The 128,220-nt window shown below is 36.6% G+C and overlaps 4 protein-coding genes across 12 annotated transcripts; 1 reads left to right on the top strand and 3 right to left on the bottom strand.

Moving 5' to 3' along the window:
- Nucleotides 1–8,235: 8,235 nt before the first annotated feature.
- Nucleotides 8,236–25,342, bottom strand: mrpl3 (mitochondrial ribosomal protein L3). 2 transcript variants are annotated; one of them, XM_048202231.1, is made up of 10 exons: nucleotides 25,093–25,342; nucleotides 24,609–24,787; nucleotides 22,353–22,444; nucleotides 17,905–18,003; nucleotides 17,050–17,149; nucleotides 16,804–16,864; nucleotides 11,948–12,059; nucleotides 9,491–9,568; nucleotides 9,107–9,184; nucleotides 8,236–8,630 (listed from the first exon to the last, which is right to left on the bottom strand). In XM_048202231.1, exons 1-10 carry the CDS (start codon nucleotides 25,185–25,187, stop codon nucleotides 8,487–8,489), a joined length of 1,038 nt encoding a protein of 345 aa, XP_048058188.1. In that variant the 5' UTR covers nucleotides 25,188–25,342; the 3' UTR covers nucleotides 8,236–8,486. The 2 variants fall into 2 exon arrangements, with proteins under 2 accessions (XP_048058188.1, XP_048058187.1); XM_048202230.1 differs by having other exon boundaries at nucleotides 24,609–24,790; nucleotides 25,093–25,341.
- Nucleotides 25,343–34,888: 9,546 nt separating this feature from the next.
- cpne4b (copine IVb) lies at nucleotides 34,889–77,483 on the bottom strand. 5 transcript variants are annotated; one of them, XM_048202224.1, is made up of 17 exons: nucleotides 76,916–77,474; nucleotides 71,884–72,074; nucleotides 61,919–62,098; nucleotides 60,567–60,638; nucleotides 60,402–60,476; nucleotides 59,984–60,067; nucleotides 59,784–59,873; nucleotides 51,005–51,103; nucleotides 47,752–47,793; nucleotides 47,353–47,439; nucleotides 42,869–42,928; nucleotides 42,346–42,479; nucleotides 41,834–41,888; nucleotides 40,531–40,582; nucleotides 39,566–39,699; nucleotides 37,368–37,604; nucleotides 34,889–35,389 (listed from the first exon to the last, which is right to left on the bottom strand). In XM_048202224.1, the coding sequence occupies exons 2-17, from the start codon at nucleotides 72,052–72,054 to the stop codon at nucleotides 35,258–35,260; spliced, it is 1,704 nt and encodes a 567-aa protein (XP_048058181.1). In that variant the 5' UTR covers nucleotides 72,055–72,074; nucleotides 76,916–77,474; the 3' UTR covers nucleotides 34,889–35,257. The 5 variants fall into 5 exon arrangements, with proteins under 5 accessions (XP_048058181.1, XP_048058183.1, XP_048058185.1 ...); XM_048202227.1 differs by lacking the exon at nucleotides 34,889–35,389 and adding an exon at nucleotides 36,612–37,118 and having other exon boundaries at nucleotides 76,916–77,483; XM_048202226.1 differs by lacking the exon at nucleotides 47,752–47,793 and having other exon boundaries at nucleotides 76,916–77,472.
- Nucleotides 77,484–78,566: 1,083 nt separating this feature from the next.
- On the top strand, nucleotides 78,567–97,943 carry dync1li1 (dynein, cytoplasmic 1, light intermediate chain 1). Of its 4 annotated transcripts, none has more exons than XM_048202223.1 (14): nucleotides 78,567–78,726; nucleotides 78,955–79,028; nucleotides 80,367–80,483; nucleotides 81,767–81,997; nucleotides 82,215–82,375; nucleotides 83,266–83,359; nucleotides 85,270–85,405; nucleotides 85,696–85,807; nucleotides 85,911–85,970; nucleotides 88,229–88,273; nucleotides 88,534–88,624; nucleotides 89,293–89,424; nucleotides 90,591–90,609; nucleotides 96,304–96,442. In XM_048202223.1, exons 1-13 carry the CDS (start codon nucleotides 78,623–78,625, stop codon nucleotides 90,596–90,598), a joined length of 1,365 nt encoding a protein of 454 aa, XP_048058180.1. In that variant the 5' UTR covers nucleotides 78,567–78,622; the 3' UTR covers nucleotides 90,599–90,609; nucleotides 96,304–96,442. The 4 variants fall into 4 exon arrangements, with proteins under 4 accessions (XP_048058180.1, XP_048058179.1, XP_048058178.1 ...); XM_048202222.1 differs by having other exon boundaries at nucleotides 88,534–88,654; XM_048202221.1 differs by lacking the exon at nucleotides 90,591–90,609 and having other exon boundaries at nucleotides 96,304–97,943.
- A 1,037-nt stretch (nucleotides 97,944–98,980) lies between these two features.
- Nucleotides 98,981–104,880, bottom strand: cmtm8a (CKLF-like MARVEL transmembrane domain containing 8a). The gene is made up of 9 exons (XM_048203740.1): nucleotides 104,856–104,880; nucleotides 104,575–104,774; nucleotides 102,673–102,840; nucleotides 102,313–102,432; nucleotides 101,071–102,071; nucleotides 100,725–100,898; nucleotides 100,038–100,136; nucleotides 99,698–99,779; nucleotides 98,981–99,125 (listed from the first exon to the last, which is right to left on the bottom strand). Exons 1-5 carry the CDS (start codon nucleotides 104,878–104,880, stop codon nucleotides 101,991–101,993), a joined length of 594 nt encoding a protein of 197 aa, XP_048059697.1. The 3' UTR covers nucleotides 98,981–99,125; nucleotides 99,698–99,779; nucleotides 100,038–100,136; nucleotides 100,725–100,898; nucleotides 101,071–101,990.
- Between the last annotated feature and the right edge of the window lie 23,340 nt (nucleotides 104,881–128,220).

Raw genomic sequence — 128,220 nt, 5'->3', positions numbered from 1 at the left:
TCACAGAAGAAAAAGTAAGTTTTTATTTAATTAATTTTTTTTTTGCTTAAACTATCTCTTTTTAATGAGCCATCATTCACTGTTAATGACCTCCCTTGTTTTTTTAACACTCTGACTATTGACATACATGGATACCAGTGCACTTCTTTGGCTTTTACAGTATATCTTGTTCAATCCACATCTGGCAGAGATGTGTGTGTAAGTGTGTATGCAGAGGAGGGGTGCTGTGCTGAGCAGGTGTGGTTACAGGAGGGGGTGTGACCGCTGTGAGGTTCAGTCGAGTGATCAAGAGCGATTTGGGGCGGAAATCTGGAGGGACAGGATGTGTGTGTGTTCAGAGGATTAGATTGGGAGATTGGGAGATTGGGAGATTGGCAAGGCATTTGGCATTATGCTCTCACTGGGGTCCACACACACCCCTACATACTCTGCAAGGGCGCAGATGTGCCATGGGGGGGTGGGGGGTTAGAGAATCAAGACCCCGTGGTTCTGCTGGTGTGTACTGTTGTGCTTGCACGTGTGTCTGGACTGAGTATAACCGAGTACCATGCAAGCTTGATAAGACAGTTTTTTAGTGCAGTGCTGACATCAGGGAATTCACTCATGTGATGATGGTACTGAGATTAGAAAAACTCTTTGCATTATGTATGTGTACGAAGAGCCCAAAAACATATTACTAGGTCAGGCATCTGACACATGCGTATGTGGGTCTGTGAGGATTTATACAGGTTAAATCTTAATGGACCACATCGTAAGACCCTCGATGTGCTATAGTCTTTTCTGACAGAATCCGGGTCCCTTGAACAAAGCAGCGTTATCATGTCACATTTCATAAAACATGAATTGTTATAAATAGACACATAACTAAACGGCCAACATTCACATCTTATCTAAGAAATCCATGCTGACAGTTGTGAATCATGATGGGAAAAAACTAACAGCAGAGCAAAAGGGAAGTTAAGCAGAAATTAAGACTTGGTTGTAAAATGTAATGCACAGTGCACACGCTTAAGATGGTGTCTCCAAACTGTAGTGCAAACAGACGGCAGAGGAAGGTTTTCTGACTGAATAATAGATGAACACAATATGTGACAGCTCTGTTATTATGCATGAGGCTCGCATAGCTTGTTAACTTTAAGAAAGCACAACTGTTGCCCTCAGACATTCCAAGGCTAATGACTTTGAAACGGTTGAAATCTTGTTGAAATTACAGTATACTGGCAGCTGGTTTCCAACATTTTTTATTAACCATGAAAAGTACATACATACAAAAGTTTCATACATTACAGTGAAGTCATCACTGTAATTGTAGTTTATAAAATGATAAGCCTATATAGTTTAATAATAATAATATACCAACCTAATTTTCTTGTAAAGCTGAGGCTCTTTTTTTACATGTTGTCCAATAAATCTGAAATTAACTAAGGCAATACATGTCATTTAATGAAAAATATTGTTAAAATTAATCTCAATGCAAACTTTTAATTCATGTGTTGTTGTTAAAAACATGCTACCAGTGTTGAGGGTAACGCATTACAAGTAACTTGAGTTACGTAATCAGACTTTTTCAAGTAACTAGTAAAGTATCGCATTACTTTTTCAATGTACAACAAAATATCTAAGTTACTTTTTCACATTTATTGACTGACAGCTCTCCTGTCCTCATGTTGAGAGAAATAAAGTGCAGAGGTGTTGTGTGCGCTGTGTAAACATGATGGTTATTGTAGTTCTAGACTAAATGTGAACATGCATTTACTCATCTTACTTGCACGAAGACATTCAGTATTCCTCAAAATGAATAAAAATACTAGTGAAATCTCAGAATTTTACGCAAACATGTAACTATATTAAATTACACAAATATAGTTTATGTATTTAATCTCATTTTATTAACCGATGTCTTTGCTGCTGACCTTCAATTATCTAATTCAACCATACCAATAAGCAAAAATTACTTTAGATTAGATTTAGAAATAAGAGTGTTGAACTTCCTTCTCCTGTATCCCGTTCTTCTTTAATCCAGAATGGCAGCACAGCTGAAAGGTTTGTTTGAGCTGCACCCTCTACTGTACAGTCGTAAATATGCATTACCGTCAGCCTGAGGCTCATTCATTTCACTTTTGGTGTGAAAGGGCCAAAAATAGAACTTTTTTGTTGTTATTAAAAAACAAACAACCAAGCCAGCCCAGGTGAGAAAAAGTATTGCAAAAGTAATGTAATGCATTACTTTTTATAAAAAGTAACTATGTAATGCAATTAGTTACTTTTTTAGGGAGTAATGCAATATGCTACATACTACATGCTACATTTTAAATTAAAAATAGAAAAAAAAGACAGTTTGCTAAACATATACTACATACACTATATTGCCATAAGTTTTGGGACACCCCTCCAAATCATTGAATTCAGGTGTTCCAATCACTTCCATGGCCACAGGTGTATAAAATCAAGCACCTAGGCATGCAGACTGCTTCTACAAACATTTGCGAAAGAATGGGTCTTAGGAACTCAGTGAATTCAAGCGTGGTAACGTGATAGGTTGCCACCTGTGCAATAAGTCCATTTGTGAAATTTCCTCACTACTAAATATTCCACGGTCAACTGTTAGTGGTAGCATAACAAAGTCGAAGCAATTGGGAACAACAGCAACTCAGCCACAAAGTGGTAGGCCACATAAAATCACAGCGCGGGGTCACCGCATGCTGAGGCACACAGTGCGCAGAAGTCGCCAATTTTCTGCAGGGTCAATTGCTACAGACCTCCAAACTTCATGTGGCCTTCAGATTAGCTCAAGAACAGTGCGTAGAAAGCTTCATGGAATGGGTTTCCATGGTCGAGCAGCTGCTTTCAAGCCTTACATCACCAAGTGCAATGCAAAGCGTCGGATGCAGTGGTGTAAAGCACGCCGCCACTGGACTGTAGAGCAGTGGAGACGTATTCTCTGGAGTGACGAATCATGCTTCTCTGTCTGGCAATTCGATGGACAAGTCTGGGTTTGGTGGTTGCCAGGAGAACGGTACTTGCCTGACTGCATTGTGCCAAGTGTAAGTTTGGTGGAGGGGGGATTATGGTGTGGGGTCGTTTTTCAGGAGTTGGGCTTCACCCCTTAGTTCCAGTGAAAGGAACTCTTAATGCTTCAGCATACCAAGACATTTTGGACAATTTCATGCTCCCAACTTTGTGGGAACAGTTTGGGGATGGCCCCTTCCTGTTCCAACATGACTGCGCACCAGTGCACAAAGCAAGGTCCATAAAGACACGGATGAGTGAGTTTGGTGTGGAGGAACTTGACTGGCCTGCACGGAGTCCTGACCTTAACCCGATAGAAAACCTTTGGGATGAATTAGAGTGGAGACTGCGAGCCAGGCCTTCTCACCAACATCACTGCCTGACCTCACAAATGCGCTTCTAGAACAATCAAAAATTCCCATAAACACACTCCTAAACCTTGTGGAAAGCCTTCCCAGAAGAGTTGATGATATAGAGTGTATAAAGTTCAAAAGAACATTTATTTGAAATAGAAATCCTTTGTAACATTATAAATGTCTTTACGGTCCCTTTTCATCAATTTAATGCATCCTTGTTGAATAAGTGTTCATTTATTTATTTATTTATTTTTTTAATCTTTAAATGTTGATAAGTTGTATTTCACTATATTCAGTATATGGTAATTTAATTAGTTAACAGGCTATTACAGCATTTTTACTTTTCCCATTAAAATAAAAATTCTGGTTAAATAACATGTTTAAAAGATTGTTAGTTTGAGTACCTTTTTGTTTTTTGTTTTTGTTACCTCCAGAAAATGTCCACTAGCTGCATCCATTACTATGCTGATGTTTCTTTAGAAAATGACAAATAGGATGCAGATAAGAAAACGTACATATAAAGTGTTTACGTGACCTTTCTACTATGTAGTATACAGCTGTGTGTAACAAACAGGGTTTGAAGGCTTTGGACTCTAATGTAGCCACTCCATCTACACACACTTCCACACACACTTCGTCAGTGAGCTTTAACTCATGCAACATTAATGCCTTGATTTATTCCCCTCACTTAGAGAGAGAGGGAGAAATGTCAACCATTGTCAGCATCTATTCATCCTTCCGACTATGCCTCCATCTCCCGCTCTCTTCTCTAATGCACAGAGGTCAGCACAGTGTGTCCCATCAGGGTATCCTTACAAAGTTTTGCTGTCAGTTTGATGTATTTGCAACTTTATGTCCATCAAGCATATTGTCAAAGAAGTCCAGAAATGCTGACACCTTTTACAAAGTACACACTCACAAAAACTTACTGTATATTAAGGAGATTTAATAATCAATTAGCAGACTTAAAGGTGCAATGTTTAAGATTTTTGCAGTAAAATATCCAAAAACCACTAGGCCAGTGTTATATATTTTGTTCACTAGAGTACTTAGAATAACAAATGTTTCCAACTATTTGTAAAAGAATAGTAGAAAATTGCAATTTTAACCAAGGCTCCGGGACGTGTGAGTCGCCGCCTGTCAATTGCGTCATACCCGCGTTACCCTCGGTTTCCGGTTTTATTTTGTAAAAACCATGGAAACACCAAAGATGCTTTAATATATTACATGTTTTAATAGACAAGGGAACAACTGTTTGGTTGCGTTTATAGACAGAAAACTAATTATGTATATCGCTCAACACGTTTAGATTTATTGTTTAAATCTAATTTTCTTGATTTTTTTTTTTTTTGCGAGTACCATGCTTTACCATGCCTCAAAGAAAAACACTATTTTGTCTAGTAGATAACATAGCATAATCAGATGCAGCTTTATTTTTAGTAACAGTAATACAGAATTTTCTCCATCATACGTTTTAAAATTAATTCCATGCCATTTATCAACACAAGCCATCCAGCATTTAATATGATATTCTAAAATCAATCTATCTTACTGCAGTGTCTCAAACAAGTGTCTCACAGCAGCTGCCGAGCGAACGCACAGAGTAACGTTATAACATCATTTTCAACACTCTCAAATGTATCCTATATGCCTATATGATAAACAGAGCTGTGTTACCTCATACTCATGACCGGAAAAGCGGAAGTGGCGCCGGCGACTGTGTCATAATAAAAGTTCTGCTGCTCGTGAGGCGTGTGTTGTGCAATCCCTCTAGCGGCCTTGTTCAGTTCCCACAACACTCGGCCCTGTTCTGCTTCATACTACAGTAACGTTAATAATCGCTTCCATGAACATGATTTCTGCACTAGTCCTATCCCTATTCTTTTGCACCGGCTGTGAGGTGAAGACCACATGTCCCAAGATTCTGTGCTCAAACTTGGCATTGCAAAGCTACGCCTTTGTTTTGAATAGGCATCTAGCGACCCCCAGCGGTCAGAAATTTTACATATTGCACCTTTAATTACAGGTGAGATTCAGAAAAACATGATCAAATTAGGAGAGCAGATTTATCACTTGTATCAAATGTTTTGAACTCACACAAATCGAAATAACTCTTTGAAGATGCATGTGTGCATGCAGTTTTAGTTTAATATTTAAGTCCCCCTGTGGTGAAAATCAAGTTTTTTAAAGTTGTTCATATGTCTATTTGGTGATTTTAACATACTTTAAGACAAACCATGTGCAAATTCATGTCAACACCATTGTATTTTCTCTTTAAAACTGCAGTAAACCAAAGACAGTCTTAAACCCACATTTTCTGACGTCACAAACTACCTTGTTACCAATCACGTCAATGTGCCATAGACAGTAATGTGCCGGCGGACTTTAGCATATCATTAAAAGACCACTCAAGGGAGTCTAAAAGAAGGTTATCCAGGTATATTTTTTCTGTTGATATGAAATATTGGGTAGATTTAGCAATATGGCGTGTGTATGATGCATATTATAATGTTATGATGAACTATATCCCTTTCTCCACTGACGTTCTGAGATGTTCAAAGCGGTTTCTAAGGATACTGATTATTAGAAGGCAGCTATCTGACTCGTGTATGTGAACATGGTTTGTGTAACATTAGCAACACATTATTAGCTGTTTGATAACATAGTCAAGCAAAATGCTAATCATATTACCGTTATATGTCCGATGTTGAAAAAAGTGATACCATTGTGCAGCATTTACCTCAGTAAGTTGACTGAGTGGATCTTGACTGAGCTCGTGCGAGTGAGTGGAGGCAGGGCTAATAGACACTTTTCACAGACTATGATGACGCATTTTAACGTTTTTTTAAAAAAAATTTTTTAGTATTGTCATTTTTTTTTTTAAATTATGTACATTTATACAACTCTATACTTAGTATTATATTATCTCTGCATCAAATTACAAAAAAAAAAAAAAAAAATAGTTAATGCTGCTGTGAGGGTGTTTCTAATACAGCAACAGGGAGTGACGGTAAAAATTACTGCCGTTATCAATCGCTCTCTATTTTTTCCTCTTTTTGAAAATTGTGAAAACACTGTTGTGAAGGTTTCCTTTTGCTATTTGCACAAATGGAAACACAAAAAAAATATATTTAATGAAGTCTCTCATTCACCTCTATAAAAGTTTACCCAACTATGACGACTTCCGCTTCTGAGAAACCCGGAAACGTGAAAAGGGTCTATTATCATATTCATAGTTCCGGGGGTGCTTCTCAATTCTTATTTGTGCATCCTCGTTTCCTTTCCTCGCTTCCTTTCCTCGCGTCTTAGCTCCACCCCTTCAGGATGTGAGGGAAGGACACAAGGAAAAGAAGCGAGGACAGAGGAATTGAATTAAGTGAAATGATATCCTCGCTCCATTTAGCGTAACTTCAAAGCGTCATCAGTTGCACTCGAGGGATCTACCCACATGTTATTAAAGTCTGGTTATTTAAAAAAAATATATAATAAATATTAATAAAGCAAGATGCCCCATTGAAATATATGAGATGTAAAGTTTATTAAAGGTGCCCAAGAATGCTTTTTCACAAGATGTAATATAAGTCTAAGGTGTCCCCTGAATGTGTCTGTGAAGATTCAGCTCAAAATACCCCATAGATTTTTTTTAAATTAATTTTTTTAACTGCCTATTTTGGGGCATCATTAACTATGCACTGATTTTTTCAGCGTGCCGCCCCTTTAATTCGCGTGCTCCCTGCCACACGAGCTCTCGATTATATTACAGCATATTTACAAAGTTCACACAGCTAATATAACCCTCAAATGGATCTTTACAAGATGTTCGTCATGCATGCTGTATGCATGCTTCGAATTATGTGAGTATAGTATTTATTTTGATGTTTATATTTGATTCTCTATGAGTTTGAGGCTGTGATCCGTGGCTAACGGCTAATGCTACACTGTTGGAGAGATTTATAAAGAATGAAGTTGTGTTTATGAATTATACAGACTGCAAGTGTTTAAAAATGAAAATAGCGATGGCTCGTCTTCGTGAATTCAGTAAGAAACGATGGTAACTTTAACATCATTTAACAGTACATTAGCAACATGCTAAAAAAACATTTAGATAGACAATTTACAAATATCACTAAAAATATCATGCTATCATGGATCATGTCAGTTATTATTGCTCCATCTGCCATTTTCGCTGTTGTTCTTGCTTACCTAGTCTGTTGATTCACCTGTGCAGATCCAGACGTTACTGGCTGCCCTTGTCTAATGCCTTTCATAATGTTGGCAACATGGGCTGGCATATGCAAATATTGGTGCGTAACCCCGACATAACAGTTACATAACAGTCGGTGTTATGTTGAGATCTGCGTGTTTTCCAGAAGTCTTTTAAACGAATGAGATTTACATAAGAAAGAGAAAGAAATGGAGTTTGAAACTCAATGTATGTCTTTTCCATGTACTGAACTCTTGTTATACAACTATGCCAAGGTAAATTCAAATTTTGAATCTAGGGCACCTTTAAATGCGGCAAGGGTGTAGAGTTACATTCAAGCTATTTTAAGGCATTAAGATAAGGCACATAATTTCACAGAATTTTTTTTTTTAAATATGTCATTTTGGTGATCAGAGATGAGTTTTTAGAGATAAAATTATTGACTACAGGGGTTTAGTTTAAGTTTACTTTCAGTATTAATGTTGAGTATTGAGGTTTACCATTGATTGTCAAATGTATTATTCTCTGTATTTCTTTAATTCCAAACTCTGAGCCTCTGAAATCATATTATTATAATTTTATTAGTAATATTTAAGTGAATTATATATGTGTGTGTGTCTGTGTATTTTATTGCTATAACATATGAAAATACAAGAAATGCAGAGATTATATCAAACAGGATTTATTGTTTAAATACACAACTGCGCTTGACACTTTAACATGATCCAGTTGTTCATACAGAAGTATGAGTTTACTCTGTACCAGAATATGTGTGTACTTGACAAAATCACTTCTTTAAAAGTCTTTCAGCTCAGCAAGGCTGAATCCACTAGATGAAAGACCCTGATGATCAAGGGTCACGTCATGCCCCTGTCCTTTAAACCAGCGTAAGCAAGAAGACTTGTGGGATCACAACCTCATTCAGGCATGGGCTCCCCAAACTGGAACATGTCCTCATCGTAGAGGTCTTCAGGGAGCTCTTCATCTCCATCAGCAAAGAACGTGGGGAACGGCGGGTTCTTGTTCTTCTCAAACCGAGTGGGCAGAACCGTGTCCCTGACCTGATCGAGCGAACGCAAGCACAATGTTTAGACAACTGGAGAAGAAAGTTGCCTCTTAATCATGATTATAATGCTGTTTTTACTACAATCGACTAAGTACTATGATCGAGTCCATTTGCTGAATAACTTTGAGATAGTTCAACTTTCGGTTAAATGTGTATGCAAGCAAACTCTAAGAGACAAAACGCTGACTACATATGATCGATTCACTGATGCACTTTGTACACACAATTGCCTCTATGCATTGATATAGATGAATCACTCAGAGTGTGCGCTACCGTGTTAAGGTCAGTGCTAGTGCTGGCATGGACCGTACAGTACATAACTCTTCATTAGCTAAATGTTGCTGAAAGTGAAGAAAGAAGCAAAGAAGATGAAAGCAAAGATGGAGAAGATCCTTCACCTTCAAAAAGATATTCTACCTATGCTTGAGACTTGGCATACTTGAGAGTTTGAGTATGTGTGACGCGTTTTACCTTAACGAGACAGTTGCGGTGACCTGGTACAGAACCGTTGACGTAGAGGACGTTATACTTGGTGTTCACCCTCCATATCTGCCAGAGAAAAGACCTTAGTGAAACTACAAATGCTCACACATGATTTTTCTCACTGTGACACCAGGTGACTTTACAGCAGAGGTGCCTTTTAAGCACAAGATATTTTGATACAGCTGAACTATGTGTGTATGCTACCCTAAATTTGCAATGCAGCATTTAAACTGCACAGTGCAATGCAGAGAAGTAGTATCAGCAGAACATGCATTTAGATTATGGACAAATGATAACACTGAGCAACATATTTGGATACAAACAATCTCTAAAAGATATAAAAAGGCATTTTGTGCAATCTCATCGATGTACCTTCAATCCATGTACAGTGTCGTATATGTTTCCCATCCTGCCTGGCATCTTCTTTCCTTTGAAAACTTTCGCTGGATCCTGATGGTGAGAATACATATTACTCAACTCATCCATTAACCATTCAAAGGTCACGCTGAGGTCACACTAAACTCTTGAGAGACCATGCGGGACAGTTATGGCTATCTGAAATGACTGACGTGAAACCTCTCAGAGAAAGTGCTTCAAAATCTGAAAAAAATTCAGTGAGAGCAATATATTGTGTTCCTGAGAAGAAATTCAATCAGTTCCTAGCATCTCTGTGACAAAATGTTCAATCAGGATTGAACGGCAGCCTCCGTTTTTACAGATCCATCTTAGATATTAACATGCAAGATCAACAGGGGGAAAAATGAGTGCACTGATGAATGCATTATGGAATTTTTAGCAGATACTGATTATCCATAATTACATACATAGTATTCTGAAAGCAATATATAGGCCAATATTAGACATTGATCTACATTTTGATTACAAAAAAAAGATGCTTTATAAAACAGGTACAACTGCAGAAACTCATTATCTATTTATTTTTAATCATTTCTTATATCTTTACTATTCTGTAAAACAGATCAGATCGCTTCCAGTTTAGGTCTTTTGTATGTGCTTCATGAAAAAAATTAGCTGTTTTGTTCAAGATAACTTAAAAGAACCGAGCAAAGATGAGCATAACTGATGTCCTCCACATATGCAGATTGATATTAAAAAGTTTTTTTAATTTTTCTTCTTCACACTAACGTTTAGATATTTAAAACACCTATAACAATGTGAACTAGGTAGTTTTGCTGATTACCACAGTCCACAGATATGCAGTCAGTTCATACTGCTGTTAACACTTTCTTTGACAAGCGGATGCAATGAGACTAGTTTTCCAGTTTGGTCATGTGACATTCGACATATACCCTATTCCTGTATCATTACTTCCAGTCTTCAGTGTCACATGATCCTTCATAAATCATATAAGCATTATATATACAGTTGTGCTCAAAAGTTTACATACCCCTTGCAGAATCTGCAAAATGTTAATTATTTTAACAAAATAAGAGGGAAAATGCAAAATGTGTGTTCTTTTTATTTAGTACTGTCCTGAATAAGATATTTTGCATAAAAGATGTTTATATATTGTCAAAAAAAAATAGCTGAATTTATAAAAATGACCCATTCAAAAATTTACATACCCTTGATTCTTAATACTGTGTGTGGTTACCTGGATGATCCACAACTGTTTTTGTGTTTTGTGATGGTTGTTCATGAGTCTCATTTGTCCTGAACAGTTAAACTGACCAACATTCTTCAGAAAAATCCTCCAGATCCTGCAAATTCTTCAGTTTTCCAGCATCTTTTACTTATTTGAACCCTTTCCAGCAGTGGCTGTGTGATTTTGAGATCAATCTTTTCACGTTGAGGACAACTGAGGGACTCAAACACAATTATTAAAAAAGGTTCAAACATTCACTGATGCTCCAGAAGGAAACACAGTGCATTAAGAGCCGGGGGGTGAAAACTTTTTGAATTTGAAGATCAAGATAAATGTTACTTAATTTGTCTTCCGGGAAACATGTGAGTATCTTCTGTAGCTTCCGATGGGAAGTACTAAATTAAAAAATTAGATTTTTAAACAAAATAAGACAAATTTGGACATCTTCATCTTGTTCAAAAGTTTTTACCCCCTGGTTCTTAATGCAATATGTTTTCTTCTGGAGCATCAGTGAATGTTTGTACCTTTTTTAATAGTTGTGTTTGAGCCCCTCAATTGTCCTCAGTGTGAAAAGATGGATCTCAATATCATACAGTCACTGCTGGAAAGGGTTCAAATATGCAGAAGATGCTGGAAAACTGAAGAATTTGCAGGACCTGGAGGATTTTTCTGAAGAATGTTGAGCAGTTTAACTGTTCAAAACAAACAAGAGACTCATGAGCAACCATCACAAAACATAAAAACAGTCATGGATCATCCAGGTAATCACACACAGTATTAAGAATCAAGAGTATGTACATTTTTGAACGAGTCATTTTTATAAATTCATTTTTTGACTATATGTAATCATCTTTTATGCAAAATATCTTATTCAGGACAGTACTAAATAAAAAGAACACATTTTGCATTATCCCTCTTATTTTGTTAAAATAATTAACAATGTATAGATTCTGCAAGGGGTATGTAAACTTTTGAGCACAACTGTATATATATATAATAATTCTAATATGCTGATGTCAGGATTCTTTGATGGATATTAAAGTTCAAAAGAACATCTTTTATTTAAAATATTTTTAGTAACATCTGTTACTGTCACTTTTGATCAATTTAATGCATAATTACTGTTTTAAAGAAATAACTTTTATTCAGCATCTTAGTGACCCCAAACTTTTGAACAGTAGATATTAGTATTAAGTGACAACTACAGAAATAAAAACACTCACCCCTCCCGGCCCCAGAGCGCCTGGCCTCCTGTGCGTTTTAGTTTGTCCATGGGAAGCTGGTTGACCCTTGAACCCCCAACGCTTCATCACTCCCTGAAAACCCTTGCCAATTCTACAATTAAAAAGACCAACAGTTCAATGCAGTAAAGATGTAAACAGAACATTCAGTCATTATACGCTGTGTAACAACATAAGAGATATGCGGATGGAGCTGCAGATAGGCAGGATCTCAGGCGTGAAATAGGGCTGACACAACTCAGACACTATGATAAATCAAGAGTTCTTTGAAGCAAGGCTCTCTTCAATAAAGGTGATGGGTGTAATTTCTTTCAATGTTAAAATACTTTATCCAATTCCAGCTTAATATTCAAAAAGAAATAGAAGTCATTTGTTGCATCAGCCTAAACACTTTGGTGCCATCAAATCATTGCTCTGTTTCTTTGAGCACCCCAACCAGTTTGACATTGAATTTACTAATGACCTGAGTTTGGGGCAGGACTATTCGTTTGTATGACTAATTCAGGAATGTTCAGGAAACCTGTTTGAAAACAATCATTATTTTTGTAATTCCATTTGGTTACACTAGTGGCACTTTTAAAGGGACCCTTAATTTATATCCAAAATTCACTTTTACATTGTTTTTGAACATAATTATGTGTTCAGTGTGCACACAACCACCCTATTATGGTAAAAATTCATCCACCTCATATATCAGAAACAGTTGGCTTTTTCTCAATACCAAGTATGCAAAGTTGCATCCTTGGCAGTTCAGACTTGGCAAGTTCGACTTGAGTACAAACTTGGCTACCTTTTTATTCTCACTGTATTTACAATAAAATGAAAACTGATACTAAAAACAACCCTACCTGAACCCTACCAAAAATATGAAACATTAATGTGATTCAGGCAATATGTTTATATATACTCTGATTATTTTCGCTGTATGTAGCCCTATATGTATAATAAAATGAAATACGACGTAAAACACAACCCTGTCACTTTTTTTTAAATGTCAGTTTTAAAGAACGATAATAGTCATGATAAAGGTATAAGAATAAAAGTATACAACAGGAAATAAAGATCTACATTCTCACCAGAAAAACTCTTAAAATTTCATGACACAATAGCAAAGTATTTTTAAAAATATGCAGGTTTTGCATTATTGAAGCTTGCTGGTTAGTGCAAGATGCATTCTGGGATAGTTACCTGGCTGTTTCACGTTCGTATAAGTCACCTCCTGATGCATCCTCGATAAAAGGGGCGGAGCAACAACACATCTGGGAATTTGAACTGTACTGTACTAGATGTGAACTTTGAATTGGAACAGTACTTAGGCAGAGACTGATGACGTTTCAAGAAACACAAGTACAGACAAGAACGCATATTGCTAGCGTCTCAAAATGAGCCATTCAAAAATGCTATACATTGTGACGTCACAATGTAAGAGGCCTTGCCCACGACTTAGAGGTCTGCAACCCGACCTGAGGGGCCCTGAAGAACACGCGGGTTTTGGGTTAAGGTTTCATGAATAGCTTCAGGTCGGTAACTGAGAAAAACTATATAGGCTGTTATATAAGCCTTGTGTGGCGTCTTCTGTGTTGTGCTCGAAAGAGCGTGCGAGAGTGGGAGCACATTTCTAACTCGCATTTAGATATTCACTGTTTTGCGCATGTGCTCCTGCTTTCGCACACTCTTTTGGTCACAACAAGGCACATGACACTCAAACCTATGAGTGCGATAAGGCAAACAATTACTGAGGGAAAACTTATTACAGTGCCAAATGATGCAGGGAAAGCAGCACAACGAATTCTCCGGAATAACAGGTGAGCCAGAGGATAGCACAATTATACACAAGCCACTAAAATCACAATAATGTGTGTGTGAAGTGAATGACTACTGAGAGCAGCCACAAATCAAATAACCGTGCTGCAGTCTATAGTGTCTCAGAAATCAGAGCTTTGTCAAGAGAAGGTCTACTGTAAAATACTACATCATTTGATAAATTTAAATGTTTTAAACATTGTATGATATCATAGATGAATAAGTGTAAACTCTATGAATGAAATGAGCCAAGCGCGTTCGTAAATCAAATAGCTGCGTTTTTCTTGCGTCTCTCAGAAATCAGCTTTGTCTACTATCACCTAAACACTCATCATACACATTTTGTATTATTTTATTTGATGTGTATTTAAATGTTTAAAACATTGTACGATATGATACATGACTGAGTGCAGAATGAAATGAAGCATGATAGCATGTCAAATGGCCTCTGTGCGTCTTTTCTACTAGTTAGCCTGATGTTTCTGTCTATTTAAACGTTGTACGATATGATCCTGTCATTCAACCAATAAATAGCTCAGCGGTTATGTGCAGTGTAGGTCTTACAAAGCCGTCTTGGCTTATGACAGGAAGAATGGTACATCTCTATAGCAACGGATTTCGGGTTCGGGTCAAATGATCTCGGGTACAGGCCGGGTTTGGGCCTCAGTTTAAAGCCCGTGCAGACCTCTACCACGACTGGCAATGGAATCGGCCCTATTAGCTTAACTTCTCCCCTGAGTGAGTCACTGTCTGCCATGTTTATGTTTATGTCAAGTCAAGTCAAGTCACCTTTATTTTTATAGCGCTTTTTACAATGCAGATTGTGTGAAAGCAGCTTTACAGTGATAACTGGTATATAATTCTGGCTGCACAGCAGCTCTTAAAAATAGTGTCAATTAGGGCTGCCCTCGACTAAAGATTTTTCTAGTCGACCAGTAGTCGTTCATTTAAGCCATTAGTCGACTAATCGCGCATTTATATTAATAAGCCATAAATCATAATAATGAGCCTTTAATCTTATGTATACATAGCCTAATCAGTGCTCAAACACATGCATAAAGCTTGCCACAGTGCACCGGCAAACGTAACGATTATGAATGTGTCGTGAAAAAACAGCAAGGAGACTGTCTAAACATTTTAATAATTTATTGATAATGTGAAAATGCATCCTGATTGCTTTCATTGTTTTACAAAAGCACAACGTTTTGCTGTTATTGTGAGTTTACAGAAATAAAAGTAGACCCTTTACATTTTGCATTACTCTTATCTATGACCAAAAATGACGGAGTATTTTAAGTTAAGTGCAGTGATCACACCGGCGCCTCCATGTCATGCAGTAAACGCTCTCCACACAAACACTTGGATATGCGCCAAATAATAGCGCACATTTATCTATAGGCAAACATTAAAGAGAATGGACTAAAGTTGCAACTTACATGTTTCAAGTGATAAGCCATATTTGAGGTCGATAAATGATAGGTGAATGTTTGGATTTCCTGCAGTTAATGATCTGTGCCTCGAGGACTGCGTGACCTCGCCACTTCCTGTGGAGATTTTTTTTCTGCGACTAACCGATTAATAAAATCTTGGTCGACCAAGCCTCTTCAAGTTGACTAACGGTTAGTCGACTATTAGGGGGCAGCCCTAGTGTCAATGCAGGCAGATCAAAAGCGCTGTTGAATAAATGTCAAGAATACTGTTGAATATCGAATGTCAAGTCAAATGTCAAGTGTCCCCAACTAAGCAAGCCAAAGGCCACAGCGGCAAGGAACCCAAACTCCAACAGGTGTTTTGTCCTTGCTAAAGCATTTAACAGCAGCATTCAAGTAAGAAATTGATTCTTATTAAAGCTACTAAAGTTATTCAATCAAGAGCTGTGAGTAATTTTTCTGCAGCAGCTCATTTGCATTTAAAGATACACACATGATAAAAGAACATGTTTTAGCTTCTACCCAAAAAGGGGCAATTACAGCATGGTATAATAAATGATCTGTGGGGTAATTTGAGCTGAAATTGAAACAGGCACATTCTGGGGACACCAGAGATTTATATTACATTTTGTAAATAGGGGCATAATAGGTCCCCTTTAAAATGAACAATACCACATATTGTGAAGTATTTTAGAGAATGGTTCCTTTTCTATTATTCAAATTGAAAAATGACAATGAATTACTGTGAATTCTCACGGACATCATTAAATCATTTTTCTTTCATCACTGTATAGCTGCAATGAAACAATCTGGATTGTATAAAGCGCTATATAAATAAAGGTGACTTTACTTGACATTTACTGCTCTTTTATCAATGACCTACAGGCTAGAGAAAGTCTCTCCGTGGTTTCTCAAAGGCCTTTCTCTCATATATAATCAAGTGATCAAGTGTAAATCTGTTTAGAAAGGAAATCTCAGGCTGATCTACCGCAGAAAGAGCTGAAGTGACTCTCAGCCGGCCCTGGCACTCGCTCCCTGAGATTTACACACTCATTATTTGATGAGAAGATGAGGCTCTTCAAATTAGATGGATGGAGGAAGGGAGGGTGTGAAAGGGAGAGAGAGAGAGACCAGGCACTCCCATTTGGGACAGGAGGACGCACACTTCCGCTGACTAAAATATCAGTCAATCAAACTTTCTGTCAGAAAATGCCATTTAAGTCAGAGTGTAAAAACAGTTCTGCAGCAAAGAACAATATCTGGTGTTGGTTTAATCATCAGCCAATAAAAAAAATTAAACATCATGCATGTTAGTATCACTAAATGGAAATTCAAAAAAATAACGACAGATACATTCCGGTCGAACAGACAAGAGATTCCCATCCCAAACTCATGTCACTGGTTGAGCCAATGTTACTATGCCGGGTTGGTCAAACAAACAGTAATTTTTTCATAGAGCCACAGTGTTTAAAGGTGGGATGAATCTGCAAATGGATTATTTATAGTTTTATAGTCTCTGCATATTAAGCTTGGCTATATAAGAAAATTACATTTTTAAGAATCTCATCTTAAAAGGTGCTCTGTGTGCGGTTATATTTGACTCACGTTTTCGCTGTGACGTCCACATATTGTCCTGGGCGGAAGTGAGCTGCATAGAGAGGAGTGCCTAGATAAAACAAAAAATACAAAACAGAAATGAAAAAGAAACAAAACATGAACACACGTCATATGGTTTAAACCACAAACATAATAAGGTTTATTTACTAAAAAATTTAATTAAAAAGGTATACATCTGAAACAACTTTATTCTTTATCTGGCAATAAGTAAAGAGTTCTGACAGGTGAAGTTACCTGGTTTGATGATGGCGTTGTCTGACACACAAAATGTGGTGAGTTTCTGTTTGGGAGGAACTCCTGCATTCTGGAAAATCTCTAAATATCCCTCTGGCCTCTGAGAGAAAGACAGATTGACTTTCAGTTGCTTCAAGTGATTTACTAACTTATATAATCCTTAAAAAAGGAGAAAGGGAGAAGAAAAAGAGAATAGATTAAACCCAAACAGCTTTGCTGTGTTTTGGGAGTTGATTGACAGCAAAGAGACTCAAAGCTCAGACTGAAGGTCAGGACAATTGACAATTACACTTCAAGCAGCACTTTGTGGCAGCTGTCAAATACAGACACACACTAGCTTACTGCCCAAAAAAAAAAAAAAAAAAAAAAAAAAAAAAAAAAGGACACCAACCAAAGTTTTTTTTTTTAGTTTTTTTTTATTACAAACTCCATAGAATTTTATATTTTAGCAGTTTTACAAAATCTTCCCCTTCATTACATGCACATTTTGTTTCTTTTCCAGCACCAACAGTTTCACTAATAGAGAAAGACAAGCAAGAGAGAGAGAGGCAAGAGAAGAATAGTTATACAAGAGACGAGAAGTCCTGGTTTCCCAATTAAATTTTCCCTAACATGTGCACACACACACACATATATAAAGGTGACCTCTACTCTGAAATTTTTCTCCAGGAGCTCTTCAGGACTTATTATACTCCCTCTCCATAGAAACAGAAAAGCTCTAGTCTATTATCCTGTTCCACCTCAGAGAGGTCAAGGATCGCCAGAAAGGTGAAGAGACAAGGGTTCGTTATGAGGGGGAGAGTGTGTGTGGATAAGAGCAATCTTACTGAAAAATGTTATACGTTTCTTACTCACATGCAACGGAGAGACATTTTTTCCACCCACGATCAGAGCTGCTGTGTGCCCATTATACTCTTCCTTGGATAGATGTTTCACCACATGACAGTCCTGCACCTGAGAGAGAGATTTGGGTGTGATAAAATTGTTATCAGGTTATTTTATATATATATTTTTATATGGGTCAATGACGTGAATTTTCTGTCCAGTTGCATTTTTTCTCTGTTAAATTTGGTTTAAATGCATTAAAATGTATATTATATATATATATATATATATATATATATATATATATATATATATATATATATATATATATATATATATGTAGTACCTTTCCTTTGCATGTACTCACTTTAACTTTTCAAAAAACATAAGTAATTTGTAATTTTTGTTATTTAAAGTGTCAAAATATCATGTGGTGCAACTGTCCGGCCATAACTTCTGTTTTTTGAAATGTCTCTAAAATTACAATAAATTTATTCTAATTCATTTTCTGCACTAATTGGCATGATTTCCAACATGTTTTGTAATCCTGTACAAAATTGCAAAGCATTCCTATTTATATTTCCATCATAATATACAAAACAAACTTTGTCCGATGATGTCCATTTTATGAAAATCCATGTTGAAATCCATTCAAAGACAGGACGTTGCATCATATACCAATTTGCGAAGGACCCATGGAAGCCGCGAACAGGTTTGTAACGGTCTTAAATTTGGAAAAAAATATCCTTTTTAACGGCTGGTATGTAGTTCCCACATTTGGATATCATGTGGTTTGACCTCAAAAAAACAATATATTGAGTTATTTCTGGAAATATATACTTTTATTACAAATTTCAACAGTGACCTTTTGTGGGAAGCTAGCTTTTGTTTAGGTAGCCAATTCTGTGCCTGTAAATTTTGACTGAATTTGAAAATATCATGTGGTGCGACCACTGCAGAGTGTTTTCTATGATAGATATATGTCCTAGATTGACAATTTTTGTGCATTTATATTCAATTGATAATTTATATACATAAAGTACTTTATTTTAGTATAATTTGGAATAGATTTTTATGCAATTTGGGTCATTTTATAAAAATATTTAGGTTTATGTTTGTATTGTATAATATGAGAAAAATGTAAAAAACTTGTTTAGAGCATGTAATTTCAGTTTGGTAATTATGCATTTAATAGTCATTTATTGTTTATTTATTAATAACTATTTCAATCTATTTTACCAGATGCCACTGCAAAGTAAAAACCACTGGCCATAGACAGCACGTTAATTCTGACCCTGCAGCAAGAATGTAGTTAAACCTTGCTAGGAGAAGAGTGAAATATTATTACAATTTAAAATATCTGTTTTCTATGTGAATATATAATAAACTGGAATTTATTCGTGTGATCAAAGCTGAATTTTCAGCATCATTGCTCCAGTCTTCAGTGTCACATGATTCTTCAGAAATCATTCTAATATGCTGATTTGCTGCTCAAGAAACATTTCTGATTATTATCAATGTTCACATTTTTGTGGAAACTGTGATATACTTTATTTGTCAGGATTTTTTGATGAATAGAAAGTTCAAAAGAACAGCATTTATTTGAAATAGTAAAAGACATAATTTTACAAAAGATTCTGTCACTTTCGATCAATTTAAATGTGTCCTTGATGAATTAAAGAATTATTTAATTCATTTCAACTTAAATCAACTTAAATTAAATGGTGCACTTATGTTTGCGATATGAATTTTTTAATATAAAAAAAGTGTATAAAATTTATGTTCTAGAAAATTCTGTGAAATTTTAATAAAATCTGGTTTAAATGTATTTTTGGTATAAAATTGATTGTTAATTGATCTCTTTAAATAGACTTTTAATTAAATTTAAGGTCTTCGTGTCATTTGGAGTGACGACACATCATGTGCTGCGACCAATAACAGCAATAACTGTATTCAATTAAAAATAAAATATCTTATTTCTGTGGCTGAAATCTGAATCACTGATACAGCATGCTTAAGTGAATAGTATTTTTAAAACATTTTTATCAGTTTTATGTGATTTACAGGAAAAACAAGTGTTAAACTACATTTAAGAAGGTAACTGAATTTATAGAGCAAAAATATAAGGTCATTCTTTACAGAATCTCAAACAAACTGCAAATACTTTGTTTCCGAACACTTTAATCACTTAATTTAGAATTTTAATATGAATTTATGTGTACACAACATTCTTAATGTTTGAACAATTTCAATAGATATTATTATTATTTGTATTTTAAAATTGGCCTGTCGAAAATTCTTATGTCATTGACCCATATATTATTTATATTATACACACACACATGTATGCATGTAGTCATGTGAAAGAAAAAGGACACCCTTTTGAATACTATGGTTTTACGTATCAGGACATTATTATATAAAAAAAAAAAAAAAAAAAAAAATCATCTGGTCCTTGGCAGGTCTTAAAATTAGATAAATACAACCTCAGATGTATAGCAACACATGACATATTACACAGTGTCATGGTTTTATTTAACAAAAACTAGGCCAAAATAGAGAAGCCATGTGTGACACTAAGTACACCCTTACGGCTTCCATAGGAATTAAGAGGGTAAGTAGCAGTCAGGCGCTGCTAATCAAATGCCTTGATCATCAGCAAGTGTGACCAACTTTATAAAAACAGTACATCAGCAATGATCTTAGAGAAGCAATTGTTGCTGCCCATCAATCTAGGAAGGGTTATACGGCCATTTCCAAACAATTTAAAGTCCATCATTCTACAGTGAGAAAGATTATTCACAAGTGGAAAGCATTTCAATAGACAGTTGCCAATCTTCCCAGGAGTGGACATCTCAGCAAATTCACCCCAAAGTCAAACCATGCACTGCTCAGAGAAACTGCAAAAAACCCAAGAACTACACCTCATACTCTACCTTAGTTAGCATGTTAAATGTTAAAGTTAATGACTATTAGAAAAACACTGAACAAGTATGGCATGTTTAGAAGGGTTGCCAAGACAAGATTTCCTCTCTCTAAAAAGAACACGGCAGCATGGCTTAGGTTTGCAAAGTTGCATTTGAATAAACCACAAGACTTCTGGAACAATGTCCTATGGACAGATGAGACCAAAGGGGAAATGTTTGGCCATACTCATACTAACTGTCAAGCACAGTGGTGGAGGGTTTTTGGCTTGTTTTGCAGCCACAGGACCTGGGCACTTTGCATTCATGCAAGTTGACCATGAACTCCTCTGTATAGCAAAGTATTCTAGAGTCAGAAGTATTCTAGAGTCAAACGCTCCGAAGCTTCATGAAGCAGTGTTATGAAATCGGCCATCACTAAATAAGTCATTATTTTGTATTTTGGCACACCAAAAATATTCTTGTCGCTTTATAATATTAATATTGAACCACTGTACTCACATGGACTGATTTAAATATGTTTTTAGCACCTTTATGGATCTTGAGAGAGAAAATGTCATTGCTGGTTATGCAGGCCTCACTGAGCCATCGGATTTCAACAAAAATATCTTAATTTGTGTTCTGATGAACGGATGAACGAAGATCTTACGGGTTTGGAACGACATGAGGGTGAGTAATTAATAACAGAATTTTCAGTTTTGGGTGAACTAACACTTTAAAGGTGATAGAGAGGATTTTTTCGTCGACTGAGAATCCAAAGACTGTTACTGAGTTTTTGAAATGAGCGCATGCGTAAGAACAGCCCCCTCCTTCACAGCTCATTTCAAAGGAACGCCTCCCAAAACTCGTGCACGAGTATTGGAACACGAGTGTTTACCACCGGCATTCGCTGTGTTGTGTTAGTGGATTCATTATGTCGGACTCACCGCAGGTAACTCATAATCTGCAGTTGTTACTCCTGTCTCCTGACAAAAACATTGCATGCAGCACCTGTGGAGTGTGGAAAGTTACTGGAGAGCGCAGCCGCGCTCGTCTCTCACAAGGAACGTCATGGCAGTGATTGACAAGCCAGAGGGCAAATCGTTTACGCGATGATCGCGTAAACGATTGGCTGATGTTTTAAGGCCCTACCTCGTGCACAGATTATGTATATTAATATTATTACTTTTAGTGCACCTAATAAATAGTCTTTTATCAGTTAGTAAAGACAGTTTCAAGTAATATTGCAAAAATGTATAAAACAAAACATCCTCTTTAGCACCTTTAAGTTCAAAGTAAGTGTGTATATATATATATATATATATATATATATATATATATATATATATATATATATATATATATATATATAGTGAGGAAAATATTAATGTATTAATTTTACAATAACACAATTTAATTTCTTCACTTAATGCAATGGCTTTTGAACCTGAAAACTGAAGGAAGACTGTTTGTTTGTAATTGACTTTTTTTTTTTTACTTCTTGTACACACAAGATCTATAGACGTGATGTCATCTCCTCCTCTGTAATTAAGTGATGAACTTGATCCTCTTTACCTGTAGCATGGTCACCACGTGTCTCTCTCCAGATTTGGTCCACACAGGCATCATTCCAAGTTTAACAGCCACAAGACCGACTCTTCGACTCCCTAAAGAGATGCAGATTACAAATCAATACAACCATAAAAACTGAAGTATCAATCAAGCATCCATGTAAACAAACCAACTGAGCCAGTATTGCCAGACAAACAATAATTATCATATTTGTATGATAATCATGACCTCTGTACGATGTACGATCAATAATTAAAAAAATAATTTACAATAATTTCAGAATTTTGTAACACTTCAAATGACGGTCGTTGTAATCAGGGTGCGATTTGTGGAAAAAACAGAGGGGGGAATTTTTTTTTTTTGTCTTTTTTCTACCCTGGAAAATAAATCATAAACCACAGTTTTAACCTTGAGATTTGAGAAACTATTAGTTCTTAATTTCTGATAGGAATGAAAAAAAAAAAAAAAAAAAAAAAAAAAAAAAAAATCAATCAGTAGTTATTGATTAGGTCACAAAAAGTAGTTTGCTAGGGGTGTTCAGGGTGTTTTCTCCTGAGAAAATTTAGATTTCCCTGGTGTACATATGTGCATTTTAAGACATTTTAAGCCCAACAAATTGGATAACAAAAGCTTTAAAACCATGTCAACAAATACATACATGCATGCACAGATTTGAGGCAGCTTTAAAGGGTTAGTTCACCCAAAAATGAAAATTCTGTCATTTATTACTACATTATTACTGTCATTTATTACTCACCCTCATTCCACACCCGTAAGACCTTCGTTAATCTTCGGAACACAAATTAAGATATTTTAGTTGAAATCCGATGGCTCAGTGAAGCCTTCATAGGGAGCAATGACATTTCCTCTCTCAAGATCCATAAAGGTGCTAAAAACATATTTAAATCTGTTCATGCGAGTACAGTGGTTCAATATTAATATTATAAAGCGACGAGAATATTTTTGGTGCGCAAAAAAAAAAAAAAAAAAAAAAGACGACTTATTTAGTGATGGCCGATTTCAAAACACTGTTATTTTTTTTTTTTTGGCGCTCAAAAAATATTCTCGTCGCTTTATAATATTCATATTGAACCACTGTACTCACATGAACAGATTTAAATATGTTTTTAGTACCTTTATGGATCTTGAGAGAGGAAATGCCATTGCTCCCTATGAAGGCCTCACGGAGCCATCGGATTTCAACTAAAATATCTTAATTTGCGTTCCGAAGATTAACGAAGGTCTGACGGGTGTGGAACGGCATGAGGGTAAGTAATAAATGACAGAATTTTCATTTTTGGGTGAACTAAACCTTTAATCGCATATTTGGTAATTTCATGACTTAATTTACAACAGAACAACGATGTTGCATGCTTGTAGTTTCTTTTGCGTTTTATTTCATATATAATAAAGTGCAGCGCGCGCCGCCACATTTGCGTGTGCAATTCTTGAGTGCGCGCCGCAAGCACAGTACAACGGCTGATTGGACAGTTGTTCATTTTTCTGAGATTTACTGACATAGCCTGACAACATCTCATCTGACCGCAGTTCACTGTTGTTCAACTGAAGCTCCCTCGACATCACCTTCCGCGCTTGTTTGACTTGCACCTGGCGCTGAGGCGAAGTTGGAAAGTGCGTCTGAAAAGTGTCCCGTTTGTTGTGGTCGTAAAGAGACAGTTCTACATAAATGCAGCGTTTTACATGGTGATGTTTTAAAAAATATTTTTATTTTTGATATTTTGTGCTCTGTTGATGGTTTGTGAAGTAGCATCATAATAATTCAGCAGGGATACATAGAGCAGAAGGGGGGAAATCCGCCCATCCCCCCCTACAAATCGCACCCTGGTTGTAATCATATAGGGCTTCTACACTCATTGATCTAGCTATAGATTCTACATCTACCATCATGATTGTGAGGAGAACGTGGTGTTACACATGGTGTCTTCCATCTCATCTCATGTTACGTCTTCTCGACCAATCATCGTGGAGAATGACTCCCTCTCAAGAGCACAAGTTAATGTTCCTGCCGCGGCACTCAGGTTAGTTGTTTTCAAGCTGAAGTCAATAGTTTAGCAATAAAGTATAGAAAATGAGTTTAGAACTCCCCACTAAGGTATGCCTAGTTATTTATCTATTGTGGTAATTTGCATGGAGATTTCCAATCTGGCAACACTGAACTGAGCACAAGCACGCTGCCTCCTCTTGGACCGGAGAGGAAATGACACCCACATACTCCAGACTTGTGGCATTGCAACCCACCTTCCTCCCACTCATGTCTGGGCCACGGCTCATCCTTGAGGGGGTTGAGTTTGTCTGTGGTCAGTTGTTGGTATTCATCTGTAATAATCTTCTTCACAAAGGAAGCATTATCTTCTGTGAGGTGTTCATCCCACCATGTGTTCGTCCGATGCGTCCTTACACACTGAATGACAGGAGTTCTGCTGAGAAACACAAAACACAGAGGCATGATGGTAACTGTCACGCATTTTACGTAAAATCACGTTAAAAAATAGATACTACTGACAGTGATACTACATAGTAGTTGTTAAATGTGATACTACTTATTATTATTTAGGAATAGCAATATTCCTAAATAATAAGATTCAGAATTAATAAGTCAAAATTACTGATATCAAATTATTAAACGAGTATATATGGTAAATGTGAATATGATCTTGAGTTAGGGATTACATTCTTTTATGAAAATAGTCTGTTTTTAACGTTAATAACTGTAATCAAATACCTCTGCAGCGCTGCTCCAGTTCGGCAAACGATTACTGGCGCTCCTCTTAGCAAACCATCAGCAAGACTAATAAACCTACACGTCAGCGCTGTCATTTTTTATTATTATTTACAGTTATCATACAAAACACAGCAGCTCAATCATTCAGCCCGATCCCATCATTGTACTCAACATGACAGTCTCGTGTTTGTCCTGAAGTAGAATGTCATTCCTTTAACTTCCGGTGTCACACAGAAATACGGTCGCTAGTCTCTTCTGCTTCAATATCGTTCCTATACATTATTAGTTCCCCATGCACGCAGTAGTGTTTTTGTTGTTGTTGTTTGGGTTTTTGTTTGCTTATTTGTTTTTAAACAAAATAACATTTGGGTTTATCATTTACAGCTCTGTTGTAATTTTTAAGCTGTTTCTAAGTAGTTATCAGCCTAAACGTGTTTGCAGGTCTCTCAGTCTGATCTGTGGCCCGTTTCAGAAAGGAGGTTAAGTGAAAACTCTGAGTATGTTAACCCTGAAATGAGAAACTCTGGGCTTTCGTTTATTATATATATATATATATATATATATATATATATATATATATATATATAAAATAAACGGTTACGAAAAATATATATAAAAAAAATTCTTACTATGAAACATTGTTTGTTTAAAGGATTAGTTTACTTTCAAATTAAAATTTCCTAATAATTTACTTACCCTCATGTCATCCAAGATGTCCATGTCCTTCTCTCTTCAGTTGAAAAGAAATTAAGGTTTTTGATGAAAACATTCCAGGATTTTTCTCCATATTGTGGACTTCAATGGCCTCCAAACGGTTGAAGGTAAAAATTACAGTTTCATTGCAGCTTCAAAGCATTCTACATGATCACAGACGAGGAATAAGGGTCTTATCTAGAGAAACCATCGCTCATTTTCTAAAAAAAATTAAAATTATATACGTTTTAACCATAAATGCTCATCTTATACTAGCTCTCTTCTTCTTCTCTATTAAAATTCTGGCAGTGTAGAAAAAATTCTGGCAGAATTGTAAAATTCTGGCAAGTCGTCACATGTGACAACTTGCCCCAGTACAAATAAACATATAGAATATGCTCAAAAAAGAGGTTCAACATGTTAAGTCAGTTATGTTCAGAGATTAAACATGTTAAGTTAAGCGAGTTATTTGCAGTATTCCATTCAGTTATCATGGATCTATGTGCAAGCCAGAGAAAGTATGAGTTTAAAGTTCAAAGTAAAGTGGTCTTGCCACTTAATGTGTTTTGATTGAAATGTGTATTGTCTGGATTGAAATAATTGTTTTTCCAAATTCTCTAGACATGATTGTTTATATTTACAGTTCTGGTTTGAATTTAAAAATTAAAGTCAATAATAACAATTAAGTAGTTGTGTTCTTATTTTTAGATAATCTAGTGTGACAACTTACCCGCCGATGGGGCAAATTGTCACAAGTAATGAGATAAGATATGAAAATATAATGAATACAACATGCCACAACAAACAAATACAACAAACAAATGTGCCCAAGACTTCCTTCTTTCATTTGGTATGACATTTATACAATTGTGATGTATGGTGCTCAGTAAAGTAGACAGTGTGAAAAGTGTGACAACTTACCCCGCTCTCCCCTACTGCCCTCCTCAGGTCAAAGTTTGAACTAATATACTTGCACTAGCATATTGTATATGAGAATTTAGTTTAAACTTTGATCTGTGGAGGGGGAGCAGCTGTCTTTATAGTCCCTTGAACAGTAACTCTGGTTACTAACTGCCATAAAATAAACCAAATCTTTCATTTTACATTTTACAATTGCAAATTCTTATTTCCATGCACTCACTAAACTAATTATTATAATGTTACCCTGTGACATGTTGGAACATGTTCCTAAAAAAACAATAAAATCAAAATATGTTAATATGTTCTTTGCAGATATTCAATTTTCACATGTATTAATGTGTAGAATGCATTTGGAGAATCTCCTTGTTTGTCCTGCAAAAGTCTGATCAAAGTTGAACCAGGACTAAATGCATCCTGTCTACTCGCAGTGGAGCAAGAAAATTGTTTTTCTGCCATTTATCCAACATTATTTTTAGTAATAGAGCTATTTTAAACCTTGCTAACTTCAAATTATAAACTGAGATGCAGAAAAGACAAACTAGCTGCTGGATTATGAGATTAGGAAGGTGAAGGATTTGAGGAGGACCTCATGCTCTCGTCTCGTCTACCATGGGTTTTCCTTGAAACCTCAGCGCCGTTGCAGATTGCAACTCAGCTGCTTCTCTGTCCCGCCAGCTGCTGCTTCATTCATGCTGCCAGCTACCTCATTCACCATGCCAGCTGATTCTTCCTCCAACCTGCCAGTTACGTTTTCCAACAACCTACCATGCAGTTTCCTCAACCACCCTGCTACCAGCATCCTCCACTCATGGCTGGGTCCACAGTCCAGCCCGCTGCCAATGACGTTCACACTCAGGGCTATGAAAAGCATTAAGTATGTACATATTGCAGCAGCAGCAGGTGATTCCTTCCAGACATCAGGATAAACTGACCACACAAAGATTTTGGATGTCTATAAGGCTGTTTTCACTCCTAGAAATCTGAATGAATGTTGAGGTAAACAGCTTCAGATTCCTGATGACAAGTCAAGTGAGCTTCATTGTCATTTCATTACATAGAAAGGAATGAAATGTCATGCCTCATAGGACCATAGTTATAAACATAATTCACAAAGACCAGTCTGTTACCTAAAACATATGAACCTAATAGGATTGTTTAAGGCAACACACCCCAGGTGAATGGGGTAAAAAAAAAAATCAGCATACTTCTGCAGTTTCTGAAATGTTATGTTTAAATATGCAAATGAGGCATTATCTAATTAAACATGCACTAATTTGCATAAAGCTCTAAAGTTTGGTGTATGTAAGTTGAAGATTTCTGGCTCAGTGGAAAAACTCATTTTGAGAAAACAGCCTTTAAAGATATACTGTAATTTAAATCTACAGATGCAAATAGATAAAGTGCTATAAAAGATACACTTATACTTTGGATATTTGCTAGTCTGAAAAAAAAAAAAAAAAAAAAAAAAACACTATAAAAAGGCAAAAAGCCCCAGATCTCAACTGAATATGATATAAGTAAAAAAATATATATATTAAATTATATTATATTTAAATTTTAATATATTTAAATTTTAATTAGACCTCAAGGTTTGTGAGGTCAAATCACAGAAACAACTAAATTGTTAATGTTATTGTTATGTTGTCATGTTTTATGTTATGTTATGTGCTGTCAAATCCATTAATCGCGATTAATTGCATCTAACATAAAAGTTTGTAAATATAGTTGCAAGAAAAAGTATGTGAACCACTTGCAGAATCTGAGAAAATGTTAATAATTTTAACAAAATAAGGGAGATAATACAAAATGCATGTTATTTTTTATTTAGTACTGTCCTGAGTAAGATATTTTACATAAAAGATGTTTACATATAATCCACAAGCCAAAAAAAAAAAATAGCTGAATTTATTAAAATAACCCCATTCATAAGTATGTCTACCACTGATTCTTAATACTGTGTGTGGTTACCTGGATGATCTACGACTGTTTTTTTGTTTTGTTTTGTGATGGTTGTTCATGAGTCACTTGTTTGTTCTAAACAGTTAAACTGAGATCTGTTCTTCAGAAAAAATCTCCAGGTCCTGCAGATTCTTCAGTTTTCCAGCATTTTTCGCATATTTGAACCCTGCATATTTGACTGAATGATTTTGAGATCCGTCTTTTCACAATGAGGACAACCGAGGGACTCAAACACAACTATTAAAAAAGGTTCAAACATTCACTGATGCTCCAGAAAAAAACCTGATGCATTAATAGATGGGGGGTGAAAACATTTGGAATTTGAAGATCAAGGTAAATTGTATTTAATTTGTCTTCCGGGAAACATGGAAGTATCTTCTGTTGCTTCCGAAGGGCAGTACTAAATGAAAAAAAAAAAAAAATGATATTCAAGCGAAATAAGAAAAATTTGGACCTCTTCATCCTGTTCAAAAGTTTTCATCCCCCAACTCTTAATGCATCGTGTTTTCTTCTGAAGCATCAGTGAATGTTTGAACCTTTTGTAATAGTTGTGTTTGAGTCCCTCAATTGTCCTCAGTGTGAAAAGATGGATCTCAAAATCATACAGTCACTGTTGTAAAGGGTTCAAATATGCAAAAGATGGTGGAAAACTAAAGAATTTTTGGGACCTGGAGATTTTTTCTGAAGAACAGATCTCAGTTTAACTGCTAAGAATAAGCAAGGGACTCATGAACAACCATCACAAAACATAAAAACAGTCGTAGATCATCCAGGTAACCACACACAGTATTAAAGGCAGGGTAGGTAAAAAATTTTGTTCCAAATTTGTTTAAACTTTCTATATATATCCATGCATAATTAAAATGTAAGAACTCTGATAAAAAGAGTATAAAAATCGAGTGACTCTATACCGTTTAATCTGTATTAAACACAGCTTATTATTTCCATCCGGGACGAAACATAGGATTGGCTTAGGCGACTGTCACTCTCTCGCAACCATGGCAACCACCCTTTTGCCACACATGACCTGCCCACTTGCGCGCGCACGTTTGATTTGGGGAATTCAAGAGGCATGGATCCTAGGAATACCAAAACAATGGCAGAGAAACAGCAAGCAAAATTCACAGTACCGGCCTATGCAGTTAGTGAAGGCAAACCAGGCAAAAAAAGGAAGACAGTAACAGTACAAGAAAAGGCAATGAACAAAAAGTCTTTGGATAAACAAAGAAATAAAACGCGAGTTAATATCGGCGTGGCTCTCCAGCGATGGCGAGAACTGAGGGAACTCAAGGGGCTGAAAAGTGACTCCTTGATGGCTTTATTTCTGCTGGACAGGTAAATCTTTCTTTTTGTATTTTGATCATACATATTTTTTTGTTTATTTTTTCATGAAGCATGTGTCATTAGCACACGTAGCTGCGTAATATAGCTAACATAACATTACTTAGCGAGCCGTAGTAGAGACGATAAATAATCTATAGGCCTAGCTCAAGATGATAGCTATAGTGTTGAATTGTGCATAATTTTGCTTTAGATAACTAAATACATGTTTAACAGATAGTAGGCCTAACGTTACTCCGCATCTAGGAACTTTTCTTAGAACTATATTTACCCTCTGTCTAACTCTTTTACCATGTTCACCTGTAAGTTTACCTGCACGTTTTTTTTCGCCTTTGTTTTGTTTTTATATTCTCTACCTATGTTTACTGATGTCTTTATCTTGTATCTGTGTGTGTCGTATGTGTTGTATGTGTGTGTTATTATTTTGTGTCTGCAATGCAGTTGTGAGTTGATATTTGAGTGTATGTTACTCTGTTTATCTGTAGAACAACATATATGTTATGAATCTTACACGAAATTCATCTTCATCACAGTGTAAATGATGGTAATGGAAAAACGTGTATCATGCAACCTGTTTTTAGCTTTCCCTTATAGATAACTAGCTTGTTAGCGAATCAAAAAATATATATTTTAAACTTTACCAATATCAATATGCTAGCTTGATAGTGAGTACTAAAATACATCTTGTTTGTTTATCTTCATAATTATAAAGTTATTTTTATTACATGTGATTCTGACATGATGTCACTACACGCACTGTGCTCCTTCCTCTCCGCTCGTCTCAGGTAAATAATGCGTCTTCCAGCTCAGTGGTCGGAGTCGCACGTTCATGCGTTTTGGGGGCGTGGCTTTGGAAGGAGCCCAGAAGGGAGGGGGTGGAGTGAATGGAAATAATGAGCTGTCTTTAAAACAGTCGTGAGAGGTCAACAGACACTCGATTTTTATACTTTATTTTTCAGAGTACTTACATTTTAATTATGTATTGATATATAAATAAAGTTTAAACAAATTTTGAAAAAAAAGTTTTTTATAATTTTTTTTACCTACTCTGCCTTTAAGAATCAATGGTTCACAAACTTTTGAACTAGGTCATTTTAATAAATTCAGCTATTTTTTTTTTTTGTCTTATGGATTATATGTAAACATCTTTTATGTAAAAAATCTTACTCAGGACAGTACTAAATAAAAAAATAACATGCATTTTGTATGATCTCTCTTATTTTGTTAAAATTTTGCACATTTTCACAGATTCTGCAAGTGGTTCACATACTTTTTCTTGCAACTGTATAATATGTGTGTATGTGTGTATATATGTTGCGATTAATTGTTTTGACATGTTATGTTTTATGTTATATTAAACATTCTAACCAAAGGTTTGTGAGTTCAAATCCTTAGTTCGCAATCATTAGTGAATCAAAACTAATTTTCTTATACGAATATTCTTAGTAAATATTCATACTCATTAAAGTATTATCTAAAAGATATCACCTTAGTGAATATTCATGAAATGGATTTTAATGGGGGTCCCCTAGCAAAAGTGTGCCCTTGTGCCCATTCAACCTCTTTCCCTGTGGTTAATGCTGAGAGTTGTTTCGAAAAACATCTGCATCTGCAAAACCACTAACAAGAAATAATCTGCTGAATCTCCAACATTAATGGATCTGTTGGACATGATGAAGGAGATGATATCTCTTTCTCCTGATATCCCCTAGTCTTGTTCTGGTGATCTGAGTGTTTAATTATACATGATGTGCATGTGTGGAGAGGAGTGTGTGCATGTTTGTGTGTTTAGACTTCAAAGATTCCTCTGACTCATAAAGAGTCGATCACGCCTCCAGGACTCCATTTCTCAAGGTCTTCTGATGCCTGTTAAAGAGTCTGTAGATTCAAGCATTTCGCATTTAGTAAATTATAATATTGTAGCATTAAAAAACCCTGTAGATCGATATTACTGGGTGTGAGAGACCCGTGTGTGTTTAATGTGAAGCAAGTGCATCCAGTGAACATCTGTATCAAAACAAAAAGATGAAACACAAAAAGTGGGAAAAACATTTTTTATTGGCAACATGCAAAATACAATCCTGGTTGCTGTAGTAAGCAAACATACACACACACACTCCAAACAGAAGGGAGAAGAAAAGAAAGAAATGCGTAAAAGGAAAAGAGAAATGTGTCTAATACAACACCAGAATTACACACCTATTTTCAAACATCTGAAAGGGACTTTATTATGTTAGATTAAGAAACTCTGTAAATCCAATGTCAAGAAACCTGTAGAAAAGAACAAAAACAAATAATCCCTAAATACTGTATTCACAGAATTGAGTCCATTCCACATGCTTTCCAATAAATATTCATTCGTTTATAGATCTATATACAATACACTTAATTGTATGTAACATTTGTAAGTCGTAAAGGCCTCACATCAAAAATAAGTTAAAAAATAAATACACTACAGTTCAAAAGTTTGGGGTCGGTGAGATTTTTTTTTTTTTTTTTTTTACTTTTATTTAGCAAGGACGCATTAAATTGATCAAAAGTGACAGTAAAGACATTCAAAATATTACAAAAGATTTCTATTTCAATTTAATACGGTTCTTTTGAAATTTCTATTCACCAAATCTGCATATTACTGTAGAAGGATTTCTGAGGGATCATGTGACACTGAAAACTGAAGTAATTGCTGCAGAAAATTCAGCTTTGCTATCACAGGAATAAATAGCATTTAAAAAAAAAAAAAAAAAAAAAAAAAAAAACGTTAAAATCTACCGACTCCAAACTCTTTGTAGGTAAATTAAATAAAGCAATTAAATGGTTGCACTTCGGATTATAGAGGACTAACAGTGTTTACTAACTGAGCATTGGTCATGCACTGGCCAAAAACTGATAATCACTTGCCTCCTAAACTATTACGCATTAGAATATTATGCTATATTGGACTATATAGCCCTTGTATAGCAGGTCCACCAAAAATAATAATATCTAGCAAAATAAAAAAAATAAAAAAAAGAAATAAAAAAAAAGACAGCACTAATGAACAAATGCAAGTTGGAATCAGCCTGCCATCTGAATCTAAAGTAAGACTGTCCACAGTTTTCGGCTTTTCTTCTATTTACACAGAGTACAGTAGGTTATGGTAGATCAAAATGTGCTTGTGGAAAAGTTTTGGTTGTAGTGAAAGGAATCTATCCCACTGTCATGTTAAAGGTGCACTCAGTGATTAAAACCTTTTATACATAATTAATAGTAATTTTAAAAAATGTTTAAAATCATCTCACAGGAGAGTGGGTCACCTCATGAGGCCGGCCATGTTGTGATCACATGACCAGCTGAATACTATTCACCTTGGTAACTCCCCTGTTATCAGACTCTTTCACTTATTATGGAACAAATGAATCATGGCTGAATGCAAATAGATTGTTTCTAAATTGGCATCAGTGACCACAAACCTTTGCTTTTGTGTAATGCTATATTCACAGCAATATATAACAGGCCAGTATAAAGGCTATGGTGTGAAGATTTGATGTGATAAATTTGAATGAACAGCTGTTAATATGTCTGACATAAATTTATTTAATTTTCAGTATTTTTTTTTACAGAGAGGTGTTTAAATTTATTTTTCATTGCACTGCAAAGAAACTGGCCTACCAATAAAATTTAAACTTTTGGTCACATGCCCAGAGCTGCTGCTGTTACATAAAACTATATCTTTGTGGTGCTCATGAACAGACTATTAATACTACTAAGTGACAGTGAATTACAGATGAACAATCTGAAACCGTCTCTCTCTGTACTCTTTTATTTGGTGAAACATCATCAAATCTAATAATCGTAAATACTATTTGAATTCTTTTCTGTGACAAGTGGGGGTCAGAATTCCTTTGTGTATCGTATTTCTGCTTTTCTATGATCGTCACATAATATCAGAGAGTGAATCTGCATTTCATTCAGCCCTGCTTTTCACATAACTTGTCTGAAACAAATTGTATGTGACGATCAGATGGAAATGGAAATTGTGGTCATCCTTTCTTCCCTAATCTGACATATATCTGAGTGAAACGGCTTCTCGATTGAGAACACTAGTGATGGGGAGTCGACACTGAACAGCCCCAGAGTTGGGGTCGACACCAGCAGACAATGAAGTATTACACCATGCTTCAGAGAGCTGGAGCTGTCTCAGAAATAGCTTTGTCACATACTTTTCTCCTACATGTAGCTTACTTTAGAAATAGTCATAGTAACTTTAGTTTATAAGTATATATACCTCAATGCTAGATTCATAGAGTATTTGATGTTATCAAAGTAAATATAAATAAAAAATAAATATAAATTTGGTTTCCCATTTAACTTTTTCATAATCATTAAACTACCAAAAAAATAATTAAAAACTCACATAATAAATAAACACATCAATAAGTGTACATTGCTGTATGTAGTTGTATTTATTATTTTTAGTAGCTATCTTTAACTCTCCGCCCAAACAGCTTTTTGAGCCTAAACATGATCATGTGCATTTAGTGCCATCACCCAACCATTATAATGAGACAAATTCATTAAAGAATACATTACTCTCTTTCTCGTTTCTTTAATTTGGACGTAATATTCGACCATGGCTGTTTCTCATGACTTTTACCTCTGTAAAAAAAATTCTCTTACATTCTCTTGCACTGTTTACGTTCAGTGCTTCCAGGTTCTATGTCAGAACGCGGGCTCAGTATTGGCTGATGCAAAAAGTACACAAAAAGTATTCTCGTCGCTTTGTAAAATTAAGGTTGAACCACTGCAGTCACGTTGACTATTTTAACGATGTCTTTAGTACCTTTCTGGACCTTGAACGTGGTGGTTAAATTGCTGTCTATGGACGAGTCATATACCTCTCGGATTTCATCAAAAATATCTTAATTTGTGTTCCATAGATAAACGAAGGTCTTACGGGTGTGGAACGACATGAGGGTGAGTAATTAATGACAGAATTTTTATTTTTAGGTGAACTAACCCTTTAATGGTGACTTTAAGTCCAAGACGAGTACACCTTTAATATCACTAACAGCTGCGTAAGAAGAAAATATGAACAGCTGTGGACATTTTTGCCCAATGCTATTGAAAACCTGAGTGAAAAAAACAACAACAACAACAACAACAATGATGGACCTGCTTCTCGATACCTATACTGATGCAGCAAGCTCTGAAATGATCAATGAAGATATCTTGAAGCTGAGACTCTGAGGCTGCTTATATGGCTCTGCGTAGCTCAGGGACTGAACGCCCTGGAAGACTCATAGTCCGACATGCATTTGGGCTTGATGCCTTTTCCATTGTAGTAATCCACCACTTGATTGGGAACCTCAGCCAGCACACTTTTAGCCAGCGCTGCAGGAGAGGCCTGTGTGGAAAAAAAAGACAGAGGCAAGGATGAGAGAAAGGAATATAGATGAAATCTCACACTCTCTTGTGCTTGAGTAAGTGATACAGGAAAGGTGTCACTCCTATTTCTCTCTGTCTGCAAAACAGTTGGAGACAGACCAGTGAAAACACAGCAGGACAGAACTAAAAATAAATGCGCGCACACACACATACACACGCTTTGTTTCTCGCCGAAGCATTCGTATCGGACAGCCAACTTCACACCTCCAGAGTTGCGCTATATTTATGAATTGTGTGATATTGCAGAAGTTGACCTGAGGTAGCAAGTTTCCTCACAGCAGTACTCTTGTTTCTGGAGAAAAAGCAAAACAAAACCCTTCTCTAGAGTTTATAGCACAAGAAGCCTTGAACGAAAGGTTGAATAAATCAAATGAAAAACCTGAAGATGTAAAAAGCACAACTACATCTCGGGTCACATAACAACTGAGAAAATACAACATAATCCTGAAAGAATCTGAAGAAATGACAAAGAGATTTTTCACACTTAAAGGTTTTGGGAGGAAAAACTGGAAATATTGGAGCAAAATCCCAACTTTTTGATGCCACAGACACCCACACTCCCTAAAATATAAAAGTATCAATATATACTCTATATACAATTTAAAATAATGACATTTTTGTAAAATAAAATAATAATAATGTAAAATAAAAATAACTCAAAAATGAACCCAATCAACATTAATCCCAAAAAAGTGTGGACTATATGAGAGAAATGGTGCAATTCAAGCACAAAAGCAGTTAAGTGTTGTGAATAAATTTATTATCTGTATGTGCCATATATAATTATGCGCTATCTTAGCTATAGTCTAATGTTACTGTATTGAAATTAATTTTGAACCGTGTCTCATGTTGCTATCAATGTGGTCAATTTTAAAGGGTTAGTTCACCCAAAAATGAAAATGTCATTTATTACTCACCCTCATGTCGTTCCACACCCGTAAGACCTTTGTTCAGCCTCACTGAGCCATCAGATTTGATCAAAAATATCTTAATTTGTGTTGCGAAGATGAACGAAGGTCTTACGGGTTTAGAACGACATGAGGGTGAGTAATTAATGACAGAATTTTCATTTTGGGTGAACTAACCCTTTAAGATCAAATAAAACAACTGAATTCTCTCTATAAATAAAACAACTGAGTTCTTCTCACAGCTGTCACAAAAACTACTACATTAACATTTATTTATGAAAAATCTTGATTGAGCAAAATTACACCTTTATCAAAGGCCAACTAGACTTTGTATTGAGACCATTTTGTCTCACATAGGCTTTACAGAAATAAAAAATATGTACTGTATTGAATAGAATTAAAAAACTGAACTTTGCATGAACCCAACTTCAGAGGCAAAGATATTGCTGGGTCAAAGCAGGACAGAATACGCCTCACGTCACTTAAAGAAATGCTTTCATAATGAAGACTGTTCTACATGAACAAGTCCACACTCCTTAATTAAACTAAACACAGGCCTGTAAAATCTAAGAGCTTTGATGTTTCCTTTCCTGTGTCCCAGCGCCGAGATGCTTGTTATTGGAGCTCAAACAGACAGCTGTGAGAGCAACGCACTGACCTGAGAGAGGAGAGAGATGAAAAGAAACCAGGATGCCTTCAGATGTACGGCATCCTCTTGTAGTTTGGTTTCTTGACTATGCCCTGACCAGAGGTACCATACAGTTTCTTAAATCAGCAAACCTGGCATGAAGCATTTCTTTTCATTAGACACATCTGTTCATTAAGCTTTGATTTATTAGGCATCCAGTAAAACTTTTAGGTTTTGCTTTCAATGTTTATGAAACCATCCTGATTTGATTCTTTTAAAATTAATTCAGTTGATGAACAGAGTTGTAGAAACATTTTGTTATTCCAACATGAGTGTGAGAAAATAATGACAGAATTATTTGAATGAAGTATTCATTTAGGACACTGCTGTTTTATACTCACATGTTTGAAGTTGCGGAAGGGCACAAATTGCACAATGTCCCTCAGGACTGGTTCTCCTTTAGGAGAGCGGAGGATTCCATCATCACCATCCAGCATCTGCATGTCGCTGAAATCCGCGCTGCCTATGCCGACGATGATGACAGACATGGGCAGGTGGGAGGCGTGAACGATGGCCTCTCGTGTATCTGCCATGTCTGTGATTACTCCATCCGTCAGGATTAGCAGTATAAAGTATTCCTAATGAATGAAGAAAAGGATAAATGAGGAAAGTGATAAATACAAATGTGAGAGAACATTTAAAAATGGAGACTAACACAAATATAAAATAATGTTTATCTTATTTTCAGCATACTGTAGAACTCATTAAATTAGCCAATGGGGTAAAAGCACATTTTAATTTAAAATTATAACAAATAAGCCCTAACATCTAATGCAGTTTGCTTCTCAAGTAAATGTGTGTGTATATTTTATATATATATATATATATATATATATATATATATATATATATATATATATATATAAAAAATCACAAACTTTGGTTGTTTTTATAAAAAGGCAACAGCAGTAAAGCAGATGGTGTCAAGATGGTTCTGTGCAGAAATTGAGCTCTTCAGTCTAATTAGATGTGTTCTTTCTCTCTCTCTTGGATGAGTAGTATAAGACTCTGGGGGAAAATTTTACACTGGTTTATTTCATTTATGGGCTAAAATATAGCAGAAGTAGGACGAAAGCTTGCGTTTTAATTAACTTTTAATTTGGGCAGGCAAAACTGGCTATATGGTTGTGACGGAAAAATCTTTTGAGTGGTGACGGGTCAACTGATGTAGTGTTTGTCACACTTTTGTTTCGTTTTCATAGACTTTTAGTTTGTATTTATTTAGTCACGTGCTCCTTTGTTTGAGTTTCCCGCCACTCATCAGTTTCCATGGACACTAATCTATCATCACAGTTGTTTGTCATTTAGTTCATCACCATGTGTATTTAAAGGATTAATCCACTTTTAAATACACTTTTCCTGATAAATTTACTCACCCCCGTGTCATCCAAGATGTTCATGTCTTTCTTTCGTCAGTCGAAAAGAAATGAAGGTTTTTGAGGAAAACATTCCAGGAGTTATTCTCCTTACAGTGGATTTCAATGGCTACCAACAGGTTGAAGGTCAAAATGACAGTTTCAGTTCAGCTTCAAAGGGCTTTAAACGATACCAGATGAGGAATAAGGGTCTTATCTAGCGAATCGATCGGTCATTTTCGAAAAAAATACAACCGTTTATGCTTTATAAACAAAATATCGCATTGAACGTACTTTCCACTTCCGCATTCTTCATAACGCTTACGCTGAATGTTCTACGCCTTCCCTATTCTACTTACGGAACGAACGCGGCGCCAGTTTAGTTTTTTTCCATAACTTGAATAGGGAAGGCGTAGGACATTCAGCGTAAGCGTTATGAAGAATGCGGAAGCGGAAAGTACGTTCAAGGTGATATTTTGTTTATAAAGCATAAACGGTTGTATTTTTTTCGAAAATGACTGATCGATTCGCTAGATAAGACCCTTATTACTCATCTGGTATCGTTTAAAGCCCTTGAAGCTGCACTGAAACTGTAATTTTAACCTTCAACCTGTTGGTAGCCATTGAAATCCACTGTAAGGAGAATAATCCTGGAATGTTTTCCTCAAAAACCTTCATTTCTTTTCGACTGACGAAAGAAAGACATGAACATCTTGGATGACATGGGGGTGAGTAAATTTAACAGGAAAAGTGTATTTAAAAGTGGACTAATCCTTTAAATTCATCACCTTCACTCAGTTTGTCTGGTGTTTTTTCTGAAAGTGTGTTGCTACTACCTTTTGTTATTTGCCTTTTTGATTTTCATTAAACTCTGCATTTGAACTTCACCTTCATTGTCGTGTGTTTACCAGCAACATCGAAGACAGTGTTAATTTGAAAGGGATTATTAAAATCTTGTATTAAAATTGAGTTTACTTGGTCAATGATATGGAAATGTTTAAATACAAATGTAAATCAATGTATTTGTAATGTTGATGATGGCTGCTTGTAATTTTGTTTGAAAAGTTTTTTCTCTTCCCTTTAAAAATTTTTTTAACATTACTGTATGTTTAAAGTGAATGTTTTTGTTTTAACTTTTTGTAAATAAATAGACCTTTAAAAGTAAGTCTCTCTCTTCCACTAACCATGGCCTCTTTGGTATGCATCTCCTCAGAGGCTGAGTCAGCAACCTTCTGGATGATGGGAGCGATATTAGTGGGACCATACAACTGGATTTTTGGGAGGCAGTTCTGATAAGCCTCAACAACACCTTGAATACCTGTAAAACACACATAGCCAGTCAGGTCATCTCCAAAAATACACGTACTTGTTGACAAACATCTTTAATTAAAATTTTATTTTAAACTTGACAAACATACTAAATTTAGTATTTTTTTGTTAATTTATAACAAATGTATTAAATTTGTCAATGGTACAATAAAAAAAAAAAAAAAACATAAGATATTTAAATTGTATTTTATTTTAGCTTAACTTAGCCTATCACAGCCAAGCTGCTGCCCAGGACTGGAACTATCAGTTTTGTAACTGATGATGTCCTGAATGGATGTCATATTGCCCATTTCTTTTAAATTGGTGGTCATTTAAATTCCACAACTACTGACTATGTGAAAAAAAACATGAACTCAGAGATAAATATGGTTATGTGGAGGTCTTTTGTTCATTAAAAGCAGGCCACAGCCTCATTTACAGTTGTTCTCAATTGCTTTGGCTCAATTCTTGACTGAGATTCAGTTAGTTTCTTGTTCACATCAGATTTGAATTCTTATTGATTTACGTAAATTGCATGTGTTTTGGCACATTTGTGCCAACTGTCTACAATTCGCACAATAACTAAATTCACATGACTTGTTGATCAAAATTGATGAGTTGATTTCCAGTAAAACTGTCAAACAGAAAAACTGTAAATGCAAGAGAGTCAGTTAAAAAGTTAATAGCTTATGCTTCAAAAACCTAACATATTCTCTTTGCCATTCAGTGTGTGGGAGATGTTTGACTCATACATTAAAAAAGCATTGGAGTTCACTGAACCTTCTTTTTTGAAAAGTTTGCAAAGGCATGAAATTATATTGTTTGCACTTTAATGACTCACCGGCACATTCTGGGTTGTCCTCATCAAAATTCACAGCAAAATCATGAGAAACCTAAAGAGAGTAGAAAAAGAAAACCTAGTTTAGTGGCAAAACCTGAATGATCAGTGACAGTGATGCCAGAGTTACTGCTTTTAGAAACAAATTGCTTCATTCAAAAGGCATGGAGAAAGACTCAGTCGACTTAAACTTTGAACTCTGCTCGAACAGATTATTAGATTATGATATTAGAGTCCATATAATGTACTGGAAAAACTAAAACATTTGATTTCTTTATTTTATTCATAAGTTTTCATAGTTCATTTATATTCAGTCATTGCAGCCAATGAATGGGATAAGGCCATGCATAAAACATGGAGCTTCCCTGTGGCTCAGACTGCGGTCAAATAAAATGCATTCTTAGAGTCACATCCAACCACGCTGTGGCCATGACCTCTGATTGTAACATGGCAACCAATCAGATGACCTGATTTTGAGCGATTGACATAGATTAGCAGGAATGATGAAGTGATTATTGTAAAAGGGCATCAGCAGTTCATGAATTATTCAGAAATCTCCTGTCAGGTAACGGCGAGGGATTCGGAGCACTCTGGTTTCCCCGGCGATTTATTTTATTGTATGGGAAACTCCTTGCAGTCTTAAAATCAGGTTACAATTTCAGTCTATTAAATCTCACCAGAGTCAGTCAAATCAATCAATAAATTAAATAAAAAAATAAAAAATAAATTATATATAAGGGAGATTGAAAGGGGATTATTGAATGAAATATAATTTGATCTTAATTGTAAATCTAATTTAAACTCATTTCAACTTGCTACTATGTAATAAATCTAACAGTCAAATTAAAATTAGAATCACAGTAAGCAAAGCAAAGTTATTTAAAAAAATACACACAATTCCATATAAAAGTTGTTTGTACTTAAAGGGATAGTTCACCCAAAAATGAAAACCATTTACTCACCCTCAAGTTGTTCCAAACCTGTATGGATTTCTTTCTTCTGCTGAACACAAAAGAAGATGTTTTGAAGAATGTCTGTAACAAACAGTTGATGGACCCCATTGACTTCCATAGTATTTTTATCCATACTATGGAAGTCAGTGAGGTCCATAAACTGTTTGTTTACCCATATTCTTCAAAATATTCATCTTTTGTGTTTAGCAGAAGAAAGAGGTTTGGAACAACTTGAGGGTGAACTAAATGATGTCAGAATTTTATTTTTAGGTGAACTATCCCTTTAAAGCATAAATCAAAAAGGCTCTTATTTATTTATTTATTTATTTTACATATAAAAATAATGAACTTACTTTGAAGTCTGGTGGGATTTGGGCTCCAAAGCCAAAAGCGGGAAACATTTTGTCGCTGGAAACAGATCAGAAGGAGGAAGGATTAATGAGTGTGTATTGAGCCCCAGAGATGAGCAATGAGGTAAGCAGGGATATGACTTTGTGAGGGGTCAAATATAATTGACTCCAAGCTTAAGTGACATCTTGGGCGAGAGAGTGATTGAAGTGTAGAAGGACAATCCTTGACATGACAGCTCTGCATCCTACAGGCGCAGGCAGTCATAAGACTGAATGCCTGATTGATTGATGTAATGTGTAATTGATTGATTAATGGTTTGAACGTTTGGTTAATGGCCTGTACTGAGAAAATAACTGGTGTAAACATTTCCTGATAGAGTAGAGTAATAGTAGAGTCTGTTCAATTTAATGTGGTAAAATTTAAGGATTGACTGTTTGCTTGACTGGTTGCATGATTGATTAGCTGATTTATTGGTTGACTGACTGACTGATTGAGGGATTGATTGGTGGGTCACCTATCGTAATCCTGGCAGATCTCCCCAACAGCGATCAGCGCTTTGAGGTACTCATTGGGCTGATAAGGGTGGATGTAGTGGAGGGAGCAGCTGTTTCGAGGGTCACCATTTGAGGCAGTGAAATCAATCGCCACCTGCAGAACAACAACATTTAAACATAAATTCGGTCATTCTTTCTTCAGTGTAACACAAAGGGAAAATTTTGAAGAATTCAATCCAATTTCAATGACCAAAGCTTTCAAGCATTAAAAAAGACGCATAAATATAATGAAAAATTGTGTATATATAACTTGTGCACTTTATTTCAAATCATACGATAGCTTTGTGTAATGAACAGACTAAAATTTAATTATTCACTTAAAATCCTACAGAACTGAACTGAAAAACAATGGAGTCAATGATTTACAAGATTCAGCCTATATAGTAAATGAGTAGAGTTAGTTTTTTCTTAAAGCTTAAGATGACATTAAGATAAAAAAAAGCGGGGAGAGAATCCTTCCAAATGCCATCCAAAACCACTTACTGTGAACTGAATCTGACAACCTCCCATGATGTAATCCAGGAAAGAGTGCATCTTTATAATCTGAAAAAGAGATAAAAATAATCATTATTAAACTGATAGTTCTGGTCCTGGATCGTTCCAGTTGTACATAAATATAGCTAGGATACATAACTGTTTTTAAAACACACACACACACACACACACACACACACACACACACACACACACACACACACACACACACACACACACACACACACACACACAAACACGTTGGGTTTCCATTTTTTATGGGGAATTTCCATGGACAATATTATTTTTATACTGTACAAACTAACCCTAATCCTACCCCTAAACACAACCCTGACAGAAAACTTTCTGAATTTTTACATTTTCGAAAAAAACATATTTTAGATTATGATTTATAAGCTGTTTTCCTAATGGGGGCCAAAAAATGTCACCACAAGAATCAAAATTGCTTGAATTACTATCCTTGTGGGGACATTTTGTCCACATAACGTAGGGAATACCTGAACGACACATACACATACTGACACATATTTTCTATTAAGCATTAACAGTTTTTTTTTTTTAAATTCTTACAACTACACACAAAATCACAAAACACGCACAGAAAATGCAAAATGTCACACATATTTGTCAAAAGCAAACAGTTAATTCAAAAATGGTATTTTTGTGTAGTAACTCTCCACAGAAACATCAAATGATTAGCCACATACATGCCAAACTACCAACAGATGTGAAAAATGTAAAATACTACAATATTGTGTCAGTGTACAGTGGAGTGTACAGGAGTTTGTCACAGCACTTACACGTACATGCATATGCACAAATACACTGTTTACAGTATCTCACAGAAGTTAGTACACCCCTCACATTTTTGTAAATATTTTATTATATCTTTTCATGTGACAACACTGAAGAAATTACACTTTGCTACAATGTAAAGTAGTAAGTGTACAGCTTGTATAACAGTGTAAATTTGCTGTTCCCTCAAAATAACTCAACACACAGCCATTAATGTCTAAACCGCTGGCCACAAAAGTGAGTACACCCCTAAGTAAAAATGTCCAAATTGGGCCCAATTAGCCATTTCCTCTCCCCGGTGTCATGTGACTTGTTAGTGTTACAAGGTCTCAGGTGTGAATGGGGAGCAGGTGTGTTAAATTTGGTGTTATCGCTCTCACTCTCTCATACTGGTCACTGGAAGTTCAACATGGCACCTCATGGCTAAGAACTCTCTGAGGATCTGAAAAAAAGAATTGTTGCTCTACATAAAGATGGTGTAGGCTATAAGAAGATTGCCAAGACCCTGAAACTGAGCTGTAACACGGTGGCCAAGACCATACAGCGGTTTAACAGGACAGATTCCACTCAGAACAGGCCTCGCCATGGTCGACCAAAGAAGTTGAGTGCACATGTTCAGCGTCATATCCAGAGGTTGTGTTTGGGAAATAGACGTATGAGTGCTGCCAGCATTGCTGCAGAGGTTGAAGGCATGGGGGATCAGCCTGTCAGTGCTCAGACCATATGCCGCACGCTGCATCAAATTGGTCTGCATTGCTGTCGTACCAGAAGGAAGCCTCTTCTAAAGATGATGCACAAGAAAGCCTGCAAACAGTTTGCTGAAGACAAGCAGACTAAGGACATGGATTACTGGAACCATGCCCTGTGTTCTGATGAGACCAAGATAAACTTATTTGGTTCAGATGGTGTCAAGAGTGTGTGGCGGCATCCAGGTGAGGAGTGTGTCTTGCCTACAGTCAAGCATGGTGGTAGGAGTGTCATCGTCTGGGGCTGCATGAGTGCTGCCGGCACTGGGGAGCTACAGTTCATTGAGGGAACCATAAATGAGCAGAGCATGATCCCCTCCCTTCGGAGACTGGGCCGCAGGGCAGTATTCCAACATGATAAAGACCCCAAACACACCTCCAAGACGACCACTGCCTTGCTAAAGAAGCTGAGGGTAAAGGTGATGGACTGGCCAAGCATGTCTCCAGACCTAAACCCTATTGAGCATCTGTGGGGCATCCTCAAACGGAAGGTGGAGGAGCGCAAGGTCTCTAATATCCACCATCTCTGTGATGTCATCATGGAGGAGTGGAGGACACCAGTGGCAACCTGTGAAGCTCTGGTGAACTCCATGCCCAAGAGGGTTAAGGCAGTGCTGGAAAATAATGGTGGGCACACAAAATATTGACACTTTGGGCCCAATTTGGACATTTTCACTTAGGGGTGTACTCACTTTAACGTACTCACATTAATGGCTGTGTGTTGAGTTATTTTGAGGGGACAGCAAATTTACACTGTTATACTTTACATTGTAGCAAAGTGTCATTTCTTCAGTGTTGTCACATGAAAAGATATAATAAAATATTTACAAAAATGTGAGGGGTGTACTCACTTCTGTGAGATACTGCATATGAATGCACAATTACACTGTCAATCAAAAACATAGATGGTTACTATGGCGGCATTATAATGAGCGAACATTTATCTTTTTTATCAATTTTGGATTTAGAATCATAATTACAACTATTTAATGGACACTTTTCACATTTCTATAGTTATCAGAACTGATAAAGGGCTAATTTTGGCTGGGTAAACATAGATGCTGTTTAGTGGAAATATAGTGGTAATGTGAACTACAGCAAATATACTATATAACTATGTGTTCTAATTTTTCCCCAGCAGCTACAGCCCCATAACAATAATAATAAATAAAGTTAATATAGTATCTGGTAAGGACATATTATAATAATAATGCAATCAATCAGTCAATAAAGTTTAACCCACTTGCATCTGGTCCATTGATGAAGCCATGTCTAATCGTTTTACAACAGGCGTCCAATCACAACAGACTTCCGGAAAAACTGAATTGACCAATGACATTTGAGGTTACACTGAAATAAGTAAAGTCCCGCCCCACGACTGTCAAAAATAAAAAGTGTTTGCGCGAACGAAATAGAAGATCGAGCGCGAGTGTGGGAAGTGATGACGTGCGTGCTGTGAGTCGTGTCTGAGCACGCGAGGGCTTGATTTGTGCGCAGAGGAGATGTCATGCACGCGCGCGGGTTTAAAATGAGCTTGCGGGTTCCCGTTTCCTCGCGTGTAGATCTGTTAAGGCTGATTTATACTTCTGTGTCGAGTGTACGGCATAGCTACGGCGTAGGCTGTTTGCACCAATCTTACGCTGCATTCACACGGGGTGTTGACATTAACGCTTCTCATTTACTTTGAATGGGCGACGTCATGCATTGCCAAACTGAATTGTGGGTTCCGTCGCGTCGCTTCACTCGCGTTGCAAGCGGCAGAAGTTGAAGATTTCTCAACTTTTCAAGTACCAACGCAGGTGTCATCCAATCAGATCACCCTATGCAAATTCCCTAGAGCAGTCGCTAGCCAACTGCGTTTGTGCAACACTGGAAAGTAATGTGATTGGCTGTTATCACTATAACTGTAGCATCAACACAAGCTTCTGACACGCCCTCCGTCAAGCATTGACGCTGATGCCTCGTGTGAATGCAGCGTTAAGGCTGATTTATACTTCTGCGTCGGACCTACGCCGGAGCCTCTGCGCTGTAGGCTATGCGTCTGTTTTCATTTATACTTCTGCGTCGTTGTCCGCGTCGACGTGCATGCAGACCACTAGTAGGCAGTGTCCGCGGTCATGTTGAGTATCAAGGCAAAAGCCGAAGAAGAAGGAGCTTTGTACGTTGTCAGAGAAGCTTACAAATAGAAACGGCATAGAAGCGGCAAATAGGTAACGACTTTTGTTGCAGTTTGACTGCATGTGTCCCCTGAAACAGAGTGTGTTTTTCATTCCTATGGAAGTTGTAAACGCTCGCTCTTCGAGTGTTCCACGCCAGTTTTTTGACCTGAGGGAGGGGTTCTAGTAGACCAATCACAGCGCTAGCGGTCCGCGTAGAATTGACGCATTGTTACATTTTTGAAGAGGTGCACGTCAGGCTATGTCGTAGGCTACGCGTGGTACAAACAGCCTACGACGTAGCTACGGCGTACACTTGACGCAGAAGTATAAATCAGCCTTTAGCCTACGACGTAGCCTGACGTGCACCTCTTCAAAAATGTAAATAAAAAATTCGACGTCGTCTAGAACCCCTCCCTCAGGTCAAAAAACTGGTGTGGAACACTCGGAGAAGAGCGATTTACTGCGCGCGCAAGCATCAGTTGTGCGCTCGGTCATTAATGGCATTATAATGCTGCCATAGGTTACCAATAACCTTTGTAGAACTTGATTCATGCAATGTGCAGATCTACATACAAAGCATTTCCAACCTAATAAATGGACCAGATATTGTATTAAAAAAAAGAAAAGAAAAAAAAAAGCATATTTTCTATTTTCTAGCCAAAATGACAGTCATAATGGTGTTAAAGTAGGCTTGATTTACACTTCCTGCTTAAGATCCAAAATCCTTAATTTATTTATTTACTGCCAGATAAAAAGTGTGAAAATTACTCACCTTGCACAGGGTAAGAATTACCATTCCAGAATTTCTGTAGTTCTTCTTCTTCACTTGGTACTTAGGATTAATACACTCCCACTGCATCTGTCAGAAAAATGTTAGTGAAACAAAACTACAGCACTATGCCATTCATTCAGCTTTGCAGTGAACTCCATTGAGCCACAAGATGGATTGCCTGGTCTTGCAGGTCTTTCATCTGGTCTGAGATGTGCTTGTGATATATCTGTATGAGAGGATTATGCCCACAGGCTAAGAGGCACATTGACAGACGGATGTCTAAAAGACTCAGTATAACATAGTGTCTGCAGTTGAGCTTTCAGAAAATGTGAGAGTGATTGGCTGTAAGCTAGCAGTGCTGGCGAGACTTTCACAAGCATGTCAGTGTTAATAAGTCACCTTTTGGCCAAGATCAGTTTGTAGTTTCTCTTGTGATAATGCCTGTCAGGACAAAAAAACATATGTCTATCAAAGCCAAACAGGTCTTCATTTAATTTACATTTCTAGTGTGAATACAAAAGCTCATGGAAAACCTAGTGATGCCAACAATCCAAAGATTTCAGTCTCAAATCCATGAGGTTTTTTAAAATGATGCAAGCACAATTATCTTAGCCTATTCTAAAGGCCGCAAATCAGGTCTACTTATTGAAGAGCATGCGAGATGTTTTCTACCACCCCTTGAGACCGAAAGATCTGAGTTTCCTGCTGAAAATGAAGCACCTGTTTGTGAATCCCGCTAGCAGTGCAATCAGCATGCGCTGACTGATGAGGTATTGCACTGATTAACCAACACAACGAGAAGCGTATGTTGAAGCCTGTCGACTTTGCTCCTCTGAGCATTCAAAGGGATGACTGTGAATATGAAGTTATTGGAATTTAAAGCCACACAATAACTACTAATCAGCACAGCCGGTAATAGATTTCGAATGAGAGAAGTGACTAAACAGAGTGAACTCATTCAGACACTATAGACTGATCCATAAGAGTGTGTGCGGCATGGTAATAATGTGTGTGTGTGTTTTTGTATATATAATCTACAATCAAAAGTATGTGGACACCCAAACATCACACTCACTAGATGATGCAGAGATTTGCTTCTGTTGACTCCACTATAGAATTATCTAGTTTTATTGGTTGTATTTAATTATATATATATATATCAAATGGGAAAAAATGATATTTTGCTTAAGTATTCTAATTAAGAACAAAAAGATTAATCGATTTCTCAAACAAATGTGAATGGTGCTTGCCTGTGCAAAGCTTGCTGCCATGCCAGGGTGTTGTTAAGATATTCAGAGCGGTTAGTCTGTTGCTATGCAGTTGCTAGGGTGTTCTGGTTGGTTGCCAGAGTGTTGCTTTGCAGTTGTTAGCCCATTGCTATGCAGTTGCTAAGCTGTTCTGGTTGGTTGCCAGGATGTTGCTAAGGTGTTCGAAGTGGTTGCAGTTGTTAGCCTGTTGCTATGCTGTTGATAGGTGTTCTGGTTGGTTGCCAGAATGTTGCTATGTGGTTGTTACTTAGCCTGTTGCTATGCAGTTGCTAGTGTGATCTGGTTGGTTGCCAGAGTGTTGCTATGTGATTGCTAAGGTGTTCAGAGTGGTTGATAGCCCATTGCTATACTTTTCTAAATTTTCGTTGGTTGCCAGAGTGTTGCTATGTGGTTGTTAAAGGGTTAGTTCACCCAAAAATGAAAATTCTGTCATTAATTATTCACCCTCAGGTCATTCCACCTGTAAGACCTTCATTCATCTTCAGAACACAAATTAAGATATTTTTATATATTTTAAGATATTATAGATAATTTAAGATATTTTTTTTATATATATATCAGTGAGGCCTCCATTGCCAGCAAGATAATTTACACTTTCAGAAGCCCAGAAAGCTACTAAAGTGGTGTAAATATTTAAAACAGTTAATGTGACTACAGTGGTTCAACCTTAATATTATGAAGTGAAGAGAATACTTCAAATACCCAAAATAATGACTTTATTAAAGGTGCCCTAGAATTGAAAATTGAATTTACCTCGGCATAGTTAAATAATTAGAGTTCTATACATGGAAATGACATACAGTGAGTCTCAAACACCATTGGTTCCTCCTTCTTATGTAAATTTGATTTGTGCAAAAGACCTCTGAAGAACAGGCAAATCTCAACATAACACCGACTGTGACGCAACAGTCTGGATCATTAATATGTACGCCTCCAAATTTTGCATATACCAGTCCATGTTCAAGGCATTAGACAAGCCAGTATTAACGTCTGGAGCAGCACAGCCAAATCAACAGACTTTATGCAGGTAAGCAAGCAAGGACAATAGCGAAAAATGGCAGATGGAGCAATAATCATTGACATGATCCATGATATCATGATAGTTTTAGCGATATTTGTAAATTGTCTTTCTAAATGCTTTGTTAGCATGTTGCTAATGTACTGTTAAATGTGGTTAAAGTTACCATTGTTTCATACTGTATTCACGGAGACCAGAGCCATATCGTTATTTTCATTATTAAACACTTGCAGTCTGTATAATTCATAAACACAACTTAATTCTTTATAAATCTCTCCAACAGTGTGTAATGTTAGCTTTAGCCCTGTTAGCCACAGCATGCTATCAAACTCATTCAGAATCAAATGTAAACATCCAAATAAATACTATACTTACATGATCTGATATGCTGCATGACAAACACTTTGTAAAGATCCATTTTGAGGGTTATATTAGCTGTGTGAACTTTGTTTATGCAATGTATTATAGAGTTGTGAGCTTGGGGGCGGAGAGCGTGAGCATTTAAAGGGGACATGCACAACTGCACAACTGTGCACAACTTCATAACTTTAAGGTTGAACCACCGTAGTCACATGAACTGCTTTAAATATGCCTTAAGTAGCTTTTTGGGGATCTGTTAATTATCTATCTTGCTAGCAATGGAGGCCTCACTGAGCCATCAGATTTTATCAAAAAATATCTTAGTTTGTGTTCCGAAGATGAACAAAGGTCTTACGGGTATGGAACAACATGAGGGTGAGTAAATAATGACAGAAATTTAATTTATCAACTAAGCCTCTAAGGTGTTCGGACTTGTTCCGAGGGCATTATAAGCGGTTGCCAAAGTGTTGCTAAGTGTTCCGAGTGGTAGACTGTGAATATGCAGTTGCTAGGGTGTTTTAAGGTGCTTAGCATTGAGGCTCAAAGGTTCAATTTTGGCTACATCAGACCACAGAATCTGGTCTTGTTCTTTGAATTTCCACAGCCTTCCTCATGCCCTTGGGCAAGCTCCAGTCAAGATGATGTGATATGAGTTTTTATTAATGAAGGCTTTCTTCTTTGCACATTTCCATAAGCTGGAGTTATGAAGAATGCATGCTATTGCTCTTACTCTGTTCCCTGTGCTTCAGGGTATATTCAGTGCTTTATAAATGTTATAATGTCCTTTTCAGGGTTCCACCCCCAAGTGTCTTAGTAGTGTTTCCTTGCTAATGCAATGGAATATGTAGGTATAAATAGGTATAATTCTAAATAACTATATGAAACAGTTCAAAAGTCATGTTATTTATGGATGGTGAACAATTGTATTGCGTCAAATTATTGTGTTGATGAGAGAATTTTGGAAGTAGGATCTGTTTTGTGACTGTGTATGTGAGTATGTTTATACCAGCTTCCCATCCATGGCTGACTTCATCTCCTTGAATGTGGTTTGAAATTCTCCTATGAAGTCGTGTTTGCCGTTAGAATCCCAGTCCCATACTGTACACTACAACAAGAAAAAAATGTGTAAAAAAGCTAATCACATAGAATTGACAATACACATCATGTTTATGATACAGCAGAATGAATTTAAATATAACCGCTTTTTGAAACACAGAACCACCATTATCCTACATTTATAGGATTTATAAGATGCTGATCTACATGTTTTATGAGGTAAATAAATATATGATTAATTTTAGCTTTGTGCAAGAAGGTTTGAGACTGTGATAAATATCCTGTGCCAAGTAGTTTCCAATAACAGTACTAAAGGTCACACATACACACACACACACACACACACACACACGTTTGTTTTGCTATCAAATTGAGGACATTCCATAGGCGTAATGGTTTTTATACTGTACAAACTGTACATTCTATCCCCCAACACTACCCCTACCCCTAAACCTACCCATCACAGAAAACATTCTGCACTTTTACATTTTTAATAAAACATTGTTTAGTATGTCTTTAAAGCTATTTTAAATATTCATGAAATATGAATTAATATTCATTAAATATTCATGAAATTTCATGTTACATTGTAATACCAGTGTAATACCCATGTCATTATACAAATTTGTGTCCTCATAAATCACAAAAGCACGCACACATACACACACACACACACACACGGGAACATACAGTACACAAAAACTTATGCAATATTCTTCTTATGATGCACCTGCAATAATGCAAATTTAAATACCGAATATCGTTTGTGTTCTTACCCCATTGGCAATTTGTTTTTTCTTGTTTTAAGAAAAATGTAGTGTGACTAATACAAGGAAAAAATGCCTTGCTAATAGAATAAGAAAATAATTATTAGTTATAATTTTTTTATTTAAGTCTTATTATCCGATATTATTTCTAGATATTTTTAATGGAACAATACTGGAAAAAATTGTGTAGTCTTTGAGTCAAACCCAATAATGTGATATTTAGTCCCTAGAATGTGAACCCCCCCCCCCCAAAACCCCCGCAGATTTTACACCACGAAACACGAATGAGCTATTATGGGCTAGTTTTGAGTAGCAATTGGTTGAGTTTTGTTGTGAAAACCTGGCAACCCTGAATAGTAGCATCTCACAAATTATTGTACAGGGTGTAAAAATGCACACAAAGCAAACAGTGGGTCCAAACACCAAACACTGAGATAATTAATAGCATCACAAATGCAGCCAAAATGTAAACAGCATCAGCTTTTCTTGCTATAGTGAGACTGAAATGTCACAGTTCATTGAGAAGATCTTTTATCTAGTCAATGCTGAATCTGGAACAAGATGAGGAATCTAAAGATTTAATATCTAATATTTGTGACAGTCATACAAATGTACAGACAAACTGCAGCAGGTCGTCTTGTTATCATAACACTTCTTAAATTTTAATATCCTTTGTCATGCTGTTGTTTTAAATATATAACACTCGTGCCTGTACGCTGTGTATATGTGTCATTGCGAGTGTTGGTGTGTGGCAGGAGTGGCAGGAAAACAGCACACTGTAGCATTGCTGTTAATGAATCATTGATGCCAGGACATAAGCGGGTGGTAATCAAAATTTGAAGGCCATTTAAAATATTAATACAGAGATGCTGTGGTTGACTTTTCAGCTGAAGAAGCGAGAACAAGCAATAACTCAATATGCAAAACTGACACCTGCACCTCTTCTCAATATAAAGTTTGGAAACATCCCCAAAAGACAGATGAAGAGATGGTGTGTTTCTTTTACCCTGGGCTCCAGACACAACGAAACAGCAAAATGAAATGAAACGAAGCAAAACGAAACAAAACTGAAATAATATAAAATAAAAGATTGCCATTGGCCTTCTAAAATGAAACATTTTTTGCAAAATATTATTAATTGACTCCAAATGTGTAATTAAAACAAATGTCTCCGAGTTCATTATGAATCGATCACGGCTGGCATGCACTCTTTTGGTTTCCTTTGGGCCGTTACATCAATATTTGTCAAAGATTTAATAAAGTGCTTAAATGAAAAATGACTGTGTCAAAATCTACACAAAAACATTGTTTATCGCTTTGAGAAACAAAACATAACCCACTTACTGTAAGTTATCTCACAATTGTACTTTCATAACTCCTATTCTTTCATTCTAGAATAATTTTATGACATCATTTACATAATTTGGGTTTATGCAATTGTATCAAGGTTTACAACAGATGGGGCTCACAACAGCAGAAAAAAAGCAAAACAGCAGAGTGATTGTGAGCTTTCAACATAACATGATGTTTTAACTGCCCTGTTTTATACATATATTGATAAGTAAGTCTCACAACATGAATAAAACGTAACTACGGCTCCGTAACTCTGAATCTGAATTCAAAATGAGTTTTCACTGCGGAGAGGAGACATTGCTGTCTGTGGTGTATTGAGTGTAAAGAAGTCATGAATATTAAACAAACCAGTTCATGTTTATTCAAGGACATGTCACCTAAAATAACTGTTTTCCCATCTGTCTGAAGATGTCCTTGACTGTCCAACATCACCTACAAATTTTTGGACTCAATCAACAATGCTATTGAGTATTAGATTGGTAATTTCTTTTAACCAGCTTTAAATGAACAGGTTGCACATCTGCTCATTTAGCCACTTGATATAATTGTCAAAGGCTTAATTTAAAGTGGCTTGTTTCCAAGCATTTAGAGAATTAGTTAATCTGCTGTAAGTGGTGGTTATTTTCAAGTAAAGCTGAGAGCAGCAAGGTAAAGTGCCAACGCTGAGCTGATCAAGGGATTCAGCTCTTAAATAAACATATTGAGACATCAGCTCTTAATTTTGCTCTCTCTGTCTTTTTCTTGGCCCGTATCTATTACTTTCTCTAAAATGTCACCAGCACAGTATGTGAACGTTTTAGAAAGGTTTTAGTTCCAAACTGCTTTTGTGCAGAATCTCAGTGTGTGGTGCGGCAGACAAAATCTGAACTCTGTGCTGTTATGAGAATACAAAGAGAACCATCTTTAGAGCCAGATTATTACAATACAGCTATCCTATCCCCACTTCTGCATTGGCATACCAATGAGTATCTTACACCTGCAGTGCTGAGCTCTGAATAAGTGTGTGAGACAGAGAGAGAAAGAGAAGACGGAATGTTTGCATTTTTACTCGTGAAAACTCCCAAGATTGAAGCTTTCATGAGTAAATAAGTAAACAAAACTCATGCTTTCAAAAGGTAGTTAAGTACAATGAAACCCTAAATACATGTAAAGGTATATATCACTAGCTAAATTATTTGACGGAAAAAACAGTAAAAAAAATCTGCACACTGCGGTTTTATCGAACAACTGCAACATGTGAACCTTTCAATCCCCTTTCATAGAAAACATAGAGGTTTGTTCAAGGGTTTTTGAGTTTTAAAGGTGTGATGAACTGAGAAATCAAATTTTCCTTGAGCTTTTGCTTTTATTAGAGGTCATCATACTATAAGAATATCCTGTAAGTTTCAGAGCTGAAAACTTCCTTGTTAGTCCAATAAAAGCTTTTATTGACACCAGACCCAGCAAACGACAGGATTTTCAAAGTGGGGATCTATGACGTCAAAGGGCAGCAAGCACCGCCTCTGCAGAAGAAGATCAACGCCTACTTTATCACTGCCTGTTTAGCCCCGCCCACCGACTCGCGCATGCCATGCAATAGAATAGGTAGCCTAAGTAACATAGGCCTACGTGGTGCTAAACCAGATCGAGCTACCAAGTAATAAACTTACAAAATATTGTGCAGTGCCTGGACTCGACAGTAATGCAACATGTAGGTAACTGTGTTAAATCTAATGCCTGATCTGATATGTAATGATTCATGTACTGTCTGATGTTCTTTGTGTGTGTGTGTCAGTAAATCAAACCCGTGACTAAATGGCAACTTGCGTTGTTTCTCTTAGGATGAAAATAATCTGTTATTTAATGGTGATTAAATTATATAAAGAAAGCGATCAAAGAAAGCTCCCTTTGCAATCACTGAAGCTGTCAATCAAACAGCGCAAGTTTATCGTGACTGACACGCGCAAAACTCCCATTTAATTCAACAAATCTCTTAGTTATATCGCGTTTGCACTGTTAGTGAAGATGAAAGCATTTGTTAGTGTACAGAAATTAAGTTGCAATGATGAGATCACTGCTTTCATGCGCTCAACATGTCTGTGATTGGCTACACAGTGTTTATCTCTGCAACCTTTCATGCCACGATCTAAATATAATACCATAGATCTAAATGTAATGCAACACTTTTCACGATTAGTTAACCTTGAGAGCTGTAATAATAAAAACGCGCCAAAAGAGAGAGTAATACTTGGCTATTTCAAATGGAAAGATGTTAGCCAATCACAGTAGTGGGCGTTTACACTGAAGTCTCACAGCAGACACGCCCCTTAAAACAGAGTGTGCAAACCAGAGGGCTAAAATCAGGGTAGGAAAAATGCCTTTTATTTATGAATTATGATCATTTTGGATGTAAAAAGCATACTAACATTATAAGTGCACCACAGGAAACATTATAAAACGATAAAACAACGCAGTTCATGACCCCTTTAATATAAAAGTGTGCTTTCAGTTACAGCAACGGTGTTTTAATTTTAATAAACATTTAATAAATATTTGATATATAAATTAATATTATTGAATATAATTTTTTCTGTCTTCAGATTGTGGGTTACCATTCACAACCTTTATAAACCTTGGAGGACTAAAGATATTTTTAAATATATCTCAGATTGTGTTCGTCTGAAAGAAGATTGTCATATAAACCTAGGATGGCTTGAAGGTGAGTAAATCATGGGATAATTTAGATTTTTAGGTAAACTATCCCTTTAACAAAAGCAAATGTGACATAAAAAGCATCCGTAATCTTGCTGTTTTAGCTTGTTTTGATCTCTCATCTTTGAGCTCTTTTACCATGACTTGTTTTTCCCCGGATTCGTATCCAAGGCTTCCTTGTCCTAAGTACAACTCTGTATCAGCTGAGCTACCGAGCAAGCTTGTTATGTCAGAAAAGCGAAACATATGGAGCTGGTTAAGCGATGCAAAGTATATTTGTTTACAAATAGTTCACTTTGGTATAAAGCATTTTGAAGTCATAACATAATATTGTGCAAGGAGACGTGAAATCAAGTCTTTATTAATCCATAATCTGACCCTGTAATCATAACGGTGCATGAAAACTATTAAAAGCGCTTGCTGTTTTACTGCCTCTAGTGTTCATTTCTGTTGGAAACTGCAGTGAAATGTACACATTGGTACGTATTTTTGCGACTCGCGAAAACATTCCCACAGGTACGTCTTTCCATGAGACCAGGTTGCCCCTATACATATGGGTATATAATATGATGGCACGTGTGGTTGTATGCACCTATGAAAAAGAGCATTCAAAAAAAGAGCGTGCAACAGAGGAGATCTCTCTTGCCAGTGAAAGGATACATTCAGTGGTGTTTTCGCCATTCACAAAAATTTCCCTGAAAGAGCAAGTTTGGCTCATTTGAACAATCAGACTCAGCTATGTGATTCAGATTACCAGGCATCCCCCCAGGTTCAAATGGGTCCTATTTACCATGGTGGCAGGCAAAGACATCCCAGACCTGCGTGTGGAGATTGCGGTCCTCTTGGTGGAGGACGCAATAGAGCCTGTCCCTCGAGCCGAGATGAAGTCAGGGTTTTACAGCTTTTACTTTATCATACCCAAGAAAGGCGGTGGGTTATTGACGATCTTGGATCTGCAAGTCTTGAACCGGGGCCTTCACAAGCTCCCGTTCAAGATGCTAATACAGAAATTAATTCTCATGTGCATTTGCCCCCCAAGATTGGTTTGCAGTGATCGACCTGAACGACATGTACTTCCACGTCTCGATTCTGTCTTGAAACAGACAGTTTCTTTGGTTTACTTTTGAGGGTTCTGTGCTTTCTGCATGAGAGGCTGGAGCAGAGGCTGTCTCCCTCCACCTTGAAAGTGTATGTTGCTGCCATTGCAGCACATCACATTGCAGTGGATGGTACACAACCCGATCACCAGTTTCCTGAGAGGTGCCAGGAGGCAATATACTCCCAGGCCACACCTCATCCCCTCCTGGATCTCTCTGTAGTCCTTTTGGGTCTGCAGAGAGCTTTGACCCACTTGAGTCAGTTGAGGTTAAGATCCTGTCTCTATAGACAGCGCTTCTGACCAGGCTCAACTCCATCAAGAGGGTGGGGGACCTGCAGGCAGCAGTCAGCGATTCATGCCTTGAATTCAGGCCAGCCTTTTCTCCTGTGATCCTGAGACCTTAGTCCCGATACGTGCCCAGAGTTCCCACTACTCCCTTCTGGGACCAGGTGGTGAACTTGCAAGCGCTACTCCTGGAGGAGGCAGACCCAGTCCTTGAGTCGCTGTGTTCCGCTCGCACCCTGCACATTTATATGGATCACACGCAGAGCTTCAGAAGGTTTGAGCAGCTCTTTGCCTGCTTTGGAGGTCAGCAGAAGGGAAAGGCTGACTTTAAGCAGAAGTTGGCCCACTGGATTGTGGATGCCATTACCTTGGTGTACCAATCCCAAGGCGTGCTGTGCCCCCTCGGAGCGAGGGCTCACTCCACTAGGAGTGATGCTTCCTCCTCGGCATTGGTGCGGGGCCTCTCTGTTAGACATCTGCAGATCTGTGGGCTAGGCGACACCTAACACCTTCTTGAGATTCTATATTCTCTGGCTTGAGCTGGTTTCTTCCCGTGTGTTGGGTACAAACAGGTAAGCGGGAAGGCTGGCTCGGTGTCTCGCTTGCAGCGCCATTCCCCTCCAAGGAGGGGTTGTGAGTGCCTTCTCTGCTCTCCATGAGAGTTCCCCAGTTAGCAGGGAACCCTGGATTGAGTATCCTCCAGGCAACCTTTGGCAGTCAGACATGGCGGAGGCGTCCGATGCCAGGCCCAGGACTTGAGATGCATGCCTGGTCCATATGTGTATTTCCACATGTTCCTCCTTACAGGTAAGATGTGGACCCCATAACGTCCCTCTCCACCTGGACTAGGTAGGCTTCCTCAGCATTAACACACACGTCATGTCTGAAAATAAAATGGGAAGAGAGCCAAAGCACTTTTCCCATGAAGTAAACATACAAAAGGAAAAGCAGCTAATAACCGTCTCCATAGTAAGCCCTGTCCCTTCCACCCCATAGGCATGGAGGACTAGGATTTCGGGCTTACATGGGGTGTTGTGTAGGTTACGACTTAGTGAGAACAGTTGCTAAAAGGGCACATTACTGCTTGTCAGCATCTGCATCACCAACACAGTTCAGTTTTTGTGGCGCTTTCCATAAGGACCCCATTTGTCAGTTGACATATTGTAATGACGACAGTTAGGGAATGTCTTGGTTATTGTTGTAACCCTCATTTCCTGATGGAGATGTTATGTCCCTCCTGCCACAACCCTGGACTACCCTAGCTGAATGGCAAGGGTTCTCAGCATAAACCTAATGAGTGTATGTGTGCCACCATCTTATATACCCGCATGTATGGGGGAGTGGCTTGGCATGCAAATTCCACTCGCCAATTCCATTGGCCATTTTTCTAAAAAAAAAAGCTCCTAAGTGAGACCCCATTTGTCAGTCGACATAACGTCTCCATTACCTCCATCAGGGAATGAGGGTTACAACAGTAACCAAGATACTACAATTTAAAAGAACTGTTTCTATTTTAATATATTTTAAAATGTAATTTATTCCAGTGATGGCAAAGCTGAATTTTCAGTAGCTATTAATCCAGTCTTCATTGTCACATGATCCTTCAGATATTATTCTACATGCTAATTTGGTGCTCAAGAAACATTATTGAAAACAGTTTGTTTTTGCTGCTTAATTTTTTCTGTTTTTAATCATCATCAGGATGTTCAAATGCATGGTTTATGAATTTATGTTCAAATTCATATGAATATATAAAGGAAAGTAAGTATTTAAGTCCTGTAACTTTAACCACTGGTTCATTTTATTACGTCAAGTCAGTTAATAAGATTAAGACTGGATGCTAAATAATTCTACAAGAAAATACAAAAGTATTTCATATCAACTACCCTAATTATGACCTTACAACCATATAAAATAAGATTTGAATGCCACAGTATATACAGTATGTGAAGTCAACAAAGCAGTATTTTGAGTCTAATCTCACTTTTTGATCCTAAATCAGTCATGTCTGGTAGAAAACAGGGCTTCTTAAAGTCCTAAAGTCCTAAAACGTTTTTATAACTGGACCCAGGGACAGAAAGTTCTCAAACCCAGAAGGACTGTGTGGGCTTGAATGGACTAAAGGGCAGTAACATCAATTTCTGTCACTGGTTCCACCATGTCTGCTCCTCTCAGCCAACTGTCAGGACCCTCCAAACAGCCGGCCTCCATTTACCCAGTCAGTAATTAGCTCACTATGAAAGATGTCAGCTGCAATGGTGAGGCAGAATGGATAGGACTGCCATTACATAAATCTGCCAAGATGATTCTAATCTAATGTGACCAAATGGTCACGCCGAGGCCAAAATAGAGAGAAAAAGAAAGAAAGACACTGACATAAAAGCCTTGTATGAAGTGTGTTCACATTGCTGCAGTATATCTTTTGATTAAATGATTCACAGCTTTGTGTCAGAAATATCTTAAAAAGCATATCTAGTTATCATAACAGTATGCATAATAATGTAATAAATTATTAGTGGAAATAGCTGTCCTACCTTTAACTCCCGCTCATGGTCTCCACTGCAGAGTGTGTTTAAAGAAACTTTGAAGGATTTCCAGACAGGACTGAGATTGTTCATAATGGTCTGTAAATAGGAAAATACCAAGATCAGTTAATACATGTACAATATATTTCTTAAATATGTATTTATTTTACATGTTTTCAGATGCATGTGTGTATATCTATCAGTCTCACTTCTGTTCTGTGCACCAGTGATGCTGTGCCATCATCATTCACTCTGAAGATTTCCAGAAATGGATCCGACTTGCTAAAAAAGTCCTGAACAAAAAAACTCATTCTTATATATATATTGTATAATGAATGGCCTGTCCTGACTTTCTCCCATTTGGAGTCTATAATGCACATCCTTTCTTGTTTTTTGAATGGTCCACTGTGTATTTAGACTCAAATTTGTCATTATTTTGTAATGGCACATTAAAAAGAGCAGTATATTTTAATAAATTAGCAGATGATGCATTGCTCCATTTGAATTGTGGCTTTTCATGAAGTATAGTAATAAAACAGTAAATGACAGTATGAAGAGCAACGTTATCGGATGTTTGTCTCAATATTGCTGTAAAGTGCCTGTTGAGCAATTACAGAGATGTCACACCTTGTCATCCAGTTTCTTGGCACTGAAGGCAAGCTCCACGTAGTCATCATTCCCAGACAGCTCTTCAGCTGTGACCTGTGATTTCAAAGAAGTCATAGCTCAGATAATGAAAAAAGAGCACAAATTTGCAGTGTGAAATAATGTGGGTGAAACGTCTATTCTTACTGTAATAGATGATTTGCCAGTTGTGTTTCCTTGCTTCAGTAAAGATTTAGACAGTTTTCTTTGTGATACAATCTATGAAGGAAAAGGAGAGGACATGAGGGAAGCAGATACACTTATACAGAAAACCAGACTGTAAACTCTAACAAGTTATGAACTCATTCTAAGAAATAAGGGTCAATGTACTACGGTTATATGAAGTAATTTTCCATATTGATTTTTCACAGGTGCTTTAACCATATTTTGAATGAACTGGATAATGTACAGAAAAAAAAGCAGATAAAGTACATTTTTTCCCCCGTTTCTTTCTACAGATGTTTTTTACAGTGTAATAGAGTAAATTCATTATATATGAAATAATAGTTAGAAAAAAGTATGATTTTTTTTCTAAATATTCGTCTAGCCTATTGAAGCTTGCCTATATATATATATATATATATATATATATATATATATATATATATATATATATATATATATATATATATATATATATATATAGGAAATATGATTAATACCAAGATAATATGATTAAAAATATGATTAAAATATGTAAAAAGTAATACGCTCTATCTACTCTATAAAATTGTAGCAACAGATTACAAACAATATTATTAATTAAATTCAACATATAAGAACTGCGTTAGAATTATTAATTCCTTAAAAGTCAACCATTTAAAATGTGTAAAATTAGCAAACACCATTACAAAAACCACAAACTGACATAAAAAGCAAAGAGTCAAACTGCCCAACTAAATGAAATACTGATCACTGAAACGGTAACCAAACGTTTTCAATAAAATCAACATCAACATCTAAACCTCTGTTAATTCTTGTGTTTCTCTTTCCTTCAGTGATTCTGCTTGTTATCATCAGGTGTCTTCAATGCTGCATAAAAAATAAAGAGTTCTTAATTCATCTTTGACGTCTGTCTGTTATTCAGATATTTTTGTTTCAATTTTACTTAAATTTTACTTATTTTAAATGGTTGACAGCATACACTTTTTAACAGCGAGAAACAAAAGAAGTATCTGTTATTACCATCCAAATCCTTCAGTTTCTTGTCCTCATATGAACTCTCCTTTCCTCAAGTCCTCTTTACCCTCTTATGTTCTTATATACCACTGGTTGTAGCCTTTTTTATTACAGACTAGATAAAAAGAGTTTGGAGTAATAGTCCATCTGCCCACCAGGCATCTTCACGCTCTCGTGAGCTCTCTGCTGCCCTTTTGAATCCTCACAATCCCTCTCATGTACTCATCCTCTCTCTTACTCACTCATTCCATTCACAAGCTTTCATCTTCCCTACTGTGCTTCAGTTAAGTGTGCACTCTGCTGCTCCTCCATGCATTCACCTGTCCAAGCGTACACTCCATGGCACCCAGGAAGTCAGCCTCTTTGAGTCCATTATGGTTGCTACTGATGTCATGGAGCTCAAAACGGAGGCGCTGCACTTCCTCAAAATAGTAGTCAACTGTGAAGACTTTGGAGAAAACTGGAATGATGCTGCTGCGAATCACCTCTGTCCGATCCACCTGGAACAAATAAGAACATGGCAAATGTCACACTCCGCTCTGCTGTTTTGATTTACAGTTTTTTTTACAATCATTTCGGTACCAGTTTCAAAATATTGATGTCATTTTTCAAAACTCTAGACACAAAATTCAAAACAATCATCACTTGTAAAACAGGCTGTCTGTAATGTATAGTTTTGTTTCATGTTCATGTCTTTTATTTTGTAGTTTGATTCTTGATTCTGTCATGCTTCCCTTGCTCCTCATGTGCTTCCTTAGTCAATGTGTCATGTGCTGATTGGTTATTTATGGTCATGTGGTTTCTGAGTTATGTTTGTTCATTGGTTCCCTTGTTCCTTGTGTCACTTGCCCATTGGTTGTCTTAGTCATGTGTTCCCTAAGTTCAAGTATTTAAGCCACTGTTTTCCATGTTACTTTGTTGTGTAACCCTGCTGTTGGTGAGTGCTTTAGTCAAAAGTCTGCTCATAGTCAAGTCAAGTCAAGCCAAGCCAAGCCACGTCTGTGTTTTTGTATTTTGTTCATGTTTTGGATCTTAATAAACTGCACATGGGTTCATCAAGCTCGCCATCAGTGGACTGACTGTTACACTGTCCGATGTTCAAAACTGCATCATGCATGCATATCTTTAAAGAAGCCTTGCACTTGTAGAATCGCTGCTTCAAATAACACATTTATTGTGAAATATCATAGGAACATTACTTTAGATCACCCACACACAAGATAGTTTCCCATAGTTTCAATGTGTAGTTGTTTGTACAATCATTAAATATTGTTGTACAAAATATGTGATGCATGATTCATTACAGTTCTACACATACATACATCACTATAATAGGACTACAGAGAATAGTACAGACACAGTGGAATCATTGAACAAAATCTGAAATTGATTGATGAAATAATCAAATCAATCAAAGGAAAAATGTGGCTACAAAAGAAAAACTACAGTACAGTAAAATGTCAACTGCAGTGTTCCTCACTGCACTTGTTTCCATCAACCCTTGTTTTGTGGATTTGACCACAGGTTCTCAACCACATCACAATGGATGTTTTCATTAGCTAAACATCTTGGAAAGAATCTTCTGGCATGGCGAATCCAGGCCTGACACTGCGATGTCATTGCATGCGTCATCCATGGCCTGGAGAAGACTGACTTATTCGTGAGGGCGCCTATCATTTACCTTCCACCCCCATGTGGGCCATCTTGCATACAGTAATGTCAAATCTAAACATGTGGTCTGTAAATGTTGGTACATGGGACCATAGAAACTTTGTCTGATAAAGAATGATGATGAAATATTACATCCATAGATAACGTAGTCCAACTGAGTCATGTTCTGTGGTAACTGGTGTCAATTGATCTTGTTATCCTGAAACTTTTATGATTTAAACATGGAATATTGTTCATCAGTTTCCATAAAAACTATGTATCAAGAGTAAAGCAACAGTTACTTATCATTTTGAGCCAGTTGTATTAATTGATAGTTACATCACTGTAATGAAATGAATAGACAGTCTTCTCAGATGTAATGTGTGAGTTCCATTTTGAAATGGTAATACTTTTATGTTTAGTTGTGTCATTTTGTACAAGTGATTTTAGTTAAATGAACAAATGATCTTAGGTTTATGTGTACTGTATCCAAGTGATTAGAAAAAGTTTTGAAAATGTGCATTTGGATTATCGGTTGTGATTTTTTTGTCTAGAGTTTTGAAAAATGAAATAAGGTTCTTATATTAGAGTAAAAAATGATTGTAAAAAACGAATTCAAATTTCAGGAATTTAGTTAATAGCTCTTCACACAAACATTCCCCTCTGGGATCAATGAAGTCCTACAGGCTGATTGTTTGGATGATGAAAAGGATTTTCCCCGTTCTAGTTCATAGCCTAAATCGATTCAGTTCATATTCAGTCACATCTAAAGTCAATGTCAGTGGCCCTTAGCTGAACAGGGCCACAGAACAATGAGATTATTGTACTTAAAGTCCAAATTGAATTTGTGACAGGCTATTATGACAGGTAGCATTACAACTATAACAAACTATAACAAACTGCTTAAAATAGTATTATACTTAATCCCATGTATGTGCCATCAATAATGAAGTGAAACTGACAAATCCTGTCAAGAATACACAATGATCTTCCTCTGTGTATTTAAGCCCTCTGTTTCTTCTGTTCATTGTCTTGCATTAACGTTAATGCTTTATATTCTAGTTGCTAAGAAAAGTATTCTATTCTTTTGTCATTTATTCTGCATTATGCATTCTCTTCATGGATTATACAGTATGCACAGCACCCCTGACCAAGGGTGGCACAACAATTTCAAAAGTGGTGGGGCAAAATTTTATGATTTTGGGGTGTATAGTGGGGATTATTATTTTGTGGATTTTGTGCTTTGCAACAAGCTTATGTACATTACCATTTGCTCATGTAACACGTTGTCAGAATCACCAGCTGGAATGACCTGGTTGTCCATCAGAGGGCATTGCCCTCTTGTTCATTGCCATTCACACTTGGACTACATCCCCCATAATCCTCTGCCTGGTCTCATCAAGATTGATTGTCTACATCTGTGTGTCATTAACTTGTTAGTCCCAGCCTATATAAACCTTGTTCACTCTGTCAGTCATTGCTTAGTGTTGTATGTGTCTGTGCTGCATTTCTGAGCATTCTTCCTGGCTTCATGTCTATTGTTTTTAAGTCTATTTTTTTTTTTTGGGGATTCTACACCTGTTCCCCTGGATTTCTCTGTTTTTGCCTACTCCTTGGACTTAATCATTGTTTGGACTGTTTGCTTGTGTATGACCTGTGCCTGGTTTTGGGTTACGACTGTGGATTACACTTCGAATAAATACTGCATTTGGATCCTCAACCTTCATGTAATGGAGCATTTTCATGACACATGTATTACATTTTAAATTAGGTATCATGAATAAATGAATATCTTATAAAGCATTATTTTTTGGTAAATGTTAATTTATAAATCACCTTTCTATGTTTTTTATTTACTGCATAAGTAATAAGACCTTTTACATCATTAGAAATGTCCATTTTTGACCTCTGTTTTCTGACAATTTATTATTTTATAGTGACAATTTCTCATGCAAAATTGGAGTACATGCCTTTAAAATTAGACTCATGCATCTACCAAGTAAACAAACAAACAAACAAAAAAACTCCTGTACACTTCTCATCAGAGCTAAAACAAAGTCCCTCAGTGTTTCATTCCAAAGGTGTGCTTTTTATATATATATATATATATATATATATATATATATATATATATATATATATATAAAACTGCTTCCTGAAACAGTCATGAACGTGCATTTAAAATCATTCTTGTCGGTTTATTGGCTGGAGCATGTTTATTTATGTTTTGTGGTCCAGGCTGCACCAGTTTGTTTTTATTGCCGTTTTCGGAGCTTGTGGCGACTACAGAGACCGCGTTTTTTTACAGTGTGTTCAGGGGACAGGCAGCTAGCGGATAGTGAGGAGATGTTTGCTGTATGTGACAAAAAATGTTTTGGCCTAAAAACGCGTGACATCACTTAGAGCACCTTTAATGAGGTTACAAGAAATCCCTTATACGGTCAAAGGCATCCAGATATTACTGCAGCTAAATATAAAACTGATAGAAAAATTTTGACTGATGTTAAGTGAGTTTGGATAGAAAACATGGTATTGATCTCATAAATTGACGTGTTTTGACGCTACGCTAAGCTGACATGCTAGCAAGCCCTTAATATTCTACTGTTGCTACAGTAACGAATGCAACTTTCAGGTGCATCAGATTGACATAAACTGTATGCTCTTATTACAGTGCTGTGGTTATTTCAGCTAACAGTTTGCTTTGTACAATCAGTTTAACAGTATTTACATCAAGAGGGCAAACTTTATCAACTGAACTGTGCACATCCATTTTAGACACTTGTGTTATGCTCTTGTTCCGTCCATGCAATAAATGCACGTCTTTGAATGAGCAGGGGTTTTCTAGCTGCACAGGTGTGACCATTGTCGATGGTATGACCCATTACAGGGGTGGCTAAAATTACAATCAGCACACACAAGTAAGTGGAAGTGAGCAGCAAAGCGTGGTTCAACCTTTTATCGCATGTGCCACTAGTTTGAAATGTGCCAAAAAAAACCCCGACAGAACCCAAGACCACAGATTAGATTATTACAGCAAAATGATTTAAAACTATGGATATACCTGTTGTTTGCCTTCCCCTGCTGGAGCAAGGGGATTTCTCCCTGGAGGATCATACAAGGAATTTTCTAGATCTAACGTGCTTCACTCACTATCCTGACCACTGACTGTGTGTATTCATATCCTCACTTTGGACCCAGAACCCAGCCAGCCTTCAGCCATCACTGGGACGGAGCATAAGCCAGAGCCCATTGCAGACTCAGAGCCTGAGCCTGCCACAAAGCAAGAGCCAGAGCGATCACCACAGGTTACTTTCTTCCTTAGCACATGTCGTCGGAATGGATTGGAGCCCGCCCATATTCTCGACGCTGAGGTGCATGCTATAAACTTATTTGATGAGATGGATGATATAGTGTTTCCTGGTCTACCTTTTCCGCTGATCCCATTCAATTTCAAGTCATCTTTGTCACCGCTGGATAAGCCCAGTTCTAAGATGTCTTTGTCTCCTCTGGTTCAGGCCAGTTCCAAGTCATCTTTGTCTCTGCTGGTTCATCCCAGTTCCAAGTCATCTTTCTCATCGCTATTTCAGTCCAGTTCCAAGTCGTCTTCGTCTTTGCGGCACTGCTTAAACCCAGCCCCAAGTCTTTCTTGTTGCCAATGGTTTCATCCAGCACTAACTCTCGTTCATTGTCCAGCACTAAGTCTCCTTTGACGTCCAGCACCAAGTCTTCTTTGTTGTCCAATGCCAAGTCTTCTTTGTCGCCATTGGCTCTGCCCAGCTCCAAGGCTCCTTCGTCGCGGATGGTCCTGTCCAGCCTCCATCTCCCTGCTCCTCTGCCAAAACCATCCAGTTCCTCAGACTTGTCTCCACTGTCTCCCTTTAGACTCTTGTCTCCTCCAGTTGTTCCACCCAGCTGCATGGATCCACCTGGGGCTTCCCAGTCATCAGCTCTGCTGTAGTCTGTGGATTCCTCAGCTCCACCTCAAGCCTCAGAGCCCCAGACTCCACCTCGGCCCTCCGACCCATCGGCTCCACCTTGGATCAACGCTCTCTCTGGCTCCAACTTGGTCAATCGTCGCTCTGGCTCTGCCTCTGACTTACAACTTCATTCTGAGTCACACATACTCTTTGTAGATTATATGCATAACACCCGTGACATCAAAATTTTGGGGTCAATACATTTTTGAAAGACATCAAGAATACTTTTATTCAGAAAGGGCAAATTGATCAAAAGTGACAGTAAAACTTATATTGCTAAAAATAAATGTTGTTCTTTTGAACATTCTAATCATAATCTAATAATCTTGAATATAAGTCACCCTTTTCACAAACATATTAAGTAGCACAACTGCTTTCAACATTGATGATAATAAAAAATGTTTCTTGTGCAACAAATCAGCAACAATTCAGCTACGTCATTAAAATAGAAAATGGTTATTTTAAATTGTAATAACATTTCACAATATTACTACAATACACAATACTGTTTTTACTGTATTTCCAATCAAGTAAATGCAGCCTTGGTGAGCATAAGAGACTTACAGTAGGTTACACTTTATTTTAAGGTGTCCTTGTTACAGTGTAATTATACATTTAAGTACTGACTAATGAGTATATTATGAACAACATGTACTTACTATAGGGTTAGGGTTAGGATTAGGTTTGGTTTAGGGTTAGATGTATAATTTATAGTTATTACTATAGTTACATGTAACATGTGTAACAAGGATAACTGTAAAATAAATTGTTACCAAGACTTCTTTCAAAAACATTTAAAAAATCTTAACTTTTGAATAGTAGTATGTCCTAAAATGATATTCAATTCTAAAATAAATAAATAATAAATAAATACATTTTTGCATAAAGACAATAAAACCTACATTAACATTTTTTTTGTTGCACTGTGACATTTTCAGGACAATTAATCACATTTATCTTTCAATCTATCACTTCTTACTGTAATGCATTTGGCCATTGCTCTTTCACTACTCCCATTATATACATTATTGTATTGCAATATAAAATAGTACTGATTTCAGTCTCAGTGGTTATAAAGTGTTTTTCTTGATTATATGGAACTGCTAATGTGTAGACTGCTTTCCAAATTAACTGATTAACTTGTTTGTTTTAGACCAATTGATTACATTATTAGACTAAATGTTGCAAAGGTTTGTGGACCTAAACAGTTGTGTTATGTTTTGTATTGTGCTAAGTTTGCATGTATTTACACCTATGAACTAATAAAGAACATTTAATAAATGGAAGTGAGTTTTTTTTATTTCATAATCTTTGAGTCTCTTGGTGCGTGCCCCACTACTGTGATATATGCATTTATCAATTTTAAGGGATAGTTCAATTTCAAGGAACAATTCACCCAAAAATGAAAATTCTGTCATCATTTACTCACCCTCATGTCGTTCCAAACCTGTAAGACTTTCTTTCTTCTGCGGAACACAAAAAAAGATATTTTGAAGAATGTTTGTAACCAAACAGTTGTTGTAACTGTAACCCTGTAACTTTCATTTTATGGACCAAAACAAAATACACAAAGACATTCCTCAAAATATCTTTTGTTCTGCAGAAGAAAGAACTATATACATGTTCAGACTGACATGAGGGTGAGTAAATGATGACAGAATTTTCATTTTTGTATCTTTTTAGTCACATTATGGTAATAAGTATATAAAAATAAGACTCATTGTTGCTTTACAGTAGTGTAAAAAGGAATGCAGGGGAGAATGTGCTCAGTTGTCCCAAAAAGTAACATCACAATGCAAACAATTGTAACTTAAATAAAAAAAAAAATAAAAAAAAAATCTATATATTTTAAGTGAAATATGAGCAGAGCATTTTTTTTTGACAAGTTATGTGAGATTCTCCAGACTATGGTGCCTATCAGCCCACTTATATAGTTTCAAACACATCACTTAGTTTTCAACTTCAGTGCTCACAGCTGGAGTTCAAATGGCACTGCCTTATTAATTATGGATCATACCCTTAGCTGTGCCAAGCGAAACTCCTGTGTGTCAGAAACACCTGTTTTGTGCTGCAACTGAAACCATTCATAGACACCTAGCAAAAAAATAACATGCCAATTCACTTGAGTTACTGCAGAACTGCACAATCTCGTCTTTGGTTTTATTAGAGAGGCACAAGTCAGAGTAAATGCTTTTTGTGATCTAGCGGCACTGTTTAATATTACTTTCACATCACAGCATAGACTACAGCCTCAGAACATTAATCAGCCTTTAACAGCCATGCACACATGCATAAGCACATATGGTTCCATAAAGAGCTAGCTCTCATGCACTATATAAGTAGCTTCTGTTCAGTCCAGATTAGTGTTTGTGAAAGGACTGTTACTGAAGTATGCGCCTTTTAGAAGAAAGAAGAAGAATCAGAAAGAGCTTTATTGCCAGGTATGTTGTTTACACATACTAGGAATTTGTTTTAGTGACAGAAGCTCCACAGTGCAACAGAGTAACAGCGACAAGACAAGACACATAATAAAAAGAATAAAATAATAATATACAAATTTACAAGATAGACAAAGTGCAAAAAAAGCAAAAGACAATATATATTATAGACAATTGTATGTACAATTATGTGTGCAAATTGAGATATAAATAAGTGTTTTAAGTAAATAATATGTAATAGTGTTGTGTGTTCCGTGTTTGTCAACTGTTCATGAGATGGATTGCTTGAGGGAAGAAACTGTTCCTGTGTCTGGTTGTTCTGGTGCTCAGGGCTCTGTAGCGTCGACCGGATGGCAACAGTTCAAAGAGGGAGTGTGCTGGATGTGAGGGGTCCAGAGTGATCTTCTTTGCCCTTTTTCTCACTCTGGATAAGTACAGTTCTTGGAGAGTGGGGAGGGTTGTGCCAATGATTCGCTCAGCAGACCGGACTACCCTCTGTAGTCTTCTGAGGTCAGATTTGGTAGCTGAGCTGAACCAGACGGTAATTGAAGTGCAGAGGATGGATTCAATGATGGCAGAGTAGAACTGTTTCAGCAGCTCCTGTGGTAGGTTGAACTTCCTCAGCTGGCGAAGGAAGTACAACCTCTGCTGGGCCTTTTTCACAATGGACTCGATGTGGTTGTCCCACTTCAGGTCCTGGGAGATGGTGGTGCCCAGGAACCTGAATGACTCCACTGCAGTCACAGTGCTGTTCATGATGGTGAGTGGGGGGAGAGCAGGTGGGTTTTTCCTGAAGTCCACGATCATCTCCACTGTCTTGAGCGTGTTGAGCTCCAGGTTGTTAAGACTGCACCAGACAGCCAGCTGTTCAACCTCCAGTCTGTAAGCAGACTCGTCACCGTCCTGGATGAGGCCGATCAGTGTGGTGTCATCCGCAAACTTCAGGAGCTTGACAGAGGGGTCTTCAGAGGTGCAGTCGTTGGTGTAGAGGGAGAAGAGCAGTGGGGAGAGCACACAGCCCTGAGGGGCGCCGGTGCTGATGGTGAGGGTGCTGGATGAGAATTTCCCCAGCCTCACTAGCTGCTGCCTGTCTGTCAGGAAGCTGGTGATCCACTGACAGACAGAGGTGGGCACGGAGAGCTGAGTTAGTTTAGGCTGGAGGAGTGATGGGACAATGGTGTTAAAAGCAGAGCTGAAGTCCACAAACAGGATCCTCACATAAGACCCTGGTCTGTCCAGATGCTGGAGAACATAATGCAGTCCCATATTGACTGCATCATCCACAGACCTGTTTGCTCGGTAAGCAAACTGCAGGGGGTCCAGTAAGGGTCCAGTGATGTCCTTCAGAAAAGCCAGAACCAGTCTTTCAAATGACTTCATGGCCACAGACGTTAGAGCACAGGTCTGTAGTCATTTAGTCCAGTAATTTTGGGTTTCTTTGGGACAGGGATGATGGTGGAGCGTTTGAAGCATGAGGGGACTTCGCACAGCTCCAGTGATCTGTTGAAGATCTGTGTGAAGATGGGGGCCAGCTGGTCAGCGCAGGTTTTCAGACAGGCTGGTGAAACGCTGTCTGGGCCTGGTGCCTTTCTTCTCTTGTTCTTTCTGAAGACCTGGCGCACGTCATCTTCACTGAACTGAATTGCAGGTGTGGGGGAGAGTGGGGTTGATGGAGGTGTGAATGGTGATTTTTCAAACCTGCAATAAAACCCATTCAGATCGTCTGCCAGTCGTTGATTCTCCACAGAGCTGGGGGATGGTGTCTTGTAGTTGGTAATGTCTTTCAGACCTTTCCACACTGAAGCTGTGTCATTAGAAGAGAACTGATTCCGAAGTTTATCAGAATAATTCCTCTTTGCCACTCTGATCTCCTTTTCCAGTGTGTATTTGGCCTGTTTGTACAAGACTCTGTCCCCTTTTCTGCGAGCATCAATAACACCAGATAACACCAGAAGTTTTCTGAAATATTTACTACATGCATAGCAGTTTCAAAGTGAGGAAAGGGAGTGTGTGATTGCCTAACACACAAACAGTTGTTTCTTTGAAATGATGTATGAAAAAAGTCAATGTAAACTGTTAAAAATGGTTTTCAAACACACATATGACAATAACACTCTAGATTGTGTTTTTGTGTAGGTGAAAATTAGATGTTCCTCTATGAAAAACATCATTTTGTTTGTGCTAGACTCTAGAGAATACAAAACCCGAACATGAACACACCTCAAACCACTGCCCGTGGGACTGCATCTTGAGGACAACGCAGGGGTCAGGCTTGGACAGAGCATCCCTGTCAGATATTCCTTTACAGGCCACACGGAGCTCCACTTTTGTCAGACATGGGCTGTTGAAGAGGCCCAGCGTGGTGGCAGCGGACTCATAGATGTTACTCATTTTGCATTTGTGTTTTCAAGCTGTAAAAGAAAATAAAATGTTTAGCTAAAGCATTAGTGGATACATATAAATCTCTATAAATAATATTAATAATAATCACCTATTTTTATAGTGTTTTTGCTGACTTGATCAATTAAAACACCCTGTTGTAAAATTGCATTCAATAACTTGTGAGGGTCTGATTTTTTGACTTTTCCTTAAAACATCTGTTAAAGTGGGACACTTTTTAAAACTGTTCTGATTGATTATGATCATTAATCATCATTCAATTATGAGCTAATGTCATACAACAGTTGAAGCCTGTAAAATTCCTCATCCGATATAGCACAGATACAATTCCTTTCGAAAGTCTGGGGCCATTAAGATTTCTTTAATAACAATTCATACTTTTATTCAGCAAGAATGTATTAAACTGATTAAAAGTAAGTACTGATTGAAAGTAAAGACTTTTACTTTGTTGCAAAACAAATTCTATTTTTTAAATGAATGCTGTTTTTTAATGTTCTATTCATTAAAGAATCCACAAAAAATTGTCTCATGGTTTTCATAAAATACATTGATAATAATTAGAGATGCACCGATATTAAATTTCTCCACCGATACTGATAGCTGATTATTCAGGGTGATATCTGCCGATACCGATAATAATACCGATAATTTGTGGGTTCTGCCTTTTATACCTTTTTTTTAAATTAATGATAATTTCATTATAATTAATCATTATATTTTTAATTATTATATTTTGAAAGAAATGCAAATAAACACTTTATTCTCTCCATTTTATCAACTTGCTTCAGAGTAACTGGTATCAATTTATAAACAAACACATTACTCAAATTAACACACATTAACTAAATTTTGAAGATTATATTAATATTTCTTAACTTTCTGAATGTTATTAAAGGTGCCCTAGAATTAAAAATGGAATTTATCTTGGCATAGTTAAATAACAAGAGTTCATTACATGGAAATGACATACAGTGAGTCTCAAACTCCATTGTTTCCTCCTTATTATATAAATCTAATTTGTTTAAAAGACCTCCGAAGAACAGGCGAATCTCAACATAACACCGACTGTTATGTAACAGTCAGGGTGTACGCCCCCAATATTTGCATATGCCAGCCCATGTTCAAGCATTAGACAAGGGCAGGACGTCTGGGCGGGGAGCGTGAGCATTTAAAGGGGCCGCAGCCTAAATCGGCTCATATTTAATGATGCCCCAAAATAGGCAGTTAAAAAATTTAATTAAAAAAATCTATGGGGTATTTTGAGCTGAAACTTCACAGACACATTCACGGGACACCTTAGACTTATATTACATCTTTTAAAAAGACGTTCTACGGCACCTTTGATTCATATAATTACTATTAATATTGAACATCAAACTGGTTTCTTAGCATTTTCTTTACACAAAGCAGAAATTCAATGCATTTTCCTGCCCTCTTTTGACTGACAGGATATATCGGCCCTGACTATCGGCTGTTTTTAAATTATAACATAAGGTAACATTTGATCTTATTATTAGAGATAATCGGTATCGGCCGATAAAAGCAACATTTCACACTATCGGCTGATACCGATTATTGGTCGATATATCTCTAATAATAATAAGAAATGTTACCTGAGCAGCAAAAGCATATTAAAATGATTTCTGAAGGATCATGTGACACTGAAAACTGGAGTAATGGCTGCTGAAAAATCGGCTTTGCCATCACAGAAATAAATTATATAAAAATAGAAAACCGTTATTTTGAATTTTAATAATTGTTATATTACAGTTTTTACTGCTGTTTTTGATCAAATAATGAATCATCACATTGAGGCAGAGACTTGACCTGGTACCTTGATCAAAATGAACCAGCTACAATTTTCAAAAAGTCACCTTGACCACATTAAGAGAAGGTGACATGCTTTTTCAGCAGAAACAATCAACAATTTTTTTTTTAACTTTTATAACTTTTTATATAAGTAGTTTACTATACATATTTTCTGAAAAAAGTGAAATGCAGTGCCTAACTGCATGTGTTCAAATGTCTATAACTAGCAAATAGGAATTACATGAAATATTATTGTAATATTATTATTACACTTTTAATATATTTACATTAATTTACGATAGTGGAATCACAAAACAAAAAGAAAAAGTGTTTTTTGTTTTTTTTTTATGAGCGCACTATTTTGAATCTACCAACAATGCCCACTTTTCGTTCACTCACTCTACGGTTACCTTAAGAAGCTATTGCTGCCTGACCTGACCCTTAAAAAATACTTTGATTAGTGTAACAAATTTGTGAACACAACTAAATCCAGTTATGTGAAGATGAAGCACGTTTTATAGGTTAGCTGACAAAACATTTTTATACTGTAGTCTCTAGAGGGAAGCAGTCCTTGAAATAATTTGAATTAATCATGTTACACTTTTGAATGGACAAGTTCGAGCATGATAAGTGTGTGTTGATTAAAACAGAAAACGGGTGACTTGTTAAGTCAGAGACTCCGATAACGTTGCTTTATAATGAAATTGCTCTTCAGTCAGGCATTGTGTGGAATGAGCTCAGCGTCGTCCCCGTGGGAGAGATTCCCTGGAACACAGAGCGAGGAGCTGACCCCAATACTCTGAGACCATACCACAGAGAACGTGTATCTCTCTGTGTTACTCAATTATTCATGCCCTCTGCTTCCTTTGAGTGCCACATTTTTGTTATCATTATTGTTATTTTTAGATAAAAGAGGCCGACGTGCCGTTACGGGCTGCTGAAAGCCTCCCGAGCCTTCCAGCCCTGCAAGATGGACAAAACTATTGCAAGCAACCTCTTGCAGTTCTTACAGTAAGCAATCCTAAGTGTGTCCCAGTTTGATGCAGTATTTTAATGCACCTGGCCAGATTAATTGAGGTGACTGCGTGTGAATAGCCCACGTGCAGGTGTTTGCTCTGGGCGAGTGCACTGTTGTGCTCCCGTGTAGCCTATTTGCATTGCATGTATTGAAATAATCCTGGAAAGCATGGAGTTTACTGAAATATGATGAATAATCAAGTGCTCACATGGGCCGTGCTGCTGGACAGCCTCATGTGCACCATGGCCTAATTTTCATGGTGTTAATTTGTGTTATAAAAGTTCATGGACAAGAGATGCAGATCTGCTACATATACTAAATATGTAAATATTTACATTTTTCATTTAGCAGATGATTGTATCCAAAGCCACTCACAAATGAGGAATACTACAAGCGACCAATCTCTGCAGTAACTTTATTCTACGCTACAAAAGCTGAATGAATCCAATGAAGTAATCAATAAATAGTTTTTCATCAAGGGCTGACCAAAACTTGTGCAACTACTTGGAAAATGTAGAGATCAAAATAAACAGACAAAGCATCCAAGTGCTCTGTTTTTATACAAATGAGGAATTTATATATATATATATATATATATATATATATATATATATATATATATATATATATATATATATATATATATATATATATATACAATGCCCTCCAAAAGTTTGGAAACACATGGCAAAGTGTGGTTTTGGACGATATCAGCATAAATCCTTATCATTTTTTGGTGCAAATACATTAAAGTAACTTGACATTATCATTGAAGCAATAATAATTTTCATTTTGATTACATAATAATGGCAATATATACATGTCAAAGTCAGATATGCCCCTTTGCCAGCTGTGATGCCTGGTTACTGGTTTAAACTTGGCCCAGGTTTGTAAAAGATTTTTGGGTCAGCACACCTTAATAGCTTCAACAGTTGATTGCCAATTAAGTTTAGAATACAATGAACCAATTAGAACCCAGTTTAGGTCAGATAGCTGCTAATGGTGGATAGTTTGATGAATCGAAAATGTAAGTTTTTTATATGTATAAACTGTTTATGTAATAAAATATGTTTTCGTAGTTTGTGTTGTCCCTTACCAGTGCAAAATTATCACAAATTAAAAAGGATTCATGCCAATATTGTCCAAAACCCCACTTTTCTAGGGCGTTTCCAAACTTTTGGAGGGCAGTGTATATATATATATATATATATATATATATATATATATATATATATATATATATATATATATATATATATATACAAATATATATTAGAAAAACATGACATTTACGCATAGTCATGTCACATGACAAAATGGCTTCCTGCACCTTGGTTACGCCACTGACTTGGCAGGCAAAAGTTTCCGATATATTAAAGCAATTTTAAAACAAAACTGATTCCCTCATTAATTTTTGTTTGTTTGTTTTGTTTGTTTTTAAATATATTCCAAACAACGTATGCCATCATTTCCTTTTTCAAGATTTACAGCCTATCAGTGCGCCTTCTTTCTTGTTTAGTTTTCTGGCAAGTTACACCACGTAGCAATGTTTGACTTTTAGCTTAACGAAAAATACTAGAATGACTTTTAATTCAGAAATAGATGACATGTTCATCATAGAAGAGGTGCATTCAGATATGCTGTTTGCACGAATTGCATTTTTTATATTTTCTTATTTTAACGACCGACACCAAATGAAATATCAAATACTGATAACCTAGGATCTTGTAATCGATTTCCTATTATAAAGAATATTAGATTACATTTACTACGAACTATGCGCGTAATTAGTGGTACCAAAATGGGATTGAAACAGTACAAGTCTGAACTGCACTTTATTGTTCCCCCCAAAAAACACTGCTGACAGACTAATATTTCTTCTGTAGACATAAAATGCAAAATGTGTCCATACATGTACATATTTGGCCATGTAAGCATTAAACTGTGAGTTAAAATGGTTATTCCATCAATGCGTAAAACATCACCAAATTCTGCGCGTTTTGATATTAATGTGATAAAACTTACCCACTGTTTAAGTATAAGAACAAATTCCAAGCGATGCCAGAAAAAGTTCCTCAGTGCAGTTTGCGCACTGGACTCATTTTCCATTCGATTCCATGTCCAGATTGTCTACGGTGATAAAAGCAGCTCCATCGGGTTCAGCGTTAAAGGTGATGGATAGTCCGACCCGCAGTCTCCTCTCTCAACATAAGAGCAGGGCAGGCGCGCGCACTCTAGTTAACTTCACTGTTTAATCCTCCACCGTGAGAGCTGGAGAGGAAGTGCAGGGTCCGAGCACAGTGAAACCCTGCACTCTGGCGGTTGGTAAAGTAAATTACAATTGGTGTGAGATCTTGTGAGACTGTATTTGGATGAATACGAGCAGGGCCTTAGCTAATATGTTGGAATGGTTCTAGGGACCCAAGCAAGTCCCATGTCTGATCTCAACATAGCTGACCCCATGACCACTCCATACAAACTAAAATAGCATTTGTTGGGCTACTGATGTAACAACCATGTTCATTTTGAGTGTATATGATTCATTTCTTTTTCAGCTTTGTTAATGAAACAAAACAATTGCCAACACATCCATTATTCAGTTTTCATGTGTAAAATGTATTTAAATGAAAGATAAAGGATCCAGAGTGAAGGGGCTCGGATACAGCCTAGGATGATGAATATAAAATTAGGCACATTTCTATTCTATTCTATTCTATTCTATTCTATTCTATTCTATTCTATTCTATTCTATTCTATTCTATTCTATTTCAGTATCCTAAGCTTGAATCAAGGCTGTGATTGAAGCATAATCACACTCAGCACTCTCAGTTTCTTTTTCTTTCTTTCTTTCTTTCTTTCTTTCTTTCTTTCTTTCTTAAGCATTTATTAATCTTAGTAAATGTTAGTTAATTTCAACATTTTACTAATACATTATTAAAATCAAAAGTTGTATTTGTTAATGCACTGTAAATTAACATGGACAAAGGCTAATAATAATGAATAAACTTTATGATGGTTTATTATTTTCTTTTCTGTTTTATTCTAAATAAATTCTAATCTAATCAGTATCTATATTATTTATAGTACAGTACCAGTCAAAAGTTCGGAAAAATGACTATTTTTAATGTGTTTGAAAGAAGTCTCTTATGCTCTCCAAGCCTGCATTTCTTTGTTCAAAAATACAGAAAAAACTGCAATATTGTGAAATATTATTACAATTTAACATTATGGTTTTCTATTTTAATATACTTTAAAATATGATTTATTTCTGTGATGCAAAGCTGAATTTTCATCAGCCATTACTCCAGTCTTCAGTGTCACATGATCCTTCAGAAGAAATCATATTTAATTTTATTATTCTACAGCATGCCAGATAATAATCCAATGCCAGTTTAGGGTTCCCCAAAGAATCTTTCAGTGAAAAGTTCATAAAATACCTTTTTTTTTTTTTTCTTAGGCTACTATGAAGAACATTTTTCATAATGTAAAGAACCATTTTTCTATTTTAAAGTATCTTTTGTGCAGTTGATATGATCCATGATATTAAATGTTCTTCATGTAGCCATGGATGCTCATAAAGAAGCTTTTTTTTTTTTTTTATTCTATTCTATTAACCTGAGCTTTGGGGCTGTGATTGCGGCTCGCAGTGGTCCACGCCCAACAGAAAAGCAAAGCTCGGCTCTGCGCGACACATCCGGGGCTCATTCAGGGGTGTCACTCAAGCCTGCGAAGATGGCGACGACGGGCAGAAATACACTCCTATCGGTTAGCACAAATGTAAATAACAGCATATCCGAAAGCCAAAACCCCGAGGAGGATGACGGACAGAATTTATGGTAGGCCTAGCCTGTTCTTTTATCCCCCATTCAATCTCAGATGTATGTGCAGAACGCGGCTTTAGGTGGCCCAGAGCCGCATGTGACAGTTGTTAGCCGCTAACTTGCAAATTGCCCCAGCCGGGCAGGTACACACAGGCCAGCCTGAATCAATGATCCCAGGGATGCATATTCTATAAAGCAACGTGATTTAAAAGCTAACGCCACTCTGTGTTCCTTTACGTTCAGGTCATCGATATTGAGTGAGGTGTCGACGCGCTCTCGATCAAAATTGCCGTCAGGAAAGAATGTGGTGGTTATGGGTGGGTGTTTTTTTTTCCCTCTGTCACACATAAATGCTGTTTCATGTCTGCTGTGCATCCTATTGACCTGCATCCTATGGTTCATTATTATTAAAAAGCGTACAATGCTGACTGAATGCAAGGGTTTAACGGTGCCTATCGCTCGCTCTATATGTGCACTGATGTTATTGTAAGTGTGCTGTTATTGTCAATGAGCGTACGTCATTGTCTCCAGTCATCGCCGTCAGACACCGCGCGCACAAAAGACATTATGTCTGTCGCGTGAATTTGATATAAAACGGACATTTATTCCGTTTTAACGATTTACATATGTTACAGACTGTCGAGTTTGGTGAATAGAGATAATCCGCACTCTCAGACACGGGCTATGTCTCCAACCCTACCGTGCAGCCTACTTAGACAGCACCATAGACGTGTTCCAATGAACAAAATGCTGCACTTGCACTGTATGAGATAATAAAAAGGCTGTTTGGGTGGGTATGGTGCATAGAAAGTGCTGTTTAGGCGTCTGTGATGACTAAAAATGCTGTCTAGGTAGGCAGCTCACTAGTTTTTGAGACGCACCCATGAGTGAATGGCTCATGTTTGCTGCCCCAGTGGGTGCGCTTTACTCATAGGGCGTCACAATACTGTCATGCAGCTCTGTTGAACATCTTCAGAAAAATATTTCTGTTAGTATAATTATTTCCAGGACTGTTTTAACTATGTTCTGGCTGTATGTGTTTTTCTTACCATATTAAGATGATAATGTTTTATTAATAAAGTTTCTGGAGCTGTAATTTCAGTGTGCAGTCAGCAGTCCTTTTTTGTTGTTCTTCCCACCATATAAAATCACTTTTTTTTTTTTTTTTTTTGCCTTTTACAAATCTGAATCTGAATTCACATTTATTCCATAAATTCCATAAATCTAAATATAATAATAATAATAATAAATATATTAAGATATTTAAGAAATATAGTACCAGATGTTACAAAAAAATCACTTTCAGGAGCATTTTTGCCTAAATCTCTGGTTAAGACTCTTTTTATATGTTGTTGTTTTTAAGTAAGTAAATGCCTATAAAATAGTTCTTTAGCAGTTCAGAGTTACATGTCTCTGTTTCCGATATATATTGTTGCAAAATCTATACAATTAAGTCAGCCTTTAAGAAGCACTGCAGCCATATGTACATTTTTCAATTAACCTGTTTTTTATTTGCATTTCTCTGCATGTTATTGTAACAACAGGTGAGAGAAGTGCAGCATGCATGCTTATATATGTTTTTCAGAATCCAAAAGTATCTAAGCTCCTAAGTGTTTAATATAATATACTGTTTGTTAATCTGACTTGTTTTACAGGTGAGGTGGGGTCTGGTAAGACCACCCTGGTTGCCAAACTACAAGGTGTAGAAGAGTACATGAAGGGCCGGGGGTTAGAGTACCTGTATTTCAATGTTCACGATGATGATATTGATGGTAAGAATTAGACAGTACAGTTTGATATTGACAATATAATTTAGACCATTTTGGTTGTGATCCACAACAAACAATCAATTGCTTTTAATACTGCAGTATTTTGAAGCAAATATTTTAGTAGTGCGTAAGTAATTAGTCCTTAAAATGAGAAAGTGTTGGTTGTAAACAATAATTGAGCATTGAGATCTCAAAGTTATTGAGTGTTATTTGTAATTTATTATTTTTGATGTGCATTTTAAGTCAGTCTGAAGCATAAATACTGTTACTGTTTTAAAGGGGTGGTTCATTGTGATTTCACTTTTTATCTTTAGTTAGTGTGTAATGTTGCTGTTGGAGCATAAACAACATCTGCAAAGTTAGGACGCTCAAAGTTCAATGCAAAGGGAGATATTTTCCTTTAAATAATTCTCTGTTTAAGGACTACAACAAACGGCTGGTAGGGACTACAACGAGCTTCTTCCCGGGTTGGTGACATCACTAACTCTAAAATTTACATAAACCCTGTCCCCAAGAACATGCAACAAAGGGGGTGAGGCCATGTTATTGCAATAAAGTACATAACACAAATGCAAAATAGCATGTCATAAAAGCAAGATGACAACATGACAAATTATAACAGTAATTAAACTAAACTATAACTGTTCTATCTTCATGCAGCATATATTCTTTGGCTCTGTAAGCATCTTAGAACAGTTCCCACATGAGCGATTTATAGATTATCATGACAGAATATGCTAATCAATGGCTTTAAGATAGTTAACTCCACATCAGCTACATAAATTCATCATCTAACCATTCAGAAACGTCCTGTTGCATTCTACGTTGTCACTTCTTCTTGAATCTCTCTCTCATTGTCGGACTCTGTTTTGAACATAAAAGACTGAACGGTTTCTGACATTTTCAGTGAGTCTGAGGTAATCGGCGCTGCTAACGCAAGCTCTTGAAACTCCACCCTCTTCATAGGAGCAGCAGCTCATTTGCATTTAAAGGGATGCACACAAAAACTGAACATTTTTGCTCACCCTCAAAAGTGACAAATTTAACATGCTATAAAAAATTATCTATGGGGTATTTTGAGCTAAAACTTCACATACACACTCTGGGGACATCAGAGACTTATTTTACATTTTGTAAAAGTGGCATTAAATGACCCCTTTAAAGATATTATTTCTTAGTTATTCAAGACAGTATCTGTAATCTGTTAGTAAAGAGGCAGCCTAATGACCAACATTAGGTAATTCAATACAGGCATGCTAAAGCTAATGAAACTCTCTTTTTGGCAGATGATGCACGGTGTAATGCATGGGTGCTGGATGGGGACCTGTACCACAAAGGCCTGCAGAAGTTTGCCATATCGACAGAGAACCTGGAGGACTCGTTGGTTCTGTTTGTGGTCGATATGTCCCGGCCCTGGTTGGCCATCGATTCACTGCAGAAATGGGGCAGCGTGGTGAGGGATTTTGTGGACAAGCTCAGAGTTCCCCCTGAAACCATGAGAGAGCTGGAGCACAGATGTGAGTAGCGTCTTTGTGTGTGCGTTTAGATTGTGAGCGTGTTCGCATGCTAAGTACCCTGCAGGAATGCTCTAGTGTGGTGATGCATTTTGATCTGTGATAGTCCTATAGATCGCTGCAGGCGGTGCTGACATTTCTTATACTTGCATGAATGAGTTTCCACTTAGTAAATAACCTTTAGTAAATGCAGTTAGAATGTGACTGTGTGTGCATGCAGTGACAAAGCAGTTCCAGGAGTATGTGGAACCAGGAAGTGACCTGGACGCTGTGCCACAGAGAAGGAATCCTGAGTCGGAGGAAGAGAGTGTCCTGCTGCCGCTGGGAGATAACACACTCACACACAACCTGGGCCTGCCTATAGTGGTGGTCTGCACTAAGGTACACCTGCTGCCTCAAACTACTCCTGACATGTAATTAAAATGTATTTAAAAGAGCAGCTACAACACTGGCATACACTACCATTCAAAAGTTTGGGGGTGGCAAGTTTTTTAAAAAAAAATTTTTTTTATTGGTTTTGAAAGAAGTCTCTTATGCTAACCAAGGTTGCACTTATTTGATTAAAATACAGTAAAAGCAGTAATATTGTGAAATATTATTACAATTTAAAATGTTTTATATTTGTATATTTTTTAAAATGTAATTTATAATTATATTATTATTTATAATGTATTTATTATATTCCTGTGATGCAAAGCTGAATTTTCATTATCTTTACTAATCTTCAGTGTCACATGATCCTTCAGAAATAATTTTAATATGCTGATTTAGTGCTCAAGAAACATTTCTTATTATTATTGATGTTCAAAACAGTTGTGCTGTTTAATACGTTTGTGGAAACCATGATACATTTTTTTTCCAGGATTTGATGAAAAGATTTATAACATTATAACATAACCTTATAAATGTCTTTAATGCCACTTTTGGTGAATTTAATGCATCCTTGCTGACTAAAAATATTAATTTTCAAAAAAAAAAAAAAGTACTGACCCCAATCTTTTGAACAGTGTTGTATTTATATTATTGGCAGTTTGAGTGAAAAGTTAACATCTGACCTTTTGCACATAGCAGTTTACATGATCAATGTCACAAATGTGATTGGTAAACTAAAAATAGTAAAGAATTCTGTATATTTCTTTTACTTTTTCATTATTTTAAAATATCTAGAATCTTAAAGCCTTTAGTTTGTTTCCTCAGATTTCGTTAATGTGCTCTCTAATATAATATATTAATGGAGTCTCCCTTTCATAATTCTCTCTCTCTCTATGTAGTGTGATGCAATCAGCACTTTGGAGAAGGAGCACGATTATAAAGATGAGCACTTAGACTTCATCCAGTCTCACATTCGACGTTTCTGCTTGCAGTGTATCCTTACGCATCAGCACATCTGAACCAAAGATGTAATGACAATTATATTTCACCCTGCACATCTTAGTCATCTGGTGGACAGGTTATTTCCTCGTTTGATTTCGATTTGGGGCTTCCAACGATTATGAAAACAAGTTGAGATAAAATGATTATTGTGCCGCTGCCGCATTCCATCCAGTGCACATTCTTTTCCCTCACAGCGGTGCGCTTTCGTTCTTCCTTTAAAACCCAAACTTAACATCCAAATCAGCCAAATAAGTGAGTCTTGCAATATGCAGTCTACTGTTACTAAACTATGGGAAGTGTTTGATATTTAACTGTGTTATTAAAAGTGAAAAGAGACACTGTTCCCCAGATGGATTTCTTTTCGAGTCGGAGCCGAACACAGATAAGAAAATAGGTTTCGGATATGCAAACACAAAAGCACAAAAATGTCAAAATGCATGAGAGTATTCATGTAAACACAGTGGATTATGTCTTAAAGTAAAGGTACGCTATTGAGAGAGAAGCAGGGTGTAGCAGTATATAATGGATCCATGCATTAGCTTTTAAAGTGACAGCAGCCTAATAAACCTGTTGCACATTCTGTCATTAATGATAATCAAACATCAAATAACAAAGGAAATTCACTCACTGATCTTGAATGAATAACTTAATTATATAAGGATTAATCTATATTTAATGTGTACAGTAAGTCTATGTTGTGTTATGTAAGGGATAATGCACATCCAGCCGGTTGTTATTTCAGAATAAACCCTGACATGGTGATCAGGTCTTGCATCAGCCTAAAGGGGTATATTCTGAAATAACAACCGGCTGGATGTACATTATCTCGCTTATTACACGGCTACTTGCCACATAAGTAAATAATTAGACACGAAATATTAGTCTGAGTAGAAATATTTTATTAGCTCTTTAAACGCAAAGCTTCTGCGGAGAGAGCAGTTGCTAGCTGCAAGTTCAAACTAGATGGACATTTAAGGGATGTGGTCCAGTCATACCACTTATTAAATGGCATTTTACCACATAAATAATTATGGGGATAAGAGATATTGATCTGAGATGAAACTGTTTTAAAATCATACCTGTTCCTTTCTGATAACTTAAAACAGTGTTTGTGTTTGTCTGTTTTGTTTGTAAGTAGTTTCTTTGTTCGTATTGTATTGCTGACTGTTCACTTGTCTTATGTTATTATTTTGAGGACATTTTTTCTTACATTAGTTAACCTAGTACTAGTTTTTGCTGAATTATCGATATTTGTGAAATTTCACTGATATTTAAAATTACTCATATGGTGAAATAAGAATTGATCATATCGCCCACAAATAATCGTGTTAAATAATTGTGATTTCAATATTGAACAAAACTAATCATAATTATGATTTTTGCCATAATCGAGCAGCCCTAGTCAGTATTTTTGCTTGCATCTGAATACAGAATGTTGCAGTGCTTATTATAAATGATTTATCTGTGCATATCGTTATTTATTTATTTATTTTACATTTTTATGCGATTCTTTAATCTTTAATCTAAAACATGAAATCCCCCTTCCCCTCTTAGGGTGGATCTATATATCCTCCACACCTGACTGCAAACTGACATTCAGATCTGCCTCAATTTAGTTAGCAACGCCCAACTTTCTATGATACAATCAGTTCCCGAAGGATGAAATCAAATTCCGCTCTACATTTTTCTCATTTCCGAAGTTGTTTCCCTCGGATGTGTCACAATAGGGAAGAACAGACTAGGGCAACTTCCATTTAATGCCGATTTTAATGTCTTGTTTAACAGTAGAACTGGCTGCTTTCCAAAAATCTGTAAGCAGGGAGAGTCAAAGTGGAGAGCACACATGTTTCTGCTTAAATGTAACCTCATCTTGTTTTTCTCCTTCACAAGTGACCTTTCAGATGGGGCAGCACTACTCTACACATCCATGAAGGAGAACAAAAATCTAGATTTGTTATATAAATACCTCGTTCACAGGTTATATGGCTTTCCCTTCAACATCCCAGCTCAGGTGGTGGAGAAAGACTCTGTGTTTATGTAAGTTTTTGGATGTCAAGAAACATGGTGATTTTTATTTTACTACTAAAGTCTGCATGTGAAATCCAAATCAATTCAATATCTATCTTTGTTATGTAGAAAACAATGTAATAACTCACTCCACAACTGAAACAAGGAATTTATTGTTAATGGACAAAATTCCCACCATACTTTTTCTAAATATATATTTTCATTCACCTGTAATATGTCATATTATTGGTGTAAAATTGGTCATTAAATTGTTTCTTTAAAAGGTAAATGTATTCATATTATCTGTGTCTCACTTTCAGTCCGTCAGGATGGGACAATGAAAAAAAGATTGCCATTCTGCATGAAAATTTCCAGACAGTAAAAGCAGACGACAACTTTGAAGATGTAATAGTGAAACCTCCAGTTAGAAAGGTAAAGACTCTTTCCTAATTTGACCTTTGCCAGTGTATGTGCAATTAGCTATAGAGTCTCTCTTTCCTAGCGATTGCTCATTTCTGACTTTCTGTCTTTCCAGTTTGTACATGAGAAGGAAGTTCAAGCTGAAGATGACCAAGTTTTTCTACTAAAGTTGCAGGTAATTGTTAAATATTGTATAATATCATCATCATTTTGTTTTATTCTTATATATATATATATAGATAGAGATAGAGATAGATAGAGATAGATAGATAGATATACACACACACATACACACAATAGCAAGTTTAAGAATTAAACAAATTGATGATGATATTATACAGCGTAAACGAGTACACCCCCTTTGAAAAGTAACATTTTAAACAATATCACAATGAACACAAAAACAATTTCCAAAATGTTGACAAGACTAAGTTTTATATAACATCTGTGTAACTTATAACATGAAAGAAAGGTTAATAATATAACTTGGAGAACAAAGTTTTCAGTTTTACTCAAATTAGGGTGATGCAAAAATGAGTACACCCCACTGAAAGTCTCTGGAGCAAAGCTGAATTTTAGACTACACATGTCAATTTTAACAAGAATTCAACCACAGGTGAGTCTAATTATTCATTACACAGGTGTTCAGCAGACAGTTGACTATAAAAGTGTGTTAAAAACCCTTCCCATTTCATGCTGTCAGCAATGGCACCACATGGAAGAGAAATGTCACAAGACTCGAGAAAGAAAATAATTTCTTACACCAGAAAAGTGAAGGCTACAAGAAGATCAGCAAAGCTTTACTTATCAGTCAGAATACTGTAGCAAAAGTGGTACAAAAAATTTTAAAAGATGGAACTGCAACCATCTCACAGAGACGTCCAGGTCATCCATGGAAGTTAACACCTCGACAGGAGCATCATACAGGAGCATCTTCTGATGAGAAGGGTTGAAGAAAATCAGCATGCTAGTTCACTGCAGTTATCTAAAGTAGAAGGCCAAACTGGGGTGACTATTTCCTGTGACACAATACGGCGTACACTGCAGAGGAATGGCATGCATGGGTGCTGTCCACGAAAGAAGCCTCTCCTAAAGCCCAGGCACAAAAAAAGCCCAGTTTGGACTCTATACTCTAGAGTGATGAGACCAAGATAAATGTTTTTGGAACTGATGGCTTCAAAACTATATGGCGTCGCAAAGGTGAGGAATACAAAGAAAAATGCATGGTGCCTACAGTGAAACATGGTGGTGGCACTGTCCTTATGTGGGGCTGCATGAGTGCTGCTGGTGATGGGGAGCTGCATTTCATTGATGGCATCATGAATTCACAGATGTACTGCTCTATATTGAAAGAAAAGATGTGCCTTTGGTCGTTGTGCACTTTCCCAACATGACAATGATCCTAAACACACATCTAAGGCCACTGTTGGATTTCTGAAGAAGAACAGGGTGAAAGTGATTCAGTGGCTCCTGATCTGAACCTAATCGAACACCTATGGGGAATTCTGAAGAGACAAGTTGAGCATCACCCTCCATCCAGCATCCAGTCTCTAGAAGAGGTCATTCTAGAAGAATGGAAAAAGATAGATGTTGCAAAATGTCGCCAACTTGTTCATTCCATGCCTATAAGACTTGGTGCTGTCATTAAAAATCATGGAGGCCATACAAAGTACTAGATGAAGTAGTTTTTGTTGTGGGGTGTGTACTCATTTTGCATCACCCTAATTTGAGTAAAACTGAAAAATGTGTAATTTAAGTTATATTATTAACCTTACTTTCATGTTATAAGTTAAACAGATGTTATATTAAACTTAGTCTTGTCAACATTTTGGAAATTGTTTTTGTGTTCATTGAGATATTGTTTAAAATGTGAATTTTACTATGATGTTATGAATGTTTATATATATATATATATATATATATATATATATATATATATATATATATATATATATATATATATATATATATATATATATATATATATATGTGTTATATATTATATATTTTATTTTATTTTTTCTATTTTAATATATTTAAAAATATATATATCATTTATTCCTGTTATGGCAAAGCTGAATGAATACAAAGATGAATGAAAAGTAAAAAAACAAAACAGCATTTTTATTTGAAATGGAAATCCTTCATAACAATGCCTTTCCTGCCACTTTTGATCCATTTAATAAAAAGTATTAATTTCTTTAAATATATATATATACATACACAGAACAATAAAAAAGGTTACCCAAAGGTTTCATTTTCCAGTCTAAAACTAAATGTGGGATAAAGTGAGATTTCGTGAGACTGCAGCTCACTATCTATAGTATCTATCCTGAAAAGTTTTGTTAGTGATTAATGAAACCTGTTTGTCAAACAAATCATTACCAAATTGGAAGGAAATAGACTCTGAATAATTTTTCTGTCTTTATCCAGTCTCTGTTATCTAAACAGCCTCCAGTTACTGCAGGAAGACCAGTGGTGAGTGTTTTACATTTTCGATTTACATTTTAGCCTACAGTGTTACTCCCTGATGAATCATGTTTTGGGTGGAGACCTTTTCTGCTGCAAGACATTTACATATATTAATTTCCCAGACACTTTCATCCAAAGCGATTTAAGTAAAGATCAATACTAATTATTGCATAATGTTTACATTTGAATTAATGTATCTGTTTTTTTTTTCTTTTTCTTTTTTAAGTTGTATAATCCTAAAACTTTTCTGTATATGTGTGTAACAGGACCCAACGAACAGAGCTCCCACTGGCTCACCAAGGACGACCAACCGTTCAGCGGCGGCTAATGTAGCCAACGTCATGCCCATGCAATCAGGTACCAAGAAGATTGATCCCAACATGAAAGGTTTGTATAAGTGCCCCTTATTCAGGATGCATGCCTGCGTCTTCTCTCCACCTTTCTCTTTCCTTCTGTACCCCTCTCTCTATTTTCTCTCCTCGGCTGCATCTTTCCAACTTTGGGAGCAACAGCTTTTGCAGTCACACCTGTCTACTTCCTGGGGATTTATTTTTTTTCCAAGTCCCTGGATCTGGTTTCCTGGTTTTCACCACCCTCTCATCTTGGGAAGAATGAACATTTGACCTTCAACATCCTCTTTTGTGACAAAGCTTATTTATTTAGCTTCATGGGAAAAACGTTAGTTTGTTTTAGGCTGCAGTGATCATGAATACACTTTCAGTGTCTCCAGAGATTGTTTTTCAGGATCTCTTCTTGTATGCAGATGAGGGCTCTCATGGGTTTAGATCATAGGAAAATTGCTGCCATGTTTATAGAGGATTAGCAAAGCTTGTTGGGATTAAAGCTTGTTTCCTTGCTGAATTTCTCTTAGACTTTCATTTTGACTTCCTCCTTTACACACATTTTTAATTCCAGCTTAGCGTCTGGTACATATTACTGTTTTGCATTTATCTGAAACTAGTTTAGGCAGTCAGGTGAGTTTCAGCTTGTATAATTGTGCTAATTATTGTAATTTCTCATGGCAGGAGGTCAGACCAGTGAGGGCGTGCTGGCTAATTTCTTCAACAGTCTGTTGACTAAGAAAGCAGGCTCACCCGGCCCAGGTGGCCAACCTACAGGAGGAGGGAGCAACACACCAGGAACAGTCCGCAAGTCAGGTGAGAGATCCTTCTTGACACTGTCACTCAGACATTCATATATATCCACTATCATAGTGTATTTGAAGTGTTTTGACTTGAAGGGCTTGAATTTGTATTTCAACAACAGAAAATTCTGTATAAAACCTGTTTTACATGGTACGAAGCAGCATGTGTTGTCTTGCATGACTCCTAGTGGTACCACCATGCAGGATTAAACGATTTTATGTTTTCACGACATCATTAGCTACGTTTTCATCCAAAGCTGCAAAATTGGAATATCTCATAAAACAATTGCAAATAAAGCACTATTTCTATCCCATGTTCAAGAGAACACAATCTTCTCTTCCTGGGAAATTGGTGCAAAATGTCTGTATTAAAAATGTAAGTTGCTGCAATCAGGGAAGTCACTGTGGCTCTTTTGTCCTACATCATAAATGACTTGTGCCTCAGAGAATGCAGATGAAACATTTTTAATCAGATTTTCCTTTGGTATCTTCATTTTGAAGGCCTTATATGGTTTAATTCCAGATATATTGGGAACTCAATATGGCTCCAAGCATAAATTGTTAAATTGTTAAATGCTAGAATTCAGCTAAAGCACTAGTGGGTATTGTTGTGCAGGCGTTGAGACATTCAACAATGCCTCAGTGGTGAATCTCATCACATACCATGTAAAATGACCTTTACAACTATTTAATCTGATAAAATTCACTATAATATAATATAAATTGTACTCTAGCCTGTTTTTGAGACTCTCCACCATTTTTCAACATCAATTTCACAAAAAGCCGTAGTGTGACCATGTCAACATGTGAAAACACCCTGTTTCTGTGGACTGAGAACCTTGGAGTGTTTTTTGTCTTCTTAGTCTTTTAAGATTGCAAGTAATGTATTCAAAATTAAAAATATCTCCCTAAAAAAATATCACCCACCTCATATGAAACTCAGCCCTCAGAAAGAGTTATGTTGACATAGTAGATGACCGAATCTTGATGTTGCAAATGAAGGAGCAGGTCTGTGAGATTATTATCTTCAAAACACTTCAAAACTCGTCTTGTTCATGTTGTACTGTACATGTGTGAGGTCACTGAAGTTTGTCCCCTGTTCTCCCTTTTTGTTTGTTTGTCATTATATTGTCCTCATCTCCCTACTCTCCTGCACCTTTTTTTATCCTCCCACCCCAGATCTCTGACATCAGCGACGGTAAAATATATATACTTGATAAAATCTCCTCTGCATGTGCAGCTAAAAACCCAGCTAATCATTCAAGTTGAAGTGTCACCCTCATTGTTCACAGTGCATCCGATTACTAATAACCCAGTAATTTATCACAAAATGCAACAGCGCAAATTAACGCAAATTAGCACAACCTCCTTAAAGCAATAAAAATTGTTATCACTTACCCTCATGTGGTTCCAAACCTGTATGACATACTTTCTTCTGTGGAAATTACTTCAAAATGTCTCTGGGCCTGTTTACACCTGGTCACTTCATGCCTTTTCTCTGATCGGATAGCTATCATATTGAGAAAAGACCAGTGCTGCGTCCCAATTTGCCTACTTATACTAAGCCCTAAAAGTATGTACTCTTTTTGTGAACAAAAAGTACATACTTTTGAGTGTGCAGCAAAAGAGTAGACAAGCTTTGGGACATACTATCATGTCATACAATTGCGTCTTTTCTCTCTGTCGCATCCTGTCACCGTAAACTGGCCTGTCAATCATCTTACATCCTCCACATTTCATTTAGCTAATTTCCTACCGTATCGGAGAGAAATGCAGCACGTTGATATGCAGTTGCGTGTCTTTCATGTGGAGAACTCTCTTCATATTAATGCATAATGATTTTAAAGTTAATGGCCAATCGGATCTTTATAAAAGTCCACATTGGTATTTGCAGATGAAAAATAACACAGATAACATTAAATAAATATTTTCTATCAGGTTGAACTGATTATTAGTCACTCAAACCTCTCAGTGTCTATCGCGCATATCCGCCATTTTTTGTAGTTTTTTTTTTAACACTTTTTACTTGTGTTTGTAGCTCTGAACTTAATCCTCATCCAACGCACAATGGGTTGTGGGCAATATTAGCCTTTATAGTGTGCACGGATCCACACTTCGAAAATCTACCGGAAATAGTACACCATCCGGGGACTTTTGGCATACTCTTTTCAACATACTATGCTTTGGGACATACTTATTTTAATCTCACATACTATTTAGGATGGATAGTATGGACATTGGGATGCAGGATAGGCCTAAATGCATTCCGAAATGCTTTTGAGATGGATTTAAAGCCGATAACTCGAACCACTTCAGGAGGTGGTCTGAGACGCATTTCAGGTGAAACTGGACTAGTATAAATGCATCTTCTAGTTGAAAACACATCACAGCGTTATTGGCTATATGACATCTTTTAGCCAGGTATTACAGTGCTATGTAACACACACCGTTGCAGAGTAGATGAATATCTCTTTAGGAAGCCAACACGCAAACTGCTGCAAATGAAAATGAAAGTTTCAGACGGTCAACACACAATCATCTTTATTAAAAGCAGTGAGACTTAGAGCCTGTCCACACAAAGACACGTTTAGCTGTATATGCAAACATTTTGTATCGTGTAGGCATTTCATCCAGACGGATCCAACATTTTGGGAGCCTGAAACTGAGTTGAATAAATCTGAAAATGACACCCTTACGTTTTCGTGTGTACAGGCAATCCATATTTGTCATCACCCCACGTCTCGCTACGTCAGGTAACAGCGGTTCCTATAGAAACACTCAGACGTGCGCTTCCTATAGAGACGCGCACTTAGGACTGCGCATGCGCATTAGCTTGTTCCAGCCTGAAAAATACCTTTTTTTTTTTTTTTTTTTTTTTCTGTTTTTTGCCATGATTCGACCGTTTAAAAACAAAATTTATGAGACAGTTGTTGCCAGATTTCATTGGTGATTTCAAATATGAAATTTAATCGAAAGCTTGGCAAACAGCTTTGGAGAATTTGATGTTTCCCCATTCAAAGAGAAGGAGCTGCACTTGCATGTCCGAAAGGCGTTTCAAAGATAGCCGCCAAATGAAATGACTTGTCTTAAAGGGACTTTGGCAAGGTTTATACGCATGCTCCAAGTCTTATTCTCCGTTTTTAGTGTATCTCTGTGGCAGAATTACAGCGCCACATACTGATGTATGAGGCATGTATACTACATCGTTTTGAGTGGTTTTGAGTGTACGTCGATATTTCTTGAGACGAGGGGAAAAAAAAAGATCGGATAGGGAAAGCTCTGGCTTCATGTGGATGTGGCCTTAATGATCTTACCAGTGCTGATGTCGCTCTGGTAATTGATCTTGAGATTAGCTGATGATAAATAAAATGCAGTGCATATCTATTGCTTTCGTTGCAAATTAAAGATCAGATTTATATTTGTTTCATTCGACACATTTATGTGGCCAAGTGTAAATGGAATTGCTTTAACAGATCAGATAGGGTCATTGTTAATTTGGGCCTAATTGACTTTTTTATTATATGGACAAAAACAGCTGAAATATCTTATTTTGTGTGCCAAAGATGTCATACAGGATTGAAACATTTTTTTTATTTTTGAATGAACTATCGCTTTAAAAGTTCAAGTGGAGCAAGAACTTAATAGTAATTGTTAAAAAGTGTTCGGTCTGAATTATTGACAGTAACCGCATATGTTAAACATGCTTACTAAGGGTTTATATGGATTTAGCATTCAACTTTCAAGCTTTAAAACTAACACAGCTAACGCAGTGGTTTTACGGCACACTTTATTGTGTCCTTTCATATTATGCTTTTGCATCTTCGTTTGTTTTTGAACCCATAATGCAGCTTGATTTTATGGGGATGTATTAAAGGTAAAGTACCTGTTTGGTGACAGTGACCTCTCCCAATCATCATCTTGTGCCCTGATTTTCTTTACCATATGTGAATTTTTTTTTTTACCCCTTTTCCCCCCTTTCTGACAAATGTATGAATGAGTGAGCAACAACATTCGTGTGCACTATGTTCATCAGTCATGATATTTAACCCCTTCAAACTGTCTTTCATCGTGTGTTAGCCAGGGGATGTTGGCCACGCTAAGGTGTGTGATAGGCGAATTTCCCTCACTTGAATCCTTTTACTTTAACCAGTGCTGCATCTTCCTTTTTTAAAACTGCTATGAATTTCTTTTAGCATATTTACACACTTGTGCATGTTTAAGTTTGGCATGTGTTATACAACACTGTCCTGGGCCCACTCGCCTTTTGTCTTCCTCCTTTGCTATTAACACTGTCTGTCTCACCAGTTTCAAATTTCACAATGTAAGGCTGCCTAATAATCACTGCATGAAGCTTTATTAAATCCATAGGTCATCTTAAAATTTTGCATGATTTTCTATGTCCTTATTATTACAAGGTCCAGATCTGCAGACTTTTCTGGTACTACTGCTACACTCTGTGTATCTTGAAAAGTAAACTATATGCAATATAATAACTAGTTTGCCGCCTTAAAATTTTTAAAAATGATTTTTGATCAAAAATGTAGTAATATTGTGAAATCAAAGCTGAATTTTCAGCACCATTACTCCAGTCACATGATCCTTCTGAAATCATTTTAATTTGCCAATTTGCTCAAGAAACATTTCTTATTATTATCAATGTTGAACAGTTCTGTTACTTAATATTTTTGTGGAAACCATGATCATTTTTTTTCTGGATTCTTTGATTTAAAGTTGTATATTTCCTTTACATTTCCTTTAAGTTTGTGTTCATCCAACCGGTCAGTCTGTGACATTTAGATGCTCTGTTGGTCAAATGTCTTTAGCTATGATTCAGACATCAGTTTGGTTTGGAAGGTTGAAAAAAATTAAAACGTATTTGTATATTCGTGCATTTCTGGTTGTCAGCATTCACATATGAATAGTGAATGGCACAAAGTCTAGTGTGACCGCACTTTTTCCAAGTTTCACGTTACTGGAGTGCAAACTCAGAGCAAGAGTTTCCAGATTTTATTAAACAGTAGAGCATGGCACTTGCAATGCCAAGGTCATGTGTTTGATTCCCAGTGAATGCATAAACAGATAAAACTGAATACCTGGAATACAGTGTCTCTTTGGACTTGTCTGCCAAATGTGTAAATGTAGATGACTGTAATTAAATGTTGGGTTTGTTAGGTGTCTGCACTGTAAAGGCGGAGAATCATGCCAAAACTAAAATCTAACTAAGGGCTGGATTTACTAACAGTTTGCGCCAGTGCAAACCCTTTTTTGGCTTTAAAAATCTATTGTCAGGATTTACTAAAGACACGCAGAGAAAAATTGGCACTGAAACGGCATTGACAGGTTTTTTTTTTTTTTTTTTTGCGGATGACCTTACTGCATATGCATTTGTAGGAGTTTCCTTTTCAGATGCAGAATTTATGAGAGGAAAGTATTTAAATAAATCATGCAAGGTGATTTACTAAGGTTTGTGCTAGTCAATTTACTGGTATTTGAGCTATTATTTACCGCCCCAAAAAAAGCATGTCCCATATACTTTAAGGTACCATTCACAATCGCTCCCTGCCCAAGCGCGGTGCGTTTAGCCGTCCCTGGCCTGCTTGAAAGAGGTGGGCCAGAGCATGGTTCATTTGGGCTCGAGTGCGGTATGCATTATACTTAGGGCTTAAAACACAATAAGCCTTCAAATGGTGATAACGACTTCAGATCGAATCTTTGTGTTTGGCTTCAGGGATACTTTTTAAATCAACAGCATTATGAAGTGTACCTTTTTAAACCCCTAGATACACAGATGGTTCTAATTCACAGCTCTATTTCTATTAAAAATAAGTCAATTTGTAAAAGTTTTCACTGCATGCTTAATGTTATTGTGTTGGCTGGATGTTCCTTTTTTCATTTCAGCTTTCAGGTTGAATGCGTGTGAGTCTGTGTGAAGGTTCATTGATTTATTGACAGTATTTCATCTCCATTCATTCCATCTTTATGTATTTACTTTTCTCTTTCAAGCTCCAAAAATATTTTAACTTCCTAATTCTAATTTCTGATCTTTCTGCTTAACATCGATCAATCAGGAAACAATGGCTTCTTCTCATTTAGGCTTCCCACTTGCTCTTGTGCTAATTTGTTCACTCACAGACTCACAAACACTGACATGCTAAGGTTTTAAGTGTATTGCCATCCCTTGTCACTGACTAAGGAAAATATTATGGGTACAATACAAGTTAATCTAAATCAGCAACATTTGTGACACAATGTTTATTACCACAAAAATTTATTTTGACGTGTCCCCTCTTCAAGGCAAAATCTGGGATACACTGAGGCACTTACAATAGAAGTGAATGTGGCTGATGTGTAGTAGTCAAAAGATGTAAATGTTAACATGAACATCTTACCAAGTTTTTCTGTAAAGTTATATCCAATTTTACAATGTTGTCATAAAAATTATTTAGGTTGTCACCTAAAACTATATATATATATATATATATATATATATATATATATATATATATATATATATATATATATATATATATATATATATATATATACAGCTTATATATTTATACAGCTTTATGACTAAAATATTACAGAAGTTTTAACATTAAAATAAATGTTTTTATAAAATTACAATTTACAACATTTATACCTTTAAATTCTCCCCAAAATTGGCCCCATTTAAGATCCTTACAGTAACCTCGATTTATGAAATTCTTTTGCCCTTTTTTTTTTTTTTGTAATTAACATTATGCCACATGCTACAGATTGAGCTTAACTTGTATTGAACCCAGAATATTCCTTTAAAGCTTTGGTTAATACCGTTTCCAAATAACATGATATAAAATGTGGTCAGCGTACTCATTCTAATTCTATCCGATTTTATCTTGTTCATTCTCAGGCTCCAAGTTGGGGTTGACAGATGTCCAGGCTGAGCTGGACCGGATCTCCAATAAATCTGACCTGGACTCCTCAGCCCCTAACGCCACCACACCCCCTGCCGAAAACGACGAATCCTGAACAAGAGGCGGGGATTATTCACCGGCAAGCCCCTCCCCATTTACACTACTCTCTCTGCTCCCCCTGAACCTGCCTCCCTTCTGCCACCTCTCCTCCCTTCCTCTTTCTCACTCTTTCTCTTGATCTTGTTCAGAAGGGGGATATATTCCTGTTTATTACTTGTAAGGCCAGTGACTTGAAGCTGCATGTCGGGCAAATTGCGATTGCTATGTCTGTCTCCATACACACGCACATGTACAGCGGACAGGTCCGTAAATAACCACAGAGGCAGGGTTGTTATAAAAAAGGAGGACATTAGATCAGCGTTGAACACTACAAGAGAGGCTTAGAGAGAAAATGGAGATGTAGAGCCAAGTCTGAATTAGAAAGTGAAGGGGGTTTCTGAACATGTATCTGTATGCAAGTTAGACTTTTCTATGGCTTTTGGTAGTGAATTATGTTATATGAAGGATCTTGTTCATCTAGAGTAAAAGTCTTTCAGCTTCTGATAAAAAAACGCACATTTTTACTTATCTAAATGTCTTACTAAGCCTCATCCGAACAAAAAAAAAAATACATAAAAATAAAGGGAAGCATCACATTTCAGTCAGAGTGGGATTTGATCAAATGATTCATTGGATATGGTCACCTTTGTGTTGGTGTTTTCATTAAATGGTCATCTTTAGCATTCTTAATAACTGCCCTATTAAGTGTCTCGATCACAGGACCAGAACAAGCATACTGACATGATTTCAATGCTTTATAATATTCATAACCCCTTTTTTTTGCTGCTGAGAAATTGTCAGCAGAGTCACAAAGTCAGATTCATCATTTGTGATCTGTTGTATACAATAAAAGTATCTGAATATTGCACTATTACACAATATTAGGCCATGACACTGAAAATAATCCCTTACAATGCTGATTGTAGCAAAGTAGTACACTTAACTGGAGAGCGAGAAAGTTTTTAGCTTAGACATGGTTTATGAAGTCGTCTGTGTAACTGCTGAGCAAGACTATTGATGGGACTGACAACTATGTCCAGTGTAAAAAAAAAAAAAAAACAAGTTTGTTTGTTTGTTTGTTTTCTATGTTCTGAAGAGCTTGAAAATTGGATGTTTCTGTGTATGTGTGTTTTCATCTCTCAACTACAGCCAGTTATGGCACTGTTTATTAATGGATGCACTAGAGATCATGCAAACAAGATCAGTATTACTGTCTTTACATTGGTGTGTGTGTCTGAGTGTGTGTGTGGGAGTTTAAGCAAAATGAGTAAATTCAGGCAGATATTCTGTTTAGAGACTTTAACGGCTAGAAATTAGTAGTGGGAAGGGAAGGGAGGGTGCTTGGCAGAGGTGGCAGGGCAGGGCAGGTGAGATCTCAGATCACCCTCACCTGCATGTACAGTCATCAACCGAACTTCTTACAAGTGGGAGGGGGGAAATAAACATACGCTATTATGGTCCTGTAATTTCACAAGATGTAGTGATGTTTCTCTGGATCAGGTCTGTAATCATTCTATTAAAGTTGTATTTATTGGGACTGGCTGCCGACTTTGTTCTTTTGTGTGGGTGGAGAGATAGGAAATGGCATTACGACACAGGAAGTCTGTGATCTGAGCACAAAAAAAAAAACATCTCTTATTTGGAACAGTTTACTCAATGCTGAAATGAGCTCAACATATTTACAAATTGTATGTATGTTTGTTTTTAATTTTTGGTCTCTTTATAAGCATTAGACAACTAGATTTGGCCACCAAACCAACAAAAGTGCTCAAGAAAGTACTAATAACTTGGTAAACAAGTGATTAACAAAACAATGTTGAGACTATAACATTAATTTGATCAAAATAAAGGCAATTTTTTTATGATTTTATGCACCAGAAAATTATTGGCAGGGTATTATAATACCTTTTTATAATGTTAAATGATTTATAATAACTATTATAGTATTAACTTATGGCAGCGGCTATTTGCACTAAGTGACAATAGTATATTTTCTTAGCAATAGAAGCTATGTATTAAGCAATATATTCTATTTACACCATGTAAAAGTATCAGTTCTTTGCAATTAAAAGCCTAATTAGACGCTATCTATACTTTATATTGGCAGATACTATTTGCACCTCAGTATTTTTGTACATTAACAGGATGCAATAATATCATAGTGTAAATGATTATATTTATTAAAATTATTAAATGGATGATGCCTTATTGGGAGAATAAAAATCCTCCCTACACCTTCCTTTAACCTTAGCCAATAAACACTTTCAATATTATTAAACACTCGTTTGCAGTTTATTTCCACTTTTAGAACATTATTTTCATTTTTATTGAAAATAAATGCAAGCTCTGCAAAAGGCAGATTTGAACCCGCGTCAATCACGTTAAAAGCCAGGTCTGCAAGCCATACAGTTGTGCCACAGAAGACGTTAAATTCTGTTGGTCTTTCTTAACTTGAGTGGCCCAACCAGACATTGGTGGGCGGAGCTAGTGTAAATAGCGTTTGCCAACAAGGGACGTTATTTGCACTTAGTTTAAATAGACACTGCAATAAAAAAAAATGAGTGCAATAAGTGATATTGTGATAGTCTTTTATATTCCATATAAATTTATTAAAACATCCATACCCTTTATCAATTCCCCATCCATGCTGTCATGTGTTGAGAGCAATTAGATATTTCAGGAGCACTATAAATATCAAGACACTTTTATACTGGTGGATCTGGAATAGAAATACATTTTTTTTTTAGATTAACAGTTTAGGATCCAGAAGCGCATGAACACACTTTTCAGATCCAGCTATGTTCAGTTTATCTTAAAGGATTAGTTCACTTTCAAATAAAATTTGAAAATTTGTATTTTCAAATTTCCCTATTCTACTTATGGAAAAAAATGGAACTGGCGCTGCGTTCATTCCGTAAGTAGAATAGGGAAGGCGTAGGACATACAGCGTAAGCTTATTGAAGAATACCAAAGTGCGCTTTTGGCACTTGGAAGGCGATCATTTGTTTATATAAAGCATATACATTTACATTTTTCTGAAAATGACCGACCGTTTCGTTAGATAAGACCCTTATTGCTCGTCTGGTATTGTTTAAAGCCCTTTGATAATAATCCTGGAATGTTTTCTTCAAAAACCTTAATTTCTTTTCAACTGAAGAAAGAAAGACATGAACATCTTGGATGACATGGGGGTGAGTAAATTATCAGGAAAATTTTATTTGAAAGTGAACTAATCCTTTAATATGCTGAAATACAGAACAGAACAGAAAATACACACAGCTCTTAACTTACCCGCAGGTTGAGGGCGGTGAGCGGCAACAAACGACAGTATCATACTAACAACTAAGAGATATGAGGCCAGAAGCCCACATACCTGAAAAACAAACACCAGAATAGATTAGGATATTATCAGTCTAACAGAACTAAAACATATTTAGGAGGGTGGGAAGTTATGGAAATTAAATGCTACAAAATGAGAACACTACCAAACCAGCAAACTTCCAGACAAAATCCTGTCTTTTACATGCATTTTTAATTTCACAAAAAAAGGACTTTTACATCATCACAAGTTTGATTGGAAGTAATAAAACTCAGCTGGCTATATTAAAACTGCTGAACATTAAGCTCTTACTGAGGCGCCAACCAGAATGGGGACTCCATAAGACTTTACAGCAGCTACAATGGACCCAGTGGAGATGAAGATGAATCCCAGTGTATCGAGCACCAACTCCTTGAAGAGCAAACAGATACACATTCTTCATCAAAACGTCCATAATCATATACTGTTATATTAATACATGATTATAATGTGGGTAGCAGCTGACATGAAAATGTGGGAAGGATTATGGAAAGTTGACATGTATGTATAGTTTGACATGCTGTACTCCATAAATAAATCATTTTAAACAGCACTTTTTGATTATCACCTTGTATAATTACTACACATCAAAGTTTTATAATCTGACATTAACTGATAAACTACACAGAATGTTTGTAATTTCCCACACCATAATACCATTTCAAATGAAGACAAAAAGGTGATTAAAATGGCTATTTCCCCCTTTATATACAAGTTTATATACATGCTCAACTAAAATCTTGATTTTCCTGTTTGGAAAATACCGTTTAAGCTGGTAACTAGTTTTGTTCCAAAAAACTGCTTGTCAGCTTTGCTGGTTTGTTGGAGCCAGCCTAATATAATATAGTCCATGGACGTTATGTGTGAACTACCCATATAATTTACTAATAGATGTGAGCTTTAGGTAAGAATAGTGATCTGAAATATAGTAGCACATATAATGTGGAGCACAATACTCACGGCTATGAGCCAGTTCACAAATGATGCCCTTTTCGGAAGCCCAAAGACAGTCAGGAACACGTAAAGGATAATTGTGACGGAGTAACCCAGCGTAACCCCTTCATAGAAACCGTAAGCGTAAAAGCTGTTGTACCACGTCGAGCGAACGCAAGCGAACGCTACCAGGAGAATTACCTGCACACACATAAAATGCTCTGTACTAAATCCTCTCGTACTATAAAGATTCACTTTCATGATTAAAGCGACATTATAATTGACAGATTTACAATTCACATAAATGACACGCGGAAAAGTGTATTCAGTATTATACTGTCGTGTTACATGGGTGTCGATTTGAAATACTTACGAGCTGAGCGATCTTCAGAATTCCTTGTTTTGATAGTAAGTAGTCCAGAGATAAAATCCCCATCATCGTTCGGTGGTTTATGTATCAAACAAACATACACTTAAAACGAACAAAGCCCGCGCGTGTAGTGGCCAGGAAACCACATCTGACGTGGTTGAGTAGCGTTGCTCAATTTCACATCATGATTCACAGTCATACAGTTAACATTCTCTTAATATCCGAAAGCATGAAACATAGTTCAATGGAACACAGTAATGACATAATAGATGAGCTCAATACGTAGGCCTATCTCATCACATTCCTGTAATAGTGAACACATATTCGACAAGCACATCTTTTTGTGTTTGTGGTGTTGTACATGAATGCACTTGTGAACTTCCTTTACTGGTTTGCCAAATGTGAGCTGCTTTATTGTGTGCCGCCATAATAGAGTTTGCAAATATAAAACTTAAGTAAATGACTTAGACCTGGATGGAAAAGGAAAATGTTTTGTGAGAACAGAGTTGCGCATGCTTCTTGAAATACAATGAGGCTCATAAAATGTCAGTCAGGTAAGTCCAAACATCGTGAGGTTTTTCAGCATACTTTTAGATCATGCAAATGGTAATCAACATTCACACAGGTGAAACATTAAATGCCTATTCATTCACAAACAGTCAATAAGCCTTAGGATTATACTCCATTCAATAAAGATAAAATAATGTAAATAATATCCATATAAATTATGAAAAAATATCAAAACATCTCTTCATTAGACAAATCTGTGTATTTGTGGAATGATTGCAAATACATACAGAGCAAAAGGTTAATTTCTTAATTTTTAATAAAATAGAGAGTCATCAATATTAAATATTTTTCAAGTTTAGTCCATTCCTGAACAATGTAAGGATGAGCCATATTTTTAACATTTTTTTCTCACTTTATTCATCTCCTCTGTGCCAGGATTTGTAACTGAAGAACGCACTAGCAGCGTAACTCAGAGATACTAGGAATGCAAAAAACTAGAACAGAGAAAAAAAGAAAGACAAGCATTAAAAATTGTAATCATTTTATGCAAAGTAAATGAAAAACATGTATTTCACACTATCAATAATGTGACCACATATTCTGGGCTGAGGAGATCAATCGTAATCATTTAAGAATTTAAAACTACTGAAAACTGATATACAGTATATTCCCCTCAGTGTTATGTTGGTTACAGCTTTGCACACAATTATCTAACTACTTCAAAATGATTATTACCGTTGATGCTGCCCAGCAGTTAAAATCATGATGACCTTTGGCCCCCCGATTGACCAAAGCTGCCTCAACAATAGCAGCCGAAGTGTACAATATTGCCGCACTGCAGTTAAAAACGAGAACCTAGAGCAGAGACGGAACTACAATTATTTGAGACAATTAGCACAACAATATGTTCCTTCAAAACCATTGAGCCATGTTGTTTATGAAAGTCATTGGAATGATAATTGACTAAGTTTAGGCTGTTTTTTTCTAAATCAAAATGTGGAACTATTACACACATACAATCGCATACAATCCTTTATAATTTAATGCCAGCTTTGTAGAGAAAAATCAACTATAACTGTAAAGAAGCGCACCCACCACTGTAGTCCAAGGCATGTGTCGGATTTTCCCATTGGCCAGGTTGATGATGAAGAGGAAGAGGGTGAGAAGCCAATAGAAGACAGTCACAAACATCACCCATCCAAATGGGGAAAAGTGGAAATACTCTGTGGTTGCAATCAGTGCCCATACCAGCAGACCCAAAATCTGAAGAATAAAAGAATTCCTGTTGCTTTGAATTATTTCATTCTCTGGAAAAACTAAATGGAGATGTTGTAGGACAGTGATTCTCAACCTTTTATTCCCCCTGGTCTCCTTAACTGTATTTGAAGGCCTGACAATTTTCAAGTCATTGGGATTTACAGGGATAAGGATTAAGGCTGTGTTTTTGTTTTGTTTTGTTTTGTTTTTGGTTTTTTTGCTCAAAATTTCTATAGACATAACTAAAAAAAAACTCATTATCAAAATGGCCATGGAGCTATAAGATTTTTATTTATTTTACATGACTTTTACCATATCCAGATTTTTTTAAATTAAAATAAGAAATATCTTGATTTTAGTTGTTAAATATCTAAATTTGTAGTAGATTCTGTTCAGACTAATAGAAACACAAATAAAATAAGTATAAAATACAGAAAAAAACCTTACGTCATTAAAGTGACAACTTTATATATTTAAAACAAACGTGTATTTGCTAAAGCAGAGTCCTCTACTTTTTCAAAACTGGGTTATTGGGTCGTTGAATTAAACCAGCCATTAGCACTTTCCATTTAAATACATAGCTCTATCACAATCTCACTTCCTCTGCAACAAGGCCTTATCTTACCAGCATTGAGACATAAAGAGGAACATTTACACCAACCACAATCACACCGAACACACACACACACACACACACACACACACACACACACACATTCATGTTTGTTTTGCTATACTTGTGAGGACCTCCATAGGTGTAATGGTTTTTATATTGTACAAACTGTATATTCTCTCCCCCTAGTCTAAACCTATCCCTAAACCTACCCATCACAGATAAACTCTCTGCATTTTTACATTTTCAAAAAACAAAAACAAACAAACATTTTATTATGTTTATTAATCAGTTTTCCTTGTGAGGACCAGCATGCAAAAAGTCCCCACAAAGTAGGGAATCTCAAGTTTTACTATCCTTGTGGGGACATTTGGACACACACACACACACACACACACACTCACAAATGAGTTGAGAACAATGTGAAAAAAGAGAAAAAATAAGCTATAGGTTGGGCTTCTTATTAAGGATCACATACACGAATAACAAAATCTCTCCATAAGTTATGGTGCAGCTCACATATGCAATTGCCTTCATACGGAATAGGTTGTCCGTATGTTTAAAAACAAAACAAAATTACATAGCCTTAATATACACATATGCAGTGTAGCCTAGAAGCCTAGATTTCCCCCTGAATACAAAGGCATGGGTTTTACAGTGCACATTTGCCTTTTTAATGAGTTAGAAATGTGATGATCTAAAATCAACACGCAACCAATTGTTGATAACCTGATTCGTTGATTTTTAAAGTGAATGAATTACACCGTGAAAATAAAGTTTAACATTACAATTTCTTAAATCACGAACGACTTTAAATTGACGGTTTATGATAACTGCTGCATAACATCATTTTGGAGAGGAAAATAGCCTACATTCGGTTGCTTAGCAACCACGCCGTCCAGCGCACGTAATAGCTCTTAACAAAGCTCTATTCTGCTCTCATAGATTCCAGTGCAAAAGCAAAAGGAAAGATAACAGAACAGACAAACCGTATAAAAGTTTCCCTCACCAATAACAAGCCTGTTGGATTTGTTCATCAGTTGCCCATTTTAGTCGAGTTTTAATAAAGTTTGATTAATAAAGTTCGAGTCGAGTTTTAATAAAGACAAAAAGTAAAGTTTACTCACAACTTCAACAAGGATAAGGTAATAAGGCACGCTCAGCATGGACTCTTTGTCGTACCACGGGGTCCTTGTGCTTGAATTCCCGCATTCCAGGTAAGAACTGCTCGCGGTGGTTATTACAGGTCGAGAGTTTGGATTCTCCGCCATGAATGCGACCCAAAATCTTGCCCCACTCCAAAATTTTTTTTTTTTTTTTTTATTTATTTATTCTGCGTACAGGTGAATACGAGCCAAAGTCACGTCCCATCCGATGAATTTGTAGTTTGTTTATTTAATGCCAGTACCAGGCACAGAGGACAGCGAATCCATACTTTTCATAAATAGTAGCTCCGCTGAAAACCATCAAAAATGTTTATTTGCATACTGAGGTTGCAGCAGAAAAGACTCCTCCCACCGACCACCCCCATCTTTATCAACCACTGTTGACTTCTTCCAGATACACCTGACAAGGTTAGATATTGCGTTTCCAGAAGGAAATACCAGAGCGTGCAAGGCAGCACAAGAAGCGAATATTTTGATGAAACTATCCATTATTAAAAGAAAAGAAAGAGAAGAGGGCGTAGGTTTACTTTGCCAATGCCATTAAAAATAAAATATTTGCTGTGAGTCATAATTATGTCACGTGTGCAAAAGTGTTTCACAATATAAGGGTTTCCACTAGATGGAGCCAGAGTCAAATGAAACCTCTAGATACAGCTCTACTGCAAAATAAATGAAAAGTCTACCCAATAGAAATGGACACAAAATCAATAATAAACAAATACAAAAGAGAGTCTAAAATCTATGGTGCAATTAAAATAAATTATATATATAAGTATAATACACTATCTATTAAAAGTTGAGGGTCAGTAAGATTAAAAAATAATAATAATAATACTTTTATTCAGCAAGGATGCATTTAATTGATCAAAAGTGACAGTAAAAAGATTTATAGTGTTAAAATCACAGTTTCCACAAAAATATTTAGCAGCTTAGCTGTTTTCAACAATGATAATAATAATAATAATAATAAAAAAAAAAATCTTCATCACCAAATCAGCATATTAGAATGATTTCTGAAGGATCATGTGACACTGAAGCCTGGAGTAGTGGCTGCTGAAAATTCAGCTTTGCCACCACAAGAATAAATTACATTTTAAACTATATCACATAGAAAACCGTTATTTCTCACAATATTACTGTTTATTATATTTTGATCAAGTAAATGCAGCTTTGGTGATTATAAGAGAATAAAAAAAACAATTGTCTATATAATGTATTATAATAGATGGTATTATAATATTATTAATAATAATAATAATAATATACTAATGCTTTCATTGTTTTGATGTTTCTGATGCAATTGAAAATGCAATCATTTTTAATGTTTAGAGCTGCTTTAAGGTTGCTCTTAAGCTGGTTTCTAAACAATGAGAAAAAAAATGCAAATCTAGAAAAATTAGATCTTGCATTCACTGTAAAAAAAAATCCCGTTGTTTCTACGGAAAAATACCGGCAGCTGTGGTTACCAGAACAATACTGTAAAAATGACATCAAACCGTAAACATACTTACGGAGTTACATGTGAATTTTACATTTTAAATCTGTTAAATTTACGGTAAAATAACGTATTTCATTAACTGATATAATGTTAATTTACTAACCTAATGAAGTACTAATATCTGTTTTGTACCTTTATAATACACTGACAGTCACCAAACACAGTGGTGATGAGAGTCACATGATGAATCAAAGTTCATCACAAGCAGCTTTTCCACAAGCTGAGAAGCACAATACTAATATATAGGTGCACACAGTGTCATTCACACACACACTAAACACCATCATGGTAACATGCATGAAATTTTAAAAATGCAATAAACATTAATTTAACAACATTAGATGTAACATAAAACCCTAATGTACATAACTGATTAGAAAAAAATGAGAAAAACTAAGAAGAAACAGAGTTATTTCAACAAAAATATATCAAAGTGAAGTATCACGCAGGGAATTGTGGGAATGTCAATATACGTTTTTTCACTGTAAATTTTACAATGAATTGTTATTTTTCACTTCCAAAAACTGTGAATTTAACGGTATTTTACCGTAAAATTACATTAAATGTACCATTAGATCTATTACAGTTATTCACCGTATATAGTACGGAAACTTTCTGTAAACCAATCAACAGTTTTTCACCGCAGCATTTTTACAGTCTTTTACTGTTAAAATCACAGTCATTTTTTACAGTGTTGTTTAGTCGCTTATAAAATCCCTCAACTAAACCAATTCTTATTTCACTGTAAAATGTGGACCCAATAAATGCCTACGGTTTTATGTTTTTATGCTATATCTTAACAATAACATCTCCATTCAAACACTAGTTTGTCTGTGCATGTCTGCAGTTGTAATGATTGACATAATTTTCAGAAAATCTCTTCTCTACTGTCACATATAAATTATTAATCCATTAATGTTCAGATTTTTAACCCATATTATTCTGACGCACTCATTACTCAGTCAAATACTTTGAGCATGTGACATTTGTTGTATCAAATTTAATATTCCTTTTTGCAAGCTCTTCGCTGCCTTGAAGGCAGATTAATGAGAAGAAGTCTAATTGGCTGAAATTGGATTGATAAGTGGCTGCCGCAAATTTGCATAGAGAAAGTTATGAATTTTAATCTGTTTTTTTTTTTCTTTAAGTGGATGTGTGTGATGGAGCTGCTGCTGAATGCTTGTTTAATGGGGCGTGGGGGGTGGGGGTTGGGGGTGGGGGGCAGATAGACACCAGAAAAAGAATGAGTGTGGAAGACATGGAGAGAGAAAGAGGAGTACAGAGGAAAGAGAAAAAAGTTAGAAGATTAATGTTTTGAAGCTGTCTTTCTGGTTTGGAGGCTTCTGTACCACAACATTCACAGATGAAACCAATTTATACAAAGCAAGTGGGCGCATGGATGATGTTATCAAGGACTGCATTGATTTTTTTCACTCCAAAGAGCATGAAGAGCTCTATACGTCTAAAGAACACCAAAGGAATAGTTGGAACAACTAAAAGTCATGTGCCGTGTGCAGCATGCCTGTGTTTGTGTGAGGTTACCCACATAAAACAGAGAGTCGTGTCCTTACAGGTCCCTCTCCCACCTGTGCTCAGACAACAAAGAAAAAAGGATTTAAAGAAAAAAGATTTGCATCTTTGAGTGGATCTGAGAGTAAGAAAATTAGTCTTTCTCTGTGATATTAGAAATAGAGAGAGTCTAAGCACAAACATGTCTAAACACACTCTCCCTATGTGAAGCAAATCGCACAGAAGGCCCTCAATGAAAGAATACATACGTCAGAACTGGTCTAGACAGAGTGTTGCATTTAAAGTTGAAGAAAGAATGAAAGCTGGTCTGATTATTGTTGTATTACTCATTACTGCATTAAGGTCCTTCTTGATGTTAGCAAGCTCAATAATGAATTCTTAAGTGGTCTCAAAAAATATTTAGATCTATAACAACTCAATTGTCACAATGGGCTGTAGTGAGCAGGTCACAGTAATTTTGCCAAGTAAGACATGTACCTGGATCAACATATTTTGTTGATCCTGGAACAACATTCCTGTCTGAAAAACATAGTCCTAAACCTATCCTTATCCCTACCCCTAAACCTAACCCTACCCATAACTTGTCCCTAAAAACAGAGGGAAATGATAGTTGAATAACACTGATGTTGAAGCACCTAACCCTGGTTGTAAGGCTAAACTTGACAATGACATAAACTCTAAATTTGTCCCTCAAATCTGATTTGTTGATTGGAATGTTGTTACAGGATCAACAAAGACGTTGACCAGAAACATGTTGTACTTGGTGAAATCACGTTCACCGTAGTGGGTGCACAACGAAGAGTCCAAAACAAAACACACTTTTTAAAAGAACAGACTAGCTAACATGAGATCCCAAGATTAAAGCTAGGGTATGCAATTTTAGGAGCAGTTAGCAATAGCAAGTTAGCTTTTAAAGCATAAGATCCCACCCTCCCTTAAGAGTGCTCTCCAAAGCCACGCCTCTTTCAAAACACATGAACGCACACAGCAGAGCAGTGTTGCCAACTGCTTTCAATTGAAAGTAGCTAAAACTGGTAGCTAAATGTCACTAGATGACATCATAATGGCAAATTCACTGATCTATATAAATATGAATAGAGATCAGAGGGCAAAATAAGAATCTAGATAAGGTTTGTCCAAGAAGTTGCTAGAACATTTGAAAAAAGTCTCAAAAGGGGTGGGGAAGTCACTAAATCTTGAGACACAATCCCTAAATTGGCAACACTGCAGCAGATCAAAGCGTCTCAAAATGAGAGACAGCGTTAAACTACCTCATGTCTCAAAGCACATAACATTACAAGAATGATAAACATAAACAACTTAAAGAGCACTGACCTGTACCACCTGACTGCTGCAGTTTCATTTAGGTGTTGATAGTGTTGCACTGAAATGCATAAATTCGAGTCACAAACTGCTCCAAGTATAACGTCACAGGTTTCCTCACGAATTACAGTAGTTATGGCGCATACATAAGCTCGTTGTTTTGGTTCAGGAGGAACTATAAAAGGTGGCTGCTGTTTTGGTTGTGGTGCTCGGTGACTGACGTCTGTCTAACTCTGCATAGCATGACGTGTGATGTCTGTACGAGCAGGGTGCGAAGAGGTATGGAAATACATACATTGACAGGAAGCTGTACATCGTACAGACTGAATGCAATGATTGGACAAACATATTATGGTCCTATGCCTTCCACAGACAATATATACATAAAAATACATTTAGACCTCTTAGTGATTTCTATCAGAATAGGCACCATACAGTAGGCTACTGTAGTTTTTTCTGTTCAGTGGTGTGCTTGATGAATGAATTAAACAAAAGATATCTTTTAACGTGAAGAGAAATGCACGGACTGCAAATACATTACCAACCAACACATTATCCATGAGTGTTGTCGTGATCACGCTCCCATCTCGTGATATAGCCTCGTGATATACCGGATGATCAGTAGCGGTTCGCTAAATAAAATTCAATAAATACCTATTTACACTAAGCACTAAACTCAAAAATAACTAATAAATAGTAAAAGTACTAGAGAACTTGCTGACTAAAATCAGCTTGAAATGCTATCTCATGAAACAAAGGCGAATCCGTAATTTCTTTACAAATTAAATGTAGGCCTATATTTTATCAGTCAGTCATGAAAGTCTGATGGTTGAAAGCTTCTGGTAATGTTAAATTCACGAGTGCACAGGATAAAGTTTGAGCACGCATACGTAAAATCTGAGCTAGAGCAGAGACCACTGTATATTTGAAAACTTGCGTCCAGCTTTGTGCGAGAATGAAATAAATCCACCTGCGAGTAGAGAGATTTTTTACCTGGATGTGCTTTCGCGTTACAATAATGCGCTCTTGACATTTGTGAATAAAATAACACCATAGAAATGGCCTCAAATGAACTATAAAAACAAGAAAAAAGTCATGTTTGAAAGCTGCAATTGTTTTTTTATTATTATTTAAAATGAATGGAGAATATATGTTGTGTTTTTCCATGGGTGCTCGACCATTTCATGGGTGCTCAAGCCCCTATGGCTATCAGGATGGGAAGAGACTTTCAACCAGCATAACAAAAAAAAATGTTTGCCTTTAATGATCATAGATAAACAATCAAATAAACATATAGGAGAACCAACAAGGGAAGGAACTGAACAGGCAAATATAAGAAACTCAAATGAAAATCTTAATTAACCATAGAAACAAACAAGGACATAATCAGTAACCAATCAAACTTAAACTAAACAGAGCATGGAAACAGGAACAAAAGGAAATGGAACAGAATTTCAAAATAAAGGACAACATAAAAGAATCTAATCTATACAAAACAACTGTCTTTTTTTCTGCTATGGAAGCTTTTGCATCAAATTTATGGGTACATGGTGCTACAAAAGTTTTTTCCATTCTCAAAACATATGAGGATACACTTTTTTATATTGAAAATTGAATGGTAAAAAACTAAATGGTAAAGAAGTTTGTTTTGATTAAAAACCATATAAATAAATATAAAGGCAGATAGAAGGTAATATTGGGTAATAGGCCCCCGAGGCACAATAATAATTAGTGTATATAAAATGTGTTTCCATATGCAAACACTTCTGATATAATAACATTCATGTACTTAATCAACATATGTCAAGCTTTAGTGCTTTTATAGGTTCAAAACATTTTAATCTAAGAGTGAAGTGAAATGCAGTAAATTAAAAAGCATAAGTGGGTTATAGGATTTCATGAGCAGACAAGACACAGAGAAAAAAAGACAAAGAACATGGGAAGAAAAAAATAGAGAAGAAACATTTTCCGATTCTCTTCAGTTGACAAGTGAATGGCGAGGGATTGTTTTACAGGGTGGAAAATAAATGAAATATATATTTACACTATACTGCACCAGAATTTATTTTTATATAGCACCTTTGAAGCAGCTTCTCAAGGCACTTTATATAAAACAAACAGATAAAGATACAAAGCATACAGAACAAAACAGATTTAAAAAAAAAAAAACACAAAAATACAAATACAATACAAAAGAACTGGAATATAAAAGTTAGGACATACAAAAAAAAAAAAAAGAGTTTAAAAAAATACATAGATTCTGTGCATCTCTATGAGAAGGGAATGAGCATAAGATGGGAAAACCCTGTCCCCTACAGATTGCAAGCGTGTCTGTGGGACAGCCAGTAGACCAGCTTGATAAGAGCGCAAGTGACACTTGGGTGTATATAAAGTTAAAAGTGCAGACAGATACTGAGGGGCTAGACCTTATAGTGCTTTATATGTGATCATAAGGATTTTAAAATCATCTCAGAACCTGACCGGGAGCCAGTGCAAAGAATTGATGTGATGTGTTCATTTCTCCTGACTCCAGTCAGGATCCTAGCAGCGGAGTTTTGTACACATTGCAATTTGTTGAGTGTGGTTTTAGGAACCCCAGCAAGAAGTAGATTGCAGTAGTCAATGTGGGAAAAAAACGAAAGTGTTGATAAGCTTTCAGTCACAGAGGAGGATAGCACAGGGCGAAGTCTAGCAATTTCTAAGGAGTTCTTAACAGAGTGTTGCACATGTGGGTCAAAAGACAAGCTCAAATCAAATATAATTCCTAAATTTTTTAATTTAGTTTGGAACTCCAAGACAGAGCCATCTATGTTTAAACTTAGTGAGTAAACTCCATCTCGTTAATCCCTGGAAAATATATTTGATAACACAATTCATATGCAAATAGGCTTAATCCATATTTAATCTATGTTAAAGTTGTTGGTGTGTGTGGGAATAGTGTGTTTGTGGGTGAATGTGTGACTGGGGCTGCTCTTCATCAGTCATATCACACTGCTGTCATTTCTGTTTATCACAAACTTTGACAAATTCAGAGGAGAAGGCAAGGAGAGATGACGCAGACACATACACATTTTATACTTGTGCAGCCTTTTAGGATAGGATACAACTGAGAGTTTGATTCAACCAGATCCATGGCAAAATACAGCTCTTTTAAAATATAAAATATGAGGGAAATGTTATGATAAAATTTCTTTAAACTATCAAAGCTTACAATACAAAGAGCTATTACAGTATTGAGTTATAAAGTCAAATTATCTGTGTTGGATCTGTGGCAAAGTGGTTAATGCTCATTCTTCTGACACATTGAGCCATGGTGCCCACATAGGTAATGAAGATTCAAGACAGGCCTGCAGTGTGCCCTGATCCTATCTCACTTTCCTCAATAATTTCATAATATAATTTCAAATATATGAATAATTCATGAAACTTCATGCATGAAGTAACTGTGAAGTAACACCATGTCTACACCAGATGCGACCATCATTGCTCACGTCACAACAGCTAAAAACTGTCAACGCTGGACGCGACAAAGCGCCCGTTGCAAAGCGTGTCAGTATATCAAAATAGAACGAGGCATCAGTTTACTGTGGGTTATTTGTCGCTTGTGTCGCGCTGTATCCAGTGTAGACAACATCACTGATTATAATGGGCTCTATTGTCTTTTGTCACGTCACATAGCGCTGCTTGCATTCGCGGTGTAACTATGAAGTAACTTAAGTGTGACTTAAAATATCAGTCACCCCCTGAAGTTTACATAATATTTAATCCATACTGGATGTATTTTCAGTGTCCCAAAAATATTACGACTCTTAAGTCACTTTTTAAAATATGTGAATAGTTAATACATCATTTAAATGTGACTGAAGTGTAAGTTACATAAATAAAAAATAAACATTTAACTCCTAGAAAATCAATATTATGACTCAATGTCATTGATATTCAGAGAAACATATTCATAAACGGGTCATGCCTTTTAAAAAAATCTTTCTATATTATGTTTCCTGAGTGTGTGTGTGTGTGTGTGTGTGTGTGTGTGTGTGTGTGTGTGTGTGTGTGTGTGTGTGTGTGTGTGTGTGTGTTTTTATGGCCTCTAGAAGTCAACGAAATTGAGTCCAGTGGCAAACTTTTTTACCACTGTCTAGTGTGTGTGGGAGAGAGAGATTAGAGTCTCTTGGGGTACCAGAGATCCCAGTGGCCCTCATTATCTGCCTATTTGGTGTCACTTGTGGTCAAGCATAAATATGTATTGAAAGATCAATGTTTGTGAGGGTGTGGGTGTGGGTGTGTGTTTGCTCAGTCCCGACATCACTGCTGCGCCTTTATGCTCATTGAGACACAGGCCAGACTCTGTTTACTTCAAAGAGACCCATGTTCACAGCCAAGAATTATGTCTATTAGTGTCATATTCATTTACAAAAACCCATTACAGTCTAAACACTCTCTCAAGCCACAAACAAGAGCCACAGACCCACACTACAAATTACGTTATTCCTTCATGACGAACATTACTTTGACTTGCTTAGTGCACAAATCGTATTAAGGTGCATATGTTTCCATTCACGGTCAAAGAAATTTCTTTCATATGGGCGCACACTTTAAAAAATCATATATTTATTTCAGTTAATTTCAGCGTTAGTTGCATTTGTCTTTCAATCTTTAAATGGCTGTGTCGTGTTTTTTTTAAAATAACTTGCTCAATTGAGAGCCTAACTAACCGCATTTCCCTTGGGAGAGACGTTGAAGGCATAAAGAAAGAAAAGGAGTAGGAAATGGAGAAGAGGCAGTGGACTGTGTCTTTCTTGGGCCCCATGTATAGTCTTCTGGGAGCTAGAGGGAGTGTCTGGTCAACAAAAAAGGGCGTGGTTGCATCCAACCATCAAAAAGATCTCCAATCCCCAGAGCCGAGGCCCCCTGTCCAATTCATTCGTGGAGCTGTCAGTCAAATGATTCACCTCACGTTCAAACACTGAAGTGCAGCATTTCTGTTCCCAATTAAATGATGGACTCTTCAAGTTCAACATATACATAAATGCAGCTGGTCCACAAAAGGGTCATTCATTAGTCTACTTTTCCTGCCCTCTGGGATTTTAGAGTTGTCGAACTTCATAGCCCTAGGCCATATTCAATGAGGTAATCGAATTTTAGATTTTTACTTTTTTTTTTTTTGTATCCACTGATGATGCAATACATCGGGAGAGAAAAACAGAAATAAGAGAAGAATAAAATCTACGTAGATGGAAAGTCTGAAAATCCATCTGATCATGCTTTTACAGTCATTTATGTAAGTACCTTCTCCTTATGATGACATCTCAGACTGAGAAATCTCCTCTAGCCAACAATGAACAGTGTATGATTATGATTCATTCAGCGTTACAGGTAGATTGGGATCGCAACAATCAAAATATTTAATCCAGTTCCATCTAGTTGAAGATCGGATTCATCATGCTGGTATGGAAACAGTTTGTTGGGGATCTGTGCCACTGGCTGTCGTGTCGATGAGGCCTTCACAGAGGATGGTCTGGTTGACAATCTCTGTTGACACTTCAGGGGTGCGTTGTGGTCGTGTCTAGGCGCAGGTCCTCCATCTGATCTGGATGCGGCCTGGATCCGACTGACTACAGTAGACCTCGGGATAAACAGAGAGACTATTAGCGTAGATGCCATTCTTATGATGTAACGACGAGTACATCAGGTGTTACAGAAAGTGTTCCCGGTTCCGGCTGATCTAATTTACGCAGCCTAACAATCCTTTAATGGATGTGAAAATATAAATTGATAATGTCTTATGTGTATGCCAGGTTAAAGAGATGCGTTTTTAGTCTAGATTTAAACTGACAGAGTGTGTCTGCTTCCCAAACAATTCTAGGAAGATTGTTCCAAAATTTAGGTGGCAAATAGCAGAAGGATCTACCGCCAGCAGTTGATTTTGATTTTCTAGGTAATATCAACTGGTAAGAATTCTGAAATCACAATAGACTGTATGTAGGACTATAATGCGTTATGAGCTCGGTCACGTACTGAGGAGCAAAACCATTTAGTGCTTTAGTAATTAGCAAGATTTTAAAATATATACGATGTTTAATAGGGAGTCAATGCAGAGTTGACAGAACCGGGCTAATATGGTTCTAGCAAGAAATCTAGCTGCTGCATTTTGTACCAGATGTAGTTTGTTTATCAAGCGAGCAGGACAAACTGGCAATATATGCATGTCACACAAGCTCAAGGCAGACATGAAGTACTTCATGTATGTTAAGGTGTGTGTTACTCATGCAGAATCTTCATGTCGGCTTGTAAGTTGAGCTTTCATTAGAAATAGAGATTTCACTGGAGACTGAGGGATTGTCAATCACAATGATCTCTGCTGTGAGAAACACACATTGTCTCTGCTCTCTCACACAGACACACACACATAACGGAGCTGCTTATTAGAGCAGATAGGGAAGTCTGGGAGGTCATTGGGTCAGAAGATCATAGGTCACAGTGTTTGATTTCCCTGTGCACTGTCATGGATTGGGGGGTGTGGCTTATGTTAAACCTGCCTCTGGCACTAAGACTGAGAATCACTCCAGGCAAAGCATGATTGACACCCTCACTGCCTCCAGCCTAGTGAGAGGGTTGTGAAGGTCATATATACAGTATGTTTCAGAGAATCAATGCGCGCACACACACACACACACACACACACAAAAACACAGGTTTGCTTTTGTGAATTGTGGGGACATTCCATAGGCATAATGGTTTTTATACTGTACAAACCGTATTTTCTATCACCCTACACTACCCCTACACCTAAAACTACCCATCACAGAAATCTGTGCACATTTTTACTTTCTCACAAAAACTCATTCTGTATGATTTATAATCCTTTTGAAAAATTGGGAATTGGGGTAATGTCCTCATAAGTCACCCTCTCCTTGTAATACCTATGTCATTACCCATGTCATTATACAAATTTGTGTCCTGATATGTCACAAAAACACACACACACACACACACACGAACACACACACACACCGCTCAAGGCCTGTAAATGGCAAAAATGCATTGGAAATCTGAATATCAATTACACAAACTGCATATATGCATGCTTGATTAAAGCCGAATTCAGACTGCACGATTTTCAAAGTAGTCGGGTCACTGTTCTTTTCACACTGCATGACTATCTTGGCCAGCATTCAGTCGCTGCTGTGTTCACACTGTACGATGGATCAGTGACAGAAGGTTTCACACTGCATGACTTTACAATAGGAAGAATCGCCGACAACTCTGTCTGGCACACAAACTACGTTTCACAACCAAACACACTGACAAGGAATGTGACAAGATGTGACAAGGAAACAACGCAATATCACGCTTTCAAGACCGATGTTCTCACGTGAGACTGGGTTTATTATTAAAAACGGTAGCCTGCAAGAAGCTTGCAATACGAATTTCCTGTGCGCTGATTTGCAGCGAAAACAAGAGAAAGAAAAGAAGAATATGGAGGAGGAAATGGTTGGGGAGATGCGAGGAACAAGGATTGTGTGTTCTGCAATGAGAGTGGTCTATAACTCCTCCCCGAACTCCCCACTGCTCTGTATCTTGCTCTCTCATTGGCTGTCGGTCATCGCCGATGTAGTTTTCAGTCAGAACACTTTTCACACAGCAAGATTTTGAATCGCCAACAGGTCCAGATATTTAGCATGCCAAATATCTCACGGGCGTCGGCGACTCGTCTGCGATTCTCTCAGATCGCGTCTTTGCTCATTCACACTGCGTGATTGTCACTCGTGTGAACAAGCACTGATTTGCCTGTGATTTCAGGCGTTTGTCGACGATTTCTCAAAACCTGTCGGCGAGCCAAAATCGGGGCTAAAATCGGCTTAAAGCCGGGGACACACCTAACGATTCGCTGAAACACTCTAAGACTGAACTGAACACACATACCGATTGTTTCCTTTGGCTGGAGCCGATTTATATACTCACACATGGAATTTGAACACCGACTGTAATCGCAGACTGAACGCAACTGGCTCTGACTGGACGCGTTTGAGCGCGATCAGTCATAAGTATCAATTTACATTCATAATCGGCCTTACAATCGTTAAGTGTGTGCGCGGCTTAAGTCTTTATATGTAAGATAGCTGGTTTACCATTTTCTGCATTAGCATTTAATGGGGTATAGAAATGGTTTTAAAACTGAGGGGTTTATTTCGTTGTTATTTCATTTGTGGTTTTAGTGTTGTGTTTTTATGGTTGAGATTGTCTTTATGTGTTTACATATTTGTACAGCAATTTGGTCAATGGTCAGTTGTGTAAAAGTGCTTAATAAATAAAATAAAATGAAACGAAACGAACTGAACTGAAACGAAATACATGATCTAAGATGCAATAAACCGGTCATTTCTTTATCCGGGAAAAATCCTCTTTGTGCTACTGTGCACCAAAGACAGGTGATATTCTAGTCTCACTTCTCTGAAGACCCCTTCAGTTGTCTAACTGCAACTTGCCCCCATTTTTTTCTCATTTCAGTGCAACAAAGAGTCTACTTAACAGATAATTACAGCCCAAAGCTCAGAGAGATTAAGAGACACTGGGAGAAAGAAAGAGAGAGTATCAACTGAAATTGAGTTCAGATTTTTCCAGTGACTTCAATCTATTTTTTGATCTTGACTATATATTTTCTTATCAGATTATTCTTCTTATTAAATATGCTTTACTTGATTCCAAAAGTAAAATTTTACTGCTCAAAAGTTGTTCCTTCATAGTTCAGACTTAATTGAATGCTCCATCTTTCCTCATGTTTGTCGCACGTATCCTAAAATTTCTTATAGAGTAATTAAATGGACACACACACACACACAGAAAAACGAATTGACAACACAATAATATATAAAGCTATAAAAGCTATCCATTTTTTTCAAACTATTGCAGCTATTTTCTTTTAATGTGCGAGACTTCCAATTAATTTGCCTCTATAGGTAAATAACTAGAAGAATAACAAAGTGCAGTAAAAGGTAAAAGCATTTGTGCTACAAGCAGTGTTTTTATGATTATAATAATAAGTTAAAATATGATTACTAATCCAGTTTGCAATATAAAGCAGCATAACAGACTTCTTTTGTACAGCTAAAATAACTGAAAGCAAATTACACCAGAAGCTTTTGCACATTCAAAAAATTACGTTAAAAGAAGGTGGATAAATTTAACATAATTAACCAGATAATTTGGTCCAAATAATAATAATAATATAAATAATATTTTGATTAGAAATATTCAAGTCTGTATCAAAACGAATCACAATCTGTAACTTTTTAATCAAAGACTTTGGTATCTTGACAAATGTAAACACAGTTTGAGTCATTGTTGAGATCTCTTCTGGCCATCCAAAGGTACATTTGAGATTACTAATGTCTTTTTTCTCAAATCTTAGAAGCACAAATCTTCATTTGCTTCCAACTTTATATTTAATCTCATTGCTGTCTAATAGAAACAGCTGAGATATTACAGAGATTCTGTTGGTTGGTATTGGAACGCTGACATCATTACTGCCCCATATGATCTCTCTAGCTCTCTTTGCACATATAATGATGCTTCTCTCCTCTCCTCTTAACTAAAGCGCTTGTACATTAGCAGAAACTCAGTGTATCTGGGTTTATCTCTCAGTTCATCTCTTTTATGTGAGTGAAAAGTAGGCTTTCATCTTCCTGTTTCAAGTGTGTGTCTGTCCCCACCCAACCTATCTGCTCAACCAACAGACACCTGCACACGTGTGCATGGATGTGCGTGAGTGTGAGAGTGGCTATAAGTGCCTCTCCTGCCATAAACCCCCTGGTTGCCAGGCAACAGGCCCCTTGCTCCTGTCAGAGAGGCTGAATAAGCATGTCTATCTGTGTGTGTGTGTGTGTGTGTGTGTGTGTGTGTGTGTGTGTGTGTGTGTGTGTGTGTGTGTGTGTTTATGGGGCTTCCCGACCTTTTAAACATTGCAAGCAAATGCTTAAACTGCAAACAAATGGTGAATCAGCCAGTGCTGGGATTGTTGTGTCAGCAAATCACTCATGACAGCCCAGCTGTACCTTGATGATTGTTAGAAAATACTTTTTGATGGTGTTTACATTTGTGTATTAGAGTTTCACTATGAGAGTAGCTCTTTATTAAATTATATTTTGTCGTGATAATGTGAGTGATTTTGCCAGTGCAAAACTAGCTGGCATAGGATGAGTTCCAGGATATTATGTGGTTGCTAGGGTGTTCTGGGAGGTTCCTAGGTGGTCACTTACTGCCCCAAGTAAAAAACAAAACAAAAAAACACAACTCTTTTATTATTATCCCTAGATATGGCTTAGGCCACTCTTTCAGTGAAAATCTATCCCCTGGTTTAACAGACAATGCTTAAGTCAAGTCTGAGGCCGTTTATTCTTGGTATCGTTTTGGACGATCGGATCACAAGTAGAAGAGGGAGACACATACCCTTTTTACACCTGGTATTTTAATCTGTCTCTTTTGTCTACTTTCAACCACTTCTATCCTGATTTCTTTGAGGGGAGGGTCTATGGGCGGGTAAATTTATGTTGTTTTTTTTTCAAACCTTTTCATCTAATGGACAAAATAAGCTTGATCAATTTACATATGAACACGAATGGAGACGACGGAAAAACATACAGAGAGCATCATTGTTGTTGCAGCTTTCATTTCTGCTCTGACAGCCGAAAGACCACGGCAAACACTTGTGAGTGCATGTTAGAAATCAGGAATGGTGAGAGAACATTGTGCTTGGTACATTTTTCGTCTTCAAACCAAACTTGGATATCCAGCCAACAAAGTTTAAATCCCGTCTGGCTAGCACGCTTCTCATAAGGTTTAAGTGTTAGGTCAGTAAACAGAGAGAAGGTGGTCTTTTGTGGCTGTTTAAAAGCATTCCACCACATGAGTGTTTACTAGGGCTGCCCTCGACTAAACATTTTTCTAGTCAACTAGTAGTCGTTCATTTAAGTGATTAGTCGACTAATCGTGTGTTTATATTAATAAATCATAATAATGAGCCTTTAATATATAATACATAGCCTAATCAGCGCTCAAATGCAAGCATAAGGCTTGCTGCAGTGCATTGACAAACGTAATGATTGTGAATGTGGCATGAAAAAACAGGAGACTGTCTGAACATTTGAATAACTTATTGATAAACTAGTGTTTTGTGTGTTTTCGGCTGCAGAGATGAAGTCAACGATGCTGACTCCTCATCTCCGCAGTAGTGGACGTGCCTACATGCACGTTTCATACGGATTTCATAATCTGAGAATATTTGTTTTAGATTTCAATCGATTTCAAAAGTAGACATTTCAAGCTTCCCACAGATATATTTCTCATGTCTGTGAGGCAAGTATATGCTTGAAGTTTCAGTTCATTTTTGTGATATGGCAAGTTCACTTGAGACCAAGACGGCAGTTTGTTTTTATTACTGTACTATTACAGTTTTGAATGTTGGATTATTCTTATCTGTATGACCAAAAATGATAGAGTATTGTAAATTAAATGCATGACATAGATGTATTTATATATTTATTTATTTACATTTATTTACATTTATTATTATTAGTAGTGTAAAGTATTTGAGTAAATGTAGTTGCTGTACTTAAGCATCCTTTTGGCTACTTTGTAGTTCTACTGAGTATCAAAGATATTAGCAACTTTTACTCTCTACTTGACTACATTTTTGAATAAGTATATTTACTCTTTATTCTTAATACATTTGGTACAGAGCCCCACACAAAAAAAAAAAACAGTAGGCTAAATCGTGCGCACGCATTACTAAGTCGCATTACTAATATAGTACCTTCAATGCCCTGTAGATGGCGATATCACTTCTTTTGTACCATAAATAAATTGCTGCAGAAACAGTTAGGTGAATGCAAAATGTAACAAAAATGTAATCATGCGTACGATTTACTAATTTGTTCCCTCGATTAACTTAATTGTGCGCACGCTTTACTATGTCGTTCCCTTGATTTTTAAATGTATTTATTGTAGCAAATCAAGGGAATGAAATAGTAAATTGTGCACACAATTTAGTAAATTGAGGGAACGAATTAGTAAATTGTGCGTGCAATTTACTTTTTTTCCCTGCATGTCATGTGCGGGGCTCTGTACATTTGTGATGAGTAATGCAATTACTTGTCATTTTGCATTCACCTAACTGTTTCTGTAGCAATTTATTTATGCTACAAAAGAAGTGATATCGCCATCTACAGGGCACTGAAGGTACTATATTTTGTGCATTTTGCCCAAACTCACCCAAACTTATCAACATGGCCACTTTACGTGATTGTGAATGCATTAGCAGGTAGTTGCTGGATCACAGGTGTTTCATATATGATATGAAGACATGACTGCAGCCAGTGATGAGGCCGAAACCAGCACGTCCAGTTCAAGCAAGCTTTGACTATTTCATTTTACTTAACATTTTTTTATTTATCCATTATATTGAAGAGAACTTTTTGAAGGAAATTGGTTTACTTATGCCATTTTGAACTCTTGAGCATGAGTGTTTGTGGCTGTTTAAGAGACTGTAATGTTGATTTGTGATTTATTGCAATTTTGAGGCGTTTGGTTTTGATTTTGATTTTAGAAAATAAACGTGATCCTCAGAAATCATCTGTTTCTTGTTTTTCACTGAAATTTCTCTTAGGTGATGAGGACTATAGTGCATCTTTGAGCCTACATTCAGTACGTGTAAAATACTTAAGTACTGTTAAAATCAGATACTCTAAGACTTTTACTCAAGTCATATTGGAATTGGTAACTTGCAACTTGTAATGGAGTCATTTTCACTGTAAGTATCTGTACTTTTACTCATGTATGGTTTTCAGGTACACTTTACACCTCCGATTATTATTAAGTTTATTAATTCAAAGAAATTACATTGTCCAATTTGATTTATTATTGACTATTTAGTAAGTTATTTGCGTGTACTTGATATAACTATTAACTGATAGCTGATGAGGCCTCATTTTCAAGGGAGGACTCAATTTCTCATGACACAGGTTCATTTTCAATCAGACATAACCGAAAATGGTTTGCGGTTTAGTGAGGGAGTCATGAACTCAGAAACAGCTTCACTGACATGGTCTAATTATTCAAAGCACTTTGTGTTCTTTCTCCAGGTCCACACTTTTTTGACTTAATGCCACTTTGACTGTTGGTAGAAGTCTGAGGTGGAGCTCACTTCATTGCACGCTTGGCAAAAGTGTATCGGCCGCAAAGGGGGCACACTCAAGCACCCTTCTGAAACCTAAAATGACAAGCAGTACACCCTATGGTCTTGTGGATTTAACAAACATGCACACACAGTGGTCATTGAAAGTCCACAAGACCGCAAGTGCACATAAAGTGTACCATTTGGGACAGGGTCTAACTTATGAATGAGGCTGTTTTGTGAATCTTTTTGACTGATTCATCACTTAGCGGGCAAAAAGAATATTTTTTTGGAAAGCAGACAGTGTACGGCTTGTGCTGTGTTTGTTAAAATGTCCCTAATGGCATCCTGATGATATCTTATGATACCACACCACACAAAAGTTTCCCTACTTGCGACATAAGATTAATACTTTAATATGACCAATAACAGTGATGCTGGCCTTAGCAAACACTGCTCACATCAAGAGCTAAACAAAAAAGATATCTATAACAATAACTATATTAGCATCCACACCAGTGCACATTGTAAAGTGCAAGCTGCTGTTCTGAAATGCTCAAGCTCTTTAAAGTCCAGTGGATTCTGGGACAGCTGGAAAAATTCTTCTGAAAGTGATTCCAGCGATAATAAATTATAGTTGTGGTGTGGACTCTGCTATTCTTTTACATTAAAAACAATTGTCTTAATCTTTAACTTTATTGTTTTAGTTATTATCTTTGGTGTGAACAAGCCTTTACAGTTCACATTTGTGCTGTTTTAATGACTATTGCCCTCTAAAGTGAATTCAATAATAATAATAATCTATCAAATGCTCATATAGCTCCAGAGAAAGAAATATGAACTGCAGTAAACTATTCTCTACTTTGACACATCCTATCTTCACAGCGCAGGGACTGACAGACACTAGATCATGATCCGTCTATGAGCTTTGATCTCATGGACTGTCTCTCTGAAACACACAGACGTCCTCACAGGTGTGTTGCCTCAAGGTAAGAGAATGTGTGGGAGGGAAGGTCACAGAGTTCTTGGGTTGTCTGTCTCTCTCTCCAGGGTAGCCGAAATCTCCCGTATTCTGTCTCAACTTCTCTTTCTGGGCTCTGATCATGTGACCTCTAAGAAAGTGTGTTACAGCTGCGTATATAACTTTGTATGCATTCCTGTATGAGCATCTATGCGCTTTTCTTCAACTATTGCCATTTTTTCCTGTGTACTTAATCTTATTCAAAACACATTTACAATGTCAAATAGTGGAAATGCATCACAGGACAATGCTGTTATTTTTGGTATTATATCTGAAACTTTATTTACACCACAGTATCATTATATAGGCCTAATATTTGATAGCATTGTCTGGTGCAAATAACAAAATTACATTTTAAACATTTATGGATTAAAATGGCCTCTTGCTCATGCTTTAGGAAACTTTTAGTTTTAGCCTTTTAGGCTATGTGCTTTAAATACACAGTTTGATTAGAGATGACACACTTTATTGATCAAAAGTGACAGTAAAGACATTTATAATATTACAAAAAATTATATTTCAAATAAATGCTGTTCTTCTGACATTTCTATTCAGTAAGAAATCCTGAAAAAAATATTATGCAACTGTTTTCAACATTGATAATAATATAAGAAATGTTTCTTGAGGCGCAAATCAGCATATTAGAATGACGTCTGAAGGATCATGTGACACTGAAGACTGGAGTGATGATGCTAAAAATTCAGTTTTGCAATTACAGGAATAAATGACATTTTAAAGGTGCTGTAGAACGTCTTTTTAAAAGATGTCATATAAGTCTAAGGTGTCCCCTGAATGTGTCTGTGAAGTTTCTGCTCAAAATACCCCATAGACCCCATAGAACTGTCTAATTTGGGGCATAATTAACTATGTTTGTATTCTGGCTGCGGCCCCTTTAAATTCTCGTGCTCTCCGCCCCCGGAGCTCGCAACTGCCTTAAACAGCATAAACAAAGTTCGTCATGCAGCATGTCTAATCGCATAAGTATGGTATTTATTTGGATGTTTACATTTGATTCTGAATGAGTTTGATAGTGCTCTGTGGCTAAAGCTAACATTACACACTGTTGAAGAGATTTATGAAGAATGAAGTTGTGTTTATGAATTATACAGACTGCAAGTGTTTAATAATGAAAATAACGACAGTCTTGTCTCCGTGAATACAGTAAGAAACGATGGTAACTTTAACCACATTTAACAGTACATTAGCAACATGTTAACGAAACATTTAGAAAGACAGTTTACAAATATCACTAAAAATATCATGATATCATGGATCATGTCAGTTATTATTGCTCCATCTGCCATTTTTCACTATTGTCCTTGCTTGCTTACCTAGTCTGATGATTCAGCTGTGCACAGATCCAGAAGTTAATACTGGCTGCCCTTGTGTAATGCCTTAAACATGAGCTGGCATATGCAAATATTGGGGGCGTACATATTAATGATCCTGACTGTTACGTAACAGTCGGTGTTATGTTGAGATTCGCCTGTTCTTCAGAGGTCTTTTAAACAAATGAGATTTATATAAGAAGGAGGAAACAATGGTGTTTGAGACTCACTGTATGTCATTTCCATGTACTGAACTCTTGTTATTTAACTATGCCAAGGTAAATTCAATTTTTAATTCTAGGGCACCTTTAAAATATATTAAAATAGAAAACGCTATTTTAAATTGTAATAGTACTTTATATATATATATATATATATATATTATATATATATATATATATATATATATATATATATATATATATATAATTCTGACCCAAATTTTAGACAATAAAATCATAAAATGCATTTGAAAAGTAAAAGAAAAAATAAACAAAGAACATGTAAAAAAAAAAAAAAAGTTCCAAAGACATTTTAAAGTGATAAATATTAAATCATACAACAAAAAGAAAAAAGCTGAAATATATTTGAATAAAAATCAACCACTGGGACATAAGTGACTGAAGTTGAAGAAAAGTTTTTTAGGCTATACTTTCCAGGCTCACATATAAATCCATTGTATAGACATGTTACCCTGCCCCCTGTTCAAACTGGGCAAATCCATCCCCCCTCTCCTTTTCTATCTGAAGAGGGGGATGAGTGTGTTTTTGTGGAGGCGGTGAGGGCTGCTCAGCACAAAGCGCTCTGGCAACACTTCAAACTGCAGCCGCTGTTTGGCAAGGCCTCAGTGAAATTCCTCTCTCGACGAAAAGGAAAATAAAAGAGGTGGAGGCAGAAAATGGAAATGTTCATAAAACTTCCCAAATGCAAGCTAAAATGCTGGTGCATTACAGTTCATTTAATAGTAAAACAATCAATATTTGTATGAATATAGATTTGAGAAGAAATATGCTGAGCCTTAAATTCAACCTCAAATTTAAAAATGAATGGTAACTTAACTCTATTGGGGACAACAGATATGTGTCTTCAACAAATCAATAGAAAAACATGATTTGTTGAATTAAACCCAACTGACTTCAATCAATCAATCTCAAGACATCCGTTAAGATAAATGAGCTCGCCGATCAGAGGTTCATATGGATCCAATTTAGAAAAAAGGGGGTAGCTAACGCACCCACGTGTGTGCACAAGTATAGATTTCATCGCCTGCCCTCATCTCTATATTCAGATAAGAGAACGGAAATATTCTCCACCCTTCCAAGGCTGATTTATTGATAATGAATCTTCAACTTTAATTTCACACAGACATAAAGATGTAAAATGGCCCCCAAAGGAGTGGAAAAGAACAACAGGCAGCAGAGAAGAGAAACTCTTTGACTCTTTAAGTTTCTAGACATATAACTGCACATTCAATGTAGACTGCACTTAAAACCAGTTAAAGGTGCCCTCGAATGAAAAATGTAATTTATCTTGGCATAGTTAAATAACAAGAGTTCAGTACATGGAAATGACATACAGTGAGTCTCAAACTCCATTGTTTCCTCCTTCTTATATAAATCTCATTTGTTTAAAAGATCTCCGAAGAATAGGCGAATCTCAACATAACACCGACTGTTACGTAACAGTCGGGGTGTATGCCCCCAATATTTGCATATGCCAGCCCATGTTCCCAACATTATGAAAGGCATTAGACAAGGGCAGCCAGTATTAACGTCTGGATGTGCACAGCTGAATCATCAGACTAGGTAAGCAAGCAATAACAACAGCGAAAAATGGCAGATGGAGCAATAATAACTGACACGATCCATGATAACATGATATTTTTAGTGATATTTGTAAATTGTCTTTCTAAATGTTTCGTTAGCATGTTGCTAATGTACTGTTAAATGTGGTTAAAGTTACCATCGTTTCTTACTGTATTCACGGAGACAAGAGACAAGTTTTAAACACTTGCAGTCTGTATAATTCATAAACACAACTTCATTCTTTACAAATCTCTCCAACAGTGTAGCATTAGCCGTTAGCCACAGAGCATAGCCTCAAACTCATTAAGAATCACATGTAAACAATATAACAGTATACAATACTCACATAATCCGACGTGTGCATGCCGCATGCATGACGAACACTTTGTAAAGATCCATTTGAGGGTTATATTAGCTGTGTAAACTTTGTTTAGGCACTGTTTAAGGCAAGCGCGAGCTCCGTGGGCGGAGAGCACGAGATTTAAAGGGGCCGCACAGCATAAATCGGCTCATATTTAATGATGCCCCAAAATAGGCAGTTAAAAAATTAATTTAAAAAAATCTATGGGGTATTTTGAGCTGAAACTTCACAGACACATTCAGGGGACACCTTAGACTTATATTACATCTTGTAAAAAAAACGTTCGATGGCACCTTTATGAACGTGACTGGACACATTTCTGTCTGAAAACACACACACACACACACACGCACATATACATATACATATATATGAAGACTTCAGATGCAAAAGCCTCTAAGTGCCGTCTGCAATTTTCTTCTACAATGAGAATTTTTATCAAGCTTGTATGTTTAGGTTCAGTAATTTCACTTTAATGGCAATTAATAGGTCCCTTTCATTGCCATTAAAGTGAAATAACTGAACATAAACATACAAGCTTGATAAAAATGCTCATTTTATAAGAAAATTTCAGATGTCACTTAGAGGCTTTTGCATCTGAAGTCTTCATATAGATTTAAATATATATGGGTCAAAGATATGATGGGTCATTTTTTTGTCCAAAGGCCTTAATAATAATAAAAAACAAATATATGGCATCCAGAGTATGTAAGGTAGTACAACTAGATCTGTTTTATTGAATCCAAATGGTTTTAATTATATTTTGCTACATATAAAGGTATTTTAAAGATTTGAAGTGTCAAAAGGTCAATCGGTTTAACCGTCCAAAGGCCAATAAAGCCACTTAATTTGTGATTAAAATATCTTAAAATGTAATAAATGTTAAGATACATCATATATCAACATAATGCAGAATGATATTAAAGTTGTGTAAAAGCCATTGTTTTATGATAAAGAATGTCAGAAAAAATGAATTTCACTGATGTCATTCAGAGTAACCAATATAAAGGGACCATTTTGGATCAAGTCATGCGGTCAGTATCGTGTGACAGGATGTGACATCATTCAGACATCTGCAAAGGACCACATGGGGTGCTTCTCAATATCCCTCTTCGTTTCCTCGCTCCTCCGTCCTCCATCCTATGACCCGGAAACTGAACGAGCTCAGCCATCTTGTAGGACATCTCAATTCTCTAATTGCCCCGCGAGGAGGCGAGGAGCGAGGAGTGAGGATGTTTCCTGAGGAGTTATGAACGAGGATACACAGCTGTATCCTTTGCGGAAGTCTTTATAGTCTAGTCGAGAAACCTGACGCACGTATACATTCTCCTCCCCCGTCACATCTGTCAACAATAATTTAAATGTATTCTTTACTTTTGCACTTTAAATAAACTTTATATCTCATATATTTCAAAGGGACATCTTGCATTATTATTTATTATGATTTGTTTTTTAAATAACCAAACTTTAACAACATGAGGGCAGATCCCTTGAGCGCAGCTGATGATGCTTTGAAGTGACGCTCGAGTGATCAAGAACATTCCAATATACAAATAACATTTCCTCCATC

The sequence above is a fragment of the Megalobrama amblycephala genome, linkage group LG9 (assembly GCF_018812025.1).
Source record: "Megalobrama amblycephala isolate DHTTF-2021 linkage group LG9, ASM1881202v1, whole genome shotgun sequence".
In the NCBI taxonomy this organism is placed as follows: Eukaryota; Metazoa; Chordata; class Actinopteri; order Cypriniformes; family Xenocyprididae; genus Megalobrama; species Megalobrama amblycephala.
Note: the sequence above shows the minus strand (reverse complement) of the source record. Positions and strands in the feature narration are given on the sequence as shown.

Excerpts from the sequence above, each read along its gene's own strand:
- cmtm8a (XM_048203740.1), bottom strand. The coding sequence starts at position 104,880 with ATGGATTCGCTGTCCTCTGTGCCTG. Across the intron at positions 102,841-104,574 it reads ACCTTATCCTTGTTGAAGTT|ATTTTGGGTCTGCTGGTATG; the intron begins GTGAGTAAACTT and ends TTTATTCTTCAG. Across the intron at positions 102,072-102,312 it reads ACTGCTGGGCAGCATCAACG|TTTTTTGCATTCCTAGTATC; the intron begins GTAATAATCATT and ends TCTCTGTTCTAG.
- cpne4b (XM_048202224.1), bottom strand. The coding sequence starts at position 72,054 with ATGAGTAACATCTATGAGTCCGCTGCCACCACGCTGGGCCTCTTCAAC. Across the intron at positions 60,639-61,918 it reads TGGAGTGTACGCTTGGACAG|ATTGTATCACAAAGAAAACT; the intron begins GTGAATGCATGG and ends TTTCCTTCATAG. Across the intron at positions 47,794-51,004 it reads CAGCCATGGATGGGAAGCTG|GCATTATCACAAGAGAAACT; the intron begins GTATAAACATAC and ends TTGTCCTGACAG.
- mrpl3 (XM_048202230.1), bottom strand. The coding sequence starts at position 25,187 with ATGACAGCGCTGACGTGTAGGTTTATTAGTCTTGCTGATGGTTTGCTA. Across the intron at positions 17,150-17,904 it reads AAAATGTCTCTCCGTTGCAT|AGGCCAGAGGGATATTTAGA; the intron begins GTGAGTAAGAAA and ends TCTTTCTCTCAG. Across the intron at positions 8,631-9,106 it reads ACCGCAACTGTCTCGTTAAG|GTCAGGGACACGGTTCTGCC; the intron begins GTAAAACGCGTC and ends TCGCTCGATCAG.
- dync1li1 (XM_048202220.1), top strand. The coding sequence starts at position 78,623 with ATGGCGACGACGGGCAGAAATACACTCCTATCGGTTAGCACAAATGTA. Across the intron at positions 80,484-81,766 it reads TCACGATGATGATATTGATG|ATGATGCACGGTGTAATGCA; the intron begins GTAAGAATTAGA and ends TCTTTTTGGCAG. Across the intron at positions 89,425-96,303 it reads AGGAACAGTCCGCAAGTCAG|GCTCCAAGTTGGGGTTGACA; the intron begins GTGAGAGATCCT and ends GTTCATTCTCAG.